Source organism: Manis javanica, chromosome 2 (assembly GCF_040802235.1).
Source record: "Manis javanica isolate MJ-LG chromosome 2, MJ_LKY, whole genome shotgun sequence".
NCBI lineage: Eukaryota > Metazoa > Chordata > Mammalia > Pholidota > Manidae > Manis > Manis javanica.
In genome coordinates this window covers 1480953-1602848 of record NC_133157.1, presented here as the reverse complement: position 1 = coordinate 1602848, position 121896 = coordinate 1480953, and the positions used below count along the sequence as shown (strand labels likewise).

General features: G+C 60.0%; 3 protein-coding genes across 6 annotated transcripts; all 3 read left to right on the top strand.

Annotated features, from left to right (window-relative positions):
* The first annotated feature begins 3298 nt into the window (after positions 1-3298).
* Positions 3299-49887, top strand: CCDC187 (coiled-coil domain containing 187). 2 transcript variants are annotated; one of them, XM_073221518.1, is made up of 24 exons: positions 3299-3396; positions 6461-6584; positions 8600-9090; positions 10457-10555; positions 12062-12157; positions 16287-17347; positions 17616-17710; positions 20642-21222; positions 21581-21668; positions 25400-25512; positions 29935-30017; positions 30415-30528; positions 31476-31597; positions 31726-31817; positions 35528-35613; positions 36214-36401; positions 37312-37399; positions 37934-38080; positions 38796-38959; positions 41323-41486; positions 43893-44023; positions 44420-44529; positions 45043-45119; positions 45680-49887. In XM_073221518.1, the coding sequence occupies exons 1-24, from the start codon at positions 3342-3344 to the stop codon at positions 47530-47532; spliced, it is 6222 nt and encodes a 2073-aa protein (XP_073077619.1). In that variant the 5' UTR covers positions 3299-3341; the 3' UTR covers positions 47533-49887. The 2 variants fall into 2 exon arrangements, with proteins under 2 accessions (XP_073077619.1, XP_073077616.1); XM_073221515.1 differs by having other exon boundaries at positions 44417-44529.
* A 1814-nt stretch (positions 49888-51701) lies between these two features.
* On the top strand, positions 51702-82044 carry QSOX2 (quiescin sulfhydryl oxidase 2). 3 transcript variants are annotated; one of them, XR_012124972.1, is made up of 14 exons: positions 51710-52068; positions 64586-64686; positions 66048-66096; positions 66750-66855; positions 67004-67094; positions 68417-68562; positions 69887-70021; positions 70269-70398; positions 72350-72472; positions 73564-73714; positions 76817-77005; positions 79374-79565; positions 80098-80292; positions 81564-82044. XR_012124972.1 is itself a non-coding variant. In XM_073221507.1 (13 exons), the coding sequence occupies exons 1-13, from the start codon at positions 51738-51740 to the stop codon at positions 80175-80177; spliced, it is 1824 nt and encodes a 607-aa protein (XP_073077608.1). In that variant the 5' UTR covers positions 51710-51737; the 3' UTR covers positions 80178-82044. The 3 variants fall into 3 exon arrangements, 2 of the variants coding, with proteins under 2 accessions (XP_073077611.1, XP_073077608.1); XM_073221507.1 differs by having other exon boundaries at positions 80098-82044; XM_073221510.1 differs by having other exon boundaries at positions 51702-52068; positions 79374-82044.
* Positions 82045-83454: 1410 nt separating this feature from the next.
* Positions 83455-91875, top strand: LHX3 (LIM homeobox 3). Its single transcript, XM_037008304.2, has 6 exons — positions 83455-83542; positions 87555-87726; positions 88362-88564; positions 89181-89332; positions 89401-89572; positions 90433-91875. Exons 1-6 carry the CDS (start codon positions 83455-83457, stop codon positions 90849-90851), a joined length of 1206 nt encoding a protein of 401 aa, XP_036864199.1. The 3' UTR covers positions 90852-91875.
* Positions 91876-121896: the final 30021 nt, after the last annotated feature.

Sequence of the window (121896 nt, the reverse complement as noted above, 5' to 3'; positions counted from 1 at the left end):
GGTGGGGCAGCACCCTGCGAGGAGAAGGTGCCTCACCGAGGACCTCCACGTAGAGCCGTGGGCCCGGCAGGAGGAGCACCTGGGGACAAGGGTGGGAACAGGTGGCTATCAGCCCAGATGACATGGGGGGACCTGTGCCTCTGTCCCCACTGCTCTGGGCTCTACAGTCTGGACAGCCAGTGCCTTCCTACGCTTCTGCCGGGACAGAGCCCTGAGAATCCTGGCTGTGGGTTCCAGGGAGCGGGGGCAGGGTGCGATGTGTGGGGGCCCCTCCTCCGGCTCCGGTGACGTGGGCCCTGGCCTGACACGGTGTCACAGGCCCTGGCTGGAGAACCAGGCTCCACCACCCTCGGGGTGCACTGGCTGACCCCGCCCTAGGAGGAGGGACAGCAGAGGCCACACAGCAGAATGGGGTCCCAGTGGTTCTGGTCTCCTCGCCCTGCGTGGCCTTCACAGGGCGCAGGCCATCTCCACGCTCAGCAGAGCCCTTTCCTGCCCCAGATGCCCCTCTAGGCTGGCAGCCTTCCCCGTCACCGGGGAAATTCCAGGTGTGGCTACACTGCCTCCAGGACTTCTCCTTCACTTTCACAGCAGAAGGTGCAAGATGCCGTGCGGGGGTGCCCAGAAGCATCCCCTCCACTGGACCTTTAGAATTTCTATGGGTTCGGCAGGCCTGGGAATCTTCTGGAGTCTCTGGTCATTTCATCTGCTGCCACCCAAGGCCGCCCTCTTGAGTGCATGTGTCACCACCAGGTCTTGCTCACCGGCCCAGCAACGTTGTGTCACAGACGACACAGATCGACGCTGTGCCTTGAAGAATGTCCTGTGGACCGGGGCCGGGGAGTCAAACACAGCCCGGGCTAGCTGCATGTGTCTGCTCTGTCCATCCACGCAGAGAAGACCGCGGGGCCCCCTGTGCCTCGGGCCGCGTCATCCAGCCCTGGGAGCCGTGGCCCGGGTCTCTGCTGCCTGTGTGCACCCTCACTGGTGGAACTGGGGGATCTACTCAGTCTTAGTAGGGATGGGACTGGGGAATTAAATGGAGATATGATGGGGTCCAACCCCCTCCTCGCATCTTTTGGGTCCCGCCACCCCCTCCCTGGAGGCCATGTGGTTTTGGCTTTATACTCTCTTGACCTCGGAGGGGCATGTTTCCTAGCTTCCCTGAACCTTCCCACTCCGACTGCAATAAGAGGTCTGACCCCACAGACAAGGATCATCGGGGTCGGGGGTCACCAGTTACACGTTCATAGACCGGGAAATGACCACCAGGTGGGTCTGTGACACAGGGGACCCACCGTAAGATTTGCCTTGGGCAGAACTCTGCTAATGGCCTCTCCAGTGGGGGTCCCCATGTGTCAGCGTCAACCCTGGCCCTGTGTCCTGTGCATCCCCCTCCCCAAGTGCAGTTGCCCAGGTGCCTGGGGAGGCAGAACCAGGCACCCTGCCTGGCATTTGTCGTATAAACTAAAGACGGAGCTGAGGGCAGAGGCTGGCCACCCCACTATCCCTGAGCCAGCTTTCAGACCTGGAACCCGCTGTCTCAAGAGGTGGCCTGGCCGCCAGGGGAGGGGCTTTAGTGCCCAGGACTCATTGCATCATTTTAACTTGTCTTGCTGTTGGTACCTTTTGGACTGCAGGGCACCTGCGTGACCGCAGGTTTCCTGATTCTGCTCCCCCAGGTGCTTCTGGGAGTGTCCCTGTCAGAATTCTAGCTGCAGCCCTCCTAGCCCCTCACTCTGCACAGCTGCGCTGCCCCCCGACAATGGTGGGACAAGGGACTGACCCATAGGTCAGTGGCAGAGGCACAGGTGCCAACCATCTGCACCTGCACAGGGAGGTGCTGCCCCTGGGGGCATCGGGGTCTCCCTGACCAGGGGGTGGGGGAATGTTCCAGAACTCTCAGGGAGGAATTCCAGCTCCTTGCAGGCTCCAGCCTGTGTGTGGTCTTCAGACCAGGGGGGCTTCCAGCTGCTTCTCTACCTGATGATAGAGTCAGCCTGGCCCCAGGAGCAGCACACTGCGGAGCCTGTCCACCTTTGGGCACCAAATCTCCCCTGGCTCACGGTGGCCAAGGCGGGCCTGGGCACACAGAGCCCCAGCACCAGCCTGCAGACTGCAGGGTTCACACCCCCTGAGGACCCCCTGGCCCGGGACGCAGCCCAGCGCGGTCGTGCTTGGAGGGCCCAGCTCTGGTCCACGGTGGCTGTGCCAGGTGCCTGGCTCCCCTGGGACAGTGTGGAGCAGCTCCCCAGGGGCCAAGGGGCCTCTGTCCCCTACCATCTCCAGCCACATGCTCGCCCCTGAGTATTTATTCAAGACCAGGCTGCATCCAGTCTCTATGTCCCCAAACCCAAATTTCCTAAAAACAAAGAGGAGTTTCTTGTCAAGAGGCTGTTTAGAGTTTTGGGGGGTGAGAGACACAACTGAATTTGGGGTGGTGGTAGAAACAGCAATGCACGGGAGACCCATTCCTCCTCCCTGGCCACAGCGGCGAGCGGGCGCCACCTGCCGGCACTGCCCCTGTAGCCAGCCCTGGGCACTCCGAGAGGGCCTTGCACTTTCTCCAGCAAACACCCACCAGGACTTCCAGGCCCCCACACTCCACAGGAGCGCTTTTGGAGCTGGGTGAGAAGTAGGACCAGCACCCCCAGTTCAAGAACTAATACAAGGGCCCCAGGAGAGCACAGAGATCCTAAGCCAGCGCCCCGGACCCTGAGGACCCACACGCAGGTCCAGGCCTGGAATGCTGTCCGGTCCCCCCGTGAGGGTGCCCTGCTGACTCCTAGCAGGTGAGGGGCTTCGCTGCTTTGGAGTCTGGTGTAATGGGACCTCATGGCCACCCTGCTGCCTGCATCATCCCACCTCTGGCCACCGGACACCTCCCCACTGTGTGAGGCCAGAGGGCTATGCCCAAGAGGGGCTGTGAACTGTCCCAGGTGTCCCCGCTCACCGCACACATACACCCGTGCTTCAGACGGGCAGAGATGACATGTGGGTGGATCTTTGGACCAAGCTGCAGACCCCCTCCCCAGCCCCGTGCTTCCTGACCGCTCTCCCACTGGAAGGGGCTCTGGGCCAGGCTGGAAATCCTGCCCTGCCCTGCCCCTAGTACTCTGGGGCAGAGTGCCCCAGGTGCATGTCTCCCGGCAGGCCAGGCCGTGTGCTGGTCCCTGAAGCTCCTTGGAGTGGGCCAATGGGAGGAGCCCGCTTGGATGGACGCCCAGGTTTCTCTGGCAACGTTGGGCGGGCCTCTATCCTGGCCTCCCGCCCTACCTCCCCTGTACCTGGAGGCTCAGGGACTCGGGTCCCTGCGGTCTCTGACGGCTGGCCTTTGAACAATGGCTGCCGCTTGGAGCTCTCCCACCAACAGAGAGGCCTGGAACCTTCCAGCTGGTGAGTATCTTGGGGGCTCTACCTGAGCCCCAGACACCTGGGGGTGCAGGGGAGGGGCAGGCTGCGCCAGCAGGACAGCTGGATGGGGTGGGGGCACAGAGCTCAGGAGGGGTCTTAGCCTCTCCTTCCACCACGGACTTGGCTGGGTGCAGACTAGCCGCCCCTCCAATGTTCTGCTCCCCCAGGGAGGGGCCTTCCTGTCTAGGGGCTCCTTCTGAGGGCTTGGGACGTCCTCAGGGGGCAAAGCCAGGCTGCTGGGTAGTGGGATGCGCTGCCTGTGGGTCTTGCTGCAGGGCTGGCACTCAGTTGACATCTGAACTGTCCCCAGCTTCCCTGTCTGTGAAGCAGGGCTGATGGTTGTTTGTGCGTGTGGTCCTGCCTGGCGGGTCCGTTACCCGACAGTGAGGCCAGCTCTGCAGGGCCCCCTGGGCTGTCCCCTTCCCCTGGAAGGCTCCCATCAGGAGTGAGTGAGAGGTCAAGGCCCTGGCTGGAAGACCTGTGGCCATGTCCCCCAAAAGCCATGGCTTTTCATTGACTCTTCTGAGCCCTTGAGGATGGTTTTGGTCCCCAGGGTGAGGGTGTCTGTGTCCACAGGCAGCTTTCCCTGCGTCGCTGGGCACGCTTAGTCCAGAGGAGCAGGGCCGAGTGCAGGTCTCCGCTCTGTGTTGGGCCCTGGCATCTTCCTCGGGGGAGGACCCAGGCCACCCGGGGAACATGCTGGACACGGGGCCCAGCCCTGGGTGGGACACCCCACGTGGTGGCCGACTGAGGGGACATTGCTCTTCACAGCCAGAATACTTGAAGGGTTCCAGGCCCAGGGTCAGGGTGCTGGGCAGGGAGAGCCAGGAGGTGGCAGGGCCTGAGCAGGCCTGAGGGGAGCTCCCTGTGGACCCCTCTGTGGGCCCTGAGTCCCACCTTGGCAAGAGTAGGTGGTGTCTCTGAGGCTCCCTGGGCTGGCTGCAGGCTGGTGTGCCTGTTCGGGTCACTGCACCGTGGTCCCGGCGTCTCAGCTAGGGCTTCGCTGGGGCTGGCTGAGGAGTCGGGGTGCCAGGTGCTGCATTCTTGCAAGTCGCCTCTGCAGGGCCACCACAGCTTGGCTATTTGTCCAGGGGCCCACCTCTGCCCATCTGTCCCGCCAACTTCCATCTGGCTTCCCCAGTGACACCCTCCTGCCAGCCTCCAACCAGCTTTCCCAGTTGCTGGCTCTTGTGTCACCATGTTCCCACCCCTCCATCTGCCACCTGTGCAGCCCCAAGGCCCCTTTGGGGCCCGCTGTCCCTGAGGACTGAGTTGGCCTCTGCACATGGACTGCTGCGGCTGGATGCCCCATGTCCATGTCAGGGAGCAGGGCGAGCTTGGGTCTGCCCACTGCGGGGACCTCTGCGTCCCCAGGGCTGGGTCTGAGTGAATGGCCACTGGGGGCCAGGCCAATGTCCAGGCCTGTGCCAGCTGCTGTTGCGGCTGAGTTCTCTGGTCTTGAACCCTGACCTCAGAGGCCGTGAGCAGGGCGGGACTTTCTCCTTCACGGTCCCCTGGCTCCGTCCCTGAGCCTGCTCGGGCTTGCTCCGGGCTTGCCTTCCTGGAGATGAAGCCGTGAGAAGTAAACAGTGTGGCTACTGAGACCAGAGCTGTTGCTGGAAGGAAGCCCCTCCCCACTGCTGTTGCCCGCCAACCCGTGGACCAGCCCAGGCTGTGGGGGAAGCAGGCCACATGCCCCAGGCATGAATGTCAGTGTGCCCAGCAAGGCCTGGGGTAGTGGGTGTAGTGGTGGGGCGCCTGGTACCAGGTGAGGATCCCCTGGCGGCAGTGAGGGACAGAGGCCACTGCCCTGGAGAGTCACCACCGTGCACGTGCATCCTGGGACTGCACAGTGGTGGGGCCTGGGCTGGGCAAGCACAGAGGTGTCCGGCTCCCTTTTCCTGGCCTGTGCCCAGGACGAGCTGTGCGTCCCTGGTCTTCTGGCGCTTGCAGGGACCCTGCTGGGTGGTGGCGAACATTCTGCACTCTTTCCTGATGAGCAAACTGATGCCCACGGGGCCAGTGCCCTGCCTGGGGTCTCCTGGCCTGTCTGGGAGCTGGGGCTCCCCACTACTGTCTTCCCCCCGAGCCTGGCAGGGGCCCCGGTGCTCCTCCCTGCCCTTCACACCAGCCCTTCGGCCACTGTGGCCCTCCCCGCCAGGTGGTGGCTCCGTCTTTCCTGGCCTTGGGTGCGTGGCTGGGTGTGGAGACTGGGCATCTGACCCTGCTGGGACCCTAGCCCCAAGACTGTGGCTGAGCCTGTGGAACCGAGGCAGGTGTTCCCCCAGGACAGTCAGCACAGGATAAGGTCAGCTGAGCTCTGCACAGTGTCAGCCCACGGGGTGGGCAGATGGGGGTCCGGGCTAAGGTGGGAGCTGCTCTCAGCCCCACTTGCACAGTGACAGTGGCGCAAGGCAGGTGCGAGGCAGGGAGGGGTGGGGAGGGGGAGGGCGTGTGCAGGGCTGGGGCCTGCCTGTGGGGGCCGCCCTCCCAGCAGCCCTCCCGGAGCCTTGGGGGGAGCCACAGGGGTCAGAGCTGACACAGCTGCTGGCAGCCACCGGCCGCGGCCCAGCTCTGAGAACCATGGTCGCTGCCGTGGGGCAGGAAGGGGGACTGGTGGGGCAGCAGTGGGCTCCGGGCAGAGGGTCACGGGCCGGGAGAGGGAGGGTTCCAGAAGGCCTCCGGGAGCCGAGTCTGAAGCCGCAGGGAGCTGCCCCAGCGTGCGAGGGAGGAGGGGAGGAGGCCCAGTGCTTGGCCGACCCCCAGGAAGACCTCCATGCTTGCCGGGCCACTTTCCCGGCTTGCGGTATCAGCAGAGCAGCGAGGCTGACCGCCCGCCGCATGTGTGGCGCAGCTTCTCCCTGGAGCTGTGGCCCGGCTGACTGCATGGTCTGCCTTCCCACCCGCACCCCACTGCCCCGTTTGGGAGAAGCTTCTCAGCTCAGCCTGATTCTCACCCCCATGCACCCTTGGGGCAGTTCTCTAGGATGGCTGACCACTTGCAAACATCATAAAGAAACGCACAGTGAGATCTGCTGCATTTCAGCTTCGCCGGGTGACGTCCCCAGTGGAGCAGGCGAGCCCGGACAGGGCAGGACTCCTGGCCAGGTGGACGAGGCGGAGCCCAATGGCAGCTGTGTTGCTGCCAGCAGGGGGACATGGCCACAGAGGTGCGTCATCGGTGTGGGCCACCAAGTGTGGTTGAAGACTGTGTGGTCAAAGGCTGGATTTGGGGTCCTGCTGGCTCTGTGGTCTGAGGCACCCATATCCTTCCCCTCATCCCCATAGAAGAAAGGCTGGTGCAGGGTACAGCACCCCACATTCCAGGAAGGGCCAGTCCCTGAGGTGACTTATCCCTCCTTTTGGTGGCTAAACATGGGGCTGTGTCTGCTGTGAGCAGGACTTTATTGGGCTCAGAGGCCTGCCCCCTGCCCTGCCTGGTGGCAGCCATCTCCAGACATCCCTGGTTCCCCAGGACAGGTTCTTTAAAATAAGCCTTGAGCCCAGTGCCCCATTCTCCGTGCCTGCCTGGAATTAAGGGGTCTTTTGCTGTGACCCCCCTTCCTCTGGGGCTGCTCTGAAAGGAGAGCCTTTAGGGCAACTCCAGACACAGCATTCATAGCTCCTCAGCCACTCCTGGCTGCTCCTGGGCTCTCTGGCTGGGGCGGGCACACCAGAGGCTCACAATACCCAGGGCTGGGGTGGGGTCTCTGGTTGCCCAAGGTTACACTGCTGCCTCTGGGCGGGGCTGTGATTTGAGCCAGCTCTCCTCCTCGGGGCACCATGCCTGCGTGTCCTCCGCAGCACTCTGCCTGCAGGGGTCATTGAGAAAGTGACAGGACACCCGCTGGAAGAGGGCAGGGCTGGGCTGTCCCAGGAGCACAGTGGCCAAGGAGGCAGGACTGGGGCTCCTGGGGCTCAGGCATCTTGAGCTACTATGTCTGTGGGCAAAAGGGTGACCCAAGCATGTACCAGGGGGAGCTGAAAAGCCAGTGCCCATTTCCCGCCCAGCCTCCAAGAAACCAGAAGACAGGGACGTTGAAAGAGGGTGATGTTTTGAGTCGGTGCCAGGGCCGCAGCACTCAGCGGCTGTGGAGTGCCGCAGTCCAGCCCCTCTTTCTCGCACTGGGTGCCAGCTGGCCCCACCTGACCCCAGCCTGGAGTTGAGCTCCACCCCTGCCTCTAATTCTTACCCCGGGAGCCCACCCCACACCCCACCTCTCACTGCGCCCCACCCTGGCCAGTTTGCTCCCCAACGTGGCAACCCCCAGCCCCAGTGCCCTGCTGGGAATGTTGGTTGGAGCCCCAGCAGGACTGAAGGCCTTAGCTCACTGCCACTGAGTGACACAGTGTTATTATGCTGTCACGGGGCCACCTGGAATTCTCTCCCACCCGTCTGAGAGGCAGCTCACTAGAAAGGCCCCCAGGTCATTGCCACCCGTGGTTCCGCAGCGTAGGCCCAGTTTCCACGACCTGCTGCGGGCTTTCCTTGTGGGCCGGGGGGTCAGGACAGGCCAGCACCCGGAGACGGGCAGCAGCCAGCCCCCCTTGAGCAGGGATGAGTGCAAGACTGCAGGCCACGAGGCTGCCCTAGGAAAGCGCCATGTGACCGCAGGGCGGGTGGCGACTGCAGCTCACCTGGCCCTGCCCGTGCTTCAGCCCTGCAGCCGCATCCACCTTGCTCATAGGCATGCTGCCTGCCTGTCTGGGGGAAGGGATGCAGCCCCACCCCACAGATAGCCAGAGGCAGTGCCCCCTTTCCTGCAGAGCCCTGGGCAGGCCAGCCATCAGGAAGGCCACTGTCAAGCCCAGGTAGTGTTTGTGCCAACTCCAGGGCAGATGCCATGCCATTCCCTGGAGGGCAGCCAGGCCAGAGGAGTGAGGACGGGGGGCCAGGGGGCTTCAGCTGTCTGCTTTTCCTGAGCCTCAGTTTCCCCATCTGTACATTGGCCTGATGGTGGTGCCTGCTTCAAAGGAATGTGGTCAGGATCTGAGAGAGACTGTCACAGCTCTGCCACACACAAGGGGCCGTGTTATCAGCCCCTTCCACCCATCTCAGTCTGTGGGCGTTCTGAGATAGGAATAGCAGAGCAGTTGGGGTGCAGGAGACAGTGGGGTGCAGTGTGAGATGTCGGCACTGTGGGCCTCCACACCTGACCATCTGTCTCTGCTTCTCTCTCCCAAGGGAAGGTGGGCTCTGTCCACCCGTGGCCCAGGATGACTTCATGGCTGCCCTGAGGTGGTCTAGGCCCTCCCAGCAGCTAGGCGCTTCCCACCTGGCCTGGCCTGACCGCATTGAGCAGCCAGGTCCCCGGGGTAAGGCCTGCAGCCCCCCTTTGCGGTCAGCAGGTAAGGCGGCCAAAGATGGGGACAGCTCAGTGTCACCTGGCCGCCTCTCTGGCTCCTCAGGGGGCCACGAGCCATGCACACCTGGCCACTGGCCCTGGAAGGAGAGACCCCCACAGGTGCTGGGGCCCCCGAGGCAGCTCAGAAAGAGCAACGTATGGCTGGAGCAGCTGAAGGACAAGATCCGGGCCCAGGCTCAGTGGCAGGCGAGCTGCGCCTCCCTGGGCACCTCGATACCCTCCAGTGCCAACATCAGCAAAGCCTGTACACCAGCCCCCGGGAGGATGGCCCGAAGGCTGGAGAACCCCCCTCCGGCCCAGGCCTACCCAGGTCAGAGGCAGCTTTTCCCAGTGAGGGGAGCGCGGGCAGCCAGGCAGCGGCAGGATGGAGGGTGACTGGGAGGGGCTGCCTCGGGCTGTGCTGTGCCAGGCACCAGGTGCACACACCCAGGCTGGTGCCAAGGGGCTTAGAGTCCTCTCGGGAGGTACCTGTGAGCTGAGCTAACACAGGAAGAAGGTTCATGGATGGGGATGAAGATGGAGGCAGGTGGGGGAGGCCGTGAAAACACCAGTGCAGTGTGTGGGGAGGAAGGGGCCCTGGTCCTGGGGCCTGGAGGCTGCAGACCTGGTGAGGGGGGCTGGGGGGCTGCAGCAGGTGTGTGGTGGGACTCAGGCCAGGAATGCCCTGAAAAGCCTGCAGGGGCTTCTAAGGCCCCCAAAGGCAATTTCGGGTGCTGGGCATGTGGGTGGACAGGAGTGAGGGGTTTTAAAGAAATATCCAAACACAGCTTCCCTGCTGGACGGATGGTGGAGATGCAACCTGGGTGCTTTTCTCATTGCATAGGTGCACAGCTTTTCTAGGAGACAGGGAAGATGTTTTCTTTATTATTTTTAAGATTATATGCTTTTTTAAAAAATGTGCTAAAATACACATGACATAAAGTTTGCCGACTTAGCCATTTTTAAACACACAGCTGGGGGGCATCAGGCACATTGACATAGCCGTCCTCACCATCATCTCCACAACTTTCCATCTTCCCAAACTGAGGCTCTGTCCCCATCGAACACTCACTCTCCGTCCCCTCCCCAGCCCCTGGCCCCCCACCTGCTCTCTGTCCCTGGACCTAACCCCCCAGGGGCCTCCTGGGAGTGGAGTCCCACAGGGTCTGTCCTTTCGTGTGTCTTTTTTCCTAAAGGAAGTTGCAATGCCCGTTCATCATAGAGCATCCAGAAAAGTACAAAGAATGGATGAAACTGGTCCGCGTTCCCCGTGGGCCTCCCTCTCCCAAACTGCCCAACACTTTGGGTGTGACCCTCTAAGGCCTTAGTCCTCCTTGCAAAAATGAGGCTTTATGCATGGCTGCAACACCCCCTTCTCGTGCTCCATAGGCCAGGCAGCCCACCGTCCCAGCTCACAGCACAGAGCCCTGCTCACCGCTGGCTGGTAAAGCTGCTGCCAGAGGCATCTGTGCCAGTCCTGGGTGGAGAGCTGTGCCACTGCAAGCCATCTTCCCAGCTAAGCACTGGCGTGTGTCTGGACTGACCCTTTGCATGGGATGCACTCAGACTTGGAGCCTTAGGCAAAAGCACAAGGTTTAAAGGCTTTTGAGCAGAGCAACTTCCAGATGGGGACCTTTTCCTAGAAATTCTTTGAAGAATCTCTTTCCTCACGATGACCCCTTTCCACTTTGCTCCAGGCTTAGGCATCCTGAGTGCCGCCGAGGGCAGAGTAGAAGACACGACAATCCCCGGCCAGGGGCGTGAGCCCCGTAGGGTCTCCCGGCACCGTGCCTCAGGTGAGTGGCTCCTTAGTCAGCCATCCTGGCAGCCCTGGAGGAGCGCTCGGGCCAAGGTGCGCAGCATGGTTCTGGACCCAGCACTCCAGCTTCTCTCTCACCCTGTGTGATCGGCTTTCATGATCCCCAGTCAGATGAGGACACTGAGGGTCAGAGAGGGCCCCAGCCGTGAAGGGCCAAGCAGGGATTCGGACCCAGCCTGCTGTTTTCTGGAGCCTGATCTCTGATCCTGCCTGTCCAGCATGACAGGGGTCCAGGCAGGCCCTGCTGAGTGTCAAAGGAAGGGCCATTCTCTACCCCTCTACTCCAGGAGGCTTCTGGGCCCATCAGCCAAATATGGGGCTCAGCCAACAGCCACTTGGGGACCTCACAGCCCAGTGCCATTGGTGGGCCGTTCTTGGCAGTTACATTTCATCCTCCCAGTTTTAGAACCTTCTGGAAGCTGGACATAGAGCAGAGTCTGGGTCTTTTGTTTATTAAATTGCAAAATACACATAACCATTCCCAAGCACACAGCTGGGGGGCATCCGGCACATTCACATGCTGTGTAGCCGTCCCCACCATCACCTCCAGAACATCCCATCTCTCCAAGCTGAGACTCGGTCCCCACTGAACGCTCACTCCCTGTCCGCTCCCTGTCCACGTCATTCCCCATCCGCTCCAGCCCTGGGCCTCGCCCTCCGCTCTCCTCTGTCTCTGTGGATCTGACGCCTCAGAGAACCTCCTAGGAGTGGAGTCCTCTTGTCTGGGCCTGGGTCTTGAAGCCCTTCCTGCCAGCAGGGCCAGGGTAGTGAAGACAGAGGGACAGGCTGAGACCAAGCGACCCCGGGGGCCTGGAGATCCTCTGGGCCAGAATTTTCTCACACTGGCTTGCCAGCTGGTGTTTGGGCAGATCACAGATGCAGGACGCCCCCAGCAGTGGACAGAGATGAATGAGGCCAAAGGGCTCGGGGATTGGTGACCGCAGTGGGTCTCAGGAAGCCAGCCCACTCCAGTCGGCCGCCGTGATTGCCGTGGAACACGGACAGCCCCCATGTCCCTGCTGTCCAGCTGGGGTGGACCCCGCCGTGCAAAGGCCCCTCTGGCTCTGGCTCTGGCTCTTAACCCTCCTCCCCTGCCAAGCCCGTGATCAGTCCGGCCAGCCACCTTGCTGTGGGTTCACCCATCAGTCCTTTATTCATTCAACGAACGTGAGCACCAAGCTGGGTGCTGGAGGCTGGGGAGGGAGGCTGTTCCTGTCCTCAGGAGCGCTCAGCCACCAGACACCTGGGAATCTGTGCACCATGAGGGAGCGTGTGGGGGCATTTCCCAGGGCGGCCCTCAGTCGGGTGTGCCCCTCAGGCCCACGCTCAGCTGCCGGCACTGGGGCACAGGACCAGGGCCCAGGCAGGAGGGCCGTGTGGCTCCCCAGGAGCCGGCCCAGGTGCAGGTCCGTCCCTGCGTGCCGCGGCCACGGCCGCTCTCACCTTCTCTCCCTCTCTCGGCTGCCCCCCCCTCTTGCTGAAGTCTCACAGAAAAACACCAGAAGGATGGAAAATAGTTCTTATAAAAGACAGAAGGCCCCCAAGTTGCTCGCTCCTAGAAAAGCTGCCAGAGACAAAGGTAAGCTTTGTCTTTCGGGGCCCCAGCAGGGCTTGGGGACATGAGTCTAGGGCCCCGCTCACTCGGTGGACACATGGCTTCCGTTCCTGGAGCTGGGCTGGGGGCGGGGTGGCAGGGGGGCTGCCCTGCACGGTGGGGGCAGAGTTGGTGTCTGCACTGCAGACAACCACAGACTGGCATCACTGGGGCGGCGGATGGTCTCAGAGGCACAGGGCCGTCCCTTGGGATGTGAAAGTCCTTAAAGCCCCACGTGGAGTGAGCGGCCCATTCTGCACTGCTCAGTGTCTGTAACAGAAAGTTTGTAAGGACACAGAGCCCTCAGCTGCGAGCCGGCCTGTGCCTGGGGACGCCCGGGCCATGAGCGGCCCTGCAGCCATTGCTGGCAGGTCTGTTTGCTTCTTTGTTCCGCGGCATCACTTGATAAGCTGTTGCCATTTTGCTGCCTCTGCTGCGGGCAGCCTGGTGGAGGAATGGGCTTCTGTCGGCCAGGTTGGGGCTGAGAATTCCAGGCAGCAAGCCCGGAGCTGGCCTTTCCCTGAGCGCGTGGTGGTAGGAGGGGCCCTGGATGTTGCCCGCTTTCTCCGACCCCTTCCCTGCAGGGGTGCATCTGTGACAGGCAGGTTCATAAGCACGCCCCAGGAGAGTGCTACTAAGTGGGGTGGGCCCTCGGTCACGGAGGGATCTCTAATTCAGGCGTCTTCCCTGAGGCTTGGGCATGGTGTTGGCAGCCTGCAGACCCAGCTGCCCAGCCTCGGTACAGGTGATGGAGCTGGTGGGGTGAACCGGAGTGGGGCCCTGCCCTAGGGCTGCTGTGGGCGTGGGTGTGGGGACCAGCGGGGGGCAGCATTCTCATCTGCAAGGTTCTCTGCGGGTAGGCAGAGTGGCCGCTCTCGGTGCCTGTCTTGCGTGTGCCGCGCACTAACGTAGGGACCTTAGCTCGCGCGTCCTCTCTGGGCTCCTCTGGGGAAGGTGGGCTGGCTCCTGTTTGGTAGAGGCTGGGACTGACTCATAGGCTCAGCAGGTGAGCGGGTGGGCCCGCCCATCCGCTGCTCGTGGCCCTCCCTTTGGGTCTGGGTTCTGGGGCCACCACACCACAGGGCTTGAGGACGCCGCTGAGCGCTCCCGTCTAGGAAGCCTGCACACTGGGGAGGTGGGCTCTGCAGGACCCTCGGTCTTGGAGTAAGCAGCGCTGAGCCTCAGCCTCCTCCTAGGGCATGAGACCCCAGCCCTGGATGAGAGCGGGCAGTGCCCAAGTGCCATTATTCCCACCCCACATCACCAGACACCCACTCTCTCTGCTCTGGGGGAGCCGAGCTTCTGGGGGAATGAATCCGAGTCCCCCTTCCTGGCCTGGGGCAGGCCCGGGAGCTCGGTGGGGAACCTCGAGCGGGGCCCTGGCCCTGGCGCATGTGCGTTTATTGAGTGGCCAAGGTGCTGCAGGAGAGGAGGGAAGCCGCTCCTGTACCTGGAGAGGGATGGAAACCGGGAGACCCGGAGAAGGTTCCAGAAGGCCTGAGGAAAATGAACAACATATAACAATTTTCTGCATCATTGTCCCCCCTCCCTCAGCTTTTCCATTTGTTTTATTTTAATGGCTCCCTTGAAAAATGACCGGCTCTCTGCCTGACACTGGGTCAGAAGGGCGCGCCATGGGCCACATTGATCACCGTAGCCACGTGTCACCTTGGTGGGGTTGGCCATTAGTTTCTGTCAGCAACAAAGTCACATCTGGGCTAAGGAGAGATGAGTTTGGGTTCAGAGGTCAGAGCCATAGGACCTGGGAATTGGATGAATTAGAAATTTGCTGTAGTTAACAAAAAATTAAATCACGATAGTTATGAAATCTTCATCCATCCCGGCCAAAGGAAAATGAAGCCCGGTATTTAATTTCAAATTATACCACCTCACTTTGCATTTTTTATCATAGATTAGGTCGGCCTGGAGCTCTGACAGGGCACTTGGGGACTTCATCCATTCCCACAGATTAAAAATCCTCTCGTAAAAAAATTAATTGCCATTCAACTGCTCAGCAGGAGAAACGAATGTGCCCTTCAGGACCCATTTATTGAGCCTGACCCTCCGGCGGGCTGATGGGGAGGCTGAACTGCCCGCGATGGAGGGACCTGCGGCGGGGGTGCTGAGGGGGCCCCGGCCGGCAGGCAGCCCCCTCCCCACAGGGGGGTCCCCGCGCAGTACCCCCCACAGCAGGGTGGAAGGCAGTCAGCTTTGTGCAGTGCAGGGCAATAGGGACCAGGACGGATGGAGCCCCTCCCTGGCAAGCCCACCCCCAGTCCCGCTCAGAGCCCAGAAGCGGCCAGGTGGACAGTCCCGCCTCGGCCCTGCCTTTGACTCGACCCTGAGCCGGCAGAACCCCGACCCTTGGGGCCCAGCTCCTGCGGGGGTGGTGACCTCTCTGCTCTTTCATCCTGGTGGCCCTGGGGAGAGGTGCTTACAGATGGGGAAACCGAGGCACGGAGCAGTCACGTCACTTGCCTGAGGTCCAAAACTAGTGATCACAGAGCATGACTTTAAACCTGGGTCTGGGGACCCATCGCGTCCCCAGGGACTCAGGGCTGGAGGGCACGCCTGGGGGCGGAACCGAGCTCTGCAGGGGGCGTGGCCTCTGGGGGTTCTGTTTCGCAGAGGGCGTGGCTTTAAAGGGGGTGTGGGCCTTGGGGGTGTGTCACTCTACCCCTTCCTGGATCCGCTGCTTCGGGCCTGTGGCTGATAAGGGTCTGGGCCATGTGCGCCCGGGAGGCCTGGACCCTGTCTGGTTGCCTGCCTCCCAGGGGCTCGGCGCTCTGAATGGCCCCTCGACGGGCACCTCGCTTGGCAGAAATGCCCTCTGCCTGGGGAGCAGGGCAAGTCTTGGCCCTGGTGATCGTTTCCCCTCGTGCTGCCTTGGGGCCCCGGTAGGGGGCAGGCGTGTGCACCTGTGTGCGCACCTGCGTGTGCACGTGCACGCGTGTGCTCTCTGAGTGTGCATGCATGTGAGACCCCTACCAGGCCGCTGTGGTAGTGTTTGTAATGCCGGAGGGGCTGATACTGGCATTCATGGAGTGTAATCTGAGATTTTTGAAGTAAAGGTTGACAAATGATGTTTATTATGTGACAACATCTGAAGAAAGCTGGTTTCTGGGTGCGCCACGTGGTCGTTCATTTCCGCACCTCCAGGCCCCTCCCTGCCAGCCTGCCCTGTTCCTTGATCCCACAGCCCCGTAGTCTCTGAGATTCACCAGTTTGAAAGCAAATTAATTTCCTCAGGCTCAGTGCAAATGACCAGCCTCAACCTGGCCCGCCCACTCACCCTGCGGCAAGCTGGTGTGCGCTGACGCAGTCACTATTATGATCCTTAATATCCTGGCACCTGTCCGCTGAGCACGTGCTGGGCCTGAGTGGAGAGTTCTCCAGACAAAGCTGTAGGGAGCAGGTTTTGCACCCGGTTCCCTGAGGGCCAGAGAGGCCGCGCCACGTTTCGAGGTTGTCCTGGGGCTCAGCCCTGTCCCGGAGCACGTGGACCGGCCTCGCCCAGGACCCTGGCTTCAGCTGCATTTTCTCTAAGATTCTGCACCTGGAGGAACGGATGGGCTCTGGGGCAGGCGCTGCTCAGGTCCCCTCCTGTCCTCTCCAGGCCCCAGGGCAAGGCCTTCTCCAGAGGCCCGGGTACCCCTTGGAATTAGGCACTTTGTGCCCCCAGCCTGGGTGTGGGAATGGCTCCTCTCCTGGCCGCCAGTCAATGCGCTCCAAACCCACCATGGGACCCGGCCCCGGGAAGTCACTATGTGGGGGGTATCTCTGTCCCCAAGGGGCACACTTTTGCGTCTCAGGAGACAGAGCACTTCCGAACGTAGAACACCATCAGGGGCCCCCCCAGCAGCCTGGCACCCCCAGTCTGTGTTGTTTCCGCCTCGCCCAGAGCAGGCGTCTCTGTGTCAGGTGCCCAGGAGCAGCCTCAAGTGGCCCAGACGTGGCCCTGACCCACTGCGGGCTTCTGTGAGTCCATGTGGAGGGCAGAGTCCAAGAGGGGCACTCCCCTGGGCAGAGCGGAGGGTGCCTCAGCTCTGGGCGCAGGCTGTGTTCCTCCCGAGCCTGGCAGCTGCTGCTCCACTGTGACTGCCTGTCTTTGCAGGACTCAGCAAGGAAGTCGGGGCTGCTGAGAGCGCCCCAGTACACCCCTGGATTCCCAGTCCGGCTTCTGACTGCAGTGACCCTCAGGTGTCTGCCAGCATGCCCAGCCTGACCTCCCGGAGTCAGCCAGCAGCCACACAGACTGCCATGGCCACCCTTCAAGGCCTCCGCCAGCAAATCCAGACTGGGCTGGAGCTGGCCCAGGCCCAGCACCCCAGAGGAGGTCAGGCGCTCTGGCCATCCAAGCGGGCACTGCAGGGCCTGGCCGGGAGGAGGCTGCAGGGCCCCTCAAGTGCCCCAGACCTGCGTGGCTCCTCCTGGAAGAGCCCTCGGGCCGTGGCAGAGGGGAGGTGCCCCTTCTCAGAGGGGACTGGCAGCCTCCCCACCAGGCAGCGCTGGAGCACCTTAGCCGAGTGGGGGTCCTCTCCACAGAGGGCCTGGGCAGCCCAAGGACGGCACCCCTCCTTCCAGAGGCCTGGAAGCCCCCCTGAAAGATTCGGTGCCTCCTTGCAGCGGCCCTGGAGTGCCTCCGCCGGCCAGCCCTCCAGTCGGCAGAGGACCTGGGCTGCTTGTAAAGACTGGGAGGCTTCTAAGCGAGGACTGCGGAGCCCTCTGGAAAGGCCAGGCCCTCCCGCCCAGCGGTCCTGGAGCGCCTCCTTCACTCAGAGGGCCCACACCCCCCACAGGAGCAAAGGCTCCCTCCTGCCTCCCTCGGGAGCGAAGCACGCCTGGCCGAAGCTGGGGCTGAAGGCCCCTCAGAATGCACCTGGGAAGGAGAACCAGGCGCAGCCACCATTGCCCGGCCTGAAGCCGCGGGGGCTCCTGGGCCACCCCTACAGCTCCAAGTCCTTGCGGGAGTTCATGCACCGGAAGAGGATGGCCCATCGGCAGCAGGCCCTGGAGGAGAAGGCCTCAGCCGAGCAGGCGTTGGAGCTGAGAACCCGGAGGCTGCAGGCCGTCTACAAGAAGCAGAGGGAGGCTGTCCTTGGCAGAGCTGCCCCCGTGGTCTCCCAGACGCGCCCCGGCATCGTGACCTTTGTCCCACACTCGGCACAGTCCAGGGTATGCCCCAGGGTGTGGGTAAGGATGGGGTGTGGGTCAGCTCGGCCGCTGAGCCCTTGGGGTCCCCAGATGCCTGCCTCCCTGGGTTTAAAGGGGCTCTGGAGGGGACTCCATTGTCTCTGTCCCAGCCCCTAAAGAGGGACCCCCACCAAGGGGTTTAGCCTGAGACCCCTATGGAGGCCCCGGGGTCCATTCTGAGGCTGAGAGACAGGGTCTTGGGGTCTTAGGGCCCCAGACTGGGCTCTGACTGTGTCCCTCTCTGCTTTAGGGTCTGGAAGCCCCTGGGAGCCTGGGGCCACCTGTGCTGGAGTGGAGCAAGGTGACCTCTGGCATGGTGCTGGGGGACCAGGAGGCCCCTGGCAGGTGGGTATGCAGAGGAAGGGCTGCAATTCTGGGCAGGGGCTGGCTGCCAAGGGTACCTCTGGGGGTGGCACCGTGGCTGTGCAGGGCTGTTCCTCGTGGCCATTTGTCTCCCTTGACATGCTGTTCCTGTCGCATGAGGCCGACGTTCGGAAGTGCAGGAGTCAGTCCCATGCGGCACATTCCCAGTGTCATGCAGCCACCACCTCCACCGGGTTCCAGGACAGCGGGTCCCTCCACGGGGAAGCCTCAGCCCCGTTAGCAGCCCCTCCCTGTTCCTCCCCGAGAACCCCCAGTCCACTGGCCATCTCTGGATCTGTCTGCTGCAGACGTTCCATGTTATGTGTTTGGCTTCTCTCTGAGCTTGTTCGCTAGGTCCATCCCCGCTGGAGCAAGTGTCCTTTTTTACGACTGAGTCATATTCCACACGTGGTCTCATGGTTTGTTAATCCATTGGCCATGATGGACCTTTGGGCTGTTTCCCCTTTTGGCTGCTGTGAATGAATTGCTGGGACTCCTGTTTTCATTTTCCCCGTGTGCGCACCCAGGAGGGGAACAGCGGCTGTGTGATAGGACTCTGTGTGTGACCTCTGAGGACCCCCTGTTTTCAGCATCACTGCACCATTTGCATCTCCACCTGAGCTCAGGAAGAGCCCAGCTTCTCTGTTTTCTGGTTTTCCCCTTGCTCTTGTTTCATTTTTACTGTGGTGTGTTCGCACTGAGCCAGGCCAGCTGTCCAGAAGCCCCCTTCCCTGAGCAGAACCTAGAGGCACAGGGTCAGGAGACCCCCCACCTCTCACTGGAGGCTGGTGTCCCAGGGCTTGGGCTTTGCGAAATGCCATGTGGATGCCATGCCAGCTGCTCCCTGGCCACCTGCCCAGTGGAGCCAGGAGGGTGGCACCAGAAGGCACTGCCAAGCAGGCTCTCCATGCATGCACAGTATGACCCTGGCGGGAGGGAGGGGCTGGCCCAGAGGCTAAGAAGGGGCCCCTTCGAGATGCCACTCACCAGGAGTGTCCTGGCCTAGGTTCACTCGGAACCTGGCTCCTGGGTGGGCCTTTGGCATCGGTGTTCTGAGAGGGAACTTTGGACTGACCCCCATGCCCAGCACCCACCTGCTCTGCAGCCCACAGCCCCCAGGAGGGATGGGCACCACTCCCCTGGGCCCTGGCTCCTGGCAGTTTCTCTCTCTGGCTCCCTTTTGTTTCATTTTGTCTCAAAAGTGCATGTTCCCAGGCTTCCCCACCAAGATTGGGAAGCCCAGGAGTCTGCATTTTCAAACTTTGAAAGTTGACATCTGGTAACATGGAGATGAGAGCCAGGTGTGCAGCCCAAGGAGCATCCCCACGCGGGCAGCCTGCCCCAGACCCGAAGTGGACCGCAGCCCCAGGGCAGCCCTGCCTCAGGACACGGCAGGCCCTGCGTCTTGTTTGTCTTTTCTTCTTTCACTTAAAAAAAAATGCGGTAAATCCTCAAGGGAGGAACAACCTAAGACAGGCACAGTCGCAGGGGGGCCATCAGGTGAGAAATTGGGGATCAACAGTGGTGAGGCTTAGAACCTCACCCCCCCCCTGTTTTGAGAGAAATCTTCTGCATCCGTGGATGTTTTAATGCCCTTGTCTATCTTGGATTAACACATAGTCTACAGGCACACACCTGATCATCTACAATTGTCTTGCATCTACCTACCATTTCAGCATTTTATTAAAAATAATAATAATAATAATAATGTGGGATCCACATATAAATCAAGTATAAAAATTTAAAAAAATGAGGTAAAATACACATGAAACAAAGCTTATCATCTCAGCTGTTCCTAAGTACACAGTTCTGGGCCATCCCCATCGTCTCCAGAACCTTCCATCTTCCCAAGCTGCGATTCTGTCCCCATTGAGCAGTCACTCCCCGCCCTCCCCAGCCCCAGGCCCCTACCCTCTGTCCATCTCTGTGGACCTGACCCTCTAGGGGCCTCCTGGGACGGAGCACAGTGCCCCCAGGTCCATCTGTGGCTGTGGCGTGTGTCAGGATTCCCCTCTTTTTGAGGGCTGAGTGACACTCACCGCGTGCATGGTCCCCTTCTGCTTCCCGTCACCTGCCAGTGGACTGTCACAGTGGGTTTCTTCTAACCTGTGGCTGCTGTGAACACAGGCGAGCAAATACCCATTCAAGTCCCTGTTTCCAGTCCTTCGAGTGGATCCCCGATGGGGACTTACTGGGTCCCGCGGTAATTCTGTTTACTTTCTGGGGAGCCTGACACTGTTCTCCACAGTGGCTGCACCCCTTCACATCTCCCCAGCGGTGCACAAGGGCTCCCGCCTCCCCGCGTCCTCCCCAGCACTTGCTGTTTTTGTTCGTTTGCTCTAATAGTAGCCATCCTACGGGTGTGAGACAGCATCCCACTGCGGGTTTGATGTCCATTTCCCTAATGATCACTTACGTTGAGCATCTTGTGTGTTTTATCGGCCGTTCATATGTTCTCTTTGGAGAAATGTTTATTTAGTCTTTTGCTTATTTTTTACTTGCATTATTTGTTTTGCTGTGTTCAAGCTGCTCTGTATATATTCTAGATATTAACCCTTCTGAAAGATGTATGGTTTGTAAATATTCTCTCCTATCCCACAGGCTGCCTTTCTTTGATGCACAGAAGTTTTAAATTTTGAAACAGTTCAGTTTATCCTGTTTTTCTTTTGTTACCTATGTTTTCTTATCTCATGAAAGAAATCTTGCCGACTGTATTCCCTCTTTCTAACAGCTAACTGTGGGTGGCCCTTTGTGTGGGTGGCCCATAACCATCCCTCTGGTCGTGAAGGGACCCCGTAAATAGACCCCGGGCCTATCACAGAAGCTGCCCTGCTCCTCCCCGCACGTGTGTCTCCGACACGCCACTGGAGGTGGCTGTGCTAGGCCTCACCCTCTCCACCTCTCTCCCTGCAGCTTCTGCGTGTGTTTGAGCAGAGCGTTGAACCGCCCTGGGACGCTGGAGAGAGGAGGCTCCCAAGATGGCCAGGATGGTGCGCCTCTTCTGATGTCTGCCAGTTCCTCCCTGGGCCCCCTAAAGCTGCAGGACCTGGCAACCCGCTGCCTGTGCCCAGGGCTGTGCATCTACTTTGACCCCGAGGAGGCCGAGCACCTCGGCACACCGGGCCCCCTGCACTTTCGGTACAAGCAGGCCCGTCTGCAGGCCCTGGAGGCCACGGCCAACATTCTGAAGCAGCGGATCAACGTCCTCACCGCCAAGCTGCAGAGGCCCGAGGATCTGGACTCACTCAGGGATCTGGCCTCAGGCTCGCCGGCCTCGAGCCCCAGCACCGTGCCTGCCACCCCCACGCTGGCAGACCCAGCCTGCCCTGGAGACCTAGTGCCCAGTGGGGGCAGAGAGCCCCCTCAGGACTGGGCAAGCAAGCAGGCCATGCCTCTTCTCTGTCCTGCCTTCTCAGAAGGTGAGACGACACTGTGGAGCCCCGGCTGGGAGCGGAGCAGGAGCCCGAGGGGCCACGACTCCAGCAAGCCCCGAGGTAGGGCTGGCACCAGGCCCCGGATGACCACCAGCTCCGTTGGTGGCCAAGGAGCCCCATCTTCTTCCTGCCCCTCAGTTTCTTCTCCTGCAAGGCGGGTATGATGACAATATTGCAGCCACTGCCCAGGCCACTTGGGGTGATGCAGGTGGCAGCCTAGCACAGCACATGGCGTATGTTAGGTTTCACACCAGTGCAGCCTTTGTCACCACCACCTTAGCTCTGCAGACAGGGGTGGGGCTGGTTCAGAGGCTAGGTGCCCACAGCTCCTTGCCCTGCCTTGAGAAGAGGGGCAAGAAAGTGGGGCAAGGCCTGCTGGCTCCTGGTCAGCGAGGTCCTGGTGCCTATCTCCCCAAAGGTTTCATGGAGGATGGGCGCTTGGAGCTGGACAAGAGACTGGCGAGAAGCATGGCTTCCTTGCAGGGCCTCGGCCCCTTCTCAGGCAGGTAAGCCTACAGGCACCCTCTGTGCACCCTGGCCTTGCTGTGAGCCACGGGGCTGTGGCCGGGAACCCCCAGTACACAGCCCGCCTTGGCAGGGGCCGGGAGGTGCAACCAGACCAGGCAGGAGGGACACTGCTGGGGAAGCCCTGGGCCCAGACCCGTCGCGCTGGGCCCTGGTGCTGGCTGGGTCAGGGCGGGCAAGCCTCACGTCACACAGGGGCTCTCGGACTCCCGTCTGGCCAGGCTTGGACAGCAGGCCCCTGGCCCAGGGTCCCACTGACGAGCAAGTGGCCCCTAGGCTGTGCTTCCCTCCCACTGCTGCTCTCTGCTGGCTTTAGGCCCTGGGGAGACACTGCCGGCCACGCTTCTGTGCACGATTAGCAGGCCGACTGCATCCCGGGGGCCCTGGAACAGGCAGCCCTCCAGCCCGGGACCCCCGCCCACAGACCCTTGCACCTGCTCGTGGCCCCCGTCCACAGCACTGGCTGTGCCTTCCGTGGGGCCACTTCACACACAGGCCCCTTTGCTTGGGTCCATTTGCAAACAGATGACAATCTATTAGCCTTGAGTAGCCCCCGCAAGGCAGCCCCTCACCTGTCCCCGGGCAGGCCAGCAGGTGCGGGTGGTCTCTGGGGGGCTGGCCTTGCCTGAGTCAGTATCAGCCAGAGCCCAACGGGAACACCTGGGCCCCCGAGGCATTCCTCACCACTCACGTCGCCGGGCTGTCCTGGCTTGGGCCCTGGTTAAGAGGCCTCTGGGGGCTGGCAGTGCTGTTAACAGAGCTGGTAGCAGAGGGTGGAGACCACAGTCAGGGCAGCCATGGAGGCCGGAATACACATGGGGTGGGTTGCATGTCAGGAGAGTGATGGTACGGGTGGGGGCAGTCAGAGCGAATCCCAGGTCTGTGCTTAAAGCTGTTGACCTTGAGCAAAGTCGCATGCCCCCTCCAGCTTCAGAGTCCACCCCAGAAAATGGGGGGTGATGTTTCTACCTCCAGAGAGGGGCAACTTACCAACAGCACCTCAACCCCTCCCCTCCTGGGGCTTTTCTCTGGAGGGCTCCCCACCATCATCCCCAGGAGTCTCCATCCACCCTGCTTTCCTGACGCCCCCTGGTCTCACTGGTGGTGGGTTAGGGGCTTGGTTTTTTGGGGTGTCTTACCTCACCTTTCCCCATCCCGCTCCAGGCCCACCCAGCCTCAGTCCAGTGGGGACACCTACTGGCACCAGCAGGGGGCAGCATCGGGCTGGACTACACGGTCTCCGCACCCACCCTGGAGACCTTGAGAAGGGGCAGAGGAGGGGAGAATCCTCAAGAGGTTAATTTCGGAGCCCCAGGCTCCAAGGTGGACAGCCAGCCAGCCCCTGTAGGCCCAGGCCAAGTTCTCAGAGCCGAGGGGAGAGGAGCGTGGCCTCCGGGGTGTTCCCATGCAGGGCATTCCCCCGACCGGGGCACCCCGTCCCTGCTTCCCCCATGCCCTTGACCATCCATGGAGAGGCACGCAGAGGCTTGCCCCCGACCACCCAGCACCCTTGGAGCTCGGGGATCAGGGCTGGTAGCTTTCGGGCCCTCTTTGGGCACCCAGGAAAGGTGCCCCTCTTGTCCCTCCTAAATGAGCAGCCACCACACGTTTCTCAGGCTGCGGCTCTGCAGCAGGTCCCCCTCTTTTGGCCTGTGACTTCCCACGAGAGGCACCCACATCCCGCAGCCATTCAGGCCAGTTTCTGAGTCAGGGTGGGCGATCTCCAGTCCGTCCTTTCCCTCTGGGACCACAGCGCTCAGTGGCAGGGGCGGGCCCCACCTGTTAGCAGCGTCATGCGTGGCGAGGACCCTCTGTGCACATGGCCCCAGGAGGCCCCTCCACCCCGCAGCTCTGGAAGGCGGTGTACCCAGCTGGTTCCGCAGGCCTTTCTGTGCCTCGGGCAGCACTTTCAGCGGCCCTGTGAGGTGTGTTCTCATCCCCGTTTTGCAGCCGGGGAACCTGAGGCTCGGAGAGAAGAGACCCTGCCCAGGATCACACAGCTCGTGGGAGGGCAGGCCAAGATTCAGACCCAGGGCCTGGGCTCCACAGCCCGTGGTTTTTCCACTACACCCATAGTCCTCAAACTCTTCCCTGGGATCTCCTTAAAAATGCAGAGCCCCAGGCCCACCCGGCCCTCCTGAATCTGTATGTGGGGGTCGGTCCACTGATCAGTGTTCTCACAGGCTTCCAGATGATTCTGGGAGACCATCGCCCAGAAAGCCTAGGCCAGTGATCAGCGAGCCGCAGTCCCCGCGGCCTACCACCCTGTCTTTGTAAATTGGGTTTTATCGCCATACAGCCACGCTCATTGTGTCCGTCACTGGCTGCTTTCATGCTGCACCTGCAGAGTTGAGTCACTTCCACAGAGACAGCGCCCTTGGCCTGCAAAGCCTGAATGTCCACTGGTGCTCCCTTTGTGGGATGCTTGCTGACCCCTGTTCTAGGTGACCGAGGGAGGCGCTGCTTCTCAGCAAGCCTTGGAGGGGACACTCCCTCCTGCCCTTTGCTGATCTGGTCAGTGCAGCTGGCCTGGAGATGAGCCCCCTGCAGTGGCCACCACCTCTCCCTCCTCTCCCTTCCTGTGCGTGCATTCCTGCAGCAGCCCCCTCCCCGGCGTTCCTGAGTCCAGGATTCAGAATCAGCCCCTGGGCCATCCATCACTCTTTCTGGAACACTCTTTCCCATGCCATCTCCCCTGCTAGCCCGAGAGCTGTGGATCAGGGGCTGGGCCACACCCTGCATGCGCCGGACGAACACCTGGGGCCTGGGGCCTCTGTGTGCTGGCAGAGGGCAAAGCCCCCTGTCCCCTGGTCCCCCGTCTCCAGGGCCCGTGGCTATGGCAGCACCTTTCGTTGCTTGAGTGGGTCTTGGGTCACCGTGTGAGTCACACGCACCCTAATGAGAAATATGAAGCGAGTCAGGGCTGACTGCACCTCAGATGCCAGCTCGGCACAGGCCCCGTTACACATTCATTTTTGTGCCCCAGGAAGGCCCTGCCTGGCAGTTGCCAGCGCACACACTCCTGGCCCTCCTGCCCCACCTGGGCAGCTGCCATCCAGGAAAGGCCCAGCCTTATGCCTTCCTCATAATCCTGTTGGCAGAGCAGATGTGCCCACCATCCTCACAGGGAGCTGAGCACACCCTGGGGTGGGGGCAGGCTTCTGAGTCCAGAGTCCAGCCCCCTGGTTTGACTCCTGGCCCTTCTGTGGGATGGGGCAGCAGAGCCAACCACCGCAGGTAGGGCTGACAGTTAGAGCTGGCTCGTGGACCCTGCTCCGCCCTGGTAGACAGCACCCCTTGGCAGATAGCAAAGGGGCCAACAGACAAGAACAGCGTGCCCGTGCCCATCACTCCCAGAGTGCCCACTGTGCAGGTGCCCCTGAAGGGCGGGCACGGGAGCGGACCTGGGGCAGGTATGAGCTTTCAGGCAAAGGGCACTTGATCCCAGCCCATGCCTGACGGTGGCCCTGGAAGCCAAGCCCCCTGTACCCAGGCCTCTGTGGGCTGACGGTCCCTCTGGATCTGAGTGCAGAGCCCCGAGCCACCACTTCACAGATGAGGCCCTGCCAAGCGACGGCGCTGTGTGGGTCTGAGGGCCACTCCAGGCCATGGAGCCCAGGTTCCTGGCCACCCCCCCCCATCCCCTTTGCCGCCGCCTATCTCGTGGGTGTCCACCGCCCAACCACTCACACCTGTGTTTTCCTGTCCTCAGTACACGCGGGGTGCCAGCCATGCCATTCGCCACCTGCAGCTCCCTGCAGCGGGAAGAGATGCCTCCAGCCAGAGGGGCGGGCTTGGTCATGCCCCGGAGCACGCGGAGCAGCGGTAAGGGCGGGCCTGCCAACAGGTGCTGCACCGGCTGGTCGTGTGGCCGGGGAGCTCTGTCAGGGACCCCTTCCACTGCCTGAGGCTCCGGCGACGTCCTGCGGGTGTAGAGAGATCCTTTCCTATGTGGGCAGCACCCACACGTCAGTATTAAAACTTTCTGCAGGCTTCCGGGCCCCGGCTGCTTGCTGTGTGCTCTCGCAGACTCTCTGTGCTGCCGGATTTGCTCCGATGAGGGCCAATCCCTAATTTCATTGACAGCCCCGCTCCTGGGGGCCCCCCTCAGAGCATCTATTGGTCCATCTCTTTTGCTGCCCAAGGGGTTGAGGAGACTCGCTCAGGGCCGTGGAACCGGGGGTGGGGGACGGGGTGCCTGCCTGGGTTTGGGGGTTTCATCCAGTCAGTAGGCTGGGCGTGGGCCCTGAGAGCCGGGGGACGGGGCCGTGGGCTGGATCGGCTGGAGGGGCCTGACGCGACAGCTGAGAGCTGTGCAGACCCTGGACAGCCCAGGATGCGCGATGGTTTGCTGTTGAATTGCTGTCTTTCAGTTTATTTTCTTCTGAAGTTTTAGGAATGGGAATAAAACATACTCACGTATGCAGTAAGGGGACTAGGACACGGCGGGTGTGGAGTGCCCCCACCCCGAAGCAGCCCCACGGAGAACCCCCTGCTCCGTCGGGGCCGGGAGAGGCTGCCCACCTCACCAGGGAGCCGTGGGCCCTGTGAGAGGCTGAGGCGCACAGTCAGCAGTCTCGGCTGTCGCCAGGGCCTGGGGGAGGAGAGGGAGCAATTTCAGCCCTGGGCCTGGGGTCCCACACACCTGAGTTCAAAGCTGCTCCTCTATAACTGCCCAGCGGTGGTCCCCAGCAGATTCCTGCCCCTCCCTGGCAGACACAGGGCCCCGGGGGCCAGGCAGGATAGGGGCCTGTTTCAGGGGCCCGGCCCACAATCCTCTAGGGGCTGCAATCACTCCCACAGGGCAGGCCTCCTGCAGCCCCCTGGGGTGAGGCAGGGATGGGCTGTGGCCACCGGGCCGTGTGCGTGCGCGCAGGAGCTCACACTCTGGGCCTCGAGGGCAGAGAGGTCTGTGCCACCCCCACAGTGGTAGGTCTCTCCCACCCCTTGCCTCTCAGTCTGGGAGACCCCCAGCCTGGGGTGGGGGCTGCTGGGCAGACTGACCGGGGCCCTTCCTCTCCCAGCCGCCCACTGATCCCCTTGGTCCTCGCTCTGCTTTCCCAGCATGCTCGCGGAGCACCTGCTGGGCCTGGCCCTGACCGGAGAGGAGGGGTCTGCCTCCTGGGGTGCGGGGATCAGGAGGTGCCCAAGGAGGAGAGTCTATGGAGAAGGGGGCAGGGGGCCCCAGCAACAGCTTCCAGCCCCTCCTCACCCCAGAACTTGCAGCGCAGCGAGGGGCCATGAGCTGCGGGGGGCACCCAGGGACAGCCTGGGACCAGGGCTCGGGTGGTGCCGGCACTGTGCCCTCCCTGAGGCTGGCTGAGCAGGGGGCCAGTCGGCTGTGGGGGCGTCTAGGGTGATTCGGGCAGCCCCCTCCTGGCCAGGCCCTGCAAAGGGCTCAGGCTCTGGCGTCCCCTCGGAGGGTGGGGGCAGCCCTCCTTTTACCCCTCAGTTCCATTCCCCATCCCCACAAGGATGAGCTGCAGGAGTGGCTCCTGGCTCTTGGGTGGGACCCTGGGCGTCCTGAGGAGGGAGGGGCCCCATGGGAGTGTGCCCCAGCCCAGCAGCCGTGTGGCCTCGGGACCCCCTGGGGTCCCATCCGCCATCGCTGGGCCTTCCAGAGAAAGGAGCCAGGGCAGAGCTGGCACCTTGGGACGTATCGCAGACCCCTCTCCCTGGGCCTGCCTCCATGAGAATGCCCCTCGGGAGCCTCTGTGGCCTGGTCTGGGCAGAGCTGTTGGCCTGGGGCTGAGCCTGAGCAGGCCAACAGCAGGCCTTCCAGAAAACCTGGCTCCTTTCCTGGCTCTGCCCCAGGGTGCCTTCCCGGAGGCCGGGAGCAGGTTGGGTGATGGGGTGGGAGCTCACTCAAGCTCTCAGTCCCTCCTGCATCCCTCTGAGCACTGCTGGGCTGGGCTGGGCAGGACCCCCCTCTGTGCTTGCAGACTGAAGTTCTCTGACAGCATCTCTTTAGCCTGAGGCCGCAGGCAGGCCCCCAGTGTCACCTGAGATTCAGTTGCTCCTGCCTGGAGTAGCCCTGTAACTCCTCTTGGGTAGCCAGAAACCAAAGCAGTGAGCACAGCCCAGAGTGCATGGTGGTGCTTTCGGCAGACACCTCCTCCAGGAAGCCTTCCAGGTGCCACTCAGGCTGTTCAGGTGCTGCTACCCTGCTGTAGCGTACTCTGTGGGCATGGAACTCATGTTTGTGCATGTCTGTGGGCCACAAGAACTGGAGGGTCTGGCTCCCATCACAGCCTGGCCCCTGGGACAGTGCCTGCTCACCATGTGTGGGGTGCTTTGGGGATACTTGCTGAGCGAATGAATAAACTAAGCACCTGAGTGCCCTGGGCCTGGCACCACATGCACACGTGAGGTCTTGTTGGTCTCAACTGCATGCCTTAGGGGTGGGTCCCATCCGCATGCCCATATTTACGGAGGAGGAACCCGGTGCTCAGAGAGGCACCCATCAGCTCCAGTCAGTGTGTGGCAGGGCAGAGCTTTGATCAAACAGCTGGCACTGCCATCCAGTGTAACTTTCTAGGCTTAAACATCTACACCAGTACTGCCCAGTGGAACTTTCCGGGCTCTCCAATATGGTAGCCGCCAGCCATGTGGCTGTGTAGCCATTGAACTGTGGCCAGCGTGACTGAAGAATTTTATGTTTTATTGCTTTTAATATATTAAAACGTGACAGCACATGGTGTCATCGAAGCTCTGGCCCTCAGACACGGTGGCTCACCTTCCCAGGCCGCGGTGTCCCGTCAGCCTCATCCTGGTTTGAGGCTGCAGTTCCCCCCTCCCCAGCCCCGTGCCTGGGGACGCGTCTGGCTTCCTCATCACAACATCCACCGCCGGTTGAGCACCTATCAGGTCATAGCACTGGATCCTCAGCCACTGGGCACTTCGGGGTGCCCTGTGGTGGCAGACTGCTGTCATGGAGGGGCTAGGGAGCAAGGCCACTTGCTACCCTCTGCCCAGTGGGGTGACCCTGGCAGTCTCTTGGGGCTGCTAGCTGCTGGGCCTGCCAGGGCCATGCCCATCTCAAGGACAGCTTGCTTCCTCCTGGGTCCCAGCTCCGGCACACAGCCTGCCTGGGGACCTGTCAGGGGTGCTGAAGCTAGAGGTGACCAGGAACTCCCCCTCGGGCTTCTGAAGCTCCCAGGGGCCTGGAGGAGGGTCAGCGGGAGCTCAGGCCTCATTGTGGGTGACAGGGTACCTTGTTTGGCTTCAGCCTCTCCCAAGGGCCACGAAACAGAAGCAAGGGAGGATTTCTCCCTTCTCGGGGGAACCTCAGTCCCAGCAGACACTTAAATCAGCTCCTAGAGGCATCTGCATTTCCCATGGTGGCAGTCAGCCGGAGGGAGGGAGCGCCCCAGCATCACCCCCGCGCTCAGTGCCCTGTGAGGGGCCTGCGTCTCACCTGGGCCACCGGGACCTGGCCTAGCTGCTGTCCACGGCTCTTCCCCTGCTCTGACTGTGGAAAGCTGAGTCGCCCTCCTCCTGGAGGGAGGGCGTGGTCAAGGACGTCACCCTCCCCACCCCTCGGCAGGGGCTGAGGGGCGCCTCCCAGGGGCCAGCAGGAGGGCTCCTCCATCCACAGGCCAGGGGCCCGCACACCCTCCTGTGGCACGCTGGCCAGGCCCCAGGCCGAGAAGACAGAGGGTGCAGCCAGCAGGGAGCACAGTGGCCACCCATCAGACCATGGAGTCACCCCCAGGGGCAGCCCCCGGGGGGCTGGGGAGCCCCAGTGTCAGAAACCATGCTAGGGAAAGGGAAAGAAGCCCCTCCTTGGCCCTTGGGGACCCCAGGATCTAAGCATGGAGGCCGAGGTTTCAGTCACTGTGGGGCAATCCCAGAAATCCCGGGGGACTGAGGCGCCAGGGCCTCTGCATTCACACGCAGCTACCAGCCACAACCTTTACTATCACAGTAGCCAGGACACCCCAGCATGTGCCACCTCATCTCACCCAGCCTCTGACGGGCTGGTGATCTGTCCCGGGTCACCAGACGAACCCGTGGCAAGCAGAGGTCTGGGCCTAGTCTCTGCAGACAGGGGTGCTGTTCCTGGGGCTGAGTGGCTGAGGGCCCAGCAGAGCAAGCCCCGCGGGGTGGAGGTGGTGCAGCAGCCGTGCGTGATGCACAACCCCTCCTTCTACCTGTCTCTCGCGGGTGGAGAGGCTGCGGCTGTGGCTGAGTGAGGGGAGGCTGGGTTCCCCTGGCTCTTCAGCTGCCCCTCCCCATGGTCCGCAGGTCGGTGGGAGCCTGGTGGGCCGAGGTCCCCGCACCTGGCCAGCCTCCAGCAGAAGTCCCTGAGCTTCCTCCGGTCACTCAAGGTGTGTCCTGCCCCTGCTGTTGGGGCCGCTGACCGCTGTGTCCCGTTAGCCCCTTCTGTTTGGGGTAGGCTGGGAGCTGCCTTTGCCCTGAGGCTGAGCAGAGGCTTGCAGCCAGAAACTGTAGGACCGAGAGCCTGGCAGGGCTACAGCTGGGGGGCCGGGCGGGGGGCGGAGGTGGGAGGAAGGCCTGGCCCAGGACGCCCTGCCCGGAGGGGCTCCAGGCAGGGGAGCCAGCCACCAGCAGGGGAAGGGCCTGCATGCCTGGGTCCATCAGGGACCCTCTGGGAAGGGGCCTGTTCCTGGATGTGGCACTGCCTGCCCTTTTGGTCTGAGGGCTTGCGGGGCCTGGGGGGCTGTGGGCTGGGCCCTGGAGTCTGAAGCCTGGCCTTCCTGGCAGCTGGACCAGCAGAAGCAGGAGCAGGCACTGGCCCTTCTGCGGCAGCGGGCTCAGATGGAGGTCTGGGAGACGCAGAAGGCCCTGGAGGAGCTGCTCTTCAAACACCGGCTGGAGGTCAGCACAGCACCTGTGGGCTCCCACGAGCAGGTCATGCTGCGGTCTAACACATGGCTGCCCGGGCCCAAAGTGCCCAAGGCCGCCAGATGGACCGCACCCACTTTAACTCATGTTAAAGCAGGAACAGGACGGTTTGGCCCGCTAGTGTCCTGGGGGCACTTGGCTGGGGGACGGAGGGCCTTCTGAGGTTCTCACCTGCCCGTGTCCTGGGCTCACTGGGTTTCCGTTGGAGCCCTTGAGCTGAGGTGTGCAGGTGCCCACACTCCTGTTGGGAGTTGGGGGAAGGAGGACCCCAGCCTCCCAGTCATCTCTGCCCAGCATGTTGCCTGGTGTCACCTAGCCTCATCAGTTTGTTGGGGTGGCACAGATGGTGCCCAGGCCAGGTGGGCAGGGTGAAGGCCAGGAGGCTGGTGTCTGTGGTCTGGATGGAGGTGATGAGCCCTTGTGGCAGTGACTGACGTGCGTCCTCAGTCCGGGGACTGTCAGGATGCATTCACAGTGCATTTAGGGAGGCACAGCCATGACAGTAACCAAGCCAAGGGAGCGTGTGCACACGAGCGCCCGCACTGCCCCGTCTCCCTTCCTCTCTTCCCCTTCTTCCAGTGTCCAGCACACACCTGCTGGGGACTTGTGGCTGCCCCAGCCGCTCGCAGGCTCCCTGGCGCCCGTCACGCAGCTGCGCCCACCCCTGCTGTCCGAGGGCCCAGGCCTTGGGATGCGCCATGGTTGCTGGGCACCTGCCCCCTCCCCCCACGCTTGCCACATCCAGCTCTCTCGGGGGGCCAGGATGGGGGCTGTCTGCCCACACGGAGGATGGACAGATGAGGCCCCTGAGGTTGGAGACTCGCCTGGCCTAGGGCTTCTCCCGGGGGCCCAACCTGGCCCCCGGCTCACCAACTGTCTCATTTGTCCCCCACACTGCATCCGGCTTCCTGTCCTTGCAGCGGCCAATGGAGAAGTACTCGACCCACCCTAAGCTAGAGACCGCTTTGGAGCGGGAGCAGCCACCGCTGTGTGGGGACCTGGAGCCGAAGACCATTCAGAGCCCCGTGACAGGCAGACCCGGGTGGGGCCCGAGGCTGGGGCTGGCAGCCCCCTCCCCGTGTAGAAGAGGGTAGGGTGGGGGCCTCGGACAGGCATCGTTGGAATGGTGCTGCTGAAGCTGTGCGTCTCCTGTGCTTCCCCACCTGGCAGATCACACCCAGCCCCGGGCAGAGATGCTACCTCGACCTCCCAAGATCCCCAGGAAGGACAGGAGAGTCAGGCAGACAAGTCAGCTTCTGCAGGTGAGTCCTCAGAAACCACCCACACAGCAGGTGCTTAACCCTGGGCCCAGCAGCTCGGCCACACTGCATCCCGTGTGGACCCCATGAGGGCTGAGTAAGTCACACAACAGAGAGGCCCACAGTGACGGGGGAGCTTTCCACAGCCACATGGTCGAGGCGGACCAGGATCTGACACTAGCTGAAGCCAGAACCATGTGGCTGACTGTCAAGCAGCCCTCCCTCTTGCTTGTCAGGGTGGGCTACGTGCCCGCCAAGCCTGGGTGCTGGCATGACAGCATGGGACACAGCAGCCGCTACCCCCACCCTCGGAACCCTGGGTGATGGTAGGCCTAGGTCGCAGCAAGAGAGCTTCAGGTTAGACACCAGGAGGAATGGCCCAGCATGAGGGCTGTGGCCACGGGTGCAAGAGCGTGTGTGAACCCTGCCCTGGGACACAGGGCCGTCACCATCTCCCTGAGGCCTGGCCTGGTCACAGCCCATCAGGGCCCCTCTGGGAATGGAGAGCCCCCACTCTTTCCAGGCCTTCCACATGCCCACCTCCATACCTTAGCGTGATTTTCCGTGAGGCCTCCCAGGTGCTGACCCCGTAAATTTCTGAGACCTGCCGTACTCCAGCTGCCCTTTCTTGTGTGCCGTGTTGGCAAATCAGAGGCCCTTATTTGCAGGCTGCAGGGACAGCATAGCAAAAAGCCTCTGGCAGCTTTAAGCCCTCGGTAGAGCTGGCGTGGCAGGCTATACAGGCAGGCTCCCAGCCTGGCACCGCCGCCTCACCGTGAGGTTTTGCTCTGCTGCCAATTCCTACTTTAATGTCACCGGGTCATGATGCATTGTTGTATGACCCTAAGTATGTTGAGACTTGGGCTCTTCCCAGGGTATTGCTGACCTTCGTGGATGTCCCCTGTGCTCTTGAAAAGATCATGTGCTTTGCCACTGTTGGGTGGAGCACTGCCCCAATCCAGTGAGTCCTTGTGGATTTTCCCCATCAATGACTGGGGTGGGGACGGAGACAGCCAGCTATCACTGCATGCGCTTTTTCTGCTTGCAGTACTTTTGGGTTTTCCTTCATGTATTTTGAAGCTCTGATGTTAGGCACATGCACGGCAGGGATTATGATGTGCTCTGGATGAATCAGCCCCTTTATGGCTGGGTCATTATGGAATAACCCTCTTTATCTCTGGCAATATGCTTGGCTCTGAAATCTGTGATGCTAATAGCGCTGCTCCTGCCTTCTCGGAAGTAGCGCTGGCGTGCTGCAGACTTCCCCTTCCATTAACTTGTGTCCTTGCATTTCAAGAATGTTTCTCGTAGGCAGCTTATAGTTGGATCTCGCTCAGATTTTTTGTGGTCCCATCTGGCCATCTCTGCCTGCCAACTGGAGTGCTCACGCTATTCCATTTCACGTGACTGTCAGCGTGGTGAGGTTTGTGTCTGTCACCTTGCTGTTTTCTAACATCTCCTCTGTCCTTTGCTTCCTTCTTTTTTGTCATCTGCCTTCTTTTGGACTAACCAGGTTTTTTAATCTGTTGTCGCTTCAGAGCTGGAACTGCTATTTGGGGGTGGCTTTAGGACGCAGGGTGGTTTGCAGGACCCACCTTCGTGTGATTCTCCACCACTCCCCTGCAGGAGGCTCTTCCAGTACCTCACGTGCCCTTCCCTGGACTTCATGCCGTTGTAGTCACTCATTTTACTTTTAGTCCACAATGCATAATTACTTTAAACACGCCGTGCTGTCTGTGCACACACACGCATGCTCACGTATATGCACATTCTGGTGCCTTCTCCCCTCTGCGTAGACCCCAATCTCCATCTCTCGAGTCCCTTCTGCCTGAAGGGCCTCCTTTAACTTTTCCAGTAGGGCTGGGCTGCTGGTGACTATTTTGTTTAGCTTGTGTGTGTCTCAGGACATCTTCATTTTATCTTTGTTTTTGAAATATTCTTTGCCGAATAGAGAGGTCTAGGTGGACATTTTTTCTTCCGACAAGAAGCCTGAAGCCTGCCGCTGTCCTTCCCTCCTCTGCGTGGAAGGCGTCTCTTTTCTCCGGCCTTCTCTCTGTGGTTGGCTTTGGGCTATTTGATCATGATGTGCTTTGGGGCAGCTTCTCTTCACTTTCCTGCACTTGGGGTTTGTCGAGGTCCTTGCACCCAAGGGTTTGTTGTTTTCTTCAAGTCTGGCATATTTTCCACCATGATTTTTTCAAACACTTTTCCTGTCCTTTGGGGCCTCCATTTACCCGGATAGTAGGCCACTGGAAGCTGTGAGCTCACAAAACTCTGTTCTCTCTTCTGGGGTTCTTCTTTCCTCTGTTTCCTGTTAGATAGTTTCCAGTGCTGTCTCCGAGTTCACTCACCTTTCCTCCTGAAACATCAAATCCGTCACTCATCCCGCCCAGTCTTTTTTATCTCAAGAGGTTTTGCTTTTGCCTCTAAAAGTTCCATTTGGACTTTTCCCTACCCTCCGTGATTCCACTTAACTTTTTAAACATACAGATTACAGTTACAGAAACGGTCCATGTCCTTCTCTGCTAATCCTAACAGCTGCGTCAGTCTCAACTGGTTGATTACGCTCGTTGTGGGTTGTTTTCCTACTTTCTCACGTGCCATCCAGCCAGTGTGAATTTTGCCTTGCTGGAGGCTGCATGTTTGCATATTCCCGGCCACAGTCCTGAGCTTTTTGGGAATGCAGTGACTGGCAGGCAGTTTGATTTTTCCAGTTTCTGCTTTTGTAATTTGTTAGGTTGATTCAAAGCAGGCTTCAAAGCAGTCTGGGGCCAAGGCACGGTCTTCCGGGTGCGCCGCTCTAAGCTCTGTGAATCATGAGGTTTTCCAGCCTGGTTAGTGGAGACAGACATCATCTCAGCCGTCTGCTTCCGCCCAGCACTGGGTAATGTGATCACGTGCATTCCTGCTCCGTTCTAAGCTGAAGGCTCAAGGGGGACACTGCACAGATGTGGAGGTCCCTGCTCTCTGACGCTCCTTCCGGGAGCTCCTCTCTGCCCTGGGGGGTCGGCCAGGCTCTGCCTTAGTTTTGATCTCCTGCCCCTGCAGCCTGGAGACTCTCTCTCGAGGCAGGAAGCCATAATGATCAGAGGTCACACCTCATGTTTGTTTAGTCTCTCAGGGGTCACTGGGCTATGTTGCCTGATGCCCCGTGTCTGGAAAGCCATTCTTTCATAATGTGTGCGTATGAATATTTATAAATGTATACGGACATATAGATTAGTAATTCTTTTCTGTGGGACAGCAAATCCACAATTCAACCCCTTCTACTTTCTTGGTGGGAAGTGCAAGTCCTCAAATGGCCTTTGGAAAGAACAGAGTCCCTTTTCCATCACACCCAGCGCCAAAGGGCGGCCAGTGGCTGCCACTGGTGATAGCTGCTAAGGCTGGGAGTCTGACTCTGGTGCCGGACCTGAACTGGTCACTCTCTTTCTGGGCCTCAGTCTCTCCTGCTGAATTGGAATCAAAGCAGTGGGCTAAGCATCCTCTACCTTGGGTCTGGTCTTCTGTGTGGTCAGTAGGTTCACACCCCAGAGCTTCAGGAGAAAGGACATGATTGGTCCCTTCTGCTGTAACCTTGTGAAGATTTGGTGTGAGGCTGTGTCTATGTGTGGGCATTAAACCACCCTGGACACCTTACCTTTGAGGCCCTCCTGTAGAAAAGGCCCCTGGAGCCCCTACCTGACCAACCAGGAGTTACTTCCTGTCCTCAGGGCCCACGCAGGAAGGAAGACCCGAACAATGTCCCTCCCAGCTGCCCCAGGCCAGGCCCCACCCATGCGACAACCCCATCCACCAGGTACGGGGAGAGGCGTGGGAGGGAGCACAGGAGTAGGTCCTGGGAGGCTTCTGCAAGCCCGCATTAAACCCAAATCCTCCTCAGCTGCCTGGGGCCATTAGGTGCTGAGGCCCACCTAGAGTCTGCCCCATGGAGGGGGGTCCCTGCCGTGGGTCCTGGGCTGGGGTGGCCCTCGCTGCCATGGGCATTGTGCACCCTGCCCAAGCCCCTTCCTCACGCCCCAGGTGGTAGGTGAAGGCAGGCATTTCAACAGAGTGCTTTGACAGGATTGGCCCCTGCCACCCAGGATGCACCTTTCCGGGCAGGTGGCCCAGCCTTTTCCCCATCCCTCTAGAACACACAAGTGCCTGGGCCAGATCAGAACCGGGCAGGAGGCCAAGATGCGAACCCCGCCCTGCTCTCAGGAGTTCACAGTCGGGAGGGGGGTATCGGGAAGGGAGGCAGGCCTGGGGATGAGTGTGGCAAGCAATCCGGGAAGGCTTCCTGGAGGCAGCGGCCGCCTCCCGGGGCCGGCCCCTCTCCCACCCAGTCAAGCTGGTCCCTGAGTGGCCTGGAAGCTCGGCGGTGGTGACGCGGCCCGGTTGGTCTGCCCCGCCGCAGTGGAGCCTGGAGGGGCTGGGGAGCGCCAATCTCCGGGCCCTCGGCGACCTCGCGCTCCAGATGCTCCAGCAGAACCTGCGCGAGGAGGAGCTGCGCGGGCAACACCGGGCCGCGCTGCTGCGCCTGCGCGAGGTGGTGTTGGAGGAGAGCAGGCGCGCCGAACGGGCCTGGCGGGCGCATCGGCGAGGGTAAGCGCACGCGCGCTGCGCAGGCCCCGCCCCCGGCGGCCGTGCCCCGGGGGCCAGGCCGACCCCGAGTGTGCAGGGTTAGGGGAGCGACCCCGAGTGTGCAGGGTTAGGGGAGCGACCCCGAGTGTGCAGGGTTAGGGGAGGCAGCGCGGTACCGACAAATACGTAAAGATCCAAGCCACCCTTCGCCCAGCGGTCGGGACAGCCTCTGCCCGTGCCGTCTGACTCGCCAGCTCGCGTTGAGCGAGACACGCGTGCGGCCTCTAAACCACAGTTCGAAACAGGTGCTCGTACTGACTGTAGCTTGGACTTTCCGTGTCCCTACGTCCCCGCTACAGCGTGCAGGGTGCCCAGGCAGAGAGACTGCACAGTTCCCTCAGCCAGCCCCCATAGCAGCTGGACCTTACGGCTGTTTCCAACGTCATGTTACAAGTCGGCCGAGAGCTTCCTTAAATGAACTAGAAGAGGAATCGCCCCAGCAGCGGGAATGCATTTTTTTAAACTTCTTGACATTCCCAAATTGGCCTCCCAAAGGTTATTGCAGTTAAGATCCTGAGCTGCAGTTTATGAGCAAGCCAGCCTTTGGGTGTTCTAGTCCACAGTGACCCCTGCTTTCCTCCCCAGAGCACCCCCTGGCTGGGCTGGGGCTCCATGGTGGGAGGCTCTGCCCTCTGGTTGTCTCCCAGGCCCCAAAGGGGTTGAGGGGGTGGTAAGAGTGACAGCCTGGGCCGGGGCCAGCGTGCCTCCCGGGGTTCCCCCAGCCTGCCCAGGGACGGCCACTGCCTCCCAGTGCCCAGCAGTAAGGGGAGGGCATCCCAGGTCCACCTGGCCAGCAGGACTGGCCGTGCTGTGGGCCTGTACATTCATATGCTCGACCGGAGATCGCAGTCGATTCTGCCTCCTTCCCCAGGTGTCCAGGCAGCAAGGGGAACCCCGCAGCTCTGGCAGCCTTGATGGAGAAACAGCAGCCGGCCCTCAGCAGCCTGGAGCAGCGGCAGGTAAGGGCCGGAAGGTCCTGTTGCCCTCCTGGCTAGGAGCATGAACATCTCACACCACAGCTGGAGAATTCCCAAGCCCTCCCATGCTCCAGGGCGCTCAGGACCCTGCCATGTGTGGGGAATGTCCAGTGGCCCCAGGGGGCAGCGTGGCCTGGGTGGAGTGTGGTCCTGGGATCCTGGCTCCTGGCTAGGGTGGGGTACAACCTCAGAAGAGATTTCCCTGCTGCTCCGAGCCCAGCTTCCTGATCTAGAAGACAGGGTCAGGGGCCGCAGTGCCGGCTTGCTCATTTCAGTCTCCCAATGTGCTGGGTTGGGGGGGCTGGTGCTACAGCCTTTATACAGATGAAAAAAATGGAGGCTCTCAGGGTGGGAAGCTTGTCTTGCTCAGCGGCCCTCCGCGGGAAGAGAGGTGCAGTGCTGGACTTTGCTGGGCAGAAAACTTCCACCCTAGATGGCTTGTATGGGACGGGGAGTGGGGTGGCAGGCAAGGGGCACTCCACATGCCTTTCTCCTCGCCTTCTCTGGCTGGCTCAGAGGGAGATTCGGGACCTGTGGGATGTTCACCCGTTCTCGCACCAAGAGAGGGCACTGCTCCTGCGGCAGCAGAAGGACATCCTCTCCATGCAGAGGTCCATGGCCCGCCTGCAGCAGGACCTCTGGGCCTGGACCAGGAGGCTTCAGGTGGGGGCACACATCCGAGCTAAAGTTTGGGCCTGTGGCCAGGAAACGCTGTCACCAGCTGCTCTGTGGTGACCCTTGTGAAAACACCTGTGACCCAGGTGGAAAAGGACGTGGGAGGGACAGCCACCTGCAGGGGGCGCCAAGGAGGCTTCCTGGGCAAGGCAGCCCTGGTCGGGCGCTGGAGGAGAGCCACACCCCGGTGGGCTAGAAGGTGCCCCAGGCCCCGAGGTGGAGGAGGAGAGCCCAGGGTGAAGTAAAGGGCCAGGGCTTTGCACAGCTCATAGGGGGCAGTGGGGGAGGAGAGGCCTTGCAGGGCTGGGAGAGGGCTGAAGCAGGAAGGAGAGGGTGGCACCCTTGCTCCAGCTCCCTGTCCCCCACCGCAGTTGTAGGAAGGAGGTTGTACGGACACAGGGTGGGGAGGCTGTCTCCCACCTGAGCGTCTCCTCTGTAAGTTGGGGGTGCTGAATATCTCACCTGGCAAGGTGAGGATGGAATGAACCAGGCCTTAGGAAGCCCCTGGCGTAGGTTAGCACTCACACTGCAAGATGACCACAGAGCGGGGTGCCACCTGCCCCAGGCCAGCCTGCGGGATAAGGGCCCCAGGGCAGCTGTCTCAGCCCAGTGCCAGTTGTGGGAGCACACTGCCACCCACTTTTCCTAGAAGGAAACGGACCAAGGGGACCCACACCTGCCTGCCCTGTACCATTTCTCATAGAATTTGGACCCTGACATCAAGCCCACTCAGGCGGAGGGCTCTGAGACAAGCCAGCAGCCAGAGGGGCCTGCACAGGGCTCCTCGTGCCCCCTGACAGCACACAGGCCTGGTAGTCCCACCAGCCACCACCGCTGCAGAAGCCCTGGGAGCCCACAAGTCCTGCAGTGAGTCCCACAGAGAGCCCTGCCCTGGTGCTCGCCTCTGAAAACCTTTCCTGCACTGATCAGCCTTCGTGCTGGCTGCTGGGCCCTTGCCTTCCCTGGGTGGGGTGGGGGCCTCCGGGGCATGGAGGGGACTCTGCTGCCCTGGCTGGCCCTGGGGTGCGGTAGAGGCCAGAGCTGCCCTGGCCCAGTGGGAGGAGGGTAGGCAGGTGCCGTCACCCCCAGCTGTGCCACTGGCTGGGGTGTGACCCTGGAGTGTCTTCCCGTCTCTGGCTGTTTGGTCTGTTAAGTGGGGACAGGTGCCACCATCCCCGGGCTGCTGTGGGGTGCGGTGAGACAAAGTGGGCAGACCAGTCTGACTCCAGGGAAGCTGGCGGCATGTGTGTGGCCCCCCCAGCTTCTAGGTGCCTCCTCCCAGGCTGGTGTGGGACTGTTCTGCCAGCCAGGGTGGCCCGGCCTTCCTGCACAGGCTGGCCACATGGCCGCTGGTCTCGGGTTGCAGCAGAAGGGTCTCCTGAGGCCTGCATGCTGAGAGGGCCTGCCTGGGCTGAGACCCTGGGGGTGGGGGTCCAGTGACCATGTCACCTACCCAGAGCCTTGCTGCAGGAGCAGGCAGAGCTCCTTTTGCCATGCATGGCCTGGCGCCCCTGCACCGGGCGCCCCTCCTTCCCTTAGAAGCCGGGAGGCCCTTTCTGCCCCCAGCTCCTTCCACAGGGCTGGTGGCTGCCAGAAGCAGCAACCCGGGGAGGGGCTCGCTGGGCAGGAACAGCCTTCACAGGGACCCCTGCTCACCCCTGGGGGCACCGTCGCTGTCCAGCAGCCCTCTTCTAGTGTGGTGGGGCCTGTTTTCACACCTCCCCCAGGAAAGGGAGTCATTGCTCAAGTGAGCACCCACTGAGCACCCCCCGCCCCCACCAGCCATGAGCAACCCCCACCCCAGGTTCCATCTGAGAGGGGTTTTCAAATAAATCTTGGACCAATCTGTAATTCACATTGCTATTGATTGCCAACCCCAAGAATCTTCCGGAAGGCTTCCAGGCTGACTACCCTCTTGGTACCTGGGAGCTTGTTTGTAGGGCTGGGGCGGTGGGGGCCAGCAGCCCAGGCAGTTGGCAGGCCTGCATCTTGGTCAGGGTTCGGCCGTTTGGGGTCCCGGGGCTGGGAGAGGCCCCCTTTGCTTTGCCCATCACAGTAGCCACGCGTGGTCACTGCTGGAAAGTGAGTTAATAGAGAAAAGCCATGTACCAGCAGCATGGAGGCCGCAGGTCTGTGACCCACCCTCCCCGAGACTATGCCTTGTTTTGGAGGTCATGCCACAAGGGAAATAGGTGTACTCAGCTCTTTCTTCCCTGCCAGAGAAGCCCTGCAGAGCTCCAAGTGGCGGGGCCTGGTGCATCCACGACTGGTGCCTGTGGGCCTGCCTCCCCAGCTCAGCCCCCAGGGCTCTGAGGCCTCCTGGCCTGAGCACCCCACCCTCCCCCAAAGAGAGGAGGCCGGGGAGGGAGAAGCCTTTAAGAGGGCCTGCCGGCAGGGCCTTCTCTTCCAGTTCTAGAGGAGCCGGTGACAGGCTCAGGGCACAGTCCCCTGCTCTGTTGTCAGCATCCTGCTCCCGCGACACTCAGGTTCCCACTAGGTCATGCCCCATTGAGGTCGGAGCTCCAGCCCCTGAGTCATCCCCTCCTTCCAAGGCCGAGACACAGTTTATGGGCTCTGAGGGCCCTCTGACCCCACTCCTCTGTCCACACCGCTGACGTGAGTGTGAACCCAGGGGGCCACCCAGCACCACCCTGTGGGCAGCAGCTAACTGTGCCGTCATAGCGAGTGCTGGGGAGAGGGCACAGAGGTTCCTGGGGATGCTGAGCTGAGCTGGAGAGAGCTGCCCATGCTCCGGAGCAGCCTCCCTGTAGCATTGCCCTTGACCCGGAGCGGTCAGTGGCCTGGCAGCCTTGCCTCTGTAGGCCCCATACATCAACGTGCCCGGAGCACAGCAGCGTCCAGGGGTGGGTGTTAGGGCCCCTGAACTGCCAAGCCTGCTGGAGCCCAGGGGCACCCAGTGCTCCCATACGGGTGCCACCCCCCATACCAGGGATGGTCTCCCTGCAGAAATCTGTCCTGCCTGCTCTGCCCCAGAGGGCACATGGACATCACCCCCTCACCATGCCCCAGCACTGGGTCTGGGTCTTGTCACCCGCCAGCTATGGCCCCATCTGGGGGCAGCGGGCCCTGCTTGGGAAGCTGCCCAGAGGGAGAGGCCAGGCTGTCTTCCTTTGCCCTGTGCTGACCACTTGGCCACCACGCTGTTCCCTGGAGTGTCCCGGCCAGGGCTGCTCCCCTGGGCGTCACTGCCCCTCCGCACTGCCTTGCAGCCTTCTCACCGAGCAGCGGGAACGGCCACCCTCCCAGGCAGCTTCAGCTGCGGACAGTCACCCGCAGCCTCCAGGACTGGCGTGGGGAGAGGACACAGCCTGGGCCAGAAGCTGGCCTGATGCCCAGGGCCAGCCAGCGGAGAGACACAGCCGTTCGGGCCAAGGTAACCAGGCTGGGCACTGGCATCTGGGGCCGACACAGTCATTTCCTCGGTTGCCCCAGCAACTTGGGGCAGCCCCAGGCTCAGGGTCAGACGGACCTGTGTCTCAGCATGCTTCGCCTGACATGTCCCCCAGCCCCCACCCGGCCTCTCCGTCCCTCTGCCTGAGCGCAGTGAGCCCACCTGCAGGAGGGCCACCTGCACACACCTTGACGACCGTTTCCAGGCGCAGGCAGTGCGCTGGCGGGGAGGCCGCCAGAACCAGGCTCTCTAGCTGGAGGAGGCGTCCTCCATCCCCCACAGGCTCTGGCTGGGCAGTGAGGGGCAGGTTTGTGGTGTGCCGGGCCTCTGCAGCTGCCCTAACGCGTTGCCTGGTGCGGGTGGCCCAGGAGGGCAGGGATGTGATCTCTTACCGTTCTGGAGGCTGGAAGTCTGAAATCTGGGTGTAGGCGGAGCAGTGTTCTCTGCAGAGGCTGGGGGTGGGGGAGTCCTTCCTTGTCAGCCCAGCTCCCCGTGGCTCCAGGTGTCCCTTGGCTTGTGGCCGTCTCTGCCTGGGCCTCACAGCTTCTCCATCGTTGGGTCCAGTCACTGGGTGTGGGGCCCAGAACAATCTGGGTGAGCTCACTTGGAGATCTTCGATGGAGTGTATGAGGCCACATTTGCAGGTTCTGAGGGTTAAGACCTGGACCTGTCTTTAAAAGGGACAGCCTTCCTACGGCCCTCCCCAGACCCCCTAACAAGCCCCTTTCCTGGAGTTCCTACACAGGCAGCTGGGTTCAGCACCCCCCACCCAACCTAGGCTTCCAGTGTGTCAGGGCACCTCCAGCTGGGGAACTGCGCAGGGCTCAGCCATGCTCGCTGGACGCCCCAGGCCCCCGGTGTTCCCCTGGGAAATGCCTCAGAACACAGTCTGGGAAGCACTGGGTGGAGTGTTGAGGGGTCTTGGAAACAGCCCCTTTGGGAGCTGCCGTGTCCCCAGGCACCGGGACCTGAAGGCAGCAGGGGCGGAAGAGATGGGGAAGGCAACAGGTAAATTTTACAACTGGGAAAAAAGGAATGTGCACAGGAGGGGGTCAGTAGTGTGGCTTTGGGGTCCCAGGGAAACAGGGGGCCTGGGGTGCAGGGAAAACTCCAAAGAGAAACCAGCAGGAAGCCAGCAGCATATTCGAGAATCTTCCTCAGAGACTAGCCCTACTTCCTCCGCAGTTCTGAGGACCCCTGAGCTCTGAGGGGTGTCCTCCAGCTCTGGGGTCTCACCTGAGTTCTGAGGGCTCTCCCCAAGTCTTGGGGAACTCCCTCAAGGTCTGAGGGGTACCCTCCGGTTCTGGGGGTCTCACTTTAGTTCTGAAGGATCTCCTCAAGTTCCTGGAACTCCCCCAAGCTCGGGGCCCTCCCCAAGGACCACTCAGAGCCACAGTCCTCAGGTCTGTGTATCTCTCAAAGCCCAGGGCACAGCCTCATGTCCCCCTGCCATGCCTTTGGCAAGCTGGAGGTTCCCAGGCAGGGCTGGACACCAGAGCTGGGGACAGATCTGCGTGGGTCGGGTGGAACGGCTCTGGGGGTCAAGGCCTCCAGGACAGCTGGTGACTGGTAGGTGGCCCAGGACTGGTGCTGGCTCTGACCAGGCTCCGGCTGCCTCTGCTCAGGACACTGTGCCCTGAGGGATGCCCTGTCATGGTCACTGGGACGCCGGAGCCCTTCTGCTTGATCCCCAACTCCTTGGCCTTCACCGGAGGCTGTGGGCAGGTGGGGGTTCCTTCCAGTTGGTGGAGGTTCCACAAATTGGCTTTAACCAAACTGCTCTGGTCCCTTCAGGCCAGTGGCCTTGGGAGCCTCGTAAAGCCCTGGGCCTGGGGGTCCCAACACCTGCCAGGCCCCAGGGTGGAAGGAGGCATAGGAAGATGGTGACACGGGTGTCAAAGTCCTGGCCTTGCTTGGCAAAGGCCCTACTGAGCCCCTTTGTCCCGATGATGTCCTCACTTCGCTGAGCTCCCGTGCTGTGGGTGACCACTACCAGGCCTGCCTGGCCCCTTCCTTGCCCTTCTCTGCCCAGGTCCTAGCAGGCAGGAGTGGCACTCCTCAGCCCCGCCCCTGGAGGCTGGACTTCCAGGCAAAAAAGCAGCTACAGCAAAGGGTTTGCAAGTTGTGTGGTTGTTTCTCACCGAAGTAACATATGGAGACCTCTGAACCTCAGATGGTTTTTCTAGAAGGGTTTTCTGGGGCTTCATATCAGTAATTATCTAATAACAGCATAATTTTAGGAGCAGATAACTACATATTTTTATGTCCTCCCATTAACCAAATACAAATAGATTTTGCAGCTATTTTGAATTCTGAGATTGGTTTCACAAGGCTTGAGGATTCCTGGACCCTGTGGCCATCGGTGCTGACAGTGCCTTTGCCTCACAGGAGACCCCCTGACCAACCCCAGACCCTCGTCAGCAGAGACGATCCAGTCGGGGACAGATAAACTCGCCCGGAGCTTCCAGGGTCGGCACGATCCCCGTGGAGGGGGTCGCTGTGGCCCTGGGGAAGCCGGAGTAAGTGGAGACTTGGCCCTGAACCTTCTGCAGGCTGAGTAGGGCCTGGCCTTGCTTTGTGGGGCTGGCTGTGTGACTTTGGGGGTGGGGGGGGGACGTTTCATAGCCACGTGGCTTGGGTTGCATCTCATCCACCAGTGAGGGTGTTGATGGGTTGCGGCCTCTCCCGCCCTTCCTGGGTGGGCTTGTCTGTTGACAGGTCTTTGGAAGTCACCGGGAGGAGGGGTGTCTAGTGAGTGGGGGTCTCCATGGTCCTTTTTAGGGGGACTGCCTTTATTCCTTACTGATTCCAGCCTCACTGGGTCACAGAAGCTTTATCCACAGGTGGGGCCGGGGACTGGTGCCCTGCCGATGAGGCCCGCCCTCGCTGCTCATTGTCCAACCCACTTCCAGCAGGTCGTCAAAGTTGGCATGAGTCAGGATGAGTCAGAATTAGGGCTGGATGTTGCCAGCAGCCCCATGGAGGAGCCCCACAACATGGAAAGCCAGCGGTCAGGGGAGCAGAGGTATGGGGCTGGGAGGGCCACAGGCTGGTGGGACACTCAGGCAGGGTCAGGGCTCTGGGGCATGAAGACGGTTCCACCAGCACTTCCTGTCCTCTCAGTGAGGAGCCTCCTCTCTCCCTCCTGCTGTCCCTCGTCCTGTCCTGGGCCTGCTGTCCACCCCCAGCCCACACCCGTGCCCTCCTGAGTCCTGGAAATGGTGTCACCTGGTGAATCGGGCCAAGAGCTAGTGGTGGGGACAGCAAGAGGGGCCCCTCCAGGGAGCACTCTCCTCCCCTGCTACCTGGTCCAGTGGGCACTCAGGCTAGAAGCCCCAAAGGTGGGGCCCTCGCCCCCACGCAGGGAGCCGTGCCTTGATGGTCGCCTCCCTAGGACACACATGAGAGGCAGACACGTTTCAGAGATTATAGGGGAGTTGGAGGCCCCCTGAGGCGACCCTGCACCCCAGCAAGGAGGTGGGGAGGATGGGGCTCCTCCTAAGGGCTCCCCAGCACTTTTCTGTGAACATGCTTGCAGGATAGAGACCTGTTGGCAGGAAGACCCCCGAGATGCCATCTCCTGGCAGGAAGCTGCCCTGCTGCCTGCCTCTCCAGGTGATGCCCCACCCCTCAAGGGCCCCCGGCCTTGCACAAGGACCCCAGTCCCCACTTAAGGGGCATCCACGACCAGCTTCTAAATCAGAGCCAGCCTTCTCCTGTGGCCCCTCCCCACCCCTCCATGTCACAGGTCCCCAAGCAACAGGTGAATGACTGTAGGCAGATTCCCTGTTGGAGCCATCCGTGTCTCACACGGGAACAATACGAGGCAAAGCCAGCCACCACCCACTCTTTGAACAGGTGCAGTTCTGAGACCAGGTGCCTGAGATGCAGAAACGCCACCCTGGCACAATTAACTCAGTGGGGGCTGAGCTGGATGATTCCAGGGGTCCACCCTGCCAGCGCTGTGCACACCCCTCCCGCCTGTCTGGGGTCTTTGGTCTGTTGGCCCAGGGCCCTCTGTACATGCTGTTTGAGGTCTGCAGGGTGACAGAGTGAGGACCCACAGTGTCTCCCCATGTGCCCTGGCATCCTCTCAAACACCCCGGTGTCCTTCAGACACCCCAGCATCCCCTCAAAAGGCCCCAGCATCTCCCCAAATGCCCCTCTCTCCACAGTTCGTGCACCAGCTGAGGAGGTGTCGCCGCCAGCCCAGTGCAAGGACACCTGCCTGCCACAGTGCACGGCCCCCCTGGACCTGGCCTCTGAGTCGGAGCCTGCTCCCGGGACCTGCTCAGGACCTTGGGCACGGTCGCCTGCCTCCTCCGTGGGCTCCACCAGCAGCTTGTCCTGTCTCTCTCTCCCGGAGTTTCAGAAAGCGTCTGCTGTCCTGGTCCAGCTTTCCGGGAGTTCGGTCTCACTGTCGGACTGGGAAGCTGGGGAGACCCCAGACACAGACCTCGGTTGGTCAGGGGAGCTCTCTGCTCCAGACTCCTGGGGGGTCCCCAGGGGCAGAGGGCAGGTGACTTGGGAGACGTTAGAGGGTGGTGGGGCCCATCCCCCGTGTGGCTCCCCCACGGTGGCCAGGGGCCCAGCGCCAGCGCCAGGTGGCCTGTGGGCAGGTAAGTCGCTGCCTCTCCCCGGTGCTACCGCTGAAAGGTCAGGCTCAGAGTTGTCAGTGGCGTCCAGCGAGGTCTGGGATGAGGAGGGCCTGCTGGAGCCTGGCGCTAATGCCCTGCCTGCAGGAGGCTCATCCCGCCTGGAAAGTGGCAGGACGCTCGGTGCGGTGCTTCCCTCCTCGGGCCCAGGGAAGGGGCAGGAAGCTTCTGGAACCAGTGGGAGCCTGACCAGTGGATCAAACCTGGGAAAAGCCAAGTGGAGATCCCCCGAGGCTGCCCACATGGCATTCCCGGCCAAGGCTGCCTCTTCTGATGGCTTAGACCTGTCCCCTTCCCTTCCTTTGGGGTCCTCAGCAGCCAAAGGGACGGATTTGGGCAGAGGAGGGGAGATTAGGCCCCCTCAGACCTCGGCTGGCTGCCCAGAGGGCCCCTGGGATGCTGACCTGAGACCACCCACTGGCAGGAAGCCCCTATGGGCCTCGCCTGAGCCTGGGGTCCCCGTGAGCCCGAAGGCTCCTCCTGGGGACCTGGGAGGGCTGGCACCCCTGACTTCTGAAAGCCGGGCGCCTGGGGGTGGGGGCAGTGGAGCTGCACCCGTGCCAGAGGAAGCCTGGCCTGAGATCCCGTCCCCTGTAGACGAGGTGCCGTCCCACGTCAGTGCCAACCTCCCACCGTCCACCCACAGGGTCAGCCACCTCCCTCCCCCACCTCCACCTCCCCCCCTCCCAGCAGAGAGTGAAGCCGGTACCGCCAGTCCCCACTCAGAGGACTTCCCTTCCCCACCCGAAGGTGCCATGTGGCCCGGGGGCTTGCTGAGTGCCCCAGAGGAGGATGCCTCTATCAACATCAGCAGGTTGCCCTCCTTGTCCAAAGACAACGTACCTGAGGCGCTGTCCCCAGGGACCCAGAAGTTGGGGCTCTGCCTGGGGACAGGAGGACAGGGTGGAAGCCTTGGGGACAAACTGGGTGAATCAAGTTCTGTTGGGGGTGCCCAGGCCATGGGTGGCCAGTGGTCTGACTGGCCAGGGCCTCCCTTGTGTGTGAGGGCAGGCCATGCCCCAAGGCGGCTGGCAGCCCAGTCTCCGACCCTGTCCAGAATGGTGATGTTAGTGGCTGGTGACACAGGGCTGTGTGGCCCCTGGCCAGGGAACCCACCTCCTGCTTTGGGCACAGACCTCGGCACCCATCCCCCCGGCATGGAGGGAGCCTCCGTGGTAGATTTGGTCTCCACCCAGCTCACCAGAAGGATCCTTTGCGACTCGCTGGCTGCACTGTCAGAGCTGGCCGGGCTGGGCAGCCCGCTGGTGGAGGGTCTGGCAGGTGCCAGCATGTCCCCGAGGCTCACACAGCAGCCACAGGGCAGCCATGTGGAAGACTGGACTTCTGAGAAGACAGTGGAGGGCCCACAGTGACATGTGGACATCTGTGACTTGGCTGGATAATAGTGTGTGTGCGTGCCAGTGTGCACATGTGTGCAAGGCCTTTCCCAGGGTAGAGCCACATTCAGAATGTAGCTGGCCGTGCAGGCGGTCACTGATGTGGGGCTGTAGATCGGACGGAGACCTGCTGACACCAGCTGCAGATCAGTCGGCCTGCACTTCTGTGTGGGCGTGTTCAGGGGCCCGTGGCCAAGACAGGCCACCGACTTGAGGGCCAAGGAGCTGGGAGGGCAAGCACCTGGCGCCTGGCCACAGGGACCTTGTGCCAGGATGGGTGCCCTCAGCAAAGGCCAGGAGAGCAGGGAGAGGCTGCCCTGGGCAGACGGTTGGGAGGCACGTCGGCACTGAGTTGCCCTCAACTGCACTTGGGAAGTCATGAGTGGGGCGTTTGCTGTTTGGACTCCCAAAAGCCAAGGACTGGGATGCCCTCACCATGGCTGCCGTTACCTGTGTTCTTGTGTTCGGGGTGACTGCTGAGTGGGCCTCTCATACAGATTAGAGGAAGTGGCAACTCAAGGTCCGAGGCCCCTTTACCCTCAGCCAGCCAGCCCTCAGCCTGTCCTCTGGGGCTGGTGAGCCAAGGCCCCCCCCCAAATGTGTTTGGGACTCCTTCTCCAGGAGACGAGAGCTGGTTCCTGGTGGGCCATGTGTGTGGAATGAGCCTGGGTGATAGCGCGGATGCAGAGCAGAGCTCTCAGGCACTGGCAGGTGGGCTTCTTGCCCAGAGCACCTGCTCAGCACCGACGCTCAGTGGGAGTCGAGGAAACACGTGTGGATTCAGCATGAAGCGGATTTGGGGGAGGAGGTTGGACTGGAAGATGGACTGGGACGCCTCGAGGGTGCGGCCCCATGGGGCCCGGGGTCTTGGCAGGCCGGGGCCCGCCCTACCCAGAGCAACACTGCAGCCATAGCCACACGGGGCCTAGGGACATGAGGCTGGGTGGCTTGTGTTGGAGCCAGGGTGGGAGCAGGTAGGAGCCTGCACTCCCAGGAAGTCACTGGGAGCCCCGTGCTGCTGCTCCTGCCTCACGGGCTTTGCCCGGCAGAGCTGTCCTGAGGAGGGCTGTATTGTCCTAGTATTTTCAGTATTTTATCCCAAATGACATCCGTATGCTTGCAGACGTGGCTTTTAAATTAGCCCAGCAGATATAAATCCAAGCATAAATGGTCACTGATATATGATGAAGGAGCCATGGACATACAATGGGGAAATAACAGCCTCTTCAGCAGCTGGTGTTGGCAAAACTGGACAGCTACATGTAAGAGAATGAAACTGGATTATTGTCTAACCCTGTACACAGAAGTAAACTCAAAATGGATCAAAGACCTGAATGTAAGTCATGAAACCATAAACGCTTGGAAGAAAACATAGGCAAAAATCTCTGGAATATAAACATGAGCAACTCTTTCCTGAATGCATCTCCTCGTGCAAGGAAAACAAAATAAAAAATGAACAAATGGGACACATCATGCTAAAAAGCTTCTGTACAGCAAAGGACACCATCAAGAGAACAAAAAGGCATCCTACAGTATGGGAGAATATATTCATAAATGACATATCCGATAAGGGGTTGACATCGAAAATATACAAAGAGCTCACATGCCTCAACACCCAAAAAGCAAATAACCCGATTAAAAAATGGGCAGAGGGTATGAACAGACACTTCTCCAAAGAAGAAATACAGATGGCCAACAGGCACATGAAAAGATGCTCTACATTGCTAATAATCAGGGAAATGCAAATTAAAACCACAGTGAGATATCACCTCACACCAGTTAGGATGGCCAACATAGAAAAGACTAGGAACAACAAATGTTGGCGAGGTTGTGGAGAAAGGGGAACCCTCCTACACTGCTGGTGGGAATGTAAACTAGTTCAACCATTATGGAAAGCAGTATGGAGGTTCCTCAAAAAACTCAAAATAGAAACACTATTTGACCCAGGAATTCCACTCCTAGGAATTTACCCTAAGAATGCAGGAGCCCAGTTTCAAAAAGACATATGCACCCCTATGTTTATCGCAGCACTATTTACAGTAGCCAAGATATGGAAGCAACCTAAGTGTCCATCAGTAGATGAATGGATAAAGAAGATGTGGTGCATATACACAATGGAATATTACTCAGCCATAAGAAAAAAACAGATCCTACCATTTGTAACAACATGGATGGAGCTGGAGGATATTATGTTCAGTGAAATAAGCCAGGAGGAGAAAGACAAGTACCAAATGATTTCCCTCATGTGTTGAGTTAACAGTGAAGCAAAACTGAAGGAACAAAATAGCAGCAGACTCACAGACTTCAAGAAGGGACCAGGGGTTGCTAAAGAGGAGGTGGGAGGAGGGTGGGTGGGGAGGAAGGGAGAAGGGGGTTCAGGGGCAATTATGAGTGGCACAAATGGTCTGGGGGGATCATGGGGAAGACAGTGTAGCTCAGAGAAGACAAATAGGGACTCTGTGGCATCTTACTACACTGCTGCACAGTGACTGCAATGGGGTGTGGGGGGGACTCGATAATGTGAGTGAATGTAGTAACCACATTGTTTTTTTCTTGTGAGACCTTCGTAAGAGTGTATATCAATAATACCTTAATAAAAAAAATAAAAATAAATAAAAGACTTTTAAAAGCTCCCAACTATCACCAAAAAAAAAAAAAGATACAGTCCTTGCCAAGGCTCACTTTAATGTTTCAGAATTGGCATTTTACAATTGATGAGTGCTTTTCCTATTCCTAAGAACTTGTTATTAACTGTGTGCCGTAGGGCCTGACACCTTGGACTGGAGAGACTGTGGCATTGTTTTTAGGGTGCAGACCCTTAGTGCTGGGCCAAGCTCATCTCACTGGCAGCTTGATTTCACAGAGCAGTTTTGGGGTGAGGTGTTAGCCCACCATGCTGTGTGCACCTCCCAGTTGGACTCACAGCATTGGGGCCCCAGCCTTCCTTTCCCCTGTGTGGTGGGGGTCCCTGGGATGGGGAGGGGCACCCTTGCTGATACTTGGGGACCAGGGGCTTTGTACAGCAGGGAGGAAGGAACTCGGCCAGCACTTCTGCACCCTTCAAGCAGAGCAGGAGATTGCCCACTGACAGCCGAGGGACCAGGAGAACCCTACTGGACGTCAGTGGGGCCAGCATTTATGCCCACTGGCTGTCCTGGAGAGCAGGGGTCCCATTGGCCTCCCCTCCAACCCCCTCAGCACCTGGGTGGGTGGGGGACATGCAAGCCCTAAAAGGAAGGGCTGTGAATGACAGTGGAACTTGGCCTGGGCTGGGGAAAGGGCCCTGTCCTGCCAAGCGGCTCCAGGAGAGGGTACCAGGGCCTTCTCCGGGGTCCCCTGGTTTGGATGGTCTTAAGAATTAGCAATACCCTTTTTGCAAACAAAACCTTACACAGAATCCCACAAGGTAAAGAGCAGAGAGATGACTGCATTGGTATAGATGTAGTTTGTGTTCAAATCACATCGTTTACTTATTTAAGTTAATCACCCCCAAGAGCGAGGTGGCTGGAAACAGCAGAATTGGGACTTCTGGCCAATGGATGACTGTTGCTGACTCACCTCAGCTGTGACCCGTTTCCTCCTTTTACTTTGGTCCCGCGGTTCTGAGAAAATCTTGCTGTACATGATAATTAGCAATACCAATTGAACACCAGGTTGAATTAAGCAGAGAAGTCATAAGAAGCTTTATTTCCTAGGTTTGCAGAGAAATCAGCTTTGGTGGACGCAGAAACAAATCTGAGTTCGCAGGGACGTTTTGCTACATTTTCTAAGAGTTAAAAATCTCGTATTTAAAAGTCAAGTCAGGGTTGCCATGCAAAATACAGGTCGCCCAGTAAAATGTGAATTTCAGATAAAGAGCGCGTGGTTTCTGAGTCTAAATATGGACCATATCTGAAATGCAAAATTTCACATTTCACTGGACATCCTGTATTTCCGTTTGCTAAATCCGACAACCCTACCAGAGCCCGGAGTTGGGGCCGGAGGCCGGGGCGGGCACTCGGGGGCGGGACCGGCGCTCAGGGGCGGAGCTTGGATGGAGTTCGCGGCCTGATTGGGGACGGGGACCAGGGGCGGGGCTGGAGGCAGAACTCTGCGTTCGGGGCGGGGCTGGGCGCGCGCGCGCGCGGCGCCCGTGACGGCGTTACCAGGGTGAAAGGTCAGGCGCGCGCGGCACTCCCAACATGGCGGCGGCCAGCGCGGGGGCGGCGCGCAGCCCGGGACCCTCGGCGAGGACGGAAGCCCGAGCCCGGCGCCCGGCGCCCGGGCGACCCGCGCGGCTGCCCCCGCTGCTGGTGCTGCTGGCGGCGGCAGCGGCGGCGGGGTCGGGCGCGAGCGGCGCGGCGCGCCTGTACCGCGCGGGCGAGGACGCCGTGTGGGTGCTGGACAGCGGCAGCGTGCGCGGGGCCACGGCCAACAGCTCGTCCGCGTGGCTCGTGCAATTCTACTCGTCGTGGTGCGGCCACTGCATCGGCTACGCGCCCACCTGGCGGGCCCTGGCGGGGGATGTGCGAGGTAAGGCGCGCCCGCGAGGGACCCCGGCCCTGCGGCTTCCCGGTCCCCCCGCGAGCTAGATCCTGGAGGTCGACTGGCTCGGGTGGCCGTGACAGGAACCCGCCCCCCGCCCTCTCCAGCGCCGCCCCGTTCGCCAAATGCCTAGTTTTGGGCCCCCAAGAGCCTCATTAACCCTCCGGCCCTTTATCCTGTGACCCAGCGCGCACCCCGCCCTCAGCAGTTCCATTTCAGCGCCTGGAGGCCCCGTCCTTCGGGGTCCCCACTGCTACCCCAAGCCCTTTCCTTTGAAACCCTCCGTCATCTTCCTCTCCTTCTGACCACCGTTGGGTGGGCACTGAGCCGGCAACTCAGACATCCAAGTGTCCTGGACACTTCTCTGTAGGAGCAAAAAGACCGTCAGGCATTTCATTGGGCAGGTCCTCGTTCAGGGACGTGCAGCCTTTGGAAAATCTGTCGTGCACCAGAGCCCCGCTGATGCTCTGGCACTTGGTGGCTTGGCGCTTTAATCACGCTGAAAACTATTCACCAGTTGTGAAGGGCAGGGTTGGAGCCGGGAGGGGGCATTTGCAACCTCCTTCCCGCAAGCTGGCCCTGCTCTGAGACGGAACGGAAGTTGCTCGGAAGTAGGAGCGGGTTGGGCAGGACTCTCCCGCCGGCGCTGGACTGACCGCTAATCGTTTCAGTGGGCAGGAGGGCAACAGATGGCTGCAGTTTCTTCCTGCACCTTTGTTTTCACATCTCATATCCAGCCTCATTATCTAAACAGATTCGTAAAGAAACGTTTTAAAAGCGTAAATAGGGGTTTTGTGCATAATTTTAAATGTCTTTCAGATGCGTTTTCTGGGGCCTTTTGCTTCTAAAGGGTTTGTTCTTTGATTTAGTGTTTTCTTAAGTCCCTCCTGCTTGACACCGGTCAGAGCTGAAATCAGAGACTACGAAAGGGACTAACAACTCCTTGGGTTTTTTTTTTTTTTTTGAGTCTTTGCTCTGAAAACAAACACTTTAATAATATAGGGAACCTTTTGTTTCTCCTTTATCTGGTGGCAGAAACACAGGTATGCAGGTTAAAGTGCGGGTTGCTCTGGCAAGACACTTGGCGCTTGTTTTGTGCATATTTTGATTTTTTTTTAGCTTAGCATCTGAAACATGAAAATTGTAAACCAGATTCAAATGTTGCAAACTATTTATAGTTAAACCCGCATGTAAGGAGCCGTAAATATTGTGCCCGGAACTTGGAAGGAAGCTTACTTCTGAAAGTGAAACTAGTCAAGTCCACACTTCTTGGCTGATTAACTGTCAACTAAAGGAGGCTATCTTAAGAAGGCCGGACATGGTCCGAGTCAAGGCAGGAAGAATGAGCTGAGACCAAAGGGCATGTGGCTAAAAGCGAAAAGCAGCTGCAGCCTGGAAAATGGGTTGGTGAGGAGGTGGGGGTGATTCAGGGGCCCTGAGGCAGAGGGACCCAAGTGCTGCACTGCCAGCGGGGCTGCCTGAGCCCAGCTCTGACTGGAGTCAGATCCCTGGGCACTGGGGAGTGACCCCCTTGGGGTCCCCAAAGAGAGGTTATCTGGGGACTCAGAAGCACACATTGCGGCCCCAGCCCTGGCCTGCTGAGCCAGAAACTCAGGATGAGGCCCAGCATCTTGTCAACACGAGCCCCAAAGTTGTAAGATCGTGGTTCTCAGGGACACTAACCCTGCAAGTCACCTGCAAGAAAGAACCTGTGACCAAAGAGATGGGACACATGGCATATGAACTTGCCCTCATGGATGTCCGCTGCACATGAGACTTCCTCGGTGAAAGAATCTGTCGCCTCTAGCCCCTTGCCTCTCATGTGATTGATTGACCACAGGGCCGTGTGGCGCCTGATCTCAGTGAACTCCTCAGGGCATGCGCTAGGAGGAGCTGCTCTCCCCCACACTGCGGAGGCCAGCAGCAGCCCCCTGAGCTCAGGCCAAGCTCCCTGCCATGGGCCCTCTGGGGGAGGGTGCCTGTCGCCCCTGTGATGCAAGCTCAGTGCGGTCATCACTCCGTTCCACCACCTCGGTCTTGGTCAGTCACTTGTGAGTTGGGCTTCCTGGCCAGTCTCCCGGAGCTTGCAGACTTTAGATGGGGCCCCCTTGGGTGCCTCTCCCCACCCCTCACCAGATAGAGTGTGTCCGGCAGGCTGTCCCTATCCACCACTTCCCTCCCAGTCTCCATACCAGTGTGGCTTCTAGAAAGTAGGCAGCTATGAGCCAGGCTCTGCTCCCCGCTGGAAATGGCCTGGGTGGGAGGACCCTGGAGCCAATGCACCTGCTCCCCTAACTGTGCCCCACCACTGCCTCCTGCTTGCCCTCTTCCGTTTGCTCAGAATGAGCAGAAAGCCCAAGAGGTGTCTGCAGAAGGAGGGGCTCCTCCTCCCCAGCTTGGTAAGACCTCTCTTCTCACAGTTCAGGGGTACTTTTATTTTCCTAAAAGATTTGGACTGAATTTTAGCTTTTCACTGATGTTTCCAAGGTTTTGAAAGTAAATATTTTTCCTTATAAGAAGGTAGCTTAGCAAACAAAAGGCCTACTGTTGAGTGTAGCCAGATGCCTTCCAGTGTTTATGTAGATTATGCTTATGCCTGTCACCCTAAGCCCTTAGCAAAACAGAACCCCACGCTGTCCCTGAAAACCACTTAGCCTGGAGCTGTGGTGTTAGCAGACCTCGTGAGGCCACGTCTTTTCCTTGGTTGCTGAGTCTGCTGTGGCCAGACGTCCCCCAGCGCCGAGATGTCTCTGAGATGCTTCTGGGGAGCTCTCCAGCGCTGAGTGTCCCTGCAGGGCCACTGTGGCCTTGGTATTGATTCTTGCCAGTCCTGGGGAAGCAGAGCGCAGGGGGACAGGGGGCAGAATCTGACAGAGTTGGTGTCAGAATACTGGATGAGACACAGAGACCTGGGGGGGAGTTGTGCTCAAAGTGCACCTTCTATTCCTGGCCTTGCAGGGGGCGCAGGCGCACTCCTGTTGCACCTTGATGCTGAGTGAGCCTGGGTCCTCTGCTTATGGCCACCATGAGTGAGTCTGGGTGTCTCCAGCCCTCGATTCTCACTCACTGTGTCTGCAGGCTGGGGTTGGGGCGCTGGACGGTGGGCTGTGGCTCTTTATCGCCCACCTGGTCTGGGTGGTTGCCCTCGGGCCAGGCCATAGGCTTCCTGGAGCTGAGCTGGACCACTGGGTGTTCCCCCTACCATTATCTATTCTCAGGAAGCAGGGATGGGGGACTGCAGGAAAAGGGGTGCGGATGGCTGCTGGGTGGCCATTTGGTGAGCTCACCTGGGCACAGCAGGAGGCTTGGAGGGGTGGAAGGAGAAGATTAGAGGCAGGTGGGGGTGGTGTCCTCTGTTTGGGGCCCAGAAAAGCCTTTTGGGTGCCCCAGTCCCAGGTAGCTGTGGCTGAGACCCAGCGTCATTGTGACTGAGCCTGGGGGAACACCGCTTCTGTGCAGCCTGGTGACAGAGTGGAGGGACCCAAGCGGGAGGTGCCACCAGCCCTGCCTGGGCTCCGATGAGTTGGAGGACCTCTACTGAACCGTTTCCCCTCATGCCTGCATTGAGCACCACCAGCACCCCTAGAATCCCGTCGATAGTGGCTCTGGAGTTGCTCAGGGCCGTGAAGGGCATGTGCTGCTGTGCCGGAGCCCCCACTGGCCTCACCGCCAGGACATTTGCAGATGGGACCTGGGCTCTGAAGCCGACTTGAGCCCTAGAGAGTTCCCGCTAACCTCCGCTCCTTAGTGTGTGGGCTTAATTTTTACCCCGTTCTGTATATCCTCAATTTGTGGCTGGAACTTGGAGCTTATTTAAGAGACCTTTGCTCTGCCCTCGGGGGCTGCTCCAGGGGAGGGCGCATCCTGCAGCCCTGGAAGGAGGGATCTGAAGCCCTGACTGTTTCATGAGGATGGAGCTGGAATGGAGCTCTGTGTCTGAGAAGCAATGCTCCACTGCATTCTTTTAAACCTAGGAGGTCAGTTATTCTGTACTGTAATCATTTTCTGGAACTAATTGATACTTGAACTTAAATTGGACTTTCTTAGACTTTTGATTGGAACTTGACAAGTAATGGTAAAAGGTTTAATCCTGTAGACTAAGTAATATAGTTACTTGACAAGTAAACTTGAAACAGGTTTCAGTCTGCTGTATATAGAAGCTTAATTATTTCACAAATCCTTTATTTTTTATTTTGCTATCATTAATCTACAATTACACGAGGAACATTGTGTTTACTAGACTCCCCCCTTCACCAAGCCCCCCCCCCACAGACCCCATCAGTTGCTGCCCATCAGTGCAGTGAAATGCTGCAGAGTCACTATCACAAGTCCTTTCTAAGCCTGCGGTCCTAACGGCAGCCCGGCTTGTGAGTGGAAGTGAGGAGTAGGTACCTGGGCTGACTCCTCCCTGCGAATGCCCCTGGCGGCGGCGGTGGCGGCCTCCCAGATGGTGCCCCCCACTCCCCCATCCGACCCCCGGCTCGCTGAGGGTGGCCTGCCCTTGTGGGAGCAGCGGTCTGCATTCAGTTTAGAGCATTTCTTTCCTTTGTGTGGCGGGATCCAGACAGGTGGGAAAGGCAGGAGGAGGGGAGGGTACAAGCTGAATGGGGCGAATATCCTGAAGCCAAACCTCTGAAATGGTTTGCATTTTATTTGATAAAATAGATTGTCTCTCTTTTGTGTTTCCTTGAATGCTGCCCATCTGCTGGGCCTCTTGCAGTGACTGCCGGCGACGAGTAACCGAAATTCTCCCTCATCTGCCGCCCTCGCCAGCAACCCATCCTGCACAGGCAGGCCTCCTTTCAGAGACAGACAAAGGCCTGGTGCTGTGTCAGCCCGCCCCTCCGCCAGGACAGCCAGCCCGGGTCGAGTGGGACGCACTTACGGAGCGGAGCCCTGCAGATGGCCCTGTCAGTTCTAGGGTCCTGAGGCCAGGGCAGGGTGCCCTGAGCACATGGGCACAGCACACTGCCCTCCCCTGCCAGCTCCAGCGGGCTCCCTGTGGAAGTTAACCTGCCGTCTGCCCCGCGTGGCCCAGGCACCTTTCAGTGCTGGATGCTCTCCATGCCCGGGCACTGTGGGAGGTGCAGAGAGCCAGGCAGAAAAGGCCCCGTCCGAGCGGGCTGTACTTCGGATGGGGACACGCCCTTAATAAGCCACACAGAATGAATAGGTCAACTGCAGGTGGAAAGTCCTGTGGAAGTAAACAGGGCATAGGATTGGCCCAGGGCAGTGGAGGAAGGCCACTGGGGGTGGCCTGAGATGCAGACGCCAGGTGGAGCAGCTCAGCGGGACACACCTGTGGAGGGGCCTGCCTGGGCAGAGGCCCCGAGGCAGGGCTTCACTGTGCCCAGCGGACAGTGCAGGGCCCACTGTGGCTCCAGGTTGGCGAATGGGTGGGCTTCAGCAGGCAGAAGCTGGGGCTCCAGGATGGCAGGCTGGTAAGCCATGTTCGCATCCCTGAGCGGCAAGGAAGAAGGGTGGGCAAGCAGGGAGTCCTGGGTCCTGGTCTCACTGTACAAACCTCTGGCTGCTCCCCGGGGAGCTGAGGACAGGGAATCAATGGGGACCAGGCTCAGGTGTGAGAGATGGGAGGCAGTCACGCCAGTTTAGCCAGCTGAACTGGCGCCTTGGGGGAGCTGGGGGACTTTGGGGGATTGGATTTAGGTGGGAAAAAGAGAATCACAAAGGTGGTGACACTTGTCTTTATAAAGTGAGTTAAGGTGTTCTTGGAGTTGTGAACAGAAGGAAAGACAGCCTTCCAGGTAGAACTGTATTTTTGGATAGATGGTGTTAGGCCAAACTGAGTGAACCTCCTACCTGGAGCCCAGTAAGCCAGGCTCTGCAGCCAGGGCACAGCCGACCTGTTGCCTTTGGCCGGCCCCTCCCAGGGTGGGCTAGTTTTCTTCCACATCCGGCTGTTAGAAGCATCACGTAAAGCTTGGGGATCGAGAAAAGGTGGGCGCATGTCTTCTCGGTCATACTGGGGCCTCATTTCACAAGGCCCCCAGAGGGCGGTCTCTGGTCTTTGATACTGTGAGTTAAGGGCTCAGACTCTGGGACTGCACCTTAACTTGCAGACCTCGTCTGGTAGACATGCAAATAGCTCTGTCCAGTGGAAAGGGGAGCCCCAAAGGTGAGGGTTTTCTTGCCCCATGGGGCACCAGCCAGCTGTCTCACGGTTGGACTGGGTTGGGTCGGGCCTGGTGGGCATGGGCCTTGAGCTTCTGGAAAGGACTCCGCACACGGAGCCTCGCGCCGGTGGGTCAGGTGAGCGTCCCTCTCACTGGAGGCGCATGGGGCAGGATGGGCCCCTGAGGCCCACTGCTTCTGCAGGTCACCCTGCATCCTCGGCTCCTGTCTCCGTTGTGATGGGAACAAACAGTTGGCTAAAAACCTGGAGCAAACCAAGGTGCTGCTTTTTCATTTCTAAGCAGCCAGCAGTGGTGCAGATTCCAGAAGCGTGGTGCACCTCTTGGATGCCTGGGCAGGTTGGAGGCGCTCTCACCACTGGCCGGCCGTCAGTGACCATGGGTGGTGTCAGTTCCCCTTTCAGGGGCTTCCCCAGAGCTTAGGCTGCCCCGCCTCCTCACTCAGGAAGGCAGCACTTCCATTGTCCACCGCCTGGGCTGGGCCAGAGCATGGCAGGAGAGGTGAGCCACCCTGTACCTGGCTCTGGGGTCGGGTGAGGGAGAAGGCTGCTACTCTGCCTGAAAGGAAAGGAGCGACACACAGCAGCAATTCACCGGAGAAATCCGCTTTATTAGGGAAAGGTGCTGGGTTATATAGGAAGGGGCATGGGGTGATTGTGGTGTTACTTCTACGGGGCTGGTGGCTATTGGCTAGGTGCTGGGATTGGGAGGGGGGCGAGAGGTGATTGGGCTTCAGGTGGCGCCGGCGGGAACCGAGTGCCCCCCGCACCCCCCCCCCCCCGCAAGAGAAGCCGGAAGTTTGCCATCTTACTGGTGGGGGCCCTTCACTGCCAGTGATCTGTGCCCAGTCCCTCTGAAATCCCTGAGGCCAGAGAGGGCTGGTTCAGTGGGGCTATCAGGGTGTGGGGCAGGGGCAGGGAGAGGGTGCCTCTGTCTTCCCAGAACCTGTGTGCTGGGCCAGGGACTGACGCGGTGTCTTGGGCTTGCTCACTGTAGCTGCCAGAGCCCCAAGGAAGGCCACCTGGACATCACTGGGCACTGAGAAGGAGGGGCAGCGCCACGGTGCGGCGTCTCTGCCCACATGGCCCGTCTTCCTCCTGATGCCGCACGTGGGTCTGAGCTCTCTGAGAATCAGCGGCTGCCCAGGCTCCTGGGACAAAGAGCGAAATCTGTCCCCAGGTGTGCAGCTCCCCTGAGCCTGCCCAGCTGCTATCCCTGGAGCTGCTCACGCCAGCCGCCCCTTCCTCTGTGACTGGTAGCCGGCACATTCCCGCAGGGCAGCAGCCCCTGGGGTCTCTGGGCATATTCCTGTGGTTCTGCCCCCAGCAGTGGCTGTGGTGCGCCCGATGCCTTCCAGCAGCAGACACTTTCAGCCTTCTAGCCCACCTGGTCCTCCCGGCACCCTTAGGGAGATGTCATCTGGCATCTCCGTTTACAGGTGGGTAGCTGAGACACAGACTGATAAGTTGCCCAGATTCTCAAAACCTGGTAAGTGACAGAGCAGGATATGGGCCGGACACTACCTCCCAGACGGGGGTCCTTACTCCATCCGACCCTGCCTGTTTGCTCCGTGGGTGCTGAGCTGGACTAGCAGGCAGGAGACTCCCAGAGGCAGCAGCATTTAGGTGGAGACCTGGAGGGCAAACGGGGTTGAGCTCATAAAGGGGATGGGGGCGGGGTCCAGGCAGAGTCAGGAGATGCCAGGCTGTGGCCCAAGCAGGCAGAGGCAGGAGATGCCAGGCTATGGCCCAAGCAGAAGTGCAGTGTGCAGTGTGGCTGGTGCGGTGGGGCTGGAGGACCAGGGGCGGGGTTCAGCTGCATGTGTGGCTAGTGGAGACCAGCCTTGCTCCCAAGACCATGGGGAGCTGCTGGGGTCCATTCGGAGTGGTGGCCCAGTCCCAGCTTGCTGCTGCCTGCCCAGGCGAAGACACGGTGGGTCGTGGTGACGCCTCCCAGCAGAGCCTCCAGGTAGCTGGAGGCCACCCCGGCAAAGCCCACTGGGCCTGCCTCCCCCAGCTCCTGCTCCTCCACCCAGGTGTCTCGGGCCAAAACGAGTTTCCCGCCACCCCGTCACTCCCCAGGATGGCACCGTGTCAGCACTTAGCTGGTGATGTGTGGCTGCCCCACATGGTGATCAGCTAGAAAGCAGGGCTCGAGGTAGTGTGGTGTGAGGGGCACGAGGGAAGGGCATCCTGTGCTTTCCTGGTCACCATCTGGGAGACAAAGGATGACTGCTCCGGGCTGGGGAAGCCTGGCGGCAGGGTGAGGGGCAGAGACCAGGACCCCCTCGCTTGTCCACGGGGACGTTGAGCTCCGTTTCCTCACCCATACAGTGGGAACTGACAGTCACAGCACAGGCTTGGGCGCAAAACTTGAATGGGGCAAGGTAGACCCAGTGCTTTTAAACACTGAGTCCTGAACACGGAGCGGGGGGCCATGTCAGCCGTCCTCGCAGAGAAGGCGGCTCTGTGGCGGTGAACGGCAGATGAGGCTCTGACTGGGAAGTGAGAGCCCCCTCGGCGTCCCCGCATTCTGTCCTGTGAGCGTGGACTCCATGCCAGCAGAGTGGTTCCTGGCCTGTGCCCTGTGAGGCAGGGCCCACAGTTGAATGGAGAGAGGGCATAAACCTCACTGGGAATACTGGGATAATGTGCTTTTTCAAAGAATTGATTTTCTCTGTGTTGAAGATGGCAAAATGTCACATAGATGCCTTGAAAAAGTTTAATGAAGTGGTGGTTTATACCGCTGTGGCCGTGCAGTGGTCTAGGGGAGTGGGGGTCTGTGCTGCAGCTGTGGAGGCACCCTGAATGTGAGGACAGATTACTTGGGAGGGAGCAGTTGAGGGACGATGTTCTGGTGAGACTCAGCGCTGGTAACAGTGCTGGTTAAGCAGCCACTGTTGCTGACACATGCGCGCCTGCCTGCCACGGTAGAGCAGTCTGGGAGCCGCAGGCTGGCTCTGACCCTCACATAGACTCCTCACCCTGCTGTCTTGCAGTGTCACCAGGCAGCTCCCTGGTAGGCAGCTTGGTAAGAAAGCTCTGTAAATTGCTTTGTAAATTCATTTTAATTTGGAGACAAGACTGGTGGGGAGCTTCTCTCCTATTGTAACTGCCCCAGCAGGGGATCAAGGCGGGCCTGTCTGAGGAAGCAACATTTCTGTTGAAATCGATGAAGAAAGCAGCCAAGAATAGGTCAGAAGAGTGTTCTTCCCACGGAAGGGTGGGTGCAAAGGTCCTGGGGTAGGCATGCACCCAGACCTGCCCACGGCAGTACACAGGGAGGGCCGTCTGTCGGCAGGTCTGCAGGATACACACAACGCGATCGTGCCTCCAGACACCTGTGCCTTGCTGAGGACTGGGCACCTCCAAGGCCCCTCCACCTGGGTTAGGATTTCAGGAGTCATATTAAATCCTGATTTGGATGTTTACCCTCTTGTTGTGAAATAACAATAGATGGGAACAATCGACAGATGTTTGGGCCTCCAAGAATGTGAAGTCTCCCTGGAAAGTCAGAGCCGTGCGAAAAATCAGTGGCATGGTGGGTTTGGTGGAGGTTGGAAGCCCCAGCTGCCAGCTGCTGCCCAGGCCACAGACTCCATCCTGTGTGCACTCAGAGCCGGGCATGTGGTGGTGGGGATGTCACCCAAGCTGACTGGGAGGCAGAGGCATGGTGGCTGCGTTCGGGTTTCAAGGCTGACGCACCAGGCCAGCCGCAGCTCCCACCAGGCTGTGGGAAAGCAGCACCGCTGTTCTCAGGGCCGCGTGAAATTCAGCAGGGAGAAGAGGCTGTTATGCGGGCTCGATTCTGCCTGGCGTCGCTCTCCCACAGCATGGGGCAAATCGGAGTCTGTTCTGCCTCTGCTGTCAGAGCCTGTGTACACCAGGGACCCCGGGAAGGTGGAGCCCATGGCCAGCAGTGTGCACGTGCTTCATACACAGGCCCCACAAGGACCTCGGAGGTCAGCATCTTTTAACTTACTTTGTAAGGCATTAAGAAAGATCTGAAAAGCAAGAAAGTAATACCAAGTCCTACCATGAAAACCAAACGTTCTTGCGTGTTTCCTGCCCATCTTTCTGGGTTGACTTGATGATTTCACCGGGATCATGTTGTGCGTGCCATGCTCTCTCTTGGCACAGTGCTTCACTTCCTTACATACTCGTTCTGGGCAGTGGGGTGCTTTTTTTTTTAAGTGTGAAATGAAAGTGTGTCATGGAAATTCCCAATAAACAAACCCTGTGTTTGAAGGCAGCCAGGGAAGACGTAGCAAAAACGAGATGCTTGGGAGGTGAACAGACGAGGGGCCAGGGTGGCCGGCTAGGAAGGGGGTCCGGGCCCAACGCGGGAGCCCCCCTGGCACTGTGCTGCCTTGGCACTCGGGCCATCTGCGCGCTCGCCGGGTGAGGCGTTAGCTGCCGCTCCTTGGTGCTGTTGCAGTCTGAGCCTCCAGGAAAACATGGCCTGTGGTTCGGGAGGGTCTGTGATTTTTTCCATCCATTTAAAACGACCTGGGGCACCGGCCCCGGTTGCCTGAGGCTGGTGATGGAGCAGTATTTGATCATTGGTTGTGAAAAACATGGCTTTGGGTTTTTTACTTATCCTTCATCTTACACTAATATTGCTAAGTATTTTTTATAATTACAAGGATTTCAAGCAAAAGTGGTATATTAGGTGGAAAAATAGGAATTACTGAATTACTAAATATATAGGCCTTCATATCTGAATAGCATCTAGTGACAGGTCAGTATTTTCTCTCTCCTCCTAGGCATGCTGTGGATATAACTTCTGAAATTTTATAGCCAGTACTCAGAGAAAATTCCTCTTACATGATTTTAATCAGATAACTCGTCTAGACCTGTGGTGTTGGAACTCAAGGCAGCCTCGTCGATGGCAGGGACAGACAGCTGTGAGGTCCCACTCAGAAGTCACCTAGCCCCGGAGGAGATGAGCGGGACCCACCCTGCCCACCAGGCGGCATCTGCGAGCACAAGCCCGACGTCTGGCCCGGGCAGGTCCTACGCTGTGTCTCTGCAGAGGCCACCGAGTCTGCCCTGCCTCCTTAGGCTGTCCCCCTGCAGGGCAACAAGCCAGAATCGTGACCTAGAGGAAAGGGGCACGTGTTCTGAAGACAGAGCCTCCCTAGCCACTGTCAGAGGCTGTTAGGAAACCATGCCTTTGCAACTGGTGACAGCAGGGTGGGTCAGGCACTGACCTGCCCTGTGTGATCATGCCAGGGCCCCCACGAGTGAGGTTCCTGGTGCAGGAGCACCTGCGTAAGTGAAACGGGGGTGAAGTGCTGCCCCACATGGCTGTGGCCCTCAGGAATTAGTGTGCATGCGTGGCCCGTATGAAGGGAGGTGACCCCTGGCCACCCCCTCCTGGTGGAAGTACACTGCCTGGGGAGTCGTTGCCCCAGAAGAACTGGATGCAAGGCTAGATCTAGGAACGTAAGTTACAGAAAGTCCAGGGGCAGGGATGCAGCCAGCAAAATCCAGACAGTGGGCGGCCGTGGGACACAGCCCGAGCTCTGAGTGAGAGAGCGAGGGCGGGGCCTGGGAGCCAGTGAGAAGCCGCACCTGCCCGCTGCACCAAAGGGGCCTCTGGGGCCCGATTCCAACGAGGGAAGCAAAGATGAGACGGGGATTTGAGCGCTGACTGGGTATCTGTATCCGCTGGAGCTGCCTGGGGTTCGGGTGAAGTGCGGCTCCGCCTGGGCTGGTGGCCGCTGCTGAGGTGAGGGGCGCGTGGGGGTGACAGTGGGATCTCCATTTCATTCATGCTGTAAATTCTCCATAGGAAAACTTCAAAGATAGGAGAAAGTATGTATTTACAGGTGCTCCTTTTCTACTTCCAGGAATGGCAAGTGCCAGAGGGTTTGTGGGAGGCGTCTGGGAATCAGACCCCACTTGCCAGGCGTTTTGGCACACCAGTGTCTGACTTGAAAGGCCAGCAGTCGGACGCTACTGGTACTTACTCTCTGAGCGCATGGGAATGGTCTGGCTGAACAGTGCAGATCTCACTTGATTAATCGGCAAATGCTTACTTGGTGGCCTGACAAAAGGCCCACCCGCTGCCCACAGCGCTTGTCAGCAGCGCTTTCATCTATCAGGAAGTTGCTTAATTAGGAGACGTGGCTCGGAGCTGTGGCGGGTTGCAATTCAGCAGAAATCGGCTGCTGTGTTATCCTCAGTGATGGAAGGCAGACGTCTTGTTCCCCTTCCCAAGTTGACACAGGAATGCCCTGGGCACAGGTCTCAGCTCATGCTGAAGGGGGGCGGGGCTGAAGGCTCGCAGGGATGCGGGCCTGGGGTGGGTGGTCCGGGGCCCACTAACGCCGCGTCCCTGCTTTTCAGACTGGGCTGCTGCCATTCGCGTCGCCGTCCTGGACTGCGCGGAAGAAAGGAACCATGAGGTGTGCCGCGCCTACGACGTCCACTTCTACCCCACCTTCCGGGTGAGCACCCTGCTGCCTGTCTGGGTGGGCCCCTGACACATTCTGCACCTCCTGTTCTGGGTAGAATCGACCGCACGATATAATTCCTGTGTTGGTAGCATTTGGGCCACGCATCTGGACACTCAGTAGGAATTTCCGTTTGCAGAGGGTCACCTCTCCTTCCAGGTTGTGTCGGTCGCTGTGTGCTGTACACACAGCCCCACTCGTGCCCAGTGAGGCCCAGAGCGGAGTGAGGCCTGCTTGGAGGCTGGGGATGGCCTGGGGCTGCTGTGAGCGCCCCACAGCCCCGTGGCTGGGTGACCATGGGCCTGGGTGCCCGCCTGGCAGACAGTTTGGGGCTCGTTTCTTCCAGTAGGGGGCAGGGCCAAGCTGGAGTCCGCTGAAGGTCTGGAGAGCCACAGGAGGGGCGGTCTGTGCAGAGTGGGTGCCTGGTAGCCCGCCTGCTGCCACCGCCTCACCGGGGTGACCCTTCTCTCGAGTCCTGTGTCACTTGTCCTTTGCTTTCTTGCCCAGGGCTGTACCACACTGAACGGGCTCCTGCCTCACAGTAACTTCACGCATGCGGTGTGAGCGGTGAGCTGCTGAAGCCCCCGCTGTGGCTGGGGCTGCTGTCTGTTGGTTTCTATGGCCGAATGACACCCCCTTGTGTGTGGCAGCATGGACACTGTCCCCTCTCCTTCTGGACACTCAGGCTGGTCCAGGCGTCAGCTGCTGTGAACACTCACATGTGTCTCCTGTGGCACGGGCCCCCTCTGGCCCAGGCTGGCTGCAGGTGGAGCACATTCGCTGGTGGCTAGCAATGGCGTGGCTTGCGTCTCAGGTCCTGTGGGCCACCCTGTCTGGGAAATGCCTATCCACGTCTTTTGCCCTTTCTGCCCTGGGGTAGTTTGTGCTGTGTTGATTTACGGAAGACCCATGTGTGTGCCAGCCTGCGTGTCAGCTCTTGGTACTGCGAGCACCATCACTCAGCGGGAGCCGTCTTTGCACTGTCAGTAGTGTCTTAGTAACAGGAAACCATTTCCTCTGCTCAGAGCCCCTCCCCAGGAGCCTTCTCAGGCCGTCAGGATGCATACTTAATGTCATTGCTGCACTTCCTTCCCTGCCAGGTTGTCCTGCTTCTGGCCCTGTTGGGTCAGAAAGTGTGGATAACAGAATTCTGATGGGTGCTAACCACCCACTCATTCTGGTAGGAAACACTAATGTCCACAGACCTGCCTAGAAACGTGATTCCTCATCACTTAATGGAGGACATGGACTAAAGCTCTCTTTAAGATGCTGATCATTTCTTTGCTTAAAGATTAAACATTTATGCAGACACCACGTAAGACTGTTTCTTATTTGTTGTGTGTTTTTCCTCTTAGTACTTTAAAGCATTTACAAAGGACTTTACAAGTGGAGAAAATTTTAAAGGTAAGGACGGAAGCATGTATTTTACCTTTTTTGGATTCAGCTCATAAACCTGTGAAAATAAATGGTTTCAGGAGACTGGACCCCCCCCCCCCGGTTTGGCCTGTCCCCCCAGGTCATGGCGCATGTGCACCAGCTTAGGCCTACCTGCCTTTCCTGGAAGGGCTCAAACATCCATCATTCCAGCAAGAATGTTCTTTTGTGCTTTGCCTTCCTTGGCAAATATGCTGGCTTCTTTTTTTTAAGCACCTTTTTTAACTGAAAAAAATATTTAGAGATGTGCACGAACCTCATGTGCATGTCGGTTGATGAGTGTTTATGACTAGGCCCACGCTGGTGGCCTGGATTGGGCTCCAGAACCAACCAGTCTGCCTGCAGGTGGGGCCATTGTGCCTGTTCTGACCCTGGTGAGGGTGGGATGCTGTGGGTCTGGCCTGTCTCCACCCTGTGTTATCCACCCCTGCCACCATGTGTCCCCATGGCCCGTTCATCCCTGCATTCATCTCCCTGTGTCTCCTACCCTGTGACTTCACTGCCGTCTGTACCACGCACTCACTGGGACTCCCGAGTGGCTCTGTGTGCCCCTGCCGGGCCCTGGGGTGGGGTGGGCACTCCACGGGGAAAGCATGACTGTGACCGTGGCATACTTCCCACAGGGCCCGATAGAGAGCTGCAGACAGTGAGGCAGACGATGATTGACTTCCTGCAGAACCACACCGACAGCGACAGGCCTCCCGCGTGCCCTCCTTTGGGCCCCGCCTGGTGCGTCGCTCTGTTAAGCAAGGGCCATGTTACAAGTTAAATGTGATTTTGTAAAATACGTATTTTCATTAAGTGATACGGGTGCTGGCATACAGCGGCCAGCTCACTGCTTCTGAAAGCACTAACGGCCTCTTTGTTCTCTGAAAAGGCCCGGGGACCTCCTGTCCCTCTTTGACAACCGTGCTGGCTGTTACGTGGCGATCCTGGTTGAAAGCAATGGCTCCTACATCGGGCGTGAGGTACTGTGTGTGCGTCTCTTCCAGCCCCAGTGCTGGGAACGGCTTCTGCTGGACGTGTGGGCTCTCGTTCATGCCACGCCTGCAGGTGGCATTGTTTGGCGGCTCGCCGGTTTTCAGGAAGGCTGTTGCGGGCTGTGCCTCCCAGGGTGAGGCAAGCAGCCTGGGGAGGCCCCCGGAGACCGGTTTCAGGCCTCTCGTCTTCCCTGGAGGTCCTCTATTTCTGTGCCGTGGAGTCGTGTTCTGTGGCCGTTTCCCACGCTGTGCCCTGAGGCCTTGCCTTCAGCACAGTCTCAGCTGGATCCAGGTCCCAGGTCCCGGGCGGGTGGTGGGAATGCTGTGACGCTGAGGGGGACACTCGCCCGGGGAGCCGAGCGCTCAGCACCGGGCTGCCTGCCTTCTCCTCTGCTCCCGCCTCCGACTGTTTTCCACAGTCTGTGGCTCTGGACAGGAAGGCAGGGGACGGTGTCCTCCCAGTGGGAGCTTTGAGTTGGGTGGCAACACGCCGCCTTCTCTGTGCTGACCAGGACTCTGGGTGGGGCCTGGGGACCATGGGCAGCTGCCCAAGGTTCTCCAGGGAGCCCTGCCATGCTAAGCTGAGTCTCTTGCTTGCACTGTGGACACCGCCCCACGCACACAGCCTACACAGAGACTGTTCTGCAGGGCAGGAGGCTCGCCTGTTCCCAGGAGGGCTCTGCAGCCGGGCTGCTGCAGTCAGTTGACAAGCACCCGCTTTCGGGATGTGCCTAGAGCCGGCACCATCTAAAGGGTGGCAAGAGAAGCAGGTTCTCCACCTGACAGTGCTGGGGGCCTGGGTGGGCCCTGTGGGTTGTCCTTCCCACTGTGACCGCATCCCTGAGCCTTAGCCTGAGCAGTAGTGGAAGCAGCCCGCAGCCTGCCGGCCTGTCAGCTGACCAGAGCCGTGTGCTGTTTGGGATGCTGTTAGCCCCCACGGCAGGGCACGTGCCTCTTCGTGGATGGCTGTGTGAACCAAGGGAAGCCCAGGGCTGGGGTGTGGCCCCACGGATGTGGACGGTGCGAATGCACTTGTCCAGTGAGTGTCTGTCTGTGGGCAACATGCTGGCTTACGAGCTCAGCAAACAAGGTTTTCTTTGGCCGTCTGGATGATTGCTCAGTGAGGCTGCAGTTTCTGCCTGTGGCACGTGTCTCAGTTGCCTTAAACTATAGGAAAAATTGGGATGTAGATGATGGTCTGGCTCGCAGAGCAAAGAAACGCAGCAGGCAGTTCCTGCAGCAGCTGCTCGCGTATCACCTGAGATGCTGCCGTCCAGGAGCAGGTGACACACTGTTTTCTCACTGTCCAGGTGATTTTGGACCTGATTCCATATGAGAGCATCGTGGTGAAGAGAGTGCTGGACACGGATAAGGCCTTTCTGGACAGACTCGGTGTTTCTTCTGTTCCTTCCTGTTACTTGATTCACCCAAATGGGTCACATGGATTAATTAACGTGTAAGTATAGTTTGGCTTAAGGAATGTTTGCAACACCTGGTAGGATCTGGCACCCCCAAGTGTGGGAGCCATTCTGGGCTGGATGTCAGCACTGGGATCGAGCCCCCCTTTCTCCCAAGTGAGCGGTGGACCAGTCCTGCTGCATTCCGCTCTCCAAATGCCACGTGCGTCTGCACCGGGGACCTGTGTGCCCCTGAAGTAAACCCCACTAAGAAGTTACAACTTGAATAGAAGTTAGGAAAGGTGGGAGAGGAGAGGGTGTGGCGTCCTATGGCATCTGCCCTGGTCCCAGCCTCCTTACAGAGAAGGCCTGCCCTGCGCTGGGCCCCGACCTCCTGCCTGCAAGCCCCGAGCCCTCTTGGCCTGTGTCTGCTCAGCAGGTCTGTGATTCGCTGCGTGGGGCACAGCAGTGGGAGGACAAGATGTGTTTCCTCCCGCCCGGGGCTTTGATTTCAGCTTCTGGAAAACCTGCCTGGGGCACACAGGGTGCCCACCCGGAAGCCTCAGCCATGCTGCAGTTCTTAGATCCATTTCTGCTCCTAAAGGCCTTGGCGCTCAGGCTGAGCAGGTGAGCAGGCCTCCGTGGAGTAGGCTTATCTGGCGAGGCACCCAGCGATGGAGCGGTCGGTGGCGCACCTGGCCCAGCCTGTAGCAAATAGAACTTCCCTGAACATGCTGCCATTTAGTATCCCAGAAGTGCCCCTTTTATATTAAAAGTGTCCTCTGGGTAACTTAGCAAAAGCAGTGTTGATTTCTTTATGAAAAACACATGGCTGCCTTCTCTTTGGAGAATGAAAATACGCTCCGGGTGCTTTTGATGACCCCTGGGCTACATTGGAAGCGCTTAGTAGTGACCTGTACACATCCACAGACTTCCCCCCTCTGATCAAGGGGCCCCGCAGCGGCACCTGGGTGAGCTGACCAAGGGTGTCAGGAGCCGGGATGTGCCCTTTGCCCCCATCCCCCATCCCGATTTCCAGATATCCTGCTCGGAGGTGGCAGACTGGGCGAGGGCTCACAGGCATCTTAAAAACTACAGAGCTGCCTGGTACTGACAGATGCTCAAGCCCACTTCACAAACGGTCCTAATGTTCCCCCTTAGTCCACCTGTGACTCTGGCCATCTGTGGGTTTGTCTTCTTGGGAGGCCCAGGCTTTGCCCCCCCCCCTGTCCCCTGCCCACAGTGCCTGTACTAAATGCCTAAAGAGCAAGCAGGCTGGGAGGCCAAGTACCTTCCCTGCAGTGCCCAGGGAGCCCTGTCCCCACCCTGGTGATAGGGAGGCGTGGGGTTTAGACACCTGCCTTGCCCTGCCCTCTCTCGCAGTGGGAAGCCTCTCCGGTCATTTTTCTCCTCTTATCTGAAGTCACTGCCGGATGTGAGGAAAAAGTCACTTTCGTTGCCTGGGAAGCCGAATGCAGAGGAACATCCTGAAGTTGTGGTTTGGAGAGAATTTGACAGGCAAGTGCCCCTTGGGGTGTGAGCTGCCCAGGCCATGGGTGCGTGTGCGGGCCCCGGGCGGAGAGGCCGGGCAGCAGGGCCGTTGGCAGGTGGGCTTCACTGGGAGACCCCCGGTCACTCCCGGCTGTCTGGGAATTGTGGGTATTGCCTCCCTGTAAGGAGCAGGGTCCCTCTGGGGTGGGAGCGAGGAAAGGGGGGCTCACATACAGGAAAGCTTGTTCTCACCTGACCTTGTATTTACCGCCAGGTCGAAACTGTACACGGCAGACCTCGAGTCAGGGCTGCACTACCTCCTGAGGGTGGAGCTGGCCGCCCACCAGTCCCTGGCCGGGGCCGCACTGAAGACACTCAAGGACTTTGTGACTGTCCTCGCCAAGGTGCGTGGGCAGCCAGCCTGTGCAGCTGGAGGCCCAGCTCCCCCGAGCGGTGCTCAGTGCCCCGATCTGTGGGGACGAGGCCAGCCTGGCAGGCTGCATGCTCTTTTCTGTGAGCTGGTCAGCCTGCACTGGGCTCCCTTGGCCACAGTTTACCAGGTGCCCTCTGTGCCTCACTCCAGTCTCAGCACTGGGGTGTGGTGGGCTCCAAGTCACACAAAGGGGGACGTCCGAGGTGCTGGGGCCGGAGCAGGGGCACAGGGAGGAGCTTGACCAGGTTTGAACTGAAGGGGGCTCTTGCCGAGGGCTGAAGGTCAGGGTCAGGGGCGAGTGTGGTGGAGAAGGAAAGGCTCCAGATGCCTCGGTCTTTGGCCTCAACAGCTGGTGGGGCGGGAAGGGCATGTGTGGGGCAGAGCTGTGGGGCAGGTTGGCCTCAGGGAGGCCATCAGGAGGGCCCTGCGGCTGCCCTTGGCTGCACTGTCTGGGCCCTGTGGGCTGGGCCGGGTGGACCGGCATATCCACCTGTAGTGGTGGCCACCTGTTGGTGGCTCGTCTGTGAGCTGAAGTGCGGAGATGAGGGGCTGGCGGGTCGTGTTCTTGCCCAGAACTGTCACATTGGGCAGAGCAGTGGGAAGCAGGCAGCCATCCCTCCTCCCTGGGTGCACTGAGCCCTCGTCCAGGGGTCTGCTCTCTGACCTCCAGGACAGCGCAGCCCCTGGGCCCCCACCTGCCAGTCACAGGGGCCTGGGAGCCCTGTTCTCCCACTGGCCTCCACTGGCTCCTCTGCTGGCCATGGAAGTCTGTGCCTCTGGTGCCACCAGTTATGACGTGGGACCTGAACTCCTGGGTCTTACCTGACAGGCAGAGAGGCCTGACTAGAATTCTCTTCTCTTACTCAGCCTAAGGGTCCTGGTACAGTGACTCGTAATCAGCACTCTGTGTAGTCAGTTAGCTTATTCAGTACAACTTGAAACAAATGGAGATAGAAAGTATGTTTAAAGGGGTAATGAGATGCACACATTCCAAATAGATAACTACAAGTGGCTTGGACAGGGGTTTATGCTCTCGTGCCATTCCGAGTTCAGACATCGCTGGCTCTGCCAGCCCCTGAAGACCCCCTGCTGGCCTGTCCACCTCCAGGCCCAGCTGTGGGCCGCCCCTGCGCTTGTGGGCCAGACTCCAGGAAACTGGGAATGAGCTTTCCCTCTCCTTGCACGGCTCTTACTTTTCACACTTTATTTCAATTGATGTAACATGGGAGGTTTTAAGCCTGGATGGTCATGAATTATTGTTAATTTTTCTAAAGTTTACTTAAAAGCTAGTAAAAAGAAATGTTAAATTGGCAATGGACTTTGTAACCTCTGTAGAAAAAAAAGATCTCACAGAGTTGGAAATGCAGTGTCTGCCACAGCCATTTGATTAGCACTGTCGTGAGCCCTCCCACTGCAGCGCCAGGCCCGAGCCAGAGGCTTCCAGCCACCTGCTGCCACCGACTGCTCAGCTGCCATCGCGCACATGGGCACTTAGCCGACAGCAGCTTGCACACTGTCGCCTACAAACCGTGGTGGTGTGCCCGCCTTTTCCAAATAGTTACGCACAGGCAGCGAAGGCAGGTGGGAGGATCATAAATTACCACAAGGAATGTGGGATTAGTAAGTAGGCCCTTGACAGTGTGGTAAATAAGGTGCATTGTGGCCCTGTCCCCTTCATTGTGCAATGGCTACCTGGGCTGAAGACAAGTTTCGGGCACAGGGTCCCCGCACAGCTGTTGGCCAGAATCCCACCCACAGAGCACTGCCTGTGTTCTGGTTAAAGCCCTGCATTGATGGGAGATGGTCCTCCCGCAGGCCCGGTGGGCCCATGCAAGGCAGCCCTGCTGGCCTCAGCCGGAGAGCGCCTCGCAGGGCAGCCTCCTTCCCCAGCCGTGTCTGAGTGTGGCTCCCTGCTTGCCCAGCTGTTCCCCGGGAGGCCGCCCGTCAGGAGGCTGTTGGAAACGCTGCAGGAGTGGCTGGCCAGCCTTCCCCTGGACAGGATCCCCTACAATGCCGTCCTCGACCTGGTCAACAACAAGATGCGGGTGAGCCCAGCCTTCCCAGGGTCGGTTGTCCTCCAGCTCACCTGTGTCTGTTCCACCTGCCAGGGGCCCAGACGAAGCATGTGGGAGATTGGGAGCTGCCCATGGCTGTGGCAGCTCACTAGCCTCGGGGCGCTTCCTCATTTTTCCCCATTTTGCCTCGTGACTTTGCCCCTGTTGCCATGACGATGTGATGGTCTTTCTGCTCTGTGGTGCGGTCACTGTCCCATTGGGTCCTGTGTCTAAGGGCAGCTCACCAGTAATGTTCAGTAATAGCCTGTCCTAGGGGAACTAGGTGTTTCTAAGCAGCATAGGTCGCCCTGGGGCTTTAAGAAATTTTCGTAGACTCTTGTAAATTTCACACCTAAAAAACTAGTAAAAATTGGGTCAGTAAAAACCTGGAGGTGCTGCTGGAGCAGCCACACTGGCCAGGTGAGGGTCTCAGAGCCCCAGCATCCCTTACCTGGAGCCCAGTGTCTGCAGCCACCCAGGGTGTAATGACTTGGAGTGAGCCAGTGTCCTCCAGGCCCTGTGTGTGTGACACTTAAGACTCGACTGTCCCTGAGCCTGGCACTGGGCCATCTGCTGGGGCGCTCAGAGCAGCCCAGATGGCTCACAGGGGGTCCTGGGCAGTGGGCTCCCAAGCTGTAAGGGCCATGCAAGGCCATCAGCTTGGTGCTCATGAGGGGAAGCGCCTTACTCATCTGGGTGAGGAGTAAAACAGTTGAGCTGCTTTTTTATTAGTCTTCTGTGAATTTCATTATAGCTAATTCTGTCGCAAAAGGAAAGGTGGATGTCTTCTATGCTAATGGTGCTAATTTATAGACAGATAAACTCTTCTCCCCCCCCAACGAACTGGAGAAGGACAGGCCACGTTCCCACATTTTGAGAAGTCCTTTAGTGAAATAGAGACCTTTTTCTCTCGGTTGTTTGCTATCGAATTTAAATTTACACATGGTGGCGTGTTGACAGGTTTTCATAAATGTACTTGCTGTGTGGCCACCACCCAGGCAGGATAGAAGATATCAGCAGATGTTCTCAATTTCAGCAACTCAGTTATTATTATCTCTTAGTCTTTTTTTTTTTTTCCCCAGATTTCTGGAATATTCCTTATGAATCACATAACATGGGTTGGATGTCAAGGAAGCCAACCAGAACTGCGGGGCTACACGTGTTCTCTCTGGAAACTGTTCCACACTTTAACCGTTCAAGCCGGGACCCACCCAGAAGCGCTGAATGGCACAGGTAAGCTGTCACCACCTAGTCCCCGTCAAGTCCACCATACCGGAGCCAAGTGCCGTCAGACGCACAGGCAGAGGCTCGCTTTGCTGTGTATAAGGCAACATGTCATCAGGAAAGGATGTGGTCCAGGAATTCCTCTGCAGGGTACACACCTCTTTTTTGCTATTAAAAATACGAGAATAAGTTGGACATAATTGGAGGGGTGTCATCGTTATCATTGCTTAACAAGTTACCCGAAAACTCTGCAGCTTAGAACAACACACGCTCGTTGTCTCTCAGCACTGGTGGGCCAGGGACCCGCTGTGCCCGACCAGGCCTCTGCTCCGGGCCTCTCACGAGCCTGCGGACAGGGCGGCCGGGGGGTCTCATCTAAAGGTGGAACTTGGAAAAGAACCCACCACCACACTCACTCCCAGTGGGTCGCGGATTCAGGTCCCTGCTGGCTGGTGGCCGGAGGCCACTCTGGGGTTGTCGCCCTGTGGCCTCCCTGCAGGCAGCTCACACTTGGGCGGCTGGATCCATCAGAGCAAGCTGGCGAGGGAGGCGCCCTTCTTGGTGGGACACCTGTACTTCTGCCGTGTTCTGCTCGGCAGACAGGAGCCACTAGGCCCGGCAGACAGGAGCCACTAGGCCCGGCCTGCTTGTGACAGAACTGTCATGTTTTAGGTCTTACACAAGTCCCCAAAAAACTCGGTGCATCTTTCACCCGTGTCGGGCTTGGTGTGCACCTGCTTCCCGGGTTCAGCAGGCTGTGGCAGCCAGGGGGACGATTGCTGCCCTTTAGCTATTGTTTTTTGAGTCTCTCAAGTTCACTAACATTTGTATTAAGTCAAAATTGGAGTCTTTTGACTCACACAACCTGTATTCTTTCCACTGAGATTATAAGCTTCTTTTATAGTCCTCGTTAGCTGATAACAAACCCACCCAAAACACCATGGCTTAAAGTGACCACCATTTAGTTCTCTCACCATCCTGTGGTGCCACAGGCGGCTCTTCTGTTTGGCCGGTGGGCCTGCTCGTTGGTGGGAGTGGATTGACCCAGACTGAGCAGGTCAGACTCCCACAGCCAGCGCCAGCTGCCCACGTGGTGGCCCTCTCGGGGCCTTGGCCTAAGGGTGTGTGGCACCACTTCGGCTGCACCCTGTTGGCCAGTCGGGCTCGTCCAGCCTGGGGGGGATGCGGAGTCCACCTGTTGCTGGGAGAGGTGGCAGAGCTCTAGGTCTCTGCCCACCTTGCTCTCCCCAAGGTAATGCCAGGCTTGTCTTCCCAGGGGTCTTGTGTCGGGAGAATGGACTTTAAGCTACAAAGACTTCTAAGAAACCTATGGAAAAAAGAATGACATGTTCTTCAGGAGAAATCTTGGGACTGTCCCAAAAGGGAAGTCAGCAGGAACGCTGTCTGCTCTACCGCAGGCCTGCCCTGGGAGCCCACTGCCGAACCTGGCGCGGCCAGGCTGCATGCTCAGTGGGCAGGCCTGCCGGGGAAAGGAAGAGCATGCGGGGGTGGCGCGGTGGCAGCAGAGCAGGTTGGGCGACCAGCTCCCCAACAGCCTGACCGCGCGACCGAGACCCAGGAAGCTGTCCAGGCAGTGTCCTGGCGGCCCCGTCAGCAAGGGCTTCCGCACCCTTCCCCTCTCTCAGCATAAACTGAAGCAATACCAAGAAGCAGGTCTCACGGGGAAAGAATTGGGTCAGACTGAGACCCCGGATTAAGTCTTGGAAGGTTTTTCCCCTCCTTATCCCATGCTTAAACCTCATCGACTAAAAAGCCTGCCATGCCCTCTAATCCCCCCCAGGTAGAGGTTTATGGTTCTTGTCCACTTTAAAGATTAGGGTGGCCCGGGCGAGCAGCAGTGTGTGGGGAAGGGGGGAGGATTAGCCGGCGACGGGCGGCAGATGTCGGCCAGAGCGCTGTGGGCCCGAGGCGAGAGCAGACAAGCCGCGTCGAAGGCCGGGGCCCCACCGGCAGGGTCTGGCGTGTGTGCATGTGGGCGCCACCCATTGCCCTTGGAAGGCGCAGGCAGGGTGCTCAGCTCGGCCCTGCTCTGAGGGGAGGAGCGGGGTACCCAGGTTCCTGACTCACACAGGCATTCAGGGCCTGCTGAACGTTGCCCCCCACAAGGGGGAGCTCCTCACTCGGTGTCAACGGAGGTCGCTCACAACGGCCTGCTGGGGGTCGGAGGGGCTGACGCTTGACCTGCTTCTGTCTCCCCGGCCCAGGGCCTGGGGCAGTTGGGTGGATGGCCCTCTGGGGCCAGCCCGGCTGGCCTTCTCGGGTCCTGTGGCATGTGACGATGGCTCCCTCCGCTGCGGGGAGACTGCTTCCTTGAGACACCATGTCCCTCAGGCCCGGTGCCTCTCCTCAGGCACCTGAGGCCCGCCAGCGTCTGTGCTGCCGTACAGCAGCATTCATACGAGTTGGCCGGGGGTGGAGTGCGCTGTCTGGCAGCTGGCAGCCTTGGGAGGGTTTGCTCACACAGAGAGGGTCAGCCTTTTACAAAGTCTGCCCTGCCCTGTCACTCCCCAGGGGCCCTGGCAGCCGACCGGTCTGTGCCCGTTGCCGCCCCTCCCATGGGAGGTCCTGCACAGCGCAGGGCAGCAAGCCAGGTCACTTCCAAAGGCCACATTCACACTTGACCTGGTGTTTTGCAAGGATTTCAGAGCAAAACAACTACAAATTTTAAATGTGCGCCTTCCATTGTCCCAGTCCCAGCCTGTGGGTGTCGCTGGTAGAGCAGGAGGGCCCAGGCAGCAGGCCCGGGGTCCCCAGGTGCGAGCCCCACCCTCTGGGAGCTCCTGGGCGTCGGGGCGCCTGGGTGCCTCTGGAGAATTCCCCGGGCCTGGCGCGGTCCCAGTGAGCCTTCCCTGGCCTGGAGCACATCCGCAGCGGTGCGCCACGACCGCCTGCTCTCCAGGGTGCACCGTTGTCAGTATCCCACTGTGGCTGCGGTGGGCCCCTGGAAGGGGGCCGGCTCCTTCCTCCGCAGGGGGGCGGGCCCTCGGGCTGTCCCATGCCCCGCGTCAGCACACGACCTGGCCCTGGCCCTGGCCCTGTGCTCTGTTCTGGTGACTTGTCCCACACGCACGGTGTTCGTGTCCTCTGCAGGCCTTGAAGACGACCCCCAGGCAGTGCTGCAGGCCATCAGGAGGTACATCCGCACCTTCTTTGGGTGTAAGGAGTGTGGTGACCATTTCGAGGAAATGGCTGAAGAATCCATGGACTCCGTGAAAACCCCAGACCAAGCGATTCTCTGGCTTTGGAGGAAACATAATGTGGTGAACAGCCGCCTGGCAGGTAAGCAGAAACCAGAGCCGAGGCCTGTGAGGCGTGCGCGTGGTGCCCCGGGCAGCGTGGGGTGGGACAGGGCTGCTGCATGCCCGGCCCACTGCGGGGGCATCTTCCGTGATCAGGCCTCGTTTCCTTGGTGACCTCGGCCCGGGCACTGTCAAGGATGATGGCCACTCCATCCCTGGCTTTCCGGATTGTTCTCTCACTGCAGGGGCCACTGGGCTGGATGGAAATTGATGTGCGTCTTTCCCCCTGCCTCGGGGATCCCCTAGGCCCCGAGGTAAATTTGACAGTAGAAGGCTTGGACAGAATTAATTTTCAGTAGGGAATTTTAGTGCCACTAAAATCTCTCAGACTACAAACCAAACCCCTCAAAATGGTTTTGTTTAAAAAAACTAAATAGGGCACACATTATCTCAGAGTTAAGTAATTCAAACTGTTCCTAAATCAGTGGCACATTAAAATTAGGCTTAAAAATTATTCCACCAAGAAATAAAACCTTAATAGAGAGAACAGAAAATGCCAATGAACTCCTGGTTTTTATTTAATCCACTGTATTATAAAACATATCACAACTGAAGCACTATAGGAAATGGGTTTTTCTTTGCTCACAGAGTGACTGTGGGGCTCCGGTCACGGGGCCTTTGTCCGGGGCCGTAGCTGCAGGTTCAGGCACCTGCCCTGTGGCTCTGGGACAGAGACATGTCCACTTCCCTCAGGGTGCTGGACCTCTGTCCCTTTGCTGCCCTGCCGTCCACCCTCCACACTCTGCTCGGGCAGCCAGACAACACCCCAGTCAGGTCTGCCCGGGCCAGGGCCTGTCCCCACCCCGATCTGTGCAGGCCCCTGCACTGCTGCCCCACGGCAGGAAGGGCTGTCCACAGTCTGTGTCACTGTGTCCCTCTTGAGACTATGAGTCCCCTCCACCCTAGCCCCACCTCTGGCCTCCTAACCGCGGCCTGACCCACCTCCCCGCCTCTGCGTAGTGACACGAGGACCTGGCGGCTCGGCTTGTGTAGATCCAGATCTTCACTGACACAGCCCCAGGAGGACAGCCCCCGGGCTGCAGGTCATCTGCAGCCCTCACCTGGTTTCGTGTGCCACGCGTCGCCTGTGTAGGCAGGACAGATGCTCAGTGGGAGTCATGCTGGGGGTGCTGGGAGCCAGAAAGTGCCATGTGCTGCTGTCTGTCCCAGGCGGGGACAGCGGGCTGTGTGAGGGACAGAGACCTGGGGCTGGGTGGCCTAGCGGGTTGTCACTGCTTCACTAATGAAAGAAAAGCGAACTCAGAAACTCAGGCCACCATGCAGGATGGCCAGGGTACTGCCAGGCCCCAGGCTACGCCCAGACGCTTGTGGGTTGCCCACAGTGTGAGGCTGCTCCCATCGCCTCGCCCGCTCGGTATGTGTTACCGGCTGCGAACGAACCACCACAAGTTGCTGGCTGAGGCATAAGTCACAGCTTCATGTGTGGCCGGCCGGAGTGATGACTAACCCGCCCTTGTGAAGGGCCACTGGACCTCAACGTATCAAAAAACCTAAAAAACGTGGATACTTATGGAAACAAATTCCACTTCTGGAAGCTACCAGACAAGTGTGCAAAGCTGACGTCCACTGCAGAACTGCTCGCCTGTTACACAGACAGTGGTGCCACATGCAGGGGCGCTATTCAGGTGTCAAAACACTGGGCAGATTTGTTTCTCAAATGGAGTGGCACTGGGCTGACGAGCAGATCCAGTCAGAACAGCAAAGCGTGGCTCTGTTCTGTGAAAGCATGTTTGCACGTGTGGGAGGCCGGTGCCGCCTCAGGAGCAGGGCTGCTGGTCTTCTGCACGCTGTTCCCCACTTCCTGTGGTGAATGGGGCTCAATCCCAGGACATATTCTAGAGACCCCTGGAGGATTTCTAGAGCCAGGGAGGCACCTGCACAAGCCCTGTGTGCCTAAAAGGCCAGGGGAGGCCTGCCCGGGGTGTCCAGGCAGGTGCCTGGGGCCTCACACTGGCCTGGGTCTCCGGGGCACCTGGAAGGGAGGGAGAGCAAACAGGTGGGGGCACGTGGAACAAGGGCCTTGAGGGCAAAGGTGCAGAGGCGAGGACTTGGCTTGTTTTGGGGGCAGGGTGACTGGGCGGATTGGAGAGGTCTGGCTGGGTGAGTGGCCAAGCCAAGGGTGGACTCTTCCCCTTGGCTGTGTACGTGGGAGCCCAGGGCGGGTGTGAGCTGCGCCAGGAGACCAGGCAGCACGTGCAGCCAGGTGGACCTGAGGGGAGCAGAGAAGGGTCCTTTGGGCCCACTGGGAGGTCATGGTGGGGATGGAGAGGAGAGGGTATAGGCCAGCTGGGGGCCTGGCTCTTCACTGTGGCTCTCCTTCCTCCCAGGCCATTTGGGTGAGGACCCCAAGTCTCCAAAGGTGCCGTGGCCCACTCCCGACCTCTGCCCAGCCTGCCATGAGGACGTTAAGGGCCTGGACAGCTGGAACGAGGGCCAGGTGCTCCTGTTCCTGAAGCGGCACTACAGCAGCGACAACCTCGTGGACACATACTCTGCGGCCCTGGGCGAGGCCAGCCAAGGTGCGACGCAGGGGAGGGGCCGCACTTCCCCGGAGAGGCCTCGCAGAGACCAAGGTGCCGGGAGTCTCCGTCTGGCCAGCGTGCGGCCGCCCAGGCCCGGCCCCTCAGTGAAGCTCGAGAGTCTTAGCGGGGCTGCTGTGCCCTTCCTGGGCGTGGGCTTCTCCAGCCTGGACATGAGCCTCTGTGTCGTGCTTTACGTGGCCTCATCCCTGTTCCTGATGGCGATGTACTTTTTCTTCCGGGTGCGATCCAAACGATGGAAAGCCAGACACTACCCGGCCGTGTAGGACTGAGCGAGACCTCAGTGCGCCTTTGGAAATGAGCCCTACCGTGCCACCTGCAGCTTTAATATTTAAGATCAGGGGTTTTACAAACAAGTTGGGTGTGGCTCCACATTGTGTGGCGCTTCTGGCCCCTGGGTTTTGTTTCAGAGACGGGCTGGCCTCTGTCTGGGACTGTCCACATGCCTGGAAACCCCAGATGCCTTTACAGACCCTATAGCAAAAGGACTTCTGTATGTTTACTCTCCTAGGCCGAAAACCCGGAGTGGGAATCCAGGCCAGAGGCACAGAATTTGTACTGCCCACCCCACTCTCATCTCACATTTACTAGATGGCCCATCCTGTTCTGCAAGGCTTGGCTTGGGATTCGGAGAACAATCGAGCCCTTCCCCCAAGAGGGTGCTTCAGGGCCATCGTGCAGCCAGGCCGGAGCAGAGCCAGAGCAGGTACCCTCCGGATGCACCCCCTTCCTGACTGCTCCCTGAAGCCACTTGTGTTCTCAGGGACGCATTGGTGCTTGGTTGTTTCTGCCCAAGTCCCAGAACATCCCCTCAGGCAGGCCCTGCCGCAGCTCCGCACCAGGAAGGGGCCTCTGGGCTCCTGCGCGCTGTGCTCCTGTGGAGCTTTACTCCGACTGGGCCTGGGCAGGGGGCAGGGGAGCCCACAAGTGTGTGGCTTTGCTGCATTTCAAGGAACAGCCACAGAGGCCTCATGGAGAGACCCGGGGTTAGAAGGGGCAGTATGGTGGCCTGGTTTATGCTGAGGTAGCGCCTTCATTTGTTAATCTGGTGACAAGAGCACTGTCCCAACCTGCCTGTCCTCACCAAGCACTCTGGGCATCCCTGCCGGGGGGCTGAGAAAACCAAGGGGTGATCTGCTTTTCCAGGGACGGGGTTCCCAGGGGGTCTCTAAAGGAGCCCTTAGTCTACTGGGTGGCTCACCATCTGGCATCTGCAGGCACCGCTTTTTAACTAACAAAGGTTCATAACCAGGGCTTCGGTGGACACCCACGGTCTCTGTGCAGATTTAAGGCCAAACTTCATTTGCCTGAAGCTGTTTTACAAAGGATCCTGGCACAGGGCCCGTTCTTCCAGGCTTTGGTCATTAATTTTGTACCATTAAATGATTTTAACACATTATTTGTAAAACCCAAAACATTTAGAGGTAAATTGGCCTCTGAAGGTGTACATAAACACGCACATGCACACGCACACACGCTCTGCCTGGGCATGCGCCCACTGATACCCTCTATGGCTGCCGGTTTCTGTCACGAGCTCAGCTGCAGCCATACGCCGGCAAGTGTGTGCGTCACCAGGAGGCTGTAAACAGCTTTTCTGCTTTGCCTGGTTTATACCTGTCTGCTTGGGGTCTATTTGTAAGACTGCTGCAACATCAATGTCACTGTTGTGGTCTGGGGAAACCAGACAGCCGAGTCCTGCAGCACTGGGGTCAGAGGGGAGCAGGCGGGCACCAGTCAGAAGCCACTGGTCACCAGAGGTGTCTTCGTGCTGATGCTCTTTTACCCATCGAAGGCTCTGTGTTGTAAGACCCGTGATCTTGTCTGCACAGCTAGTTGTATGTCCGGGTTATTGAAGACCTCATACTGTTTCTTCTCAACTTGAAACTGGACAGCTTTACACACAGAATTCCAAGGGAAATATGTAGAACCATTCATTACACTGCCTTTTGGTTCATGTCGACTGTCTTTCTCCTGAAGCGAGTAGCCGGTGTGACCCCAGATGAAGGTGCCGTGTGCCATCCTGTGCAGCAGTACTGGCTCCCCAAGGACATAACCGTTGGCGCTGGAGGTTACCACTGCTTGACAGACAAGCTTACGGCTTCCTGATGTGCAGGGTTTCTGTGGACCGTTGGTGGTCAGGGACAGCTGGGGGCCACGGGAAGCGTGTCTCATGTACACGTGTGGACACTGTTGCTCACCTCATGTGGCCTGCTTAGAACTGGACACTACCTTTAGGCGGGTTTCAGGTCTGTTTTCTAAAGTTGTAAGTATTGAGACTAATGAATATAATAGTTTGGTAATTTAAATGTGTATTTATTTTTAATGGAAGGATTTTGATTAAAAAGAAGCTAATTGATATAGAAATGTCAGTGACATTTCTCCCTACAAGGAAGGTGAACATTTTGTATTTAAACTATAATGTGCACATTTTAAAAATAAAGAAATCTGATATTTGAAATGCTGTAATTTTTTGAAATGCAGACTAGCCCCACCATTGATGATAAGGGTGTTGGGGTGTTGGGTGGAGACACAGAACAGGGGGCCTCCATTCCCTGCCCAAGTCCATAACCTGGAAATCGGAGACTACAGAACTCGTATTGAACTGGAGGCTTTTTGGAAGACAGCCCAGGGGTCGGATGAAAGGGAAAGGTGGGAATCAATTATAGATCACCCTCCTGGGGCCAGTCTGGACCGAGATGCGACCAGACAGCACCCTTCGCTCCACACCGGAGAGAAGGGGAATGTGGACAGCGACTGGGGTAATGGGACAGCATCCAACATGCACAAGAGAGACACCTGTTCAAGGGACCCTCAAGACCCCCAGCTGGGGGACCCAGCCTCCCCTAGCCACCAGCCACTCAGTTCCAGGCATCAGCTGTTACTGGATGCAGCTTTCCTAGGCCTGTGGGGACAGCCAGGAGTGCGTCTCGTACCCGAGGGCTTTATACCCACACCAGTTTGCTGCCTCAGAGTCTGAACTATTCATTTTGAGTCCTGTACCGTGCCCATATCTGCCCTGTTTTGTGGTGGGGAGGTGTCTCTGGAGTCACCTTTCCAGCTGGGCAGTGCTGAGGCTGGTAAGTAACCCCCTCCTTGGCTTTGCTCAGGCAACCCTTGGTGTGCCCCACCCGCAAGCCTGCGGCTATGTGCTGGTGTTGGGATAGACTCACCTTTTGGTAACCCCTGTACAAACCCAGGGACTGGGAGCTCTCAGTCCTCGAGTCCCAGTAGTCAGTTGGGGGCACCCCTGGCTGACCTGAAGGTGTGTGTGGGAAAGGGGCCTGGGCCTCAGATGTGGGGGAGCTGAGTGTTGGGGTGGCGGTGAGTGCAGGAAGTTCTCCAGGCCAGTAGCGACAATGGATGCCTCTGAGCCACACCTGGGCAGGGCCTTGGGGGGCCTGGGATGGAGGCCTGGGCCCTGCCCTCCAAAAGGCTATGAGCAGGAACAGCAGATGGAGTGCCCGCTTGCGGCGAATCTCCGAGCCTTCTGGCTGGCCCGGAACTCAGTGGATCAGCACCCAAAGCTGCCCACCCAGGCTTCGTGGGTGGCGAGGCGGAGAGGTGGACGGAGGGACTGAAGTCCTAGAAAGGCGGGCCTGGGGGCGGGGCCAGGACCTGGGGAGGTGGGAGGCTGGCAGGGGAGGGGGGTCTGGGGAGGTGGGAGGCTGCAAGGGCCTCCTTCAGCACCGCGGACAGCGCCAGGGCCCGGAGGCTCCCCAGCCCAGACTCGGCCTCGGCCTCAGTGCGGACCGAGATGAGGGCGGCTCCCGCCCGCGGGCTGCAAGGAGCTCCCAGCTTTCCCAAGGGTTGGGGAGGAGGGAGGAGCCCGGCTGCCCCACTCAGGCCCTGACCCGGCCCAGAGACCACGATGCGGCTGGAAACGGAACTGGCGCTTTACCTGGGGCAGCCGGGGGCCCCGGCAGCCGCTGCCATCTGCACCTTCGGGGGAGCTCCGGGTAAGAGCCCAGCACCCGCTGTGGCCTCCGGTGGGGCAGGAGGGTCTCCAAGGGGAAAAACCGCAAGGGTAGCAGAAGCACAGGGGAGAAAGGGGCCCAGCACACAGACGGCAGTCGGGGAAAGTCCAGAGAGACCTGGATGGGACAGAGCCGGGAACAGGGGTGAGGGGAGACAATTCCTGCAGACCCCCATGGTTGGCAGAGGGGCCTGGAGCTCCCAGCGATGATACTGGAGGTCCAGACCAGCTTGCGGGCCCGGTTTGCTGCAGGAGGCCCCGGAGCAGAAGGAAACTCACAGTCAGTGCTGGGGGTGGGGGAGACGCGGCCGAGCGAGGGGCAAGTTCCTCCAGAGACCCCCAGCCCGGACCCCCCGGCCAGCCCAACACAGCGCAGCACTGACCGCTGGGCCAGGTCTCCTCCCGAACTGTCCTCCCCAAGGGCCATTCAATCGCCACGAACGTTGGGAAATAATAGCGTTGTTGGCTGGCCAGCCAGATGCTGGTCGAGTGGGGCCGCCACCGCCTCCAGCCGTTGCCCTCCTGCCCCTCCCCCAGCCAGACCACGCGCAGCCCCCCTGGGCAGGCCTCAGAGCAGCGAGCGCTCACGCGGCTGCTGGCCTGTGCGCCCTGTCCCTCTGGATGGCCGTGTACTGCAAAGCGAAGGTGTGCCGCCGGGGCTGCCGGGGCCTTTTCCCAGAACTGAGACTTGGGGTCTGCTTGAGCTGGGAGGGGCTCTGCTTTTCCTGCCCAGGTCCTTCCAGGCCGGCCTCCGTGTTAAAACACACAGACCAGGTGATTGGAGGCCATGAGAAAGAGGCAGGGTGAAGACAGGCCTCGCAGTGGGACTCCAGGTGAGGCACCTGGGACACCAGTGGGCTCTCTGTCAGCATTTCCAGGAGGCTCCTGCCCGCTGCCTGGATCCTCTGCCCTCGCCATACCCAGGCTGCTAGGATCCCGTGCTGCTGCCTTACTGTGGGTGACTGTGGGGGGCTGGCGCTGGCCATGGGCAGGGGAAGCTGCCCTGGTGTAGGTGCATCTCTCCATATTCAAGGCAGGGCAGTTCGTGCAGGCCCACTGATTTGGACCGAGGGCAGGCTGCTGGGAAACCAGGCTGCATTCTGTGCAAGCCTGAGGTGCCGGGGTGGAGGGGAGTGAAGGTGAACCCCCACCCCACCTTCCCAGCTCCATCCTCCCTGACCTGGAGTCTTGGCTGCAGGTCCAGTCCTGGACACTGGGCTTCCCTCCCAAGAATCGCCCTTTCCCAGTACTGGCTCTGGGCGCGGTTCCGACGGTGGGGTCCCGGAGCCTGTCAGAGCCCGGGGGTCAGAGTCGCCTAAGGCTCTGGGCCCACACTCACCCTCTGTGTCTCGGGTCTGGCTGACCAGACGATGTCACCAAACTTCTCAGCTCCCGTTTTCCAGCGGCGGTAGGATCCGGCTCCCTCCCTGACCTCGGTCCCAGGACCCCCACCCCACCCGCGCGCGTTCACCCCGGAGCCCAGTCCTCAGCCCGCGGCCGGTGCCGGGCAGGACGCTGCGGAGCCCGGGAGAGCGCCCGCGGGCAGCCCAGGCCGGGCTCCTCTCCTGCCCGTCCCGGCCCTCGGGCCAGGCAACCCGGGGTGGCGTCGGGCCCCGCGGGTCTCGGCGCACAGGCGCGTAGAGCCGGCGGACGCCCCCGGGGCGCCTCCGCGACCCCCGGCCCCGCCCCGCGCCGCGGCCCCGCCCCCAGGCCGCTCCGCCCTCCGCGCCGCTGGAGGCTCCGGGCCCCCCGGCAGCCCGCGGGCTCAGCGCCCAGCAGCGCGGGGATCCGCTCGGAAGCCGGCCGGGGGCCACCGGACGGTGACCTCCCCGGACCCCGGGGAAGTTCGGGCCGGAGAGCCGCGGCGCCAGGCGGCGGGACCCATGGAGGCGCGCGGGGAGCTGGACCCGGGTCGGGAGTCGGCAGGCGGCGACCTGCTGTTGGCACTGCTGGCGCGGAGAGAGGACCTGCGCCGAGGTGGGTGCCCGCGCGGAGCGGCTGCACCGGGGAGCGCGGACCCGGAGAGACCCGGAGGCGCAGGAGCCCGGCGACTGCGGCGGGAATGGGCTCGAGGGCCCGGGCATGGCCCGCCGGGGCGCCGCAGCGGCGAGTTGGCGTCAGGGCCCCCGGAGCTGCGCGGGGAGTGGTGCTGGCGCTGCACGGCGCGGGCTGCATGGGGAGCCCTCGGGGCCCAGAGCTGGTTCAGGAAGCCCCCTTCCTGATGGGGAGAGACGCAGAGGGCAACCGGGGGGCCCAGTCACCACAGGGCCCCTTCCCAGCGGAAGGGGGTCAGGCGCAGGGGCCAGGGTGGAGCTGGACCGCGCCGTAGCCCCTGGCCTCTGGGCACGCACACTCACCCGCTTTGCCGGCTCGTGGGCCGTTCCCGAGCACCGTCCTGCGGGAAAGACCCCAACTTCCTGGTGGCATCAGGCTTGTCCCCAGCGCTTTGGCTCCCGGAAAACCGGGGCCGTTCTATGCGGGCTCCGGGCGGCGGGACCGCAGGATGGCAACGGAGGCGGCCCTGGAGGGGTGGGGAGGGGTGGGAGAGGCGTAGCTGGTAAAGGGGTTCCATCCAGACGGTGGGGTCTCATCCGCCCCCTACTTAGTTATTTATTTTCCGCCGGTCCCTGGGAGGGGCTGGCCGCGGGGCTGGGTGGAAGGGGCGGGCGGGAGGGGAGGCGGGCTTGAGCGCGACGGCTCAGGGGGGCTGGCGGGGAGCCGGCGCGCGGCTCTCCCGGGCCCCGCGGGCGCAGAGGGTCTGAGACCTCGCCGAGGCCGGACTCGCCATGCAGCGTAAGGCCGGGGCGCCAGGGCTTCGCGGGGAGCGCGGGGTCGCGACGGGATTGGTTTTGCCCGACGCGGGTTCCGGGAGTGGCGCGTCAGGCGCTGTCCCGACCACGGTGCTGAATGCGGTCTGCGCGGGCCAGTCCAGCCACCAGCTCTAGGCTGGTGTCCCCGCCGCCGTGCCATCGCTGCCTGCGATGGGGCCCGGGCGCGCCGAGGATCCCCGCGCTCTGCATGCGGTGCCGCGGTTTTGCCCGACGCGGGGCCGCGTCCTTCGCTACTTTCTCTCGGCTGCGGGGGACGGTCGGTCTGGGCTCTCTCTGGGGGGCCAAGGGAAGCCCTTCTCCGGTCCTCCCAGCCGGTGTGGGACGGGCCCGGATTGGGAAGGGTCTGCGTAGGCCAGGTGGGCACGGTGAGGTGGGTGCGGTGACCGTGCAGGCTGCAGCTTCTGCTCCCGCCCGGAGGCTTTTCTAAATTCACAGGGAATCCTCCCCTCCCTGAGCGACCGGTGAAGCCCCTCCTGGGCCTGAGGCTCTCTCAGGCCACCCTGCCGTCCCCCAGCCCCCTTCCCCTGGGGGCCTGCGGTCCAGAGGAGCAGACCCGCGGGGGTGAGCGTTGGGGTGACTGTGACTGTGCTCTTGGCCTGAGGACGGCAGGCCCATCTGTCCAGTCTGCTCACGAGTACCCCTCGGGCTGCCTAAAGACAGGAGGGCACCACACGTCACTTCGTTGGCCTGCAGAAAGGGCCACGAGCCTGGGAGGTCATACTCACACGAGTCTCTAACCACCATGATGCTTAATTGTGCGAAGCAATGAGGACCATGGGTGACGGGTGCCGCACGACGCACGTGCATCTGGCCCCCAGGTGATGGTAGAGAGCCCCCGGGGCCTGATTTTCACTTGAGCTCAGTGATAGACAACGGTGTGCACTGGAGACGCTGGCAATTGACGCTCTCTGGCCTAATGAAGTGGCCTGGGTACCTTCTTGCTCCCGGGCATGTTTCTAAACCCAGTCCGGTGTTCCGGTTTCTAGCCGCGCTGGTGCTGGCACTCCCTGCCCTTGGGGAGCCAGGCAGCAGCTCACGCTGGCTAAGGAAAAGGGCATGCAGGGGCGGGGTCCCCCTGAGCAGCCCTGGATCCGGGGACTGGTAGGAAGGGGACTGCCTGCTATGGCTCCTGCTCCGAGCGGTGCTCGGCTCCTCCGCCCACAGAGATCCCGCTGTGTGCCGGCTGTGACCAGCACATCCTGGACCGCTTCATCCTGAAGGCTCTGGACCGCCACTGGCACAGCAAGTGCCTCACGTGCAGCGACTGCCACGCGCCTCTGGCCGAGCGCTGCTTCAGCCGCGGGGAGAGCGTCTACTGCAAGGACGACTTCTTCAAGTGAGCGGCCTCGCAGGGCAGGGGCGGGCGGCCGGCAAGCAGCCCCACGGAAAGGAGGCCGAGAGCTGCCCCGAGAGGTTCCCCCGACCCCCACAATGACCGAGTCCCGAGCCTCGGGAGCCTGCATTTCCGCCCGGGGGCCTCCTCCCCCTGGGTGCCTGGGCCTGGCCGGCAGAGCAGAAAGAAACGTTTTGAGTAACTGTGTAAATCGTCGAAGCAATTCGATGAGTATCTCGTTCGAACAGATCACCCCAAGTTCGTAGGACTCTCCTGGACTCACTCCCTCTCACTTTTGGCCCTGTTTTGTCCTCAGTGTTGGGGAGGGGGTGCTTTCCTGGCTGAGGCTTCTGGGGTCTAAGGGACCTGCCCCGGGGCCCGGCCTTGCCCTCCGGATTCACCCTCCCAGTCCAGGAGAAGCGCTGTGTTCCCCGGCCTCTGGGTCACAGCCTTCTCGCCACGGCCGGCCCCCCGAGGCTCTGTGCAGCTCTGTGGGGGCTGCTGAGAGAGTGACCGCTCCCAGGCCTGAGCCAGCCTCCCTCCCAGAGGCGCCCGGAGCCCCCCTGCCGGCTGCTCGACCCGCTCGCGGCGAAGGAGCCGCCCGCGCCGCACTGAGCCGCGCCCTGTGCGTCCCGCAGGCGTTTCGGGACAAAGTGCGCCGCGTGCCAGCTGGGCATCCCGCCCACGCAGGTGGTGCGCCGCGCCCAGGACTTCGTGTACCACCTGCACTGCTTCGCCTGCGTCGTGTGCAAGCGGCAACTGGCCACGGGCGACGAGTTCTACCTCATGGAGGACAGCCGGCTAGTGTGCAAGGCGGACTACGAGACGGCCAAGCAGCGAGGTCAGCGGGAGGGGCGGCAGTCGCGGGCGCTGTCCGGCGGGGCCCACACTGCCTCGCCCGGGCCGCAGAAGGGGGCTGAGGTCGGCCGAGGGTCACGGAGGCGTCCTCGCCTCCAGCCCCGCTGCCAGGCACTCACTAAGGGGCGCGACTCCCCGCGCCTTCCCTCCAGGCTGGGGCGGGGGGGGGCGGGGGGGCGCCTCCATCCCCAGGCCCCGAGCGGAGACGGTGGCCCCGGGTTTGGGGACCCGCTCTCGGAAAGCCAGGCTCGGGGTCTGGCCCAGGAGCGCCGGGGGTGCCGGTCCAGGTCGCACGGATTACCACCCTCGCCCTAAACCCTTGCCCGGAAGGTCCGGCCCTGCCCGCACCCTTGGAACAAAGGCCCCGGGCGGGGAGGGGCGGGCGCCTGCCAGGGGGGCCGAGGCTGGAGGCTGCGGTGCCCGCGGCGGAGGCCGGGTACCTGACGCCCACCCGCCCCGGTGTCTCCGCTGCGCCCGGCGCCCACGGCCGGCCGGTGGCTGGGCTCCGGTCCCAGGGGCCGTGGGGTCCCCGCGTCCGGAGGGGGACAGGGCGCTGGGCGGCGGCAGGCAGGCCGGCCTGACGCTGCCCCGCGGTGCAGAGGCCGAGGCCACGGCCAAGCGGCCGCGCACGACCATCACGGCCAAGCAGCTGGAGACGCTGAAGAGCGCCTACAACACGTCTCCGAAGCCGGCGCGCCACGTGCGCGAGCAGCTCTCCTCCGAGACGGGCCTGGACATGCGCGTCGTGCAGGTCAGCGCCCCGCCGCGCGCCCGCCCGCCCCGCGCCCGCGGCCGCCGCTCACCCGCCCCGCCCCCCAGGTGTGGTTCCAGAACCGCCGCGCCAAGGAGAAGCGGCTCAAGAAGGACGCGGGCCGGCAGCGCTGGGGGCAGTACTTCCGCAGCATGAAGCGCGCCCGCGGCGGCGCCAAGTCCGACAAGGACAGCGTCCAGGACGAGGCGCAGGACAGCGACGCCGAGGTCTCCTTCACCGGTACGGGGCTCTCGAGGCGCGCCCGCGTCCCGGCGGCGGCAGAGGCGCAGCCGTCGGGGTGTCGCTGCAGGGCGCCTGGAAATCTGCTTCCCAGTCAGTGGCCTCCAGGTTTACTTTAAAAAATTCATTTGTAGACCCTGGCACCCCACCCCCAAGCCCTGCTGGTGGGCCGCTCAGGAGCACTGTTACCCCCGGTGGAGGACAGAGTCCCTCCGCCACATTGGCCCCCTTATCAAGCTTCCTCAGGAGGCCGGGGTTCAGCCCCACTCTGGCTCCCTGCCTGCCCGTGGCAACGATATTTATGAAAGTGGGCAGCAGAATTTTGGGCTGAGTGATTTAAAAGTCTGGGCTGCTTGGAGTGGGAGGGGATCTGCCCTCCTCTGTGGGACCTGATTATCTCGTCCCCTCAGCAGGGAGACCCCCCACCCACTGGTGCCCATTCTGGGAGAGCTGGTGTAAATGGTCGTTTTGACTGCATTGTGCCTTTAGGTTGCTTTCCCAGCCTCTCTGGGCCTCAAATAACTTGTCTGCAAAAACGGGGCTGTATCTGTGCCACCACTCCCCACCCCATGGCAGCCTTTAGTGTTCGCCCTGGAACCCAGGACCCCGGCCGACTATTCCTGGCCAGGAATGATCCTATGGGGATCCTGCCATTTCTCAGCCACCCGGAGAGTTTGAGCTGAGCAGCGCAGGGGTGGAGGGGGGCGGGCAGAGGGCACCCACAAGTTGCAACAGCACAAGAGACGCGGGCTGCACTGTTGTGTGACATGGGGGCAGGTCACCCCTGCAGGAGAGGTGCTGAGTTGGGACAGAGGTCGAGGAGTATGGGCACCGAGCAGTTCCCTCCACTGCCATTGCAGATGATCCGTCCATGGCCGAAATGGGCCCTGCCAACGGCCTCTACAACAGCCTGGGAGAGCCCACCCCGGCCTTGGGCCGGCCCTCAGGAGCCCCAGGCAGCTTCCCGCTGGAGCACGGAGGCCTGGCCGGTCCCGATCAGTACCGCGAGCTGCGCCCTGGCAGCCCCTACGCTGTGCCCCCATCTCCAGCTGCCCTGCAGAGCCTCCCTGGCCCCCAGCCCCTCCTCTCCAGCCTGGTGTACCCAGACGCCGGTGTGGGCCTTGTGCCTGCGGGGGCCCCGGGCGGGCCCCCGCCCATAAGAGTGCTGGCAGGGAACGGACCCAGCTCCGACCTGTCCACCGGGAGCAGCGGGGGCTACCCCGACTTCCCAGCCAGCCCTGCCTCCTGGCTGGACGAGGTGGAGCACACTCAGTTCTGACCGAGGCCCCGGCTCCACCGAGCCCGGACGTGAGGGGTGTGAGCCGCAGCTCGGCCTCGCTGGGGGTCTTGGAGGTGTGCTGTCCCTCTTTCCAAAGCCCTGGACCTCTGCTGGCAATAGGTGCCACGGGTGGCCGTGGGGACGGGATGAGGATGTCAAATGAGGGCTCGTTTCTGTGGAGCGCCCAACCCACAGCCCCTCCCTGGGGCAGAGGGACTGGCTGGCTGGCTCCTGTCCATGCCCACTCCTGGGACACAGGTCTCACCCGCCTGGTGGCTGCCCAGGAAGCCTTGTTTTGTAAGCAGATTTCTCCCTTTATTGACCCATTAACCGAGCTCTCGCTGCTATTTCCCGACATGAAATGTCACCCACCCAGGCTGGGCCTTTGCTCCAGGGCCCCACAGGCTGGGAGATGCTTTAATTTCTAAAATTAAAAAATAGTAACTGTGCTTTCATTTCCCAGGCTCCATATGTCTGCCTTTCTCTCCCTCCCCACCCCTACCACCCGCCCCTGCTTTAGGTCATCTGTCCAGAAGAGAGGGGGCAGGGGGGCTATGCCTGTGTCCTTCCCGGCTCCCTGGGGCCTCTCTGTGGCCAGCCCCCCTTCCCCAGAAGCCTCCTCACCCCTTCCCTGGGGCAGCTGGTTCTAGATCTTTCCTTCTAGATTCCACTGCCCTGCCGGAGACTCCCTGGGAGCTCTTCTGCTCTCTAAGCCCAGAAGAGGTTCCCTCCCGGCCCAGACTAAGTTTTCGTGCCCATTCCCCACCGTCACAGCTGCCCCCAGGACCTCAAAGCCCTGGCTGCACCCAGCCCACCAATTTCTGTTGCCAAACAGCCTCGGGGCTCTAACAGCCTGAGGGTGGGACGCTCCCAGGGGAGGCTGGGTGGGGGCTCCCTGGGGCCTGCGCGGCTGTGGCCTCCAGGCCCTTTCCTGCAGCAGGCCCCAGACACAAAGGCTGGCCGCCGGGAGGCCAGGTTTTTCCCTGGACCTGCAGCCCAGGCTGCCTGTTGGTTCCATGAGTGTCTGTGTCTTTATTTATTCTCTGACCATCGGTTCTTTCCAAGATGTTAATAAATTTGTCAATTACAGTCATTAGAGGGTCCACGTCTTTAGTTAGGCTGGAGGTGCAGGCAGAGTGAGCCTGGGGTGGGAGTGGTTCTTTGAAAGCTGGGAGCCAAATAGGCAGCTGCTGGCTCCATGCCAGGGATGGCACCTGGTGTGAATGGGGGGCCCCTGGTGTCCCTGGATCTTGGCCAAACTTGTCAGTGCTGGAAGATGAGCCACAACAGACTGTCCATCCACGGGAGAGGCCAGTGCCTGCACGCTCTGCCCTAGGAGCGGCAGAGGCTGGGGTGGCCAGGGAATGCGGGGGAGCACCAGGCTGGAATTCGGGGCTGGCACCAGCAGTGGGAAGGGACGGACTGGATTCACCTGGTCAGGACATTCGAGGCCTAGGGCACAGGGGTCTCAGCCCCTCCAAGGGGAGGGGTGAGACAGGTCAATGCACTTGGGGGGCCCACCTCACCCCCCAGCAAATGCTCCCTGAAGGGCAGCAGCCTGGCTGTTGTTATGTACTCCCCTCCATTAGATGGGGCATGGAGGTAGGGGAGGCCAGGCCCCTAGTGCAGGGCAAGGGGAGCTGGGCTCCAGATGAGCCCAGAGCAGGCGGGGACAGGCCGGGGGCCCCCATGCTGCGGGGGAAGAGGGCAGGAGGCAGGGGGCATGCTCCAGGCATCCCCCGAACCAGGCAGCCCGTGCAGATTCGGCCAAGTCATCCCCCAGACACACCCAGGCCGGAGCAGTCCCCACCAGCTCCGGTCGCTCGCCAAGGACCTGGAGCAAGTTGCCCACCTCGGAGGAATGTCACCGGCAGCCCCAGGTCCGCCTGGCCCCTTGGTGTCTAACAGACAGAGGCACCTGGGGCGGCCGCTGGAATGGGACGCCCGGTCCGGGAATGGGGAGGCACCTCAGGAGGTGTGGGGTGGGAGAAAGGGCCTGAGGGCCACTGCGTCTGGGGGGGCAGGACATCCAGGAAGAGCTGGCACTTGAGCAGAGTGGGGGTGGCCCATTAGGGACGGGAGCCTAGAGGCAAAGGTGTAGCGGGCAAAAGGGCACGGTGTCCTGGGCGGGGAGGGGTGTGCCCCAAGGCCAGGGCAGCCGGCTGCGGCCTGACAGCCCGTGGGGGGAGGTCTGCAGGGGTTGGTTTAGGCCATTACAGGGGCCAACAGGAGCCCCCAGAGGGGAAACCGCCCTGAGCCTTGGTCGATTCGGGGACCGAGAGAGGCACCCGGGCAGAGGGCCGGCGGCCAGGCAAGGCAGCGCCAGCGGGTAGAAATCCTCGGCGTTCCCTCCCCACCCCGTCCGGCCGCCCCCGGCCACCCGGGACCTTTTAGGGCTGACAGGTTAATAAAGTGCTAAGTGTCCCCGAGGGGCCCTCCACCCGTTGGCGGTTCCCGCCCGCGCTTTCCCCAGCTGGCGGCGCGTCGATAATCCAAGCGGGGACTCAGGCGGGCGCTCGGCCAGCAGACCCCGGGGCGGGAGGAGCCCGGGCCGCGGCCCGATTCTGGCGTGCGAGGAGGAACGGGGAGAAGGCGGGGCCCCTTCGCTCCTGTCCTGCCTGCAGGGGTCACCGGGGAAGGAAGACCCGTTTCCGCCCTGAGGCCGGGCAACCGGACGGAGCCCCCAGGCTCAGGGGTGTCAGCCCAGAGCAGGGGTCCCAGCGCCCCGACCCCCGGTGGATGGTGGGGGTATGCTAGCTCACTGGGGCCACAGCGGCCGGGTGGGGAGCACCCTGGTGGGATGTGGGACCCACTTGGGCTTGTTAACCTTTGAATTCAGCAGCTGTGTTATATTATCAAAGCTAAATACCCGAATGATGCAAATAATAATTTTGATCAATACACAAAAGCACTTCTTTCCTCTTAAGCATAAAATTCAAAGGGGAGAAATCTCAAAGGACCCTCCCAAGTTAGGGACAGCCCCCTCTCTCCTTGGGGATCTCCCCCCCCCCCCCCCCCCCCCCCCCTTGCTGCCGCTTCTCCCTCCTTGCTGTCTCCTGGGCTTATCTTGGGACTGGTCTCCCAGCCATGGACAGGAGGGGCTGGGGGCCCAAAGGGGGGGTGCCTCCCTGCCTGAGTAGCAAGACTATAAATCAGCGGTTTTCAAAGGAATCAGTCCAGAGCACTAAATCCCAGGGGCTGTAATGATCAATTCTTTGAGCCCATAATTGTTCAAATTACTCTTAGCAACATAAAACATTAATTTTAAGAAATTTAATAGAAAAAAAGCTCTTTAAATCCACAATGAGATAAATGACACCCAGCATTGCGACCTTTTTCCATACCTTGGTGACATTGAATAATCTGAGAGTTATTTACATTTTCATTCTTCGTGGGAAATGTTGACAAGCTTTTGGCGGCCAGCGAGGCACAGTGGTGCAGAGCCCCCTCCCCACTAATTAATGGGGGAGCTGCGACTTCCTGCCAGAATGTCCATCAGTCCGTGGGGAGGGGGGAGCTGTGCGCAGTACCCGCCCTCTTGGAGCGTATGCAACGCCACCTGTCTTCTACCATAAAAATATCCCCTCTGCCACCCGAGCCCCCTTCTGGGCCCTCAAAAATAGACGAGGCTAAAAAGCATGTCACGCTGCACCACGGAGCCCAGGGCCAAACCTGGGAGAAGACTCCGGATTCGGCAGCCACCACGGGTGCGTGTGAGTGATGGGCATGCACGGGTGTGCGCCGGCCTGTGCTGATGTGTCCCAGTGGGAGTGGGGGTCCCCCGGGAGGGGCGGCCACAGGCCCCCAGATGCATACACAGCCCTCAAGCCCTCACTTCCACAGGAGCCCGAGAGACTCTCAGGTGAACTGCTCAGCCAAGTTGCTGGAGGTCACCTGTTAGGGGAAGCACCTGGCCGACACCTGCGGAGCTAGGGTGAGGCGGGTCCAGCTCTCCCGCTCTGAGGAGTACACCCAAACGAATGGAAGACAGGCTCAGGGCCCATCCACTGCTCACAGCAGCCCCGTCCTCAATAGCCAAAAGGTGGGGCCTGCCCGTGCCCCGGAGTAAGTAGAGGCTAGAGAGGCGTGGTCCATCCAGCGCGGGGTGTCGCTCAGCCCCGAGCCGCACACACTCGCGGGCACCCGGCGAACCTTGGAAACAGTGCTGAGCGGAAGAACCCGGACACCAAAGATCACCTCCTAAGCAATTCACTGCATATAAAATGTCAGGAACGGGCAAATTCAGAGACTGAGAGCAGATTAGCGCCTGGGGTGAGGGGCGGCGGGGGTGGTGATGGCCGGTAATGTGCCTGGGTTTCCTTTTGAGGTAATGATGACTACACGCTGTGCGCTTTAAAATGTTTAATTTGGTGGACGTGGATCACCCAGTGTTAGGAAGGGGTCACACTCCCCCCGACCCCCAAGCAGGAGATCGTGCATTAACAGGGCGTGGGGGCCAGGGACCTTGCCGGAGGGCCCCCCTGCGGTCATGGAGTCCACGTCAGTGTCCCACCCACTCAGACGCTGCACTTTCCCCAGACAGGTCCCTGGGAGCCGCTCCCGCCCTGTGCCTCCTGGCAGACCCCCACCCCGTGGCCTCCTCCCCACCGCGGTTGAGCCGGCTCAGCCAGGGTGCTGTGGCATGGAGGGGAGACAGCCCCTCTGTGCCCAGTGTCCTGAGCTGTGAGGAGTCGGGATCCTCCCCAGCTGAGTACAGCTGTCCTGGAGTGAGTGACAAGACCGGTCATTAACAACTCACTCCCGCGCGGAGAAAGGGCTGGCAGGGCAGAAGATCTGCCCCAGACCCCCACTCCCAGGCACAGCAGGGGAGCCGGGACGCAGGGCGCTGCCCCCCCAGACCGGTGGCTATTTATGACGTGACTCTGTACCGTCCCCAGTCGAAAGTTCTACAGGAGGCCCCTGGCCATTGTCCCCAGGCTGGCCTGCCCTGACCACCAGCCTTGACTGACCTCCATAAAGGTCAGAGGTCACCTGTGATGTTCCAGGGTGACAGGGTGGCACACACCCTCTTCACACACTCTCCACCCCCCTTTTCTTTCTTTGCTTGGGTTATGATGCTTTCTGCAGACAGGGCGGGTGGCTTGCCATGGCCTCCCTGGGGACTGACTGGCATGGACCGGCCCAATGACAGGAAGGAACCGTCCCTGAGCCCCCATGTCAGCACCTCACAACACTGCTCTAGAAAACCGAGGCCCCGCAGGGCTCCTGAGAGGGGCTGGGGCACCCCTTACCCCAGGCCAGGCCATCCTGGGGGCTGCCCTGGGGACCTGGAGCTGTACATGTCCAGCCTTCTGGAAGATTCCCTGTTGGCGACCTCAGTCAGAGGCTTCTCTGTAGCTGGCACCCTGGACCCCAGCGGGGCCTTGGGGAGGGGCTGGCAGCTCCTCACTCCCTGACAAATGCTTTGTTCAGAGCTCCCGCTAATCTTCAGAATGACAAGGTTTAAAATTTAATTAGCAAGTTCCTCTTATGCAAACTCTCCTCATTAAACTAAGTGTTCTATTAGTTAAAATGAAGCCCAGTGGGGGCTGGGGCTGGATGAATGGCTGGCTGGCAGGGGCAGAGAGGGAACTTTAAGGGGGATATGGTGGCCTTGGTGGCTGCCAGGTGAGCCATAACTCAGGTGGGCCGAACCACCTGCCAGCCCCTCAGGTGAGGCAGGCGTCAGAGCCCGGGGGAACTGGCAAGGCCGTCAGGGGTTGAGACGTGTGCTTTGCTGTCTGCAGCAGGGGGTGGTGTCTGCAGGCATCTGAGAGACGGGTGGCTCTGCCAGGGCCTGTGGGTCGTCCTGCTCTGGGCCTTCCCCTGGGCCCCTCCCCTGCTGTCCCCTCTCCCAGGACCCAGGCTGTCCTGGCCTCCACCACGGGAAGGAGGAGGTGGCTCTCAGTGTTTATAAACGAATGCTTAGGGGGTTTTCATTGACACCAAAGCAAAACATGCTCCTTGCGGACAATTTGGGAAACAGGAACGTCCCTGGCCCAACGCACTGAGTCCTCCAACCAGAGATACCATTCGGTGTTGCTCGTAGCCGCCTTTTACACGCGCACGTGTGCATTTTGCTCTGGGACCGCATCATGCCAACCGCTTTGTGACCTGCTCCCTCTTCTCTTAGTGTCGCACCTTGACCGTTTCCCGGGCCGCCAAAGGTCCCTCCGGAGACGCACTCTGCCGGGGGCCTCATCTGAGGCTTTGCTGGCAGGTCCGGACCTTCCCCTCATTCTCACCAGGCTCCAGGTCCGTCCTGGTAGGAGGAGAGAGCTGGCCGGGCTGATGGGGCCCCATGGGCACAATGTGCCCTGCTCCCCGTGCCCTGGGTGCAGAAGTGCGGGCCCAGGACCCACGGGGCAGGGTTAGCATCATCCTTCTCCAGGGGCATCCCCCTGACCGGAGGGAACAACCCCTTGCAGCCTTCTTCTTCCTTTCTGGAATGTTCCCACACCAAGGCCAATCCTCATCCCCCCTCCACAATCGTCCCTGTCTCTGGCTGCGGTTCTGGCGAGCCTGTGGCCACCTCCCTGGCTCCCACCCCACCCTGAGATCTCCCCTCTGGCCCTGGGACCTGATTTGGTGCCTGGAGTTTCTTCCTACAGATCCGGGCACGGCTGCTGCCAGCAGAGGCTCCTGGGGCCCCACACAAGCCTTTACAACTGGGTGCCACGTCAGTGCGGTGGCTCGGCCAGGGGAGGGTGAATGTGACCGTGGGCTCAGGAAGGATCTGGAGGCAAATCTCTGTCCAGGAGCAGACACGGAAGCACGTCACTTCAGCGGAGGAGGGTTGGAGGCCAGGGTTAACATCGGCTGTGGGGCTTCCGGCTGGGCGTCTCTGGAGCCCATGGTGGCGCAGGGACCCAGGGCCACAGGAGACACCTGGAGCAGAAGGGGGCGGCCCCAGGTGGAGGGACAAGGTGGGCAGTCCCCTGTTTGCATCGGATGGGTGGCACTGCTGTCCTGTCGCTGCCCCTCCTATAACAGCGCCATCGCCACCTGCCCTCAGGGACAGTGCCCACCTTCCTTGCCCATGGCCCCAGGATGGCGTCCCCTGGACCCCACTGCCCCTCCGGGGGCAGGTGGGGGGTGCCCGGGCAGGGCCTAGGGAGCTGCAGCCCCCAACCAGGAGGCCTGACCTGGCCGCCTGCTGACCCGTCCTTTAGCAAACCATCTGAGGGGGTTGTCGGTGGAACCAGCCAGTCACTGGGCCTAGGGGGCAGCTGTGGGGATTGCGGAGCTGAGCAGCCTGCTGCCCCCTTCCTGTGCACACAGACTTCTGTTCCCAGAATGCTGCTAGTGGCCGTAACATTCCTTCCTGAGCCCCACGGTGTGCACACCCGGTGTTGCCCCACCACCACCAAGGCCGCATAGGGGGGTCTGAGGAAAGAGTGGTGTCGGGTCCATGGCTGCCCAGTGCTTTGAGGACACTCCCCTGCCCACGATATTTTGGAAAAGTTACCCCCAAACGGCTGCCTTTGTCTCCTTAGGAGCAGGCACACTAACTCAGGCCTTGTGAGGCCAATGTGGGGTGTCTCCAGAGGGTGGGCTTACAAAATCTGCATATTTGTGTTGGTTAAAATAGCTCAGCTTGTTTTCCAACTAAAATCTGAAATTAAATGACCGATTTAACCTTTTAGGTCACTCTCTTGTTAACTTCCTGAACTACATTGGAAACACTCTTAAGAAGGCTGAGAGGGGTCCTGGCCTGCGGGCTCGTTGGGATGTCAGGGATGCAGTGACTTAACGCTTGTAACTTACGGTCGTGACTAACAGGGAGGGAAAATACCGGGCTTGTTAAATGCAGTTTGAATGCGTAAGGGAATTGGATTCAGCTGTGGAAGTGCCGCATGTTGTTCACAGAATTCTCTAAGCTTCATAACAGAATCATATTTGTAAACAGAACTTAGAAACTTGGCTAACAGCAACGTTTTGAGTTACTTGGATATGAGACGAACCAAAGCAATTGTGGTGAATAATCTTTTTCTGTAAAAAAGAAATCTAAAAACAAGAAAGAACATCGAGAGCACAGACTACCGATGTTTTGCAAATTGAATTTTCATTGCTCAACTTCACACAGGGGGCTGTTGGGTCCCCTGAATGTCCTCTGGGTGTGGGATGACCGATGCCCATCCTCACCCCCCTCTCCTGTTGTCAGGTGAGTCCCCCCAAAAGAGACAGCGCAGTCCTAACCCCCCGGGACCTCGGAACGGGGCCTTGTCCGGAGGAGGGTTTCTGCAGGCGTGACCAGACTGAGGCCATGTGCTGGACTGGGTGGGCCCTGACGCGGTGACCGGTGTCCTCGTGAGAAGGGGCACACGTGGACACAGCACAGGGGGCTCACGGAAGCTGGCTCTGTGATGGCAGAGGCAGAGGTCAGGGTGGTACTTCTATGAGCCAAGGGGCACGGAGGCTTGCAGGGCCAGGGGCACTGGGAGAGGCTGGGACAGACTCTCCCTTGGAGCCCGAGGGAGGCACCGGCCTGCTGACATCTTGGTTCTGAGCTGTGGCCTCCTGGACAGAAGGGCATCCCTGTCTGGTCTAAGACGCCCAGGTGAGCAGTGGTGCGTGGTTACAGCAGCCCCCTGAGGGCCGGGCTCTCCAGTTCCCTGCAGGCCAACCCACCACCGGGGTGTGGGGTGTCCAGGTCCCTGCTTTGGGCTGGGACTCCACTGGGCCTGGGTGAGTCAGCTGGGTGCAGGGTCAGGCCCAGGGCATCCGTGGCAGGACCATGCCCTCCGGGGTCTCCGTGCATCCCTGGCCGGGGCGGCACTTGGCTGCTCAGCTCCCCGCCCACACCCGCTGGGCCCACGCTTCCCACCCGTTATCCCCTTTTGCCATGCAGCCTGTGTGGACACCTGCAGCTTCAGCCCCCTGCCTGGTGGTTAGCCGACCCCTCCACTGGCTTTGAGCAGGCTGAGGGGAGGGGAGCAAGCTCGGCAGCCCCCGCTCCCCAAAGGCCCCAGCGACCCTGTCTCAGCCCTCCCAAATCCGCCAATATTAGAAAGGATTTGTGTCCCTGATAAATAATGCAAAGTTAAATTACATCCGCTCTGGCTTAAATTTTCATATTCCTATTTCTCATCTCCATAAAGAAATTCTATTCGCAGGCCTCACAAGGTGGCCTCTGCCAGCTGCCAGTACGTTCCTAATGAAATTACTCCTCCAGGCAGGGCAGCCGAAGCAGGCGTGGGGGCGGCCCGCCTGCCGGGGGAAAAGGTAAAAGGCCGGAGTTCAAATTATTTATCTCCCTAATAACTTAGCGGACCGCATGCATCGAGCGGCCTCATGCAGGGGCGCGGTGGGTGATGTATGGGGAGGCGGGGGACCTTTATGGAGGTGACCCCACCGCAAGGCCACAGCAAAGATGCGCCTTAGAAACATCCTCAGAGCCAGGGGACCCCCACATTTGGGGAGAGCTGGAGGCCCACTTGACCCTGCCTGGGCTCAGCAAGTAAGCCAGACCTCACGTGCCCTTCCTGAGATGCACGGTTCGGAGACAGGTGCCTCCTCGGGGTCCTTGCCCCTCTGCCCTAGCAGAGGGTCAGGGGCTGGCTTTGGTTTTCTGGTGGTTTTCCTAGGCCTGGGACAAAGCAGGTACATGGTGTCACCTGGCCCAGGGTCCCCGGAGGGAGGAGAGGATGCTGCCTGGGTCTGCCTCAAGGGCACCAGGAGTCCAGCCAGAATCAGCAGGGACCCCAGGAGGATGGAGAGAGGCCCCAAGTGGCTGGCAGCCTGTGGGAGCACCAGTCAGGGCTGCTGGGGGTGGCACAGAGGGGCCTTGGGGGGAAGTGGACGGTGGCGGGGGGTAGGCCTGTGGAGGGGGCTGGTGGCCAGAGTATGGGATGGGGGCAGCCAGACAGAGGCCTTGACGGCTCTGGACCAAGGCCAAGAATTCCACTGGAATCTGCATCTTTGTTAGGACTCAAAGGAAGGGTGTGCACATCTTGATGTGCGTCCCTCCCGACTTTGGGATCCCAATGCAGGAGCTCGCTGGGCCCCGCTGGCTCTGAATATGGCGTCTCTGGGCCGGGACCCAGAGATGGCTGGTTTCTAGGCTCCCCAGGCCCCGGTGCCCATCCTCTGGGGCCCCTGCCTCCCAAGGGCCTCGAGGGCTGGTCGGCCCTTCATCTGTGTGAGTTTGGCCGCCTCCCATCTGGTGTCTTGGCCCTCACCTTACTTTCCCTCCTACACAGGTCCAGCACCCCTGGGGCTCCCCCTGCCATCAGGGTCCGGGGTGAACCCAAGACCCCAGCTGAGCAGGCGGCGTGGCCCCAGGCTCCTACCACCCTCTCTGCCAGCGGCCCCCTCAGCTCATATTTACAGCCACTTAATCTGTGTGAGCGGCCAGCCCCCAATATATCTCCAAGTATTGATCAGCTTTAGGCTGATAGAAGTTCAAGCTCACGGGGCCTCGCTCTTTGACCCCCAAATAGGGTATGAATCTCAATTGAATAGACTGATATTCGCACATGGCTTCTACCCCGAGCTGGAGGCTGTGGGAAAATCAATGAAGAGTACTAATGACTCACGATTTATAGAGCACCTGCCATTTTAATATCAGAATAAATGTTATATTGCAAAGGGAGGGGGACGCAGGGGGTCTCAAGGAAAATATTTCTTAGAGAGCCTTTTCTGCTGGAAAATGATGTGCGTGGGATTTTATGAAGTCAAATTTATAGACCTCATTTAGGTTTATAATTTAAAACTCCACCTGACAAAGACATCAAGTAGAGTGCTGGGGGCACCAGGGAGGGGCTGGGCGGGTGGTGGTCCCAGAGCGGGAGAGAAGCAAGCCTCTGTGGAGGGGGCGGGGGTCACGGGAGGGGCCGGGCACAGGGCGCAGGGCCTCAGCAGCTGGGCACAGGGGGAGACTGCAAGCACGAGAGGATTAGTCTGGGCCGGGACCAGCTGGCAGCCGGGCTGGGGGCTGCCAGGCTCTCCCCATCCCGGGGTCTCAGGACTCCGGAGTCACGGAGCATGGGCCTGATGGGAGAAGGACCATCCCGAAGAAGTGAGCCTCCTCTAGGCAGCCACAACCCCCCGGTGTGGCTGGGCAAGTGCACACCCACTCACACATGGTGGGGCCCGCCCCTGTGCATGCCCATGTCACACGGCCACATCGTGTCCATTCACGCACATGCTGTACACACCTGCACACACACAGATGCGTACACCACCTCACATACGTGCACGTGCATAGAAAGCCCATTCCCACACACCACAGGCACTGCACCTGTGTGCATGTATCGTGCACCTCACACCACCCACATGTGTGCACATGCACACGTGTGCTCACACACACACTGCACATGCCCCTGCACACGGTACACATGAGCACAGGCGCGCGCACACACCTGCTCTCCCACCTCTCCTTGACCTCCTACTTCAAAGCCACTTCTCCGATTTCCCTGCTGAAGAAAGTTCTTGGCTCTGAGCTTCCCACGCTGAAGGGCCCCAAACCACAGGGCGGGGCTGGACAGCGGTCAGAGGCCCACCCTCAACACTGCTGCTCAGACTCCGGGGATAGGGAGGGGTGGCTGTTTGGTATAGCAGGAGGCTCAGGCCAAGGCCAGAGCGTGGCCACATGCAGGAGCCTGTGGGTATGGAGGGAGGCCCGGAAGCCACGTTCCTTCCTCAGAGGGTCTCCAGGGACGCTTGGCCCATCCTGGCCAGCAAGTCCTTTCCAAGGGTCTGTGTGTCTGTTTTGGACTGCTGGGGCCCTTGCAAGCCCTCGCGTTTCCCCTGGGCTGAGTAAGCCCTTCCCCCTGGGGCCTCGGTTTCCCCAGCTGAACCCGGGGAGGTTCCTTGCCTTACAGACTGAGAGCCCTTGATTCTGGGGCCTTCCCCAAGGGGTCAGGTCATGACCCCAGTCTGATCCCACAGTCCCTGCCGCACACCTGTGAGGTGGCGGCTGGCCCTGGGCACTGACTACAGCCTGCAGGCCCTCTGTGAGGCCTGTCCTTGCAGACGGGCACTTCCTGCAGGGGGATTAAGGCCAGGCAGGGATCAGCCTTCCTCCTTAGGGGTGTCATTTTCCCCAGGCAGGGGGCCCAACGAGGACCCTCTGGGTCTGGGTCTCCTTGCTGGGAGCTGGGAAGATTATTTTCAGCCTGTAGGGGTTGGGGGCAGGGCAGGGATGGGGCCTCGGGAAGCCCTGGCCTGTCCCCAGCACCCCCAGGTCCCATCCAGGACAGCCACCTTCCTGCCCCAGCTCACAGGCTGCTCTCTCCCAGATTTCAAGCACCCAACCTGGCCTGGGTGCCCCTGCTACACCCTTGGGATGGAGATGCCAAGGTCTGGCCCTGCTTTCCTCCAGAAACTCATGGCACACTGCCCACAGCGCCAGTGTGGGGCGGGCCTATTGTACATTTCCAACTTTATTAAAGGAGTGTGTTGAGCTTGGGAACACTGCCTCTCTCTGTGGTCAGTTCTGCTCCTGGGGGCCATAAATCTCCAGGCCTATGATTTGTGACTCCACACTCCCAATAAATTAAATCTTTCTTGATGAAAATGTTGGTGCTCCTGGCTCTGCTCTAGGTCACTGTGTTTGTTCAGAGCAAGTGGCTGGAGCAGGGCCCCCGGGCCAGGCTACCTGCTGCCCGCCTCCATGCCCGGGTGCCGGGGAAAGGGTGTGCGAGGCCGCGGACGGGGTGGCCAGGGGCCAAGAGGGCGCTGAGACAAAATGCCTTTCAGCGGATTCCTCCAGACTGCCTACCACCAATGGATATTTTAGCTCTTGGTCTAAAATTTCTAGAAGTCTCTGTGAAAGTAAAAAATGAAGCCGTCTTTGCCCTCTCAGAGGGCTGGGTGGCAGGGGACAGAGCCTATGCTGAGGAAGCCCTTTGGAGCCCTGCACTGGGTGCTGGCCACAGAACTGTGTTGGGATGCGATCTTCTGGGGGCCTCTGCCACGGGTGGGACCATGCAGGCCACGGCGTGGTCAGGGGAACTGGAGTCAGCCCTCCGGGCCCTTGGAGCTGGGCTCCGCACTCCCGCGGTCTTGCCAGCCACTGTCTGAGCCTCAGTTCCCACCACGTGGAATTAAGACTTGCCACGGCAAGAGCTGGCGTGGTGCAGTGTGCTCAGGGAACCTGCTGTTAGGCTGGCACTTAGGGTGGCCCAACCTTTTCAGGACAGAAAGGCTGGGCCGTGGGCACCAAACTCCTGCAGGGTAGCTTCTACAGCCATTGGGGAGAGCCGTACCTGGGCCAGCCCACCCTGGGTCAGTGCTGGAGGCTGGCCAGCCCCAAGGGCCGCCTGGCGCTGGGCGGCAGGAGGCCGGTGCACCCGCCCAGAAACCGAGGTGGATGCAAGCCTGTGACCCCAGCAGGGCCCGCGTTGGCTGCGGTGCCCTCTGTGTTGAGGCCACGTTGCCCTGAAGGCGATTCACAGAGCAGTTCCTTCGGGATTTCAGACCTGTTCCAGACCCACTCTTCATACACTGCAGATCTGTGTCCGAGACCCAAAGGAAGGAGGGCTGCGTTTTGGAACAAAAAGTTTTATGTCCCCAGTTAATCCCAGGGAAAGGGCTGGGGAACAAAATCTCACAGAGCCCAGAAGCCTGCACGACGGAAGTCAGCAGGCGCCAGCTCTGGGCCTGGGGTGGTGCAGTGGGGCTGGGGACCCGCTCGCATTCCCGCCCAAGGAGGCTTAGGTGCTGGCTCCCGGGACAAAAGCCTCCCCTGCCAGCGGCCTGGAGCCATTATGCTGATGAAGGAATGTTTCTGGGCTGCTCAGGCCTTTTTGGTTGATTGCATCCGGACAGCCGCTCCTCCAGTGCCCCTTCGGAAGTCCCTGCTATTTACTTTATTTAGTTTTTGGTTGGGAGGGGGTGTGGAGCCATCCAAGGGTCACTGGGCTGGTGGGGGTGAGGGCAGTGTTGGCTGCAGAGGAGGCCCGACTTGCATGCCCTCAGGTCCCCCAAAGCCTGAACAGAAGTACGCCTTTATCCACCCTGTTTTCAAGGAGGAAAGGAAGGCAGGAGGTGCCCCTGCAAGGCTCGGGAGACCCCCTGGCCCGAAGCCCTGGGGAGAGCGGCCCTGGCGGGGAGTGTCTGTCCCTGCACCCCTGGACCTCAGGGCCCAGGGACAGCCACCTCACTGGAGAGACCAGGTGACCCTGAGGTGGGCAGAAGGTGGGGACTTGGGCTGTCCCAGGGAATGTTCAGAGAGGTGACCCTGGAAGGGCCCTCGCCTGCTCCCACCCTGCTGCCTGGGGGCCCACAAGCTTGCCCTCATAGTAGTGAGTGGGTGTACCAGCCTGGGAGCAGCCAGTGTCCCTGCCGGTGACAAAGGACTGACCTCTCCAGGGTAGGCCCTCTTTCCTGTTCTCCACCCAGAGTTGGCCATGGCTCCTGGCCCTGCCACCCCAGCCCCACATGGCATGGTCCCATCCCCAATGGCTTGTTCCTTTCCTAGTCTCAGGCCTCAGGGCCTTTACACCTGCTGTGCCGTCTGCCTGGAACTCTTCTCCACCCAACCCCTGGGACTCTCTCCCAAGGACCTGTGGAACATTGGCTTAGCCACCTGCACAGAGCTCCCTGTACCCCTTGCCCATGGCTCGCCCTTTGGAGTCACTGGAGTGTGGCCCAGGCCTGTGCTGGAGAGCTGGGTCCCATCGGCCACAGTGGAGGAGCCCGGGCTGGTGGCAGCGGCAGGGACGTGGAGTGGAGCGGGAGCTGGTTCAGTGCTACTCTAAAATATGACCCCTGGACCAGTCCGGAGGCCCTCCTGGAAGAGGTGCCCTCCCTACACCTGGACACAGGCACATCCCGGCCCCGTCTTGACCTGCCACGGCCCTGCACCGGCACCCCTTCCCAGCACACCCGGCTGCTCTGGGTCTGCATTCCCTGTGGCGGTGCCTGTGTGCATCAGCCTGCACTCACAGATGTGTGTGCTCTCCTGCTGAGCACCTGTCCCTGTCACATCACGGAAACCTCTTCCTCCCCTGCCCTGGCATGAGCCAGGCGCGTGGAGCCAGATTCCAGGGCCAACAAGGGGCTCCACTTTGGGGGCCACACACACCTGGGGCCGCGTGTCAGGGTCTGGGGGCCGCCATAACAGATGCCCACAAACTGGGGGCTGAAAACAGCAGAAATTCATTCTCTCCCAGTTCTGGAGCTAGAAGTCCAAGATCAAGGCGTCAGAAGGGCTGAGGGGCTCAAGGAGAGAGGCCTGCCTAACTCTCCCAGCTCCTGGGGGACTCAGCCCTCCATGGCCGCGGCGGCGTCCCTCCGGTCTCTGCTGTGCCTTCACGTGGCCTCCCCTCTGTGTCTCTGCCTCCCCTTTCTCTGGAACGCCAGTCTGCACAGAGGGCCCACCTGAGCCAGGACGATCCATTTCGAGATCCTTTGCTAATCACACTGCAGAGACCCCGGGTCTGTGCTCACTGGCTGACAGGGTGCCCTGGCCAGCCTGCTCCCCTCAGCCTCCGGGGGCCCCTCTGTGAGGACATGGCTGTGGCTCGCTTCAGGGAGCGGTGGCCTCCAAGGGCTTCCTGCCAGCATGCTTGGCCTCTGGACTCAGGGCAACATCCCAGACCGCCCGGTGGGCCCAGGACGTGGAGGCCTCAGGGCCAAACGGCAGTGGCACTTTCCTGCTCTGCCAGGTGGCATGTCAGTCTCAGAGCCTCCAGATGCCCGCTGGGTGGCCCTGTGCCCAGTGGGAGGGGAGCCATCGCTCGCTGGAGGTGGATGCCCAGCTACGCGTCATGACGGCACGGCTCGGTGGGGGGCAAGCTGGCACCTTCACCAGCTGAGCCCGCCTGGTGTGCTCCCACCTTTCTGGACCCTCTGATAGGCCTGATGCAAGGGGCCCTGCTCTGGCCACCCCCACTGCTCACCCACTGCCTCTTCCAACAGTGCGGGTGGGGGGTGTCCAGTCCCCACCCCCACACACGTGAGGGCTTCCCAGCCCGGGCACCGCAACCACCAGCCGCAGCTCCGAGCCCCATGCTGGACTCTGCCAGCACCAAGCTCGTGACTCCGGACATCTTGGCAGATCCTTGTAGCGACCTGTGCAGCGGGGACCATCCCCCCGGGTACAGATGAGTAGACTGAGTCCCCCAGAAGGGCCGCCACTTGCTCAAGCTCCCTGAGTATCTGGGGCTGAGTGTCCTGGCTGCGCCCGTCACCCGACCCTGGGCCTGTCCACACAGCACCTGGAGGGCAGGTGTGGGCTCTGGGGCAGGGCGGAGGGTGGCCGTGCCAAGGACCTTGGTGCCAGCCCCAGCAGGAGTGCTCTTGCTGGTCGGGGCAGGGAAGACCGTCCACGGGTTCCTGGGGTGGCATTAAATTGCACGGAACGGAAATCAGACCCCGGGCAGCCTACATCTGAGAAAGGACGGTCTTTGTTTGCTCTTGGGGAATAAACTCTAGCCTCCGTCTCCCCACGCAATTCTGTCAACTTAATTTGGCTTTTGTCTGGGTGGCCCCCGGAGGGGATTACCCGGGGGTCCTGTTACAACTCCCAGGTCTCAGCCCTGCTAATGAGTTCAGGGGCCGGTGGCAGAGGTGAGCAGGAGGCCTGTTTTCCTGTTGTCCTGGTAACAACATGCGCGTGGCCGCTCCCAGGCGCAGCAAGGCCTCCTGGGTGCCACGGGGCAGAGGCCGGGTGAGCCCCAGGCGTCCAGTGCTTGCAGAGAGAAGGACCAGAGAGCCCACACACCAGGAAGGCTTTTCAAATGGTGATAAGTGCGCTAAACAAAACCTAGGTGGGAGGAGCCGGCCCGCCCAGTTAGATGTGGGCAGGAAGGCCCGGCCCACAGAGCAGGGCAGAGGGTCAGGGGAGGGCATTCCAGTGGAGAGCAGCCGTGGGAGGGTCCTGAGGCGGGAAGGCCTGGGCGTGTCCCGGGAGCGGGAGGGCACCCCCGTGGAGATGTGAGTCCACCCCCGTGGAGACGTGAGTCGGGCAGACAGGCTGGGCTTAGAGACTGAGGTGGTAAAGTGGGCTCTGTGGGGGCGGGGAGCCTCCAGTGACCCCATTTTACAGAAGAGAACTGGGGTCAGAGGCAGCACCCTGGTGTCACAGCTGATAGGGCTGAGCCAGGTCACACCCGGCCTGGGGATCTCAACCAGCCTTCGGGACCACTGCAGCCAGCACAACTCCTCAGGGGTCCTCCGGCAGGGCAGGAGACCCTTTCCAGCTGGTCCCCTGCCTCTCACCCTGGACAAGGGGGCTCAGCCCTGGCGTGGCCTTCACCCCATGGCTGGCTGGCCTCTGCTGCCCCCTGGCTGCTGTCCAAGACGGGCCGCACCAACCACATATTTACCTCGGGGCTCTTGCTGGGGCCCAAACTGGGATTTTGCAAACAGGTTCACCAAATTGTCAATTAAGTGAAAATCAATCCTGGGTCATTCATCATGGGTTGCTCAGGCCGCGCATAGGCCGCCATCGATCGGCACCCCCGGGGAGCCATTGAGGCCAAGTGCAGCCCCACGTCAGCTGCGTCAGGGCAGCCTCTGCCATCCATCATCTGGAAGGGCCACTGCACCCACGGGGGCTTGGGGCCTGCCAGGGAGGGTGGCTGGGCAGAAGCTCGGGCCCTCTGCCCAGTGCTGAGGGCTCCTCTATCCTCACCCCAGCCTTGCCCCTCCCTCCTGCCCTTGCACTGTCCCCCTGCCCCACCCCAGGCCCCCCAGCCTTCCCTGGGGACTCAGGGCCCTTCCCCAGTGTTGTGGTGCCTGGATGACTCACCTCTGTCCCCAATGGCCACCATGGGGCCTGTGGGGCACTTAGGTGTCCCTTCCTCACAGGAGCAGGGCAGGGGACAGGTGGGAGGGGACTGGCCCTCCCCCATCCTCAGCCTCCCCTCTCTGTCTGGCCTCCACAGTGGGCATCCTGACCTCTCCCCCAGCCCCCAGCACAGGACCCATATAGCATCTTAAATGTACCAGCTGAGCTCCAGGGTCCCTCCACCACCGGCACAGGGACAAAGTCCACTGAGACTCCCAGCTAGGGGCCAGTCCCTAGACAGCCGGCTGGAGGTGCTTCCTCAGGAGACCAGAGACCCCTCGATTCCCCCCCACATTCCTGCATACACCTGGGAAATCTGAAGACCCCAGAAACACCAGCTTTTCTTAATTCCTTTGTAATTCAGCACTCAGGCTGTCATTTTTATGTCAGGAGGAAATAAACCATCTCTGCCCCACCTGCAAACACAGCCTGTCCCCAGCCCCTCCAGGGGGCTGCAGCAACCCAGACTTCGGGACCCTCCCAGCAGGCCCTCCTGGGCGAGGGGCCAGGGCTAGGGCCCCGTGCATGCAGTTAGTGCTCGGGGGCTACACGTCCTGCCCTGAAAGCCAGCAAGACCTCTGGTAGAGGGGCCCCCTGGGCATCCTCCCTGTCCCACCGGACAGCACCAGTCCCTCTTCTTGGGCTCCAAGGTAGAAACCAGCAAGGACCAACCACCACCCAGGGCGCCCTCCCCTCCTTGACTCCTGTCCCACCTCAAGCACCCTGTGTCGGGTTTGCACATGGGGGTTGTTCCATGAGGCCTGGGAAGCAAGCGGCCCCATGGGTCAAGAGCCTTACAAATGTTGATACCTGTTGACTGCCAAGTTGCACTCCTGGGGGTCAATTCATAACCAGCCAGCCCTGCCAGGTGCTGTGACTTAGGGGTGGGCAGGACCCCCACCCTGCCCTCATGTGGCTGAGGCAAAAACCATCAGCCCATCTAGGAGATAAGGTTTTTGCTCAAAGGCGTGTGTGGACCATTACCCATTCACTTATTCATTTATTCACCTAGAAAGATTTATTAAACCATGGGAGACTATAGCTTCTAAGCATAAAGGAGTACCGGGGACTGAATTTTCCCTCATGCTGAAAAAAACAAAGGAAAAATACATAAAGAATATATGTTTTATATATGAGAGATGGGTGTCTGACATTGGAAGACAGCACAGGACAGGGATCCCTAAAGACGGAGCGAACGAGGCGAGCCCCCCGTTGTCTCGTCTCACTGCCAGGCCCAGCGTGGGAGGGGTGATCTGGGGCTGAATATGCCAGGCACTCCGTCCTGAGTGCTGGAGGGGAGGGGGCCGTGTGGAGAGAGGAAAAGCCCCCATGAGCTACCCGGCACCCCTCGTGTGTCCAGCTACCTGGTCAGCACATGCCTGTGAGGAAAGCACCCCAAACTGGAAAAGAACCTCAGGAGAGGGACGCAGGGTAACCCTCAGGGCTGGGGGTGGTTCTTGTTTCCACCAACCGGAGTGGAAATGTCCCAGGAAACACAGGACATCCTATGGGACCCTCAGAAGGGTCTTGCCTTAGGATTGGGGCACAATGAGCCCCAAAGTAAGAGTGCTCTTGTGTGACAGACCAACAGCCCAAAGGCCAGCCTCCAAAGGAGCAGACCATTCCTGGTAACCTAACAACGTCCCAGAAGAAAGCTTACGAAGATTTACAGGAATGTATGAACACCCTGGGCACCACAAGGTAAAATCCACCGTGTCTGGCATCCAAGCAAAAATTACCAGGCACACAACGAAGGAGAAAAATACGACCCACAGAGAGGAGAAAACTCAATCAATATCATGACTCAGAAGTGGCACAGCTGTGAGAATGAGAGGACAGGCCGCGAGGACAGCTCTGTGACGGCTGCGCTTCCTCCGTCCTAGGGGGTAGAGGGAGGCTGGGCACGCAGAGGGGGCGCGCGGAAGATACGAACGAAGACCTGAATCGAATTTCTAGAGGTGCCGAACCCACTGGGTGGAATTAACAGCGGACATCACACTAAAGAAGCAAAGGGTGTGAGTGAATCTGCAGGCAGAGTGACAGCACCTGCCCAAAAGGAAGCAGAGGAGAGAGCAGGAAAAGTGACGGGACTTCAGGAGGCCGTCAGCGCCCCGGGGGCGAGGACAGAGGGACGCACGGAGAGCAGTGGCGGCGAATCTTTCCAAAACCGGCGAAGCCTGTAAACTCACCGGCCCAGGAGCCTCTACAGCCCCAAACACAAGAAATACGAAGAAAACAGCCCTGAAGCACACTAGAGTTCTTAGAGCTGGTGATAAAGAGCGCATTCTAAAAGCAGCCGGTGGGGAAAAGCACGTAATGGGCAGAGAGACGCAAGACGGGCAGCTCCGTGGCACAAACAGCGGGTGGAAGACAGGAGAGCCGGCCTCTCGGGCTCCGAGAGAAGAAAATCCATCAGCCTCGATGTCTACCAGGGGTGACGTCTCCGTCCAAAACGAAGTGGAGAAAAGGCTTTTCGGGCACCCGAGCCGGAAGGATTCACCACCAAAGCCGCACCACAACGACGCAGAAGGAAATCCTTCCCATGGAAAGAAAATCGCTCCCCACGGAAAGATCCACACAAGGAATGAAGAAGACAAGAAGGAGACTTTAAAGCCGTTAAAAATCTTTAAAAATAACAGATTGTGTAAGGCAAAAATACTGTGCTGACGTATTATGGGGCTTGCGGCCGACGTAGAAGTGTGACAAGTAGCATTCAGGCCAGGAGGGGAACAGGGAAGCCCACCGGTCTGAGGTCGTCAGACGCGCGTTGAGCGGAATGACACACTTGGAAGTGGATTGTGATGAGCTGAAGATGTAAATCCCTACGGCAACCATTCAAAATACCAAATGAGGAGTTCCCACTAATAAGCAGACAAAGGAAATGGAGAAAAATGGTAAAAAAAAAAAAAAAAAAAAGACTTGATTAACTCAAAGGAAAGCAGAAAAAGAGAAAAAATGGAACAAAAGAGCAATGGGAGAATTAGAAAACAAACATCAGGAGAGAGCCCCGATCACATTACCTGTGCGCGGTCTAGACCCCCGACTAAAAGGCAGTGATCACGGTCTTCGGTCACACAAGGGGATGAACCCTGGATGAACCCGAACACAGCATGCCAAGGGGAGAAGCCAGACACAAAGGTCCCGCACCGTTCGCTCTGTTCATGTGATGGACCAAGAATAGTCTAGTTCCTAGAAACAGAAAGTAGAATATAGGTTATCACGGGCTGGGGAGGGAGCGGGGGGTCAGTGTTGAGTGAGGACAGCCTGGGGAGGGGTGATTAGAGACAAGAAGTTTTGGGAAGAGATGGTGGTGATGGCCCCACAACACAGTGAGTGCAATTAATGCAATTAATGAATTATACACTTAAAAATGGTTAAAATGGCAAATTTCATGTATTGTGTATATTTACCACAATTTTAAACATGAATAATGTAATACAGCAAAGCCCATTGAATTGTATAATTTAAATGAGCAAATTGTAGGGTATGTGAACTATGTATGAATAAAAACTGTTTAAAAGAAAAAGACAGTGATTGTCACTGTGTACCAGGCACTGCTCTTGACACTGGTGACAGGGACACACAAACCCGGCCTGGGCCCTGCGGAGCCTGAGGAAAAGCCGTGAGAAAGGTGACTTGGAAGAGGGGATGGGGGGCAGGAAGGAGGGTGGCTCCCTGGAGTGGCCATGGGGAGCCTTGCAGGCCTCGGGGTGAGAAGGTTACGGGCTGAGGGACCCTCCGGCTGGAACCCAAGTGGCTGATTTTAGCAACATTATTTATAATAGCAAAGAAATAACGTCCTCCCTAATGTCCGCATGTCAGGGAGACTATTAAGGGTTATATTCCACAGACAATCCTTTGAGGACTTTGTAGACATTAAAAACATGTTTTTCAAATAGATCACTGAGTAATTTGGGGGAATGTCTGTTGCAATGGGTAAAAACAGGAAATAAAATCGGCCACATGATACCATTATACACGGCACAGAGCATGTGCACTCACACAGATGCACACGGACACACACGTACACGCACACACACCACACGCACGCCATGCACCTGGACTGCCAGCCTCCGCTCCTTTGCAAATGAGGAGCTGAGGCCCAGGGGTGTGACGCCTCGTGCTCAGGGCCAGCCCACACTGAGAATCAGCCTTCCACCCGGCTGCCCTCCCAACCCATTTGGCGGCATCTCCCCATCGCCCACCGCCCTCCCTAAAGCCGGGGGACCCCTACCCACACTGTGTAAGGGTATAAACAAGGGTTCTGCCACACCCTCCATGCGCCAATCCTGAGGCCCGGGAACAAATGAGAATCTTACTTGAATCCTCATAAATCTCCCATCGCTGACGAATCCAGAGGGAGACAAGAGCCGCGAAGAAAGGGGGAGGGGAGGGCCAGAGCCCCTGCTAATTCTCTCAAACTGCTGTTTATTGAAATGAGGCACCGGGGATAAACCGCAGCCGGATCGATAATGGTCTGTCTAATATAATCAGTGAGGCAGCCAGCCTCTCACCCTGCCAGGTGAAGGAGGGGAGCAGACAGGCCTCCCACCCAGGCCCTCCAGCCCCTGCTCTTCCCGGCACAGCAACCCCCACTGCGCAGCAACCCCACGCTCCAGCTTGCCAGTGGCTTTCGACCAGCAGCTTCCCTTGACCAGCTCCTGGTCCTGGGATACCCGGCCACTCCCAGCTCTGGGTGGCCGACACCCAAGCCTAGGGCCTCGGCCACCTCATGTCTGTGAGTTCCCCCATGTGGGCCCCTGGACAGGACCCATCGCTCCCACCGGCTCCTGGGAGGTGTTTTACTTTTAAACCAAGTAATCAGAGGCTGATGGGCTCTCCGCCCAGCTGCATGTGGTAGAGGCTGCCCGGAGGAGGCCTCCCTGCAGAGCAGCCCGTAGGGGCGGGGGTCTGTTGCAGGAGGCGGCATGGGAGGGGCAGGCGTGGGGCGCCACTGAAGGCTGCATCTCCACCACAGGACTCGACATCCGTGGTGGCCTCTGGGGTGGACCACCCGCTCCTCTCCTCAGATCCAGGCAAGGGAGACCGCGAGGCCGGCAAGGGATGCAGGCACTCGGACCACACAGAGGCTTCCCTGGGTGGCTCTCTCAACCCTCCCCTGCCCACCCCCTGCACGCAGCTCCAATGATGCCCCTGCTTTCTGCGCCCCCGTCCCTTCAAAGTTGACATCTGAAAGGGTCTGTGATCGACGAGCTCAGCTAAATCGAGGATTAGTCTTTCTGAGAGAGCCTTAGAGGTCCCACCCATCAGGTGAGGAATATTAAAGGCGGGGGTGGGTGGGAAACAAAGCCAGCCAGGGCGCGGCAAGGTGATGTACTACTCAGAAAGTCGCTGCGGAATTCATCAACTGTTTGAAAAATAGGCCTGCGTGCTGCGTGCACAGAGGGCTGGAGACTGGCCCGGCCTGCCGTCCAAGGCGATGGGAATAGATCACAGCGCGGCGCACGTCCCCTCCCTGCACAAGTGTGGGAAGGCGCTTTGAAAGGCACCAGAGCTACGGCCTTGACGCGGCATGCCCTTGGTGATTCCGCCTTCCCCAGAGGCTGGTGGGGACAGCCCGCCATGGCTGCCAGGGGCCCTGGGGTGGGGTGGGGGGGTCTCCATACTGCTGCCCATGAGGCAGGACTGAGGAAATTTCATGTCAATCAATCAATCAAATCCCATGCCAGGCTTTGTCCGACCTCAAGGGTAAGAACTCGGCTTGTGCTTGACCTTGGGTGAACTTTCCAGAAAGCTCTGGGATAGCTTCATGCATTCAGCTCCTACAGGTGAGTGGCTGCACAACACAGTGAATGTAATTAATGCAATTAATGAATTATACACTTAAAAATGGTTAAAATGGCAAATTTCATATATTGTGTATATTTACCACAATTTTAAACATTAATAATGTAATAGGGCAAACGCCTGTTCTGTAGGACTCTGAGGGTAATGGACGGGCAGGACGGCTCTGCTTCCTGGCTGCAAAGTCTAAAAGGGAGACGGGTTGGGAGCCCCGGAGCCTCCCCTCCGCAGCACCTTCCTGCAGACACAGCCCTTCCTGGGGCCAAGTGACCAGGGCTTGCCAGTGTCCCCACTACAGAGCAGAGTGGCCGGTCAGCGAAGCTGGAGGCCCGGCTCCTTGGGGTCCTGCCCCTCTGGCTCTTTCTTCCTCCAGGAAACGTCTTCCCCGAAGAAAAAGTGCAGGGCACTGGTGTGGGAGAGATGTTGTGACCTCGAGGACAGGGAGTGAATGTCAGGCCTGGGCCACCCGGTGACCCCTGACCGGCACCTCTAGGCACCAACTCCCAGAGGTCAGGCTCCAGTGCCCCTCACTTTGGGCTCCTCCACCACGTCCCATGGTGGCTGCTGCAGGAAGGCCACCACCATCCTGGTGGCCCACGACCTGGCCCAGATAGGACACCCAGAGGCCCAAATGTCTGGAGAAGGGTGTCGTCACTAAGATAAGCCGAGCATGAGCCCGCGGGGGTGCATGGACAGGCCCCTTGCCCCACCTGAGACCCGTACAAGGTGTGCCTGGTGGGGAGCAGGGCTCCACAGCCTCCCAGGCCCCAGAGGGGCTGGCGCTCAGGGTGGGTGGCTCTGGCCTGGCAGCAACCCCAGAATTCACAGCTCTGTCCCTCATGGTGACTCTGCTCTGCCGATGGTGGGACCTCAAGCCGTCCCCAGACAGGCTGGAGCCCCAGGCCATGCTCCTCCGGGTGCAGCTCCTCTTCGGATGCTTTAGGATAACCCTCCCCTCCAGCCCCAGTTTCTTCATGTGCAGGGGGAGGGGCATGGGCTGGCCCCTGGGCTCCTGCACGGAGCTCACTGGCATGTAGTGTGCCCAGGAAGGGGAAGGTTTCCATGCTCTCCCAGGAGATACAAGGCGATGTTTTGCTTTGCTTCTAAAAGCCCCCGGCCTGGGACCCTCTGATGGGAACAACCAGGGAGGTTGAGGGCTGGCACCGACCCCATGCCCACCACTCGGGGAAAGACCCTCTCTGAGTGGAGCACAGACCCGGCTGGCAGCCTGGGGGCAGGGGCCGCCCCATCCCCGCCGGCCTGGGGCTCCCAAGCAGCAGAGAGGAAATCAAAAGCAAATTATTTTCAGGATTATGGCTCTCGAGCCCGAACAAGATAGTGCCCATTTTTCACAGCAGACAAAAACATTTTCCCAGGGATCAATTTTGCCTGTAGAAGTCGCCTTCTTTCAACCCACAATCCATCATATTTCTCCATTTGCAATTTCTTGGTGTCTGAGTGTTTTAAGTTTCCTATGAATTATTTTGTAAAGCTTTCTTTCTTCCTGCTGAAATGAGGTGCTCCAGTTGCCCAAAAGGCCAGATGCTATCAGGCGGCGGGCCAAGGGCCGGGGTGTTGGCGCGAGAGGGCCTGGCGGTGCAGGTGCAGGATGGGCTTCTCACTCACAGGGTCCCCGTTACCCACTGGGGACAGGGGTGGATGCGGCCGGGCGGGGAGCTGGTGGGGTACGTCGGCGGGGCACGGGGAGGCCACCAGCCACTTGGGGGCGGAGGGGGAGGCGTGGAAGGCAGCAGGGAGGCAGGCCGGGGGAAAGTTTTTGAAGAGATTTATTCTGATGCGCCGCTGAGGGAGGGTCATCTTTCAAGAGGCAGTGTGTATAAAAATTTCCTGGCCTGTTGATTGGTCTGTCACAGTGATTTGTGGCTCTTCCCCCGAGGTAATGGGGAGCAACTGGGCCCGAGAAAGGCAGCCGGACAGATTGCTGAACAGAATGGGAGGGGCCGTGGCGGCCAGCAAGATTTATTGGCCTCGACCCACGGAGGTCCCTTCCGCACATTTAATCTGGCCTTTCAGCCTGTCACCGGCGCTGATTGCCACCCGGCCGGCTCCCAGCCCCACGGGGCGGAGGCGTGCGGCCGCTGACAGGGCGCGCCATCTGGCCTGCTGCCCCCGGTATTGCCCCTGCCCCAAGACGAAGGACAGGTATTGATCCTCTGCTGCCCCCATTCGCCATCCACTGGTTGTTTCAAAAAATCAACTTTGCTGACATATGACTCAGACCCTACAGTTCACCCATTTAAAGCCCAAGACCCGGTGGTCTTCAGTGTATTCAGAGCAGTGTGACCCTCGCCACGGCAGCCTTAGGACATTTTCATCTGAAAGGAAACCCTGAAGACAGTTTGGTTGTTTCTTGCAAAACTAAACATCCAGTCCAGCAACCATACTGCTTGGTATTTACCCAAAGGAGTTGACAACTCATGTTCACACAAAACCTGCACACGGATGTTTACAGCAGGTTTATTCACAGTCACCAAAATTTGGACGCAACTGAGATGCCATCCAGCAGGTGATGCATGAATAAACTGGCACATGCGGACAACGGACACAATTCAGCGCCAAAAAGAAACCAGCCGAGAAGCCATGAAGACATGGAGGAGCCTTAAACGCCGTCAGTGACAGAAAGAAGCCAGTCTGAAGAGGCTGCACGGATGCCAATCAGAACCACAGCGGCCTGCCGCCTGCACCTGTTGGAATGACCACCATCAAAGAGACAGAAATAAGCGTGGGTGAGGATGTAGAGAGAAGGGGGCCCTTGAGCACTGTTGGTGGGAATGCAAACTGGTGCACCCATGACGGGAGCAGCACAGAGGCCCCTCAAAAACTTAAAGATAGAACAGCCATGGGACCCAGCAGTCCCACTTCTGGGAATTTATCTAAAGGATATGGAATCACTACCTTTACACCCCCCACTCACTGCAGCACTACTCATAGCAGCAAAGACATGGGAGTGACCTCCATGGCCATCAATAAACAGATAAAGAAGGTAGAGAACGTGTGATGTACATATACAAGGGAATGTTACCCAGCCATAAAAAAGAAGGAAATCCTGCCATTTGTGACAGCATGGATGAACCTTGACAGCACTATGCTACATGAAACAAGTCAGGCAGAGAAAAACAAGCTGCATAAGCGGCATGATCCCGTTTATATGTGGAATCTGAAAAACCAGACTCATAGAAATAGAGAACAAATTGTTGCTTGGCAGGGGTGGGGGCTGGGATTAGAAGGCGCAAACCTCCAGTTGTAAGTCCTGGGGGTGCGATCACAGCGTGACTGTAGTTAACAACACTATACTTACAGTTGGAAGTTGCTAAGAGAGTAGATCTTAAAAGTTCTCATTACAAGAAAAAAATTGTAATCATATGAGGTGAGGGATGTTTACTAGACTCTTTGCGGGACCATTTCAAAGTATACAAATATTGAACCACTGTGTTATACACCTTGGACTAATACGATGCTGTGTGTCGACTGTATCTCAGTAAACCTCGGGCTACAGACCGTGTGATGCCAACTCCAGGGCATTATGGAAAAGGCAGAGCTATAGAGACGTAAGATGGTCAGTGGTCGCCAGGGGAGGGGTGGGGGTGAATAAGCAGAGCTGAGAGCATTCTTAGGGCAGCGGGATGACTGCCTGATGCCCTAACGGACACTGGTCATTATGCTTTTGTCCAGACCCATAGACTGAGCACCACAGTGACCCTGTGGTGACCCACAGACTCTAGGTGACGGCGGCGTGTCCGTGGAGGTTCATCAGCTGTAGCAAGTGGACCCCCCTGGCAGGGGTGTTGGTCACAGGGAGGCTGTGCACGTGGGGTCAGGCAGTCTGTGGGAGCTCAGCTCCCCACTGCTGGGAACATGAAAGTGCTCGTAACAATTAAGTCTATTTTCTGAAGGGGGGAATCCCTGTACTCTTCAGCTGCTCCCCGCCTGCCCCATCACACCCAGGGAGCTGCTCAGCCGCCTCAGCCTCCTCCTTGCCCATGATGGGCATTTTGTGTCAGTGGACTCGCCAACACGGCCTGTTGGTGTGCGGCTCTCCCTGAGCCCACGGCTCAGTCCCGGTGTGGTGTGCGGCGGAGCCTTGCTCCTCTCCCGGCTCAGCGGCACTCCCTCCTGCGGACGGGCTGCATCTTGTTTACCCCTCTCTCCTGACCGGCTGTTTCCATCTCCTGGCTGTGGTGAACAGGCTGCTGTGGCCCTGGGGCACACGTGTTTGCGTGGAAGGAGCTGTGCTTCCTCTCGGGAGCACAGCCGGGGGTGGGGTGTGGGTGGTGCGGTCACTGCAGTGGTCTGGGATCTGCTGGGTGGGTGGCTGCTGCGTTCTGGCTTCCCACTTCTCCCCGGGTGATCAGTCAGCCATGCCCATTGTCCTAAGTCTGTAAAGCACAGGATAGCACAAAAAGGCAAACAAACAGAACTGCCCGGCCCGTGACTCCGCAGCAGGCAGGCACCGCCCACTCAGGTGACAAGTCATTCTGTACTTCCAGCCGCGCTACCTGCCTTTTCTCGCATGGCCTCGTACTTAGCAGAAGGCTTTCCCGTGCTGTTGAGAACCCTCTGCTCATCATTTAAAACCACCGTGTAGCATTCTGGGCGGCCAGGCCTAATAGCCCTTCCCAGGACACAGAGAACACGGCTGGAGGGCCCAGTGATGGGGGCCAGGGCAGGGTGCGGCTCAGACTTGGACCTCCATGCTCTCTCTGTGAGCAACCTCAACCCACAGATTGTCCCATTCTTCCCTCTGTGTCCAAAGGGCACCATCTCCCTGCCAGCTCCGCGCCTCAGGCCAGCAGAAGGCTTCCAATATGTTGGGAAACCAAGTCCCACGGGAACCCAGCTCCTGAGGCTGGGCCCACAGAGCGCATGCTCCTTGCTCCAGCACCTGTGGGGTGGGAGACTATCATAGCTTGCCTCGGAGCTGCCTGCCTGGCCCGGGCTGCACGCCCTGCATCCCAGGCATTTGATGTGGAGCCGCACACTTGATCTCCGGGGCCGGGTCGCTGGCCCTGCTGCCCTGCCCATTCCACAGGTGCGCCAGCCGCAGGGCACCGTGGTGGCTGCTGGGGGCTCAAAGCAGGCACGGGACAGAGCTGGTGCCACCCTGTGCTTCTACTGAGAGTTTCAGGGCAGTCACCTGCACCTGCCAGGCTCTTCAAAGAGGAGGGGCAGGGAGGCAGGCCCTGATCTTGGGGGACAAGGCCCTGGGCAGCTCCTGTCTGGAGAGAGGGCTGGGGGTCCCCTTCACGGCTCAGGGATGGCAGACCTGCCTCTGCAGGGCTCTGAGAGCATCCTGGGGGGATCCGAGTTCCGGTCCAGGGTGACCCTCCCGCCAGCCTTCCCTCGGTCTCCCTTCGCCGAGTCATCTCAAGGGAGGGACACCACAGCACAGGCCCGGGAGACCAGGCGGGGGCGGCTGCGTCCACCACCCGACGCGGCTCAGCCCTGAGAAGGACAGGGGAGAGGGGATAGGGTCCGCTCCTTCCCCACCCCTCAGGGGCCAGGCCCCTCCCTGGGCCCCTGTGTAAGGCTGTGGGGCTCATGCCCTTCACAGGGACAAAATGCCCCTTTCTCCCACAGACTGGGAAACCTCCAGTATTTAAAAATCAGTAACAGGGCTGGCTAAAACCAGGGGCCCGACAGGGATGCTGAAGGGGAGCGGCACACAGCAAACGCACTCGGCCTCTAAGGACACTGTTCTGAGGCTCCGAGTGCTGGGTTCACAATCCATTCCTAGTGCGCACTTGGAAATTAAATCCCTCTTAGCTAAAGGAGCCCAGCTTCAATCAGCCAGAGCCCCCCAGCCGCCCAGCCCGCCCCTCCCCACCGCCGCAGCTCTTAAGTATGCAAAGGGGGACACCTTGCTAAACGGTCAGTGATTGATCCTGTGTTCTCATCAGGGATACAAAATTAAAGCCCAGCCTGCCCGCGGCTTTGCCCTTCAGCTGCCTGGGCACCCTCCGGACACAGCCCTCCCGCTGCCCGGCCTGACCCCGTCCTGTCAGCAGACCTCGAGAACTTCCGGAGGGCGCAGGGTGGGGGTGGCCTGCAGCAGGATGCCTGATCAGACTGGCCGGCCAGCAGGACAGGAATTCGGGCCCTGGACTCCAGGGAAGACCCCAGCATGGGCAGAGGGTTGCTGGGAGCCCACAGTTCCCTCCCTGGGGAGTTCTGAAGACACAAGACAGACGCTGTCCCCAGAGCTGATCAGGCTGTGGCTCCTCTTGAAGGGCCTCTGGGAGTGGGGTCCTCAGGGTCCCCCAGGGTGGCTGAGGTGGTGGACTTTCAGTCTGAGGAGCAGGCAGCAGGCAGACCTCTGTCCAGGTGCCCCGCCCCCTGTGGCAGAGATAAGTCAGGCCCTCTGCCCTTCATCACAAGCCCAAGCAGGCCCCAGAGGGCACCCTGGGGTCACGGCCCCACCGCTTCCTGCAGGACCAAGCCAAGGGGCAGCTGCTTGCAGAGGCGGGAGCCCACGGGGAAGCTGGGACGCTCCCAGGGCAAGGACGCGGTCAGCCTTCCCCAAGCCACTCTGGTGCCCTGTCCCCTCTCAGGCCACCCTGGGGAACTGGACAGGTCAGGCTCAGACCCACCCCAAGGTCCCACAGCAAGGCCACGTGATGAGGGGCAGAGGGTGGAGACAGTGAGCTAGTGCTGGCGGGGGTGGCAGTGCAGGATGACAGACAGCCCTCCCAGAAGGCTCTCTGCAGCTGTCCCTGCCCTGGGCACCTCCTGTCCTGGCCTCAGTGCCTTTGCACAGGCTACTCCCCTCCCACAGGGCCTCGTGTTGCTGGCTTCTCCTTGTCACTCAGGAATCAGCTGTCAGGTCACCTCCTCCCTGGTGACTACCTGTATCAGCACCCTGGCTGGCTGCCCTCCGTCACCACACCCTCGGCTTTTCCCCAGTTGTGGATTTTGCATGTCCATCTCCTGTGCTGGGCTGTGGGCTCTGTGAGGCCTGGGACTTTGTGCAAAGCAGAGCCTGGCCCCAGGCTCAGGCCTGTGTAGACAATGTAGCCCTCTGTGTGTTGCATCTGCTACCCTCCCATGAGCCCACCGGCTTATTTCTGCATTCCCCCCGCATGTACCCGGCGGTGCCCCCATAGTAAGAGGCGGAGGTGGACCGAGCCCTGCTTGCCCCCCCTGGGGAAGGATAAGGCATCTGGCTGCACCGGGCCCCATCTCCCCGAAGAGGAGCCTGCCAGCCAGTCAGCGGGTGGGGCTGTGGCCACTCGCTCTCGCTGATCCTGCATCCCTGGCCTTTCGGGAGCCCTTCTGGTCTCACTGGCCAGGTGGGGAGCAGGAAAGCACCCCATCTTTGATTTAGAACCATAACATTAATTATTATGCACAATTCTTACAGTAATTAAACTGATTTATTCTCAACAATCAAGGCTACACTGCATAATATATTTAATTAGCCAGATTTCCCGTGCACATTGGCGGTCAGAACTGGCAGGTTCTCGGTGTAATACACTTAATTCT

Bases quoted from the DNA above. Each gene is read 5' to 3' on its own strand.
- CCDC187 (XM_073221515.1), top strand. From the start codon at position 3,342: ATGGCTGCCGCTTGGAGCTCTCCCACCAACAGAGAGGCCTGGAACCTT. The intron at 41,487-43,892 runs GTAACCAGGCTG...TTTGCCTCACAG, and splicing joins ACACAGCCGTTCGGGCCAAG to GAGACCCCCTGACCAACCCC. The intron at 45,120-45,679 runs GTGATGCCCCAC...CTCTCTCCACAG, and splicing joins CCTGCTGCCTGCCTCTCCAG to TTCGTGCACCAGCTGAGGAG.
- QSOX2 (XM_073221510.1), top strand. From the start codon at position 51,738: ATGGCGGCGGCCAGCGCGGGGGCGGCGCGCAGCCCGGGACCCTCGGCG. The intron at 70,399-72,349 runs GTGCGTGGGCAG...CTGCTTGCCCAG, and splicing joins TTGTGACTGTCCTCGCCAAG to CTGTTCCCCGGGAGGCCGCC. The intron at 72,473-73,563 runs GTGAGCCCAGCC...TTTTTTCCCCAG, and splicing joins TGGTCAACAACAAGATGCGG to ATTTCTGGAATATTCCTTAT.
- LHX3 (XM_037008304.2), top strand. From the start codon at position 83,455: ATGCGGCTGGAAACGGAACTGGCGCTTTACCTGGGGCAGCCGGGGGCC. The intron at 88,565-89,180 runs GTCAGCGGGAGG...CCCGCGGTGCAG, and splicing joins CGAGACGGCCAAGCAGCGAG to AGGCCGAGGCCACGGCCAAG. The intron at 89,333-89,400 runs GTCAGCGCCCCG...CCCGCCCCCCAG, and splicing joins TGGACATGCGCGTCGTGCAG to GTGTGGTTCCAGAACCGCCG.